Here is a 121,896-nt window from a genome sequence, read left to right as displayed (position 1 = left end):
CTGTAACGTGGCTCACATTCAGGTTAGCCAGGGGAGCTGAGATGCCCACCGGACTGCACTGTGATTGTGGTGATTGTCTTGAGCTGAAAGGGAAACATTTTACTGCTTGTAAAGTATCCTTACTTGCTTCATTGAACTTCATCTTCTTCAATTCCATCCACTTTACCCCAAAGGACACAATATCATCCCTTTTTATTGCTACATAATATTCTGTTGAGTGGGGCCAGGCTGTGGTGCATCTGGTTAAGCGTACACATTACAGTGCACAAGGATCCAGGTTCAAGCCCCTGGCTCCCACCTGCAGGGGGAAAGTTTCATGAGTGGTGAAGCAGGGCTGCAGGTGTCTCTCTGTCTCTCTGTCTCTCTCCCTCTCTACCTTCCCCTCCCCTCTCAATTTCTCTCTGTCCCTACCCAATAATAAATAAATAAAAATTTAAAAAGAAAAACATATATATATTCTGTTGAGTATATGCCCCATAACTTTTGTATCTAGATATCTGTCGAAGGCCATTTTGGTTGTTTCCAGGTTTTTGCTATTGTGAATAAACCTGCTGTGAGCATGGGGTGCATATATCTCTTAGAATCGGTGTGATTATATCTTTTGGGCAAATGCCTAGCCGTAGAATTGCTGGGTCCTATGGCGTCTCATTTGTATTTGTGTAAGGAGCCTCCACACTCTTCTCCAGAGTGGTGGCCCCAGTTGGTATTCCTATCAGCAGTGCAGTTGAGCTCCTCTCTCTCCACGTCCTCTCCAACACTGATCTTCTCTCATTTTATTCATGGAGCCCCTTCTCACAGGTGTGAGATGGAATCTTAGTGTGGTTTTAATTTTCCTTTCTCTGGTGATGAGTGAATTGGAGCATTTCTGCATATGTCTATGGGCCACGTGTATCTCTTCTTTAGAGAACTGTCCATTCATATCTTCTGCCCACTTTTTAAATTGGGTTCTTCTTTTCTTTTTGTTGAGCTGTATGCGTTCTTTATAGATGTTTGATATCAACCACTTGTCTGAAGTGTAGTGTGTAAATATCTTTTCGCATTTTCTAGGTTTCCCATTTATACTTATGGAATTTTCTTGTGATGTGTGGGAGCTTTTTAATTTGATAAAGTTCCATTTGTTTATCCTTGTTTTTGTTTCCCTTGCCCATGAGTGGAGTCTCTAAATATGTCCTGAAATGTTTTACCAATGTATTTTCTATGTATTTCATACTTTCTGGCCTAATATCTATATCTTAATTCTGGTGCATGGTTTTAGGTAGTGGTGTAGTTTCATTTTTTTCTGCATGTAGTTGTCCAATTCTCCCAATACCATTTGTTAAAGAGACTTCCTTTTCCTCATTGGGCTATTTTAGCCCCTTTATTGTATATAACATGCCTATAAACGTCTGGGCTCTCTATCCTGTTCCGCTGGCCCATATGGCCATCTTTGTTCCAATACCACACTTTTTTTTTTTTTTAACTACTATTGCTTTTGTAATATAAACTGAAGTCAGGAATTATGATGCCTCTGTTTTTCTTGTTTTTCCTCAGGAGAGCTTTTGCTATTCATGGTTCTTTATACTTCCACATGAATTTTTGGGTGATTTGTTCAATTTCCTTGAAATGTCATTGAGATTTTAATAGGGATTGCATTGAATCTGTAGATTACATTTAACAGGATTGCCATTTTAATTATGATTATTCTTCCAATCCACAAATGGGATGTTCTTCCATTTCTTTGCGTCATCCTTCATTTCTTATTTTAAAGAGAGGAAGAGAGAAAAGAGAGACCAGAGCACTACTTCATCATCCATGGGGCTCCCTATGTGCTATGCATGGTGCTGAGAGAGTGGGGACCCCTTATGGATCAACCCATCAGTGCCCAAATGTCATATGCTTTACATTGGTTTGTTCTAGCCCTCCCCCGCCAAGAGAATTGGATCAGTCCAATTAATTTCGCGGGCCTGCTTGGCCCCGCCCCAAGGAACCCCGAGAGAGGGTTCCTGAGTTCGAGAGTGCCAGAGTTTCAGAGGGTTCCCCAGTACGACAGTTCCAGAGTTCCAGAGTTGGAGAGTTCCCGAGTTACAGAGTAAGAGGGAGTGCTTGTGCCGCCACAAAGAGACAGCCGAGTTCTGTTTGGTGATTAGTTTGTCTTAGTTCGTGAATCGTTGTTCCTGAATAAAGAAATACAGCTGCCCTGCCCAGCCGTTGTCTCCGCGTCTCTGTTACCTGCCCGTGAAGCTAAACCGGCGGCTAGAGCCTACAAATTTTAACAACAAATGGCGCCCACGTGGACCTGACCTGCGCATCTCTCAGATAAGTAAAGACAATTTGGCTACCTATATACTATGGCCTTCTCTTCTGTTTGTGAAGAGATCTCCAAAGGCCTCTGCTCTTTCTTCACGAGACTGTTTTGCTGTTTCTGGAACATTTATCTCTGGACCACTCTGTGGTTTCCACTCGCTCGGGTAAACTCAGAACAGCCAGCGGGAAGAGCCAGCGGGCGGGAGGCGAGGCGCGGAGCTGCTGTTTCCACCTGGTTAAACAGCCAGCCAGCCGGCTGCGCCCAGACAACCCCGCGCACCGCACCCGCAGCCCCGCAGCCCCGCAGCCTGCAGGAGGCCTACGTCAGCACACAAGAGCCCCTGGAGCCCAATGCCAACATGCTGGAGCCCTATGCCAACACGCAAGAGCCCGAGGCCAGCACACAAGAGCCCCTGGAGCCCAGGGCCAACACGCAAGAGCCCGAGGCCAGCCCACAGGAGCTGGCTCTCCACCGCGTGGCGCAGGGCACTGGACGCGTGATCCCTCCACGCTGCTCGGCCACTGCGAGCAGGGCAGCAGACATGGCAGGGCCATGGGGCAGGGCCACAGCGGCCTATCATGGCCGCCACCCCTGGGCACCTAGGCTCATGCCTTCTACAAAGATGGCCTGCCTGCCCTCTTTCTATGAATTCTGGAACCATCCTGGGCCTCCCGGACCCCCGGGCTCCCTGCCGAAACTGGGCACACGAGATCTCCAGCCGCCGGTCCGGTCTGAAGGCAGACAAGCTGGAGTACGCAGAGATTTGTGCAGAGATCGCAACCTGCAATTCCTAGAAGTGGAGCTGCGCGGGAAGCCACCTCCGAATGGTGACCCCCCCCCCAACCACTAAGACAGTACAGATTTAAATTCGTGTTTAAAATGACATGTCTTCGTAACAAAGGTTTCTCTCCTTGTGTATTAATGACCATGTTTATGTGTATGTTTAAAGTTTGGTAAACAGTAGCTTTAAGGCTAAATTCTTACTAGTCAAAGTTAAATGAAAAAGGTTTTCAATGTAATTCTCATAAAGATAAAATTAACTTACATTTAAAGTCTAAGGTAAAAATTAGTTAACAATCAATATATTTTAACTAAGTTAGTCTAAACAAAAGGTTAAATTGACTTGTTGATATGTAAAACACTACCTTCTCTATTAGAAATGGCAGATCGCACAATGGCTATGCTAATTATTCTCATGCCTGAGGTTTCCTCTCCGGCCCACACCTAGAGTGTGTCTCCATCTTGAATGGGTGTAACAAAAGGTTAAAAGACGTTGTTGATATGTAAAAGTCTCAAATTCCTTCTCTATTAGAAACGTTAGATGGTGCAGTAGATATGCTAATAACAAGTTTTGTTTCATAGTAAGTAAGTTACAGCCAGCTGCCTTTGGGACCCTAGGCCATTCCCCGCCCCCATGCAATTGCCCGTCGAGGCAAGTAGCCCCCCAGAGGCAAGAAATGTTTTTTTTTTCAGATATGGCCCCCTCAGGCCTTCCCTTGGCAACATGCTGGTTTTTGTTATATATGTTTCTGTTCACCCCACACCCTTGATACTATAGTCATTTAGTTAAAAAGAAAAGGGGGAATTGTCGTATGCTTTACATTGGTTTGTTCTAGCCCTCCCCCGCCAAGAGAATTGGATCAGTCCAATTAATTTCGCGGGCCTGCTTGGCCCCGCCCCATGGAACCCCGAGAGAGGGTTCCTGAGTTCGAGAGTGCCAGAGTTTCAGAGGGTTCCCCAGTACGACAGTTCCAGAGTTCCAGAGTTGGAGAGTTCCCGAGTTACAGAGTAAGAGGGAGTGCTTGTGCCACCACAAAGAGACAGCCGAGTTCTGTTTGGTGATTAGTTTGTCTTAGTTCGTGAATCGTTGTTCCTGAATAAAGAAATACAGCTGCCCTGCCCAGCCGTTGTCTCCGCGTCCCTGTTACCTGCCCGTGAAGCTAAACCGGCCGGCTAGAGCCTACAAATTTTAACAACACCCAAACTCAACAGAGAAACAATTACAGAAACCAGAACTCCTACCTTCTGCACCCCCAAAACAACTTTGATCCATACTCCTAGCTGGGGAGAAGTGAGGAGGAAGAGGACAAGAGGGCTCTGAACTCCAGCTCCGTCAGGTCCCAGAGAGAGAGTAAGAAAAGGAGAGCGCTATCTGGACATAGTAATAGGGTTATGTATCGCATGGAGGGGAAGAGAGGAATGGACATGGAAGAAAAAAAAGGGGCAATTATGTACAAATATAGACAGATAGTTGTAGAGATGACAGTTAACCCGTGTCTTCAACCTTGGGAGAACTGTGGTGGTTTGCAATGAAGGGAACTGGGATTCAGAACTCTGGTAGTAGGAATGATGTGGAATTATACCTCTGTTGACATGTAATTTTGTAAATCAATATTGAATCACTAATTAAAAAGAGAGAGAGATGAGAGACATTACAGCCCTGCCCCACCCTCCATGGGGCTCCCTGGGTGCTGTCCATGGTGCTGAGAGAGGAGAGACCCCCCCCACAGCCCTGCCCACCCTCCATGGGGCTCCCTGGGTGCTGTGCATGGTGCTGAGAGAGGAGAGACCCCACAGCCCTGCCCACCCTCCATGGGGCTCCCTGGGTGCTGTCCATGGTGCTGAGAGAGGAGAGACCACACAGCCCTGCCCACCCTCCATGGGGCTCCCTGGGTGCTGTGCATGGTGCTGAGAGAGGAGAGACCCCACAGCCCTGCCCTACCCTCTATGGGGATTCCCCCAGGTTCTGCCCATGGTGCTGTGCCTGGTGTCCCTTGATGTGGGGCTTGAATCCACGGCCTCATGCATGGTGAGGAGAGCATCCTGATGAGTGAAGCAGCCTCCTCACATCCCTCAGACCCTTCCCAAGATGTTCCTAACTCTGGAGCCAGGTGGAGATCACAGCTGGACCACAGCCCTGCAGGGGGAGCCACATGGGTGGGGGCCAGTGTTGGAGAGGAAAGCCTGGCTCACCTCTGGGCCCAGAGCACATCTGAGCCACACCCCAGGCTCTGGTGTCAGCAGCTGGGAGGAAGAGATGTCTTTGGCGGGGAGGGGAGGCAGGAGCCTCAAGGCTGTCTGAGGGGGCATCTGGGAGGCGGCTCAGTTTCATTTCCTGACAAGGGCTGTGGTCATGCTCTCAAGTCCCATTCTGAGCATTTGTTGCCACTGTGCTGTGTGGTGGCTCTTGAGTTCGCAGCTGTTCTTCTAGGCTGAGTGAGTTCTGGGAGGGTACCTGGGGTCGGTGTGCAGATCCTTGCAGGTGTGAGCACATGTGGACACCCAGTGCCTTTGGTCTCTATTTCCTGTGTGTGTGTGTGTGTGTGTGTGTGTGTGTGTGTGTGAGAGAGAGAGAGAGAGAGAGACAGACAGACTTGAGCAGCCTCTGCTCACTCTTTCTGCCAACTCAGAATATAAACTGCTGATACACCAGAGCCTCTGGGTGTGGTTTTGGGGGTGGCTTTGCTTCCCAGGATCCTGAGTGATGGGGGTGGTGGCCACATAGAAACGGGGTGTGTGTACTGCCTCAGCCAGACACCGGCAGGAAGGAGGGAAGGAAGGAAGGAAGGAAGGAAGGAGAGAGATCAATTGTCTGCCACAAAGGCAGGTCAACTACTTTCTCTTCGGAACCAGCTGCTCCAAACTCTTCCCTGGAAGCAGGTGGAAAAGTAGGTGGGGAGGCTGGGAAGATTGCTGGGGTGGAGGGGCAAGGGCAGAGATGCTAGTTCTCCTAATTTTTCTTAACCGGAGGACATTTTCACTTGTGGTTGTGGGAGATGGAACAAGTTAGATAAAGGGTGACCTGGAGTTTTATGAACTGGAATAGACTGAAAATGGAAGGTGGTGATGATTTAAATGGTTTGGAAGAAAGGCCAAAAGAAGAAATATTATCCAAAAGCTATATAGGGGTTGGGTGGTGGCACACCCAGTTAAGTGCACATAGTACTAAGTGCAAATACATACATATATATATGGATCTGGGTTTGAGCCCCCAGCTCCCCACCTGCAGGGGGGTCGCTTCACAAGCGGTGAAGCAGGTCTGCAGGTGTCTCTCTTTCTCCCTCCCTTTCTGTCTCCCCTTCCCTCCCAATTTCTCTCTTTCCTATCTAATAAAATGGCAAAAATGGCCTCCAGGAACAGTAGATTCATAGTGCTGGCACCACACCCCGTTGATAACCCTGGAGGAAAAAAAAAAGTATGAAGGTTTTTTTGAAAGTGGTTTAGGGTTGTTTTTTTGAAAGTGGTGTAGGGTTGGACAGCAGCATGGCTCTGCAAAAGATTCTCCTGGCTGGGGCTTCAAGGGCCCAGGTCTCATCTTTCTCCTTTAAAGATCCATTTATTTATGAAAGGGAGAAAGAGAACTAGAGCTTCACTGTGGCACGTACTCTGCCAGGGATTGAAGTCAGGACCTCATGCTTGAGAGTCCTGGGCCCTAGCCACTGCACCATGTCCCGGGCTGCAATTCCCATCTCTTTATTCTTCTACAAAGAGTTCAGTTTGACAGTGGGGAGAACCATGGGCTTCTGGGTCAAAGTTTTGCTGATTCTCAAGTAGCTGTTTTTGCTGTCTGATTGAGAAGAACTCACATCGAGTCAGGTGGATTGTGGTGAACGTTCAGGAAGAAGCGGCCTGTCCACATTCTCCTGTTGGCTTGCAATTTTTCATTCATTAATCTATTCATTCTTTCTTTCTTCCTTTCTTTTTTTAAACATTTATTTATTCCCTTTTGTTGCCCTTGTTTTATTATTGTAGTTATTATTGTTGTCGTCGTCGTTGGATAGGACAGAGAGAAATGGAGAGAGGAGGGGAAGACAGAGGGGGGAGAGAAAGATAGACACTTGCAGACCTGCTTCACTGCCTGTGAAGCGACTCCCCTGCAGGTGGGGAGCCGGGGTCTCGAACTGGGATCCTTATGCCGGTCCTTGTGCTTTGAGCCTCCTGCTCTGAGCCCGCTGCGCTAACTCCCCCGCTTTCTTTTCTTCTCTTCTCTTTTCTCTTCTCCTTTCTCTTTTCTTTTCTTTTCACCAGAGCACTGCTCAGCTCTGGTTTATGGTGTGTGGGGGACTGAACCTGGGACTATGGAGCCTCGGGCCAGAGAGTCTCTTTGCATCACTGTTATGCTATCTACCCCCGCCCTCTCCTTGGCTTGCAGTTTTCTAGATAGAAGCCGACACAGATAACAGATTTGGGCGGAATGTTGAGGCCCTGAAGTTTGCATAGTTATAGATCTCTTTATAGACCTTTCCCTGGGAAGGGTGCAGTGGCTAGTGTTGAACTTCAAAGCATGAGGTCCTAAGTCTCATCCTGGTATCACATGTACCAGAGTGATGTCTGTCCTCTCTTCCTTCTCTCTCTCTCTCCTGGGTTATTTGGTGGAGCTGTGAGTGTGGGTTTGGCCTGGGAAGACACAAGGACAGGACTGCTATCTGCTTCTCCTCTCCCCTTTCATCTTCTCTCCTTTCCCCTCCCACCCTCCCTTCCCCTTCTTTGCTCCTCTCCTCTCCCCCTCCCCTTTATACCCTCCTCCTTCCTCTCCTCTCCTCTCCTCTCCTCTCCTCTCCTCTCCTCTCCTCTCCTCTCCTCTCCTCTCCTCTCCTCTCCGTGTTCTTTGCAGTCTTCAAATTTCCGGAAAGACACCTTTGGCTGTCAAACTTCCAGGACCCCATCCCTGGTATACACCCCCCACACACAGTGGGGGCAGGAGGCCTGCCGGGAACTCTGAGCCACTCCAGGAAATGGCTGTGGTCACTCAGCCCAGCTCAGAGGGGCGGCTCTGAGCCCCAGTGGTGGCTGGTGGGGCGCTGGGCTTCCGGGAGGGCAGGCGGCTGCTGAGAAGTGGAGTTTCCCTTGAAAGCTGGGAGTTGTGACTCAGCCTCATCTCCCCAACGTCCTTGTCCTGCCATCAGTGATGAGGGGGCACCATTTCCTTGAATCTGCTCACAGGCTGCTCAGAGATAACAGGCCCGTGGACGGCAAGCAGTTGGGGGTGGGTGGCACAGCAGCTGGAGTAACAGACTGGCAAGCGTGAGGTCCTGAGTTCCATCTGAGGCATCGTATAAGCCACAGTGATGCTCTGGTTCTCTCTGTTGTCTCTCACTGGTAGATAAATACGTATTTATAAACGGAGGAGATCAAGGAGCTGGGTGTGACACACCCTGGTAGGACCAGGGTTCGAGTCCCCAGTCCCCACCTGCAGGGAGGAAGCTTCATGGAAGGTGCTGTCTTAGAGAGACCGTTCTCCAAGTCAGCAGTTGGTACAAGACCTACAAGGTTGTGGAAGGCCAGCCTGGTGGGGCTGACACGCAGAGAGCACTGGTTTCGCTCGAGAGAATTGAAACAAGGCGGTGGGAATGGTTTGGGTCATTGCTGTTTAAGGAGGACTTGCTAAGTTCTCAGCTCTAACCTGGAAATCAGACCTGCATTTGCGTCAGCCAACAGCTCACAACCAGAGTGGGGGGACCCTCACCAAAAGCCCCGGGATCACAAACAACAACCGGCGAGCTGCCTACCCGCCCAGTCCATCCTCCTACAGCCTAATGATATCTATGCTGAGGAACAAACAAGATCCACACAGTTTAATCTGAGAATTCAGTGGTTCTTTAGCTCCCAAGGTCCCAGGCTTTATTTATTTATTTATTTATTTATTTATTTATTTATTTATTTATTTTTGTCTCCAGGGTTATCGCTGGGGCTCGGTGCCAGCACTATGAATCCACTGCTCTTGGTGGCCATTTTCCCATTTTACTGGATAGGACAGAGAGAAGTTGAGAGAGAAGGGGGAGAAAGAGAGGAAGAGAGAAAGACATCTGCAGACCAGCTTCACCGCTTGTGAAGTGACCCCCCTGCAGGTGGGGAGCCGGGGCTCATACTGGGGTCCTTGTGTAGCCCAGACTCAGTCTCGGCAGGCAGTGTTTTGTAGTACACCTTTCAGTATCTGCAAATAGAATCAACATGTAATATAGCCTGTCTACACTGATTGATGGTGATGGTGCAGGATAAAAGGAAAAACAAACTGAGTTAGAATAACACACTAGTGGGAGAGACAGAGAAGTTGACCGATATTTGCAGAAAGGGAGCCACCTCCAGCTGGATGTCTTACAGAGGCAGAGTTGCCACCCTGTGGCATGAGCCATCCAAATGCCACAAGCATTTGGCCCTAGGTGATGCCATTTTCTGAAGCCAGACGCTCAAGTGCTCTGTGAACCCAAGTCCTGGGTTCCTCCAGCTTCCAGAATACTTTCACTCCGGGAAAACCCAGGCTATTAAGACAACTCCTGGATGGCTTCACTCATATGTGGACTCCAGAGATCTGATACAGGTGAACTTGCCAAACAAAACCAAAATGAAACAAATTGTTTCTAAGACTTGTGAGAACTCTGGTGGCTATGGCTGAGAGGTGAGAGGGTGGGGGCTATAGAGCTTTGGTGGTGCTTGTAATGTGGAACTAGACTCTGTCGCCTTAGACTCTCACAAATAAAAACTAAAATAAAATTCTGCCAAATTCAAGTGGTAGAGCACACATATTACAAGATGCAGGGACCTGGGTTCAAGCCCCCTCTCCTCACCTGCAGGGGTGAAACTTCATAAGTGGTGAAACAGGGGTTGCAGATGTCTCTCTGTCTCTCTCCCTCTCTAGCTCTCTTCCCCTCTCAATTTCTCACTGTTAGCAAATAGATATATAAAAATATTTACAAGTAATTTAAGAAAACATTTAAAAATAAATAAAACATTGAAGAATAAAATAAAGTCAAACAAAACCCTGTCAAGGAGATTTTGTGTTGATCTAAGAGTTAAAATCTCTGATAAGATTCCTCCCACCCTCTCCCCCACTGAGTTGGCTGATAGGACATGGAGCAGCGGTGTGGGAATGCAAGAAAATTCTTTTTTTAAAAAAATTTATTTATTTTCTCTTTTGTTGCCCTTGTTTTTTCATTGTTGTAGTAGTTATTATTGTTGTTGATGATGTCGTCATTGTTAGATAGAACAGAGAGAAATGGAGAGAGGAGGGGAAGACAGAGAGGGGGAGAGAAAGATAGACACCTGCAGACCTGCTTCACCACCTGTGAAGCGACTCCCCTGCAGGTGGGGAGCCGGGGGCTCGAACCGGGATCCTTATGCCGGTCCTTGCGCTTTGCGCCACGTGTGCTTAACCCGCTGCGCTACCGCCCGACTCCCTACAAGACAATTCTTTGACACTGTGCTATGACAGCCAAATTCTCTCCCCAGACCCCCCAAAACTTCACCTTTTTTTAATTTAATTTAATTTAATTTTATTTTATTTTATTTTATTTATTTATTCCCTTTTGTTGCCCTTGTTGTGAAACTTCACCTTCTAATATCAGAGTGTTCTCATTCATCTGCACGGTGAAAATTCTGAAGAGGCCCAGTGACCAAGTAGCCATGAGTCACGTGTGCTAACTGGGGTGACTGAGCCTCCAAGCCAAGTGACCCCAGGAGCACGCTGCACGTGAAAGAGGAAACAGAGTCTGAGCATCCTGATAGGTGAGGATGTGGATGAACCTGGGGTACAGCCCTGGACGCAACCCCCTGCATCTCCTCGAGAGAACTGAAAGTGTTTGAAGTGCTCCTGTGGGGTGCCATATTTTCTTTGTTTTTGTTTTTGCCTCCAGGGTTATCGCTGGGGCTCGGTGCCTGCCCTACGACGAATCCATTGCTCCTGGAGGCCATCGTTTCCATTTTATTGGACAGGACAGAGAGCAATTGAGAGAGGAAGAGGAGATAGAGGGAAAGAGAGACACCTGCAGACCTGCTTCATGCTTTCAAAGTGTTCCCCCCAACCCCATAGGTGGGAAGCTGGGGGCTCGAACTGGGATCCTTGTGCAGGTTCTTGTGCTTTGTACTATGTGTGCTTAACTGTGTGTTCCACTTAACTGTGGGTAGGTTACACTCAACCCAGCCCCCTTTTTTCCCAATCAATTAATTAATTTGACAGAGAGAGAAATAAAGCTATGGGAAAGTAGAGAGGGAAGGAGAAAAACAACTGAGGGTGAGGGGGCTGGGTTGAGTGTACATGTTACAGTGCACAAGGACCCAGGTTCAAGCCCCTCCGTCCCCACTGGTAGGAAGGAAGCTTCACTAGTGGTGAAGCAGGTCTGCAGGTGTCTCTCTCTCTCTTTCTCTCCACTTCCCCCTTCCCATCTCAATTTCTTTCTGTTGTAGCAAATAAATAAATAAATAAAGTTTGAAAAGAAAGAAAGATACGTGTAGCCCTGCTTCACCACTTGTGAAGCACCTGCCCCCCACAGGTGGGGTGTGGGGCTTGAACCCGGGTCATTCATTGCACATAGTAATGTTGTGTGCTCAACCAGGTGTGCCACCACCCAGCTCACCCAACAGCATCATTTTGAAAAGTCATCTTTTCAAAGTGCCAGGCTAGCGTCACAGGCAGGAGAGATGATCCAGGAACCAAGCTTGTGGCGGTAGCAATACAAATCTTTATTCATGTGGGAGCCCCAGAGTCAGGCGTGAGTGCAGCAGGTTAAGCCACATGGAGCCTAAAACCGGAGTTCGCCTCCCCCTGCACTCCTGCCCTCCTCTAGGCCAGGACGCAGAAGAGAGAGAAACCAGAAACAGAAGTGGCTTTTATAGGATAGAACCGGAAGTGGCAAGTTGGAAACAGAAATGGCTAGGAAAGGGGGTGGAGAAAGGCAAAAGGCATGCTGGGAAGGTGGAAGGTTCCTTAGCAACTGTTGTGAAGGTTTTAGCTGGTGGGATTAATGTTACCGTGCAGGCAGGGCAAGTCTCGAGGTAGAAAGAAGATAGATCAATGGGTGGGGATCTTTCAGGCAAAACAATGATTATGTAAATAGGCCATAGTATCAGCAATGCAGGATGGAGCAGAGGGGCTGGCTTGCCCCACAGAGATCTGGAGCAGGACCATCAGAGTTAAGAGTGGAAAGTGCATTTCGGTCTTGCAGCACAAGCTTTGCTGCTCTAGATTCCAGCCGTGTGCTTGAGTGGCCAGAGCTTCAGAGACGCCTGACTCCACATGTTTGATCTGAGTGTCAGCGGAAAATGCACAGTAGGGTGGACACTGAATGGTCCCACCTTCTTCTGGTTCCCCATATTTCATTTAGCAATCCCACTCTTAAGCATTTACCCAGTGGACACTCAAACATGAATTCGATGGAATGTATACACCCTTGTGTTCATAGCTGTGTTATTCGCAATAGCCAACGAGTGGAAGCAGCCTAGATGCCCATCCACAGGTGACTGGATAAAGAAGTTATGGGATATACATACTCCATGGAATACTACTCTGCCATTAAAAAGATGGTAGTGTGTCCTTTGGGACAGACTGGGTAGAACTAGAGGTGATGATGCTTAGTGAAGTAAGTAAAGAGATAAAAACAACTCATGTGTAAAATCTGGAGTTCTGATTCACATGAACTTGAAAAACAAGCAAACACACCCAGAAGCAAGCAAATTGTTTTTTTTTTTAATTTTTATATTTATTTATTATTTCATAGAGACAGTGAAATTGAGAAGGGAGAGGGAGATAGAGAGGGAGAGAGACAGAGAGACACCTGCAGCCCTGCTTCGCCACTCATGAAGCTTTCCTCCTGCAGGTGGGGACCAGGGGCTTGAACCTGGGTACTTGCACACTGTAATGTGTGCACTTAACCGGATGTGCCACCACCTGACCCCCAAGCAAACTGTTTTTAAGCCTTGTGAGAACTCTGGTGGTGATCTTTGGGAGGTGGGAGGGTGAGGACACAGAACTGGGTAATAGTGTGGGACTAGATGCTATCTCACAAGTCATAACCCATTATCAGTAAGACAAAAAAAGTAAAAATAAATTAATAAATAAATAAAATTTCTCATTAAGGACAGGAGGTCATTCTCAACTGCTTTCTTCTCTCTCTTTTTAAAAAAATTTTGTTTATTTATTTATTCCCTTTGTTGCCTTGTTTCATTGTTGTAGTTATTATTGTTGTTGTCGTTGTTGGATAGGACAGAGAGAAATGGAGAGAGGAGGGAAAGACAGAGAGGAGGAGAGAAAGACAGACACTTGCAGACCTGCTTCACTGCTTGTGAAGCGACTGCCCCTGAAGGTAGGGAGTCGAACCGGGATCCTTACGCTGGTCCTTGTGCTTTGCACCATGTGCGTTTAACCTGCTACCGCCCGACTCCCTCGACTGCTTTCTTCTTATTTATTGACTGGTAGCAATAGCAGGTCACCAGCTTGCAGGACTACAGAGCAGAGGTCCACACGGCACCCACGCGGAGCAGCCTCCTGCTCCCCAGAACCATATATATTTGGGGGGTGGGTCACAAAACTGTGGTGGGCAGTGCAGTGTGGAACTCTATCTGCCCTGTCAGCTTACAGTCTTGTAGCCCACTATTGATAAAAAATAATAATAATAAGTAAAGGAGTGGGGGCAGATAGCATAACGGTTAGGCAAAGAGACTCTCAAGCCTGAGACTCTGAAGTCCCAGGTTCATTCCCCCCCACCCCCTCACCCCCACCCCCACCCCCACCCCAGCCCCTACCACTATAAAGCAGAGCTGAGTAGTGCTCTGGTAAAACTAATAATACTAACAAGTGAAAAATACTCTCTTGGTCTTACGTGTTTGTTTCCTTCCCTTGGGCAGCCGGGTGGCTCATAGAGCATTGAATTCGGGAACACCAGGACTTCTGCACAGCAGCTCCCAGGCTGCCATCTCTCTGACTTGCACCGTCCTTCTGACCCTGGGAGGTGGCACAGTGGAGACAGGGTTGGGCCCTGAAGTAGGAGGCCCCCAGTTTGATCCCCAGCATTGTGTGTGGTGGAGCAGTACTGTGGCGCTCTCTCTGGTAAACGAGTGGCTTAAGTCTTACTCCGCCTTTCTGTGCTGTTGTTGTTGTTTGTTTTTAAATTTTTTCTTATATTTATTTATTTTCCTTTTTGTTGCCCTTCTTGTTTTTTTATTGTTGTTGCAGTTATTATTGTTGTTATTGATGTCGTCGTTGTTGGGTAGGACAGAGAGAAATAGAGAGAGGCGGGGAAGACAGAGAGGGGGAGAGAAAGACAGACACCTGCAGACCTGCTTCACCGCCTGGGAAGCGACTCCCCTGCAGGTGGGGAGCCGGGGGCTCGAACCGGGATCCTTATGCCGGTCCTTGTGCTTTGCACCACTCTCTCTGTGCTTTTGCTGTGAGTTTTGTCCTTCCCCATCAGACTGATCTCATTCGGGCCCTGTGTTCTAAGTGTCTGTGGAGGGGCAGGGACTTCGCAGCTGTCCGGTGCATATGCTTCCAAAGGCGATTTATATTCACCATTGTTATTGTTGTAAAATTGTTGCAAGACTTTATTTTACTTGACAGAGAAACATTGAGAGAAGGGAGAGGAGAGGCAGAAAGACACCTGCGGATCTGCTTCACCCATTGTGAAGCTTGCTTCCTGCTGGCGAGGACTGGCGGCTCGAACCTGGGTCCTTGTGCTTGGTAATACCTGCACTTAACCAAGTGTGACACCATCCAGCCCCTTTATTTATTTATTCATTTATTATTATTTTGCCACCAGGTTATTGTTCCTGGGGGCCATTTTCTCCAATTCTTTTTCTTTTTATTTTATTTGACAGTTCAGAAGGAAATCGAGAGGCAAAGAGGAGATAGGGAGGGAGCGAGAAAGAGAGACACCTGCAGACCTGCAGTCACTCACTGCTTGTGGGGAGCTGGGGTTTGAACCCAAGTCTATTTGTGGGGGGAGGGGCAAAGGAGAAGCAGAGCATCGCTCTGGCACCGGGGTTCAAACCTGGCACTTCATGCCTGTGAGTCTAAAGCTTTACCCACTGTGCCATCTCCCCGCCGCGAGGGAGAGATGGTGGGTGGGTGGACACATGGGTGGTCAGTTGACTGCAGAAAAGAAGCTCTATTTCCTCACTGAGCATGAATGGCCACTAGGGGGCGAGAGCTCTTACTCACCGCGCGTAGGGTCATCCCACAGCAGAGCCAAGAGCCTGACCCACCAAACAGCTCAGCCCTGCCTGTGAGTGCGGACTGAATGCTATGCGTCTGAAATCCTAATCGCCTGGGCTTCACTCTCTGTCACTGCATTATATAGTAAAAACTAATAATAATAAAAGAGTAAACTAAAGCGACGTGGGGGTCAGGCATTGCCACACATAAGGCCCCTGGTTCAAGTCCCCGGTCCCCACCTGCAGCGGGGGTGGGAGGAAGCTTCATGAACAGTAGAGCAGGTCTCTCTCTCTCTTTCTCTCTCTCTCTCTCTCTTCCTCTCCCTATCTCCCCTTTGCAGCTCAATTTCTTTTCTTTTTTCTTTAATATTTATTTATTTCCTTTCTGTTGCCCTTGTTTTATTATTGTTGTAGTTATTATTATTGTTGTTGTTATTGATGTCGTCATTGTTGGATAGGACAGAGAGAAATGGAGAGAGGAGGGGAAGACAGAGAGGGGGAGAGAAAGACAGACACCTGCAGACCTGCTTCACTGCCTGTAAAGCGACTCCCCTGCAGGTGGGGAGCTGGGGCTTGAACCGGGATCCTTATACTGGTCCTTGTGCTTTGCGCCACCTGAGCTTAATCCGCTGTGCTATCACCCGACTCCCTCAGCTTAATTTCTCTTTATCCTTTTTTAAAACCAGTACACTGCTCAGCTCTGGCTTATGGTGCTATGGGGGATTGAACCAGAGCCTTTGATCCTCAGGCATGAGAATCTCTTTGCATAACCGTTATGCTATCTCCTCCACCAGTTTCTCTTTATCCTAACAAATAAAAAGGAATAAAAATTGAAGTAAGCTGATATGTCTTAATGTTATGTCACCACAGAGAAACTGACATATATAGACTCTCAAAAATCAGGGGCCTTAACCTCCACATGCATGACTGTGAAAGGAAAAAATAAAAGAGGGGCCAGGCGGTGGCACACCTGGTTAAGCACACACAACTACAGTGCTTAAGGACCCTGGTTCAAGCCCCTAGTCCCCACCTGCGGGGGGTGGGGGGAAGCTTCACAAGTGGTGAAGCAGGGCTGCAGGTGTCTCTCTGTCTCTATCTCCTCCCTCCTCTCAATTCATCTCTGTCTCTATCCAATAACAAATAAATAAATAATTGTTTAAAAATCCCATCTCTATTTTCATTAACCTGTCATTGAAAGTCAACCTCGCCTCCCCTCGCGAATATGGGGCTGAACCCGAGGACAGTGAGCAGGCCTATGACTTGTATAGAGACAGAAGTTGAGAGGGAAGGAGGAGACGGGTAGATAGAGAGGGAGAGAGAGAGAGAGACCTGTAGCCTTGCTTCGCCACTCGTGAAACTTCTCTGCAGGTGGGGAGCAGGGCTTGAACCAGGGTCCTTGGGCACTGTACTGTGTGCGTTTAACCAGGCGCGCTACTGCTCAGGGCCTTGTACTTTGCATTCACAGTGGATGTTAGATCCCTCATATCCATGAACACACACAATATAGATGTTAAACTCAAACCCACTTCCTCTGTAATCCAATGCATTTTATTTTCTGTCCTCAAATACAGACTTTATCATTCTTCCAGAGATTGAGAGAAAAAAAGGGGGGGTTGGATAAACTCCTCTGCTTTGAAAATTAGTCCCTCTGGACCCTGCTAACCTCTGACTGAGTGATCAGTGAGGGTCGTGAGTGACCGTGCTGCAGGCTTCTGCTGAAGCCCAGCCAGGAGCATTTTTGCCTCTGAAACATATTCTAGGGAGACTCATTACCGAGGGATTCATGAAGATTTGATGATGACAATAATGACATTAGAGGACGCTGACTGCATTTCCTGGAGCGTCTGTGTTGGTTTTCCTCCATATACAACTTTCGTGTCTTGCTGCGTCTTTACCTCATGTTCCATGAAGTCAATATTATCTTCTTGCCTGGAGGAGAAACAGACAGAAGGTGGGGTGTGTCTCACGTCGCTGGTGAAGGGAGAGAGAGTGAGAGAAGGAGAGAGAGAGAGAGAAGAAGGTAGTCAGATTGTATGTAGAAGCTTCCAGTCAGCATTAAACAGAAGCAAGAGGCAGGTCTCTCTCTCTATCTCTATTTCTATTTCTATCTCTCTTTATCTCCCCTCCCCTCTCAACTTCAGTCTCTATACAAAGTGAATATCAGAGACTATAAATTATTGATGAAGTGAGATAGGAGAGCTTCCTCCTAACTTATGACTAATTGTTATGGTCAATTGTATTGACCGGCATAAGGATCCTGGTTCAAGCCCTGGCTCCCCACCTGCAGGGGTGTCACTTCACAAGCGGTGAAACAGGTCTGCAGGTGTCTATCTTTCTCTCCCCCTCTCTGTTTTCCCCCTCCCCTCTCCATTTCTCTCTGTCCTTTTTCTCTCTGACTTTTGAAGTTAATTGTTAAAAAAAAAATCATTGAAAGCATCCTGCCTCGAATGTTTTCTTAATTAGACCTCTCAGCACCAGAGATGCAAAACTCATTAGAGAAATTCCAGTTTGGGAGGCTGAGGCTTTTAGACACATGGCAAGAGTATATTCCAGAGAGTCTTCCCATCTTGCAGAGAAAGGCTCCGGGAGAAGGCTGGCAGGACTGCGGGGCAGGAAGGTGATTCTGTCGTGTTGTCTCTGCAGGGACCAGAGGGCTGGGCTCTTCCTGCAGACCAGCCTTCGGAGGGGAAGATTAGCTGCCCAGAGGACTTCCCTGGCCTCTCCTCACGGCTCTCTGTAACTTCCCTCAGCTCGGGGATGACTTCTGCTTTGCAGACACCATCAGCTCGGTACCAGGCATGACTTGTCGCACTCTCTAGCCAAGTCTCAGGAAAGAAGATAGGCTTTTGCTTTGACAAGGAAGCAGAGAGGCAGCTAGATTCTGGTCTGCGACTCGGACGACAGAGAAGGACAAAGGGAAAGAAAAAAAGCCACAGGACATAAGATTGCAGACATCACGTCACGAGGGGAGCGCTCCCCCCCCACGGGAGCAGGTGCTCACTCACTGAAACTTGAACTTGAGTCCAAGAGAAGAGTGGAAATGGCCCAAGAAGTCCACCTGAACTCCCTCCAGGAGCTAGAACGCGAGGCCGTGTTGCAGGTGCTGTACCGGGACCAGGCCGTTCAGAATGTGGAGGAGGAGAGGGTCCGGTGAGCTGCCCCCACATGGGTGGAGTTCCTGGGGGGTTTGGGGCTTTTTTTGTTGTTTGTTTCTATCCTGCTTGCTGCCTGCTCTCAGCTTCTTGCTTGAGATTGGTGTAAGCTCCAAAAATCAGCAGTAGCAGAGGGGCTTCTCTGGTTCTTCCTTTGAAACCTTGCATGCTCTCTCCACTGGCTGACTGCAGGGAACATTCTAAGGAAAGAGCTCCACTCGGGGCGGGGGACGGTTCTGAGTTGGTTGGTTATTTATTTATTTCAGTGGTAACTGAAGGAGTAGAGAAAGCCACTTAGCAAATGGCAATTCCTACCGGCTCAGTACTTGTCCTTTCTTTCTTTTCTTTTTGCTTTTCCATCTTATTGGATAGGTCAGAGAGAAATTGAGAGGAGAGGGGGGATAGAGAGGGAGAGAGACAGAGTGACACCTGCAGCCCCACTTCACTGCTCATGAAGCTTTCCCGTTGCAGGTGGGGTGGGGGGGTGAGTATCCTTTTTTCTTTTTTTCTTTTTGGCATCGTGGGGAAAGGGGGAGCAGAAACTCTGGACCTGTCTTGTTCCCTGAGATTTGTCCACACCTGGCTGTGTGACATGAGGTGACAATGGACAGAGCTGGCTGTGTGACAGCAGTGACCCCCAGAGGCTGTCTAGCCCCACCCTCCCTCCCCCCACCACACACACGTTCCTGCTGGAGCTGAGGGGTGAGGAAGAAGCACACGGATCAGGCCACCTGGTCTTGCTTCATCTGGAGTGGTGGAGCCCTTTCAGCGTCTGCCAAGGCCAACACTCAGATGAAATCAAAGTCAGGACAAGCAAACAGTGGAAGGAAGCAGTGAGGTAAAATTTCCGGTCGACTAGAAAAGAACAATGCTCTGTTTCTAGTCCCCTGCTTGCCCACGTTCTCCAAATGCCCTTCTTCACTTCCTTCCACTTGAAACCAGTATATATGATGCAGGACTCAACTATTTTTGATGATTCATGACTCAAGCATGAATTAAAACAAAGCTTCACTGCAGGGAGCCTGTGGGAAGGGCATTTTGTCCCCGGTAAACACAGTCCGGAGGGGTCTGTTTGGAATCCGCATCCGTCTTCTAAAAGGAGACACCTGGAAGGTAGGGGAGACAGCACAATGGTTCTGCAAAGAGACTCTCCTGCCTGAGGTACCACGGGCTTAAGCCAAAGCCGAGCAGAGTTCTGGCAAACAAACAAAACAGACATTATATACAGACAGTTTTTGGAGGCTACTGTATAATGTCCTTTTGTACTGGAGACCAGCAGGGCTAAACTACGCTTACCAGACACAAAGAACAGCCATTGCTGGAGAGATATCATGATGGCTATGCTAAAAATGACCTTAATGCTCGAGGCTCCAAGGTCACAGGTTCAGTCCCCAGCATAGTCATAGGCCAGAGCTGAGCAGGGTCTGGTGAACAAACAAGCAAAGCTGTAACAATTTTATTGGCAAAAGCTGGCATGTGTGCTATGCATTTCTAGATATATATTTTAAAATCCCTTCCTTTTCTTTCTTTTTTTAAAGAATTTTTAAAAGTTTATTTATTTATTTTCACTTTTGTTGCCCTTGTTTTTTTTTTTTTTATTGTTGTTGTAGTTATTGTTGTTGTTGTTGGCTAGGACAGAGAGAAATGGAGAGAGGAGGGGAAGACAGAGAGGGGGAGAGAAAGACAGACACCTGCAGACCTGCTTCACCGCCTGGGAAGCGACTCCCCTGCAGGTGGGAGATGGCCATCTTCACCCTTTTCTTTTATTTGATAAAACAGAGAGAAATTGAGAGGGGGAGAAGAAATTGAGACAGAGAGAGAGGATCCTGCAGCCCCCCCCTCCACTCCTGCAGTTGAGAACTAGCCGCTTGACCCTGGGCCCTTGCTCAAGGTCACGTGTGTGCTTTCAATCAGGTGCACCATCTCCAGACGCCATGTTTCTAGAGTTTTCTGTGCCTCGCATGTCATGTCGGTGTTAATGCCGTCCTCTGTGTCTCGCTTGCTCTCTTACGGTTTCTGCTTACCGTTCATTATAAAGCCTCTCTTCTCTGGGCTTTATAAGGGCTTCCTGGGCTAGCTCTCAAGGCTGAGAAGCCTCTGTCCTGACAGGTGGAGTCAGCGCCCCAGGCCCCACAGCCCAGCTGACACCCAAGTGTGCTGAGCCCAGGCCCTGCTCTCCTGCAGGGGGAGGGTGGGGGCTATGCCACGGGGTCCTGGCCCGGGTGGGAGGTGGGGTGATGCCTGGTGTCTGTCCTTCCCATGAGGCCCGTCTCACCCTGGACTCTGGGCCCCAGGAAGCTGAAGGCGCGTCTGCAGCAGCTGCGTTGGAAGGGGGCGAAGAGTGCAGGCCAGGGGTGCCCGGAGCAGCGCTGTGCCCGCTGCCAGCGGGGCCTCGGCCGCCTGCTCAACCGGGGCGCCGTCTGTCGGGGCTGCAGCCACCGTGTCTGCTCCGACTGCCGCGTGTTCCTGCGTCGGACCGGGGCCTGGAAGTGCACTGTGTGTTTTGAGGACAGGTGAGAGGCTCCTCCCCTGGGGGCTGTCTCCCCAGGCGGGGTTGGGTCCTTTTTTTTTTTTTTTTTAAATATTTCTTTATTTATTCCCTTTTATTGCCCTTGTTGTTTTATTGTTGTAGTTATTATTGATGTCATTGTTGTTGGATAGGACAGAGAGAAATGGAGAGAGGAGGGGAAGACAGAGAAGGGGAGAGAGAGATAGACACCTGCAGACCTGCTTCACCACTTGTGAAGCGACTCCCCTGCAGGTGGGGAGCCTGGGATTCGAACCGGGATCCTTATGCCGGTCCTTGTGCTTTGCGCCACCTACGCTTAACCCACTGCACTACTGCCCGACTCCCCCGTTTTGTTTTTTATTGAATAATTTTCAGGATTGGCAGATAATTTTACTATTATTATTAGTGATATGATAATGATTGACAAGATTGTGGGACAAGAGGGGTACAATTCCACACAGTTCCCACCACCAGAGTTCTGTGTCCCAGCCCCTCCATTGGAAGCTTCCCTATTTTTTATCCCTCTGGGAGCATAGACCAAAATTATTGTGCGGAGCATAAGGCGGGAGTTCTGGCTGCTGTCATTGCTTCTCCGCTGGACATGGGTGCTGGATGGATTCACACCCCCAGCCTGTCTCTGTCTCTCCCTAGTGGGGCAGGGCTCTGGGGAGGGGAGGTTCTATTGGCCACTTGTGAGTCTTTGGAGGGGAGTCTCTTCAGCTCCTCTGCCCATTTTTGATTGGCATTTGTTGTTGTTCTTGTTATTGTAGAGTTGTGTGTGTTCTTTGCAATTCCTGGATACTAAGCACTTGTCTGATGTACTTAATATTTGAATAAAGCAGTGTTTATGTGGGGGCTGAGCGGTAGCGCAGCAGGTTGAGCATCCGTGGCGCAAAGCGCAAGGACCTGCGGAAGGATGCCAATTCGAGCCCCCGGCTCCCCACCTGCAGGGGAGTCGCTTCACAGCTGGTGAAGCAGGTCTGCAGGTGTCTATCTTTCTCTCTCCTCTCTGTCTTCCCCTCCTTTCCCCATTTCTCTCTGTCCTATCCAACAACAACAGCAATGACAATAATAGCAACAACAAGGGCAACAAAAATGGGAAAAAATGGCCTCCAGGAGCAGTGGATTCATAGTGCAGGCACTGAGCCCCAGCAATAACCCTGGAGGCAATAAATAAATAAAATAAAAAATAAATATTTCTTTACTATATATATAAAGAAGTGTTTATGCTTTCTATCAGTGGAAGACAAAAATCTACGTTGACTTCTGGGTATTGTAATGTCAAACATGCATTTTAAATAGGTATTTTTTTAAAAAAGATTTATTTAGCTGGCGGGGGTGGGGGGGAGGCGGGTAGCATAGTGGTTATGCAAAAAGGTTGTTATGCCTGAGGCTCCAAAGTCTCAGGTTCAGTCCGCAGCACTATCATATGCCAGAGCTGAGCAGGGCTCTGGTCTATCTATCTCTTTCTTGTTAAAATAAAACAAATAGGGGAGTTGGGCGGTAGCGCAGTGAGTCAAGTGCACGTGGCGCGAAGTGCAAGGATGGGTGTAAAGACCCCGGTTCGAGCCCTCGGCTCCCCACCTGCAGGGGGGTCGCTTCACAGGTGGTAAAGCAGGTCTGCAGGTGTCTATCTTTCTCTCCCCCTCTCTGTCTTCCCCTCCTCTCTCCACTTCTCTCTGTCCTATCCAACAACAATGACATCAATAACAACAATAATAAAACAACAAAGGCAACAAAAGGAAATAAATATTTTTTAAAATTTTAAAAAAGAAAGTCTTAAAATAAATAAAACAAATAAGCTATATTTTTAAAAAATATTTATTTCTATTACAGTTTTGTAAATCATTATTAAATCACTAATAAAAAATTTTAAAATGTGGAACTGATAAAAATAAAAAGCTTACACATTTGAGAGAGAGAGAGAGAATTGGCACAACCATATGAATAAACATTTTCTCTGTGTGTGTGTGTGTGTGTGTGTAGCTGAGCCCTTCCCTATACATATATGCTTTTCTTTTTTTTTATTTACTTTTTTTTCCCTTTTTTTTGTTGCCTTTGTTCATCGTCATCGTTGTTGTTGTTATTAATGGTGTTATTGCTGTCGTTGTTGGATAGGACAGAGAGAAATGGAGAGAGGAGGGGAAGACAGAGATGGGGAGAGAAAGACAGACACCTGCAGACCTGCTTCACTGCCTGTGAAGCGACTCTCCTGCAGGTGGGGAGCCGGGGGCTCGAACCAGGATCCTTATGCCGGTCCCTGGGCTTTGTGCCACCTGCGCTTAACCTGCGATTTACCGCCTGGCTCCCCTATGCATGCTTTCCCTTCCAAGGAAGACAGAGGCAGAGTGGTAGAGAGCCCACAGCCCCGGAGCTTCCTCTGGTACCATAGCATCTCCCACATGGTGCCTGAGTTTGAGCCGAGCCCATATGCATGGCCAGGCATGTGCCCCGCCTGGTGAGCTCTCTCCTGCCAGTGAGTCTGCACATAGGCCCTGAGGGTCAGAGCTGTTCAGTCCTCGCCTGACAGTTCATGCCTGGCTGAAAATCAAACCCGGGGGGCAGGTGCTGTGGCCACCTCCCCGGAAGCTGTCTGTGTGGCAATCCCCCTCCCTGGGTACTCACCCCCCTACCTCACCCAAGCACACAGTGTGATTTCTGAAACCTCAGCTTCCTTCTGTTGAAATAAGGGCGTCTTTCATAACACACCGGGATCCAGGCACAGGGTGGGTGTGTGGCTGCCGCAGGAGGGCATGTGGGGAGAGAGCTGGGCTCCCACTGATCACAGCCAGAGTGGCCTGCGGGGGAGGGACTGGCTTGAGCTCAATTCAGACCACCGGAGCACCCAGTTAAGCGCGCAAAAACCCACACGAGGATCTGGGTTCCAGCCCCTGGGCCTCCATCTGCGGGGGGATGCTTCACGAGCAGTGAAGCAGGTCTGCAGGTGCCTCTCTCTCTCTTTCTCTCTCTCTCTCTCTGTGTCATTAATAAAGAAATCTCTAAGGGAGTCAGGCGGTAGCGCAGTGGGTTAGGCGCACGTGGCGCAAAGCACAAGGACCTGCGTAAGGATCCTGGTTCGAGCCCCCCGTTCAAGCCCCGGCTCCCCACCTGCAGGGGAGTCCCTTCACAGGCGGTGAAGCAGGTCTGCAGGTGTCTGTCTTTCTCTCCCCCTCTCTGTCTTCCCCTCCTCTCTCATTTCTCTCTGTCCTATCCAACAACAACAATAAGGACAACAATAATAACTACAACAACAAAAAACAATAAAGGCAACAAAAGGGAAAATAAATATTAAAAAAATAAAAAATAAGTAAATGTCTCTTTTCTTTTTAGTGGGGTCCTAACAGCACCCTCTCCCCCTGCTGGGTGCTCTGAGGGTCTTGACCAGCACCAGCTTCAGCTGGGTTCTCCCACCACCCCGCCACTGCCCCCAGGGAAGGAAAACCATCCCCAGCACCTCCCCACCCCCAGGCCCCAGCAGTCAGCGCCTTGCTCACTGGGGCTGTGACTTCTCCGGGTCACGGGGAAGCCACCTTGTCACAGAAGTCACAAGGAGCCCTGGCTGTTTTGCAAGAAACGGCCTGCTATGCCTGATATGATCATTTCTTATCTTCCTCTGGAGCTTCCTCAGGTCACCAAGGATTTAATCTCAATAATCAGTCTCTTCCTGGAGGCTGTTGAAATTGAATCAACTGAGCTGGAGGATAAAACAAAACAAAATGAAAAAAAAAAAAACTTGCTCTTGTTTTGTCATTCAAACCCCAGTTAGAGCCGGCATGATCACAAGTCGACAATGTTCCTTTTCTAAATATTTATTTATTTATTTAAATATTTATTTTATTTATTCCCTTTAGTTGCCCTGGTTGTTTTATTGTTGTAGTTATTATTGTTGTAGTTATTATTGATATCGTCATTGTTGGCTAGGACAGAGAGAAATGGAGAGAGGAGGGGAAGACAGAGAGGAGGAGAGAAAGACAGACACCTGCAGACCTGCTTCACCGCCTGTGAAGCGACTCCCCTGCAGGTGGGGAGCCGGGGTTCGAACCGGGATCCTTATGCCGGTCCTTGTGCTTTGCGCCACCTGCGCTTAACCCGCTGTGCTACAGCCTGACTCCCATCCTTTTCTTTATACTTCTTTCCTCCTCCCTGTCTTCCTTCCTTCCTTCCTTCCTTCCTCCCTTCCTTTTGGATAGAGACATTGAGAAGAAAGGGAAAAACAGAGAGGGAGATAGACAGAGAAGCACCTGCATCCCTACTTTACTGCCCGGAGGCTTCCTCCTGCAGGTGGGGAGTGGGGGTTTGAACCTGGGTCCTTGAGCGTCACCATGTAACATGTGTTCAACCAGGCATGTCACCACTCGGCCCCTCATAATGTTCTTTTTCACAAGATTTGTCTTGTATGTGTGTGTGTGAGAGAGAGAGAGAGACAGAGAGAATGAGAGAGGAGGAATAGAGAGAGAAATTAAATATGCGTATTTAATTGCCACCAGGGTTATCGCTGGGGCTCAGTGCCAGCACCAGTGATCCTCTGCTCTGGCAGCCTTTTTTTCTTTTCTAATAAATTTGATAGCACAGAGAGAAGTGGAGAGGGGAAGAGGTGAGAGAGAGAGAGAGAGAGAGAGGGGCCAGGTGGTGGTGCACCTGGTTGAGCGTACATGTTATAGTGTGCAAGGAACCCGGGTTCGAGCCCTCGGTCCCCACATGCAGAGGAGAAATTTTGTGACTGGTGAAGCAGGGCTGCAGGTGTCTCTGTCTCTCTCCCTCTCTGTCTTCCCCCCTTTTTCAATTTCTAGCTGTCTCTACTCAATAAATAAAGATAATGAGAGAGAGAGACTTACCTGCAGACCTGCTTCACCGCTCAAGCAGGGGCTTGAACCCGGGGCCTTATGCATAGTAGTACGAGCATTCCACTGGGTGTGCTGCCAGAAATAAATGCTAGAAAAATGCTGGGCAGGGGCTTGGCTGTGGCACACCTGATAGAGCGCACAAAGACCCGGGTTCAAGCCCCTGGTCCCCACCTGCAGGGGGGAAGTTTCACGAGCGGTGAAGCAGGTCTGCAGGTGTCTGTCTTTCTCTCCTCCTCTCTGTCTTCCCCTCCTCTCTCCATTTCTCTCTGTCCTATCCAACAACAATGACATCAATAGTAATTACAACAATAACAAGGGCAACAAAAGGGAAAATAAATATTAAAAATATATGAAAAAGGGAGTCGGGCGGTAGCGCAGCAGGTTAAGCGCTGGTGGCACAAAGCCCAAGGACCAGTGTAAGGATCCTGGTTCGAGCCCCCGGCTCCCCACCTGCAGGGGAGTCGCTTCACAGGCGGTGAAGCAGGTCTGCAGGTGTCTATCTTCCTCTCACCCTCTCTGTCTTCCCTTCCTCTCTCCATTTCTCTCTGTCCTAGTCAACATCAATAACACCAATAACTACAACAATAAAACAACAAGGGCAACAAAAGGGAATAAATAAATAAATATTTAAAAATGTATATATATGAAAAATTTAAAAAGGAAGATAATCAGCGATGTTGGTTTGCTCAGGAATCTCTCTCCTTATGTGTGTCTGTTCCCTGGGGCGCCTGCTGGCTTGCTCAGCCACTGTGGGTGCCTGGTGGGGTTCTCTGCTGACGTCCGTGCTCTGGTCTCTGCCCTGTTTTTGTGTGACGCCATCGGCATTCCTTCACACAGGCAGCAATGGAGAGAGGAGATTAGCTGAGATAGTCGCCACCAGCAAAAAAGAGAACAGCAGTCCAGAAGGTGGCCCAGTGGATAAAGCACTGGACTCTCAAGCGTGAGGTCCCGAACTCAGTCCTCGGCAGCACATGTACCAGAGTGATGTCTGGCTCTTTCTCCCTCTCCTCTTATCTTTCTCATTAATAAATAAATAAAATCTTAATTAAAAAAAGTCAGGAAGCCCAGCACCTTAGTCAGCTGGGGAAAGAAGAGGGGGGGCTTGCGTGGTGCCCCCAATCTCTCCTCTAAGGCCCTGGCCTAGCTTTGATGAGGACAGAAGGGGCAGGGGCTGGGGAGACAGTGGTTGTGCACCAGAATTTCATGACTGAGGTTCTTGGGTCCTCGGTTTAATTCCCGGCATCACCACCAGCCAGAGCTGACCGGGGCTCTGGTAAGAAAGGCAGACGAGGGCCAGGGAGGTGGCACACCCAGTTAAGTGTACATATTACCATGAGAAAGAACTTGGGTTCGAACCCCCTCTCCCCACCTGCAGGGGAAATGTTTTATGATGGATGAAGTAGGTCTGCAAGTGTCTATCTTTCTTTCTCTCTCTCTTCTCTTCCTCCACTGTAAGTTTCTCTCTGTCCTATCAAATAAAAATAGAAAGGATAAAGAAAAAAGGGAAAATGGCTGCCAGGAGCAGTGGCTTCATGGTGCCAGCACCAAGCCCTCGTGATATTCCTAGTGGGAATAACAAAACCAGCGCTCCTGTCCCACGTGCAGGGGACAGCTTTGCCAGTGTGACGCTGCAGCCGTGCTTCAGCACCTATGAAGCTTTCCCCTGCAGATGGGAACCAGGGGCTTGAACCCGGGACCTCGCACACTGTAATATGAGCACTTAACCAGGTGTGCCACCGGGCCCTCACATCTGCATTTTATGGCCCTGGGAGTCAGGCAGGAAGGGAGTGCTCGGAGCAGGTGGTGCCTCTGGCAGCTGCGGGCCACTTCTCCCCGCTAGGATGCAGGTGGAGGGGTGCTTTCCCTACCTGGCCCCTAACACAATCTCTCAGCAGGTAGAGTACAGGGTTACCTTGTGGTGAGGCCCAAGGTTCAAGCCCCAGCACTGCATGTGTAGCATAGCAGTGTTCTGGGGTCTCTCTCTCAATAAATACAGTGCAATTTTGAAGACACAGAATTCACCTTTCTGAGGTTCTTTGAGCCTGAGGGCATTCTCGATACCTTTCTGGAAGAATTCGCTCTAGCACCTCTGTCTGAAGCATCTTGTGAAGATTTTCTTTCTTTCTTTCTTTTTTCAGGAATGTGAAAATAAAGACTGGAGAATGGTTCTTCGAGGAGCGAGCCAAGAAATTCCCAGCTGAAGGTATGCTCTCTTAATGCTTTTCACTAAAGAAGTGAAATGGGGGTGGAGGGAGACAGCATAATGGTGATGCAAAGAGATTCTCCTGCCTGCGGCTCCCAAGTCCCAGGTTCAGTCCCCCACACCGTCATAAGCCAGAGCCAAACAGTGTTCTGGTAAAAAAACTTGAAATGGCATGAAATGGGTGATTATATATAGATGTATATTTTTCCTTTTATTCAAGTTTATGAGTTTTAATTCTCTATATTCCACTTATAAATGAAACCATCTCATCTTTTCTATCTTCCCTCTCAGATAAGAGAAACAGCATCTGACTTCCTCAACTGTTCTCCAGAATTTCTTCCCTCTCAGTGGTGGTACAAAAACAAAGGCTCCTGGTCACAAACATCCCTGGTCCCAATGGAACTAGGCTTTAGAGGCCTCTGGTCATCTTCCCCTAATGTTTCCACCCCTGGGAGGATGGACCAGAATTCCTTATGGGGAGCAGAAGGTGGGAGTTCTGGCTTCTGTAATTGCTTCTCCACTGGACATGGGTGTTGGCAGGTGGATCCCCACACCCCCAGCCTGTCTCTGTCTTTCCCTAGTGGGGCAGGGCTCTGGGGAGGGGAGATTCTGGGACACTTTGGTGAGGTCGTCTGCCGGGAGGAGTCAGGATGGAATCGCAGTAGCATCTGCAAGTTGGTGGCTGAAAGGTGGTAAGATATGAAGCAAGACAAATTGTTTAATAAACAGGAGCCAGAAAGTAGGAACAGAGCAGATGAGAATAGGGATCTTACAGTGGAAAGAAGCTAGCATGACTGTTATTTAGGTATGTTTCTGGGGGCCCGTGACTTTCATAATCTTTGCTAGAGTGTGACAGCTAATGTAGAGGTAGACTAGAATTATTCTGCAGACATCAGCTTTTAAAACCTATCCCATGAGCCTCGACTTTGCTTTTCTACAGTTCGACTTAGCACAAACTCGCCCCTGCCATTAAGACCACATGTATTGGACCCAGCACAAAGCACACACTGGATTGTCTGGGAGTCAAAGTGACGTGACATGTGGCGACAGGGTCTGTCATCAATCAGTGCTTGGTAGGCACCTAGGGGGGTGAGGCCAGAGTTCTCGCAGCCCTGAAGGTGGGTGAGTGAAGCATAGGACTTGTGTGTGTATGGTCTGGAGTCTGACTCTCCACACCACATATACCAGAGAGATGCTCTGGGTTTCACTCATTAATAAAAATAAATCTATAAAAGGAAGGGAGGGAGAGAGAGAGACAGGCAGAGAAAAGGGTGCTTTTCCTTTTTGGCATCCAGAAACCCAATTTAATGTCCAGTTGGAATAATTCCAGGAATCATGATGCCTTCTGCCACCTAATTTTCTTTCCACATGCTTTTACTTCTTCCTCTCTGTCCTAATGGTCCTGGTAGAGACAGGCTAGTTCAGATAAATGCTCTCAAGTTTCCTGGAAAGTAAATGGTCCAATTTAGAAGAATAGATAATGGGCTGGGGAGACAGCATGATGGTTCTGCAAATAACTCTCATGTCTGAGGCTCTGAGGTTCCAGGTTTGATCTTCAGCACCACCGTCAGCCCAAGATGAGCAGGGCTGTGCTTAAAAAGTTAGTGGGGGGGGGTTCTATATTAATTTTAGTAGCTTGCTGTGCTCATTTCTTTTTTTAATTTTTAATTTTTAAAAGTTTTTTATCTTTATTTATTGGGTAGAAATAGTCAGAAGTCAAGAGGGAAGGGGGTTATATGAGAAGGAGAGAGACAGAGACATCTGCAGCACTGACTCATTACTCGCAAAGCTGTCCCCCGGCAGGTGGGGACCAGGGGCTCGAACCCGGGTCCTCACACATTGTAATAAGTGCACTCAATCAGGTGCGTCACCACCCTGCCCTGCTGTGCTCATTTCTTAAACACTGAAAATATTTGGAAGCCAGTCTACATTCATGATTTTGCAGGGGATGGCACTGAGAAGTGTTTCAGACACTGCATCCTTTAAAACTAATGTTTTTTTTTTCTTTGTGACTCGGGGGGCTTCGTGGATAGAACGCAGGACGTGACCCCTGAGGTCACAAAGTCACCTGTGCAAGAGTGGTGCTCTGGTCCCTCTCCCATTTCCTCCCATACTATTTACAATAATAAAATAAACACCTCTGGGGAATCTGGTAGCGCAGCGGGTTAAGTGCACATGACGTGAAGCACAAGGACCAGCATGAGGATCCCGGTTCGAGCCCCCGGCTTCCCACCTACAGGGGAGTCACTTCACAGGTGGTGAAGCAGGTCTGCAGGTGTCTGTCTTTCTCTCCCCCTCTCTGTCTTCCTCTCCTCTTTCCATTTCTCTCTGTCCTATCCAGCAACGACGACAATACTAATAACTATAACAATAAACAACAAAGGGAATAAATAAATATTAAAAAATCCCCACCTGCAGGGAGGTTGCTTCACAGGTGGTGAAGCAGGTCTGCAGGTGTCTGTCTTTCTCTCTCTCTCTCTCTCTCTCATTAGATAGATAAGACAGAGAAAAGTTGGGAGCCAGGTGGTGGTGGTGCAGCAGGTTAAGCCCACATGGCGCAAAGCACAAGGACAGGTGTAAGGATCCTGGTTCGAGCCTCTGGCTCCCCACCTGCAGGGGGGTCGCTTCACAGGTGGTAAAGCAGGTCTGCAGGTGTCTGTCTTTCTCTTCCCCTCTCTGTCTTCCCCTCCTCTCTCCATTTCTCTCTGTCCTACCCAACAATAACAACAACAATAATAACCACAACAATAAAAAACAACAAGGGCAACAGAAGAGAATAAATAAATAAATATATTTTTAAAAATACCAAAAATAAAAAAGTAAAAAGACAGAGAGAGGGAGAGAGGGAGAGAGGGAGAGAAGGAGAGAGGGAGAGAGGGAGAGAGAGAGAGACTGAGCTGTTGATGTGACCTGAGAGCAGATACTGAGGCCCATCTGATCTTGGGAGGCCCTCAAGTCACCTGTGTGGGCCCGAGGCGCTCGGTTCGGGAGCAGAAAGACTTGTCTGGGTTGTTCGTGCAGCTGGTAGCGCCCAAGACTTGCTAACCCCAGAGCTCCCTGGTTCACCCCCTGCCCTGGAGTGGGAGTGGTGCTCTGGATTTCCTTGCTGTCTCATGTGAGACTGTGTCCTGTGAAACAAGGAAAGTCAGTCAGTTCAGGGGCTGGGCACTAGCTCACTCAGCAGGACACATGCCATAGCATGCTTGAGGACCAGGGTTCAGACCAGGCACCACATGGGAGCATCTGCATAGCCCAGGGGAAGCTCCACGGGTGATGGAATAGCTCTGTGTCTCGTCTTGTTTAATTGCCACCAGAGTTATCATGGACACTATGGCGGCCGCTGATCCTGGCTGTCATTTTTTCCCCTTTTTTTCCCCTTTCTTTCTATTTTTTGGGGGAGATCAGGAAAGAGAGAAATTGAGAAGTGAGGGAGCTCGAGAGAGGAAAAGAAAGACAGATGCATGTAGATCTACCTGCTTCAACACTCATAAAACTTCCCCCTTGCAGATGGGGAGTGGGGGTTTGAACCTGGGTCCCTGTGCATTGTAATATGTAAACTCAACCAGGTGCACCACTGCCTGGCCCTGGCTCCTTGGTATCTTAATTCTCTCTTTTTAAAAAAAATATCATTTTTATTTATTTAATTTATTATCATTTATCTTTTTTATTTCTTGGATAGAGACAAAGAAAATTGAGAGGGGAGGGGAGAGAGAGACAGACATCTGCAGCACAGCTTCACCATTTGTGAAGATTTCTGTGCAGGTGGGGACCAGGGGCTTGAACCGGGGTCCTTGTGCACTGTAATATGTGTGCTCAACCAGGTGTGCCACCCCCTGGGCCCTTGAATTCATTCTTTTTAAAGAATATTTTATTTATTTACTTATTTTCCCTTTTGTTGCCCTTGTTTTATTATAGTTATTGTTATTCTTGTCATTGTTGGATAGGACAGAGAGAAATGGGGAGAGGAGGGGAAGACAGAGGGGGAGAGAAAGACAGACACCTGCAGACCTGCTTCACCGCCTGTGAAGCGACTCCCCTGCAGGTGGGAAGCCGGGGACTCCAACTGGGATCCTTATGCCGGTCCTTGCGCTTCGCACCACATGCGCTTAACCCGCTGCGCTACCGCCCGACTCCCCTGGTTTCATTCTTGCTGGTACAGGGTTCTACCCACTGTGAAGCCTCTTAAGCCACTTTGTGAATATCTTTTTGAAAGACATTTATATATTTCAGTAAGCTAAAAAATCATTCTGTGTTTAAGAATTCTAAATTTAGGGGCCCAGTGGTAGCGCATCGGGTTAAGCACACATGGCGCAAAGTGCTAGGACTGGCGTAAGGATCCCAGTTTGAGTCTGCAGCTCCCCACCTGCAGGGGAGTCGCTTTAATGGCAGTGAAGCAGGTCTGCAGGTGTCTGTCTTTCTCTCCCCGTCTTCCCCTCCTCTCTCCATTTCTCTCAGTCCTATCCAACAACAATGACATCAATAATAACTCAACAATAAAACAACAAGGGCAACAAAAGGGAATCATAAATAAATAAGTATAAAATTTAGAGAAGAAAACTGAATAAGTCAAAAAGACATCAGTGAGGCACCCTAAGTACACCATTGTGGGTTTGCAGTCCGGTAGCATTTATTACACTCACTTGGTCAGGCAGCTTTCCCCACCTCAAGAACTTTCTATTTTTTAAAAGATATTTAATTAATTTTTACTGAGAGGATTAGTGCTTTATAGTGCAGTCATTATACACGGATATAATTTCATTACATAGCAGGCCTCCAAAGTTCTCTTCCTCTCCCTCCTCCTTAAACCCCAAAGTTCCTTGCTTTCATGCTATTGTTTTATTATTTAAAAAAATATGTTTATTTATTATTGGAAAGAGACAGAAATCAAGAGAAGAGGGGGATAGGGAAGGAGAGAGACAGACACCTGCAGCCCTGCTTCACCAGTTGTGAAGCTTTCCCCCTGCAGGTGGGGACCAGGGGCTTGAACTCGGGTCCTTTCACACTATAACACGTACGCGCTCAACCAGGTGTGCCACAGCTTGGCCTCTGCTATTAATTTATTTCATGAGTAAGAGATTCAGGGAGACCAGAGCCATGCTTAACTCTGGCTGATGGTAGTCCTGGGACTTGAACCTGAGACCTCAGAGACTGAGGCATGAGAGTTTTTTGCAGAGCCATGTTGCTGTCTCCACAGGCCTTAAGAACGTTTTGAAGGTCTCTGCCCGCAGGTTCAAGCCCATGGTCCCCACCTGCAGGGAGAAAGCCCCTTGGTTCAAGCCTGTGCTCACCACCTTGTGTTGACTCACATGCCCAGCAGAGGGCGCCCCCTGGTTCAAGCCTGTGCTCACCGCCTTGTGTTGACCCACATGCCCAGCAGAGGGCGCCCCCTGGTTCAAGCCTGTGCTCATCGCCTTGTGTTGACCCACATGCCCACCAGAGGGCGCCCCCTGGCTCAAGCCTGTGCTCACCGCCTTGTGTTGATTCACCTGCCCACCAGAGGGCGGTGTGGCAGCCTCTGTGTCTTGGTTATTGTGGCGGTTCTGGGAATTCACTCTCTGGACAGGCAGTTGTTTTGGTTCTGTCTACAAATTATTAGGGGCCGGGTGGTGGTGCATCTGGTGGAGCGCACATGTTACAATGTGCAAGGACCCAGGTTCGAGCCCCAGCTCCCCACCTGCAGGGGAAGAGCTTTGTGTTGTAGGTGTCTCTCTGATTTTCTCCCTCTCTGCCATCCCTTTGCTCTCAATAGCTGTCTGTCTCTATCAAATAAATAAAGGTCATTAAAAAGTTTTAAACTAGTAACTATTGACCAGGTGGTGGTGCACCTGGTTAAACACACATTACAGTGCACAAGGACCCAGATTCAAGCCCCTAGTCCCACTTGTAAGGGGAAAGCTTTACGAGCAGTGAAGCAGGGCTGCAGGTGTCTCTGTCTCTCTCCCCATCCCCTCTCAATCTCTCTGTCTGTCGAATAATGAGTAAAAGATATATATATTTTTTAAAAATAATTGTTTTGGAGACTTGGGTGGTAGCGCAGCGACTTAAGCACACATGGCACAAAGCACAAGGATCCTGGTTCGAGCCCCTGGCTCCCCACCTGCAGGGGAGTCGCTTCACAGGCGGTGAAGCAGGTCTGCAGGTGTCTGTCTTTCTCTCCTCCTCTCTGTCTTCCCCTCCTCTCTCCATTCCTCTCTGTCCTATCCAACAACAACAACATCAATAACAACAATAATAACTACAACAAGGGCACCAAAAGGGAATAAATAAATAAATATTTTTTAAAAAATTAATTACTTTGGGGACAGAGAAATAGCATAATGGTTCTGCAAAAGACTTTTGTAGGGTGGGGCAGACTTCCACTCAGAAGTAGAGAGAGAGAGGGAGGGAGAGACCCTAGAGCACTGGGCTCTCCTCGGGTGCCAGCACACCCCTACCTGCCCCGTGGTGCAGGGCTGTGTGCACAGCATGGCAGGCCCCCTGCCTGGTGAGTAGCCCCGGCCTCTGGGCTCTATGTAGTGTGTGGGCACACGCCTGATGGGGGTGTCTTTTATGTCACCCCAGGAGCTGATGGATGGTGGGGTGGGGTGTCTTTTTTTAATATTTAAAAATTTATTTATTTTCCCTTTTGTTGCTCTTGTTTATTGTTGTTGTAGTTATTGATGTTACTGCTGTCATCGTTGTTGGATAGGACCGAGAGAAATGGAGAGAGGAGGGGAAGACAGAGAAGGGGAGAGAAAGATAGACACCTGCAGACCTGCTTCACCGCCTGTGAAGTGACTCCCCTGCAGGTGGGGAGCCGGGGGCTCGAACAGGGATCCTTACGCCGGTCCTTGTGCTTTGTGCCACCTGCGCTTAACCCACTGTGCTGCCACCTGACTCCCATCTTCTTCTTTTAAAAAAATATTTTATTTATTTATTAATGATTTAATATTGATTTACAAAATTATAAGATATCGGGTAGAATTCCTCTCCACTCCCCCCACCAGAGTTCTGTGTCCCCAGTCCCTCCACTGGAAACTGCAGTGGTTCTCCCGAGGTCACAGATACGGGTTGACTATTATTAATATAACTGTATTTACTTTATTTTTCCTAGGGTCCTGCCTTCTCTTCCTAAGTCACACCTACACCTGTTACTACTTCCAAAAGTCCTTCTTCTTTTCCTCTTCTCTCCCTGGGTCCTGATGGAGTTGGGGTTCAGAGCCCTCTGGTCATCTTCCCCTGACATTTCTCCCCTCTGGGAGCATGGACCCAAATTCTTTATGGGCTGCAGAGGGTGGGAGTTCTGGACATGGGTGTTGGCAGATGGATCCATACCCCCAGCCTGTTTCTATCTTTCCCTGGTGGGGCAGGGTTCTGCGGAGGTGGGGTCAGGGGATGTGTGCCCCCCTTCTCTCTTTCTGAACCTATAGAATGCAGAGGTGGGGGCCTGCGGTGGTGTACCTGGTTCAACGCTCACAATACAGCGCAAAAGGACCCCAGTTGAAGCCCCTGGTCCCCACCTGCAGGGGGAAAGCTTCACAGTGAAGGCTGCAGCTCTCTCTTTCTCTCTCTCCATCTCTCCCTCCCTCTCTCCTCTTCCCTCTCTATCTAAAATAAACATATTCATTAATTAAAAGCAAAAATCAATCTAGAGATGGGGGGGCAGGATGGTGAGGCCACTGGACAAGGTCCCCAAGCCCAGGGAGCAGCCGCTGTCCACAATCCGGGCCGGGGAAGGGCTTCTGGAATGCGAGGAGGGGGACAGCCAGGCCCTCAGGCCACAGGGAGTGGGGGGCAGGGCGAGGCCTGCGGGGGCGTGGGAATGAGGCTGCACCCCCACCCCCACCCAGGGGCGCCTGGCCAGCCTCTCCACGTGGGGCTGAGGGCGCAGGGAGGGGTCAGGGGGCAGCTGTCCTTAAGGTCACGGCCCCCCAGCTCCAGCTCTGCAGGAACAAGGCCTCATTGTCCTCTCTGCCGGTGGCTCCCTGGCTGGGGGTGGGGGTGGGGGTGGGGGTGGGGGTGGGTTCCAGGCCCCGCAGCTGTGGGCTAGAAGAGCTGGGTTTGGCTGGGTTTGTGGGTTCTCCCTCCATCTAGAAAGGCCCCATTGTGCAGGCTCTTCCTGCTGGAGGGGCGCCTGCAGGCTCGAACCAGGATCCTTACTCTGGTTCTTGCGCTTTGCGCCACATGTGCTTAACCCGCTGCACTACTGCCCGACTCCCCTTACATGCATTCTTTTTATTAAAACAAATAATTTTCGTTGAGAGGACAGAGAGGAATTGAGAGGCGGGAGAAACAGAGACACCTGCAGCCCTGCTTCACCACTCAGGAAGCTTCCCATCCCCGCAGGTGGAAAGCAGGGGCTTGAACTCGGGTCCTTGCACACATAACGTGTGCTCTCCATCAGTTGAGCTACCCTTCCCCTCTGTGGAAATAGATGCATTTGAATTAAATGCTAAGGACAGGGAGATGGAGCAGAGGTGGTGAGTGTATTAGGCTTGTACACCATATACCTCAGTTCAATCGCTGGCACAAACATATGTTGCCTCCCTGGTGACACACACACACACACACACACACACACACACACACACGTAGAGCTGGGCTGGCACCCAGCATTGTGGGGCTTGGCTCTGGCTTGTATGTCCCCCGTGTAGGGGGCTGTCCCCAGCCCCATTCCCTAGCAGAAGGCATCTGGGCTGGACAGGCCTCTCTCTGTGCATAAAGCCAGGATGTTCTGTGGGGCCTTTTTATTTTCAAATATTTATTCTTCTGGGGCCGGGTGGTGTCGCACCTGGTTGAGTGCACATGTTACAATGCTAAAGGACCTAGGTTTGAGTCCCCGGTCCCCACCTGCAGGGGGAAAACTTTACAAGTGGTGAAACAGTGCTGCGGGTGTCTCTCTATCTCTCTCTCTATCACCCCCTTCCCTCTTGATTTCTGGCTGTCTCTATCCAATAAATAAAAATAATAAAAAAATGTAAATATTCTTTCTTAAGCAGATAGACGAGAGACATTGGAAGGGAAGGGGAGATAGGAAGAAAAAAAACAGAGACACCTGTGGTCCTGTTTCATCCCTTGTGATACTCAACCCTGCCCCCTGCAAGTGGGGACTGGGGTCTTGAACCCAGGACCTTGTACATGGTATGTTGTGTGCTCAATGGAGAGCACCACAGCCTGCCTACGGTTTATTTATTTTTAGTTTCAATCATCACTCTAAGGTGACTTTGTTTCAGCTACAGAGAGGCAGAGAGACAGAGACCACAGCACTGAGCTTCCTCTAGGGTGGTGGGGGCTAGGCTTGAACCTGAATCGTGCACACGATAAAGCAGTGACTATCCAAGTGGGGTATTTCTCCAGCCCTGGAGGTCTCTTAAAAATGATTCACTGGGGGAGGGGGGGCTGAGTGGTCGTGCAGCGGGATAAAGTGCACATGGCACAAAGCACAAGGACCGGCATAAGGATCCCGGTTCAAGCCCCTGGCTCCCCACCTGCAGGGGAGTCGCTTCACAGGAGGTGAAGCAGGTCTGCAGGTGTCTGTCTTTCTCTTCCCCTGTCTTCCCCTTCTCTCTCCATTTCTCTGTCCTATCCAACAACGAGGACAGCAATAATGGCAACAAGAATAATAATAACAACAGCAACGATAAGCAACAAGGGCAACAAAAGGGAAAAATGGCCTCCAGGAGCAGTGGATTTGTAGTGCAGGCAATAAGCCCCAGTGATAACCCTGGAGGCAAAAAAAAAATTTTTTTTTTAAGTAGAGAAGAGAGAGCACACACTCTCTCCCCAGCAAAGGACCAGCCATCCCCAGGTGTTGGGCAGGGTTAGGCTTTAGTCCTATGACTTTTATTGGGGGGGCTGCATTCTTCTGGGGGAGTTCATGACGAGAGCTGTCCTCTGGATCCACCTGTCAACACCCATGTTCAGTGGGGAAGCAGTTACAGAAGCCAGACCTTCCACCTTCTGCATCCCACAATGACCTTGGGTCCATACTCCCAGAGGGTTAAAGAATAGGAAAGCTATCGGGAGGGGACGGGATACGGAACTCTGGTGATGGGAATTGTGTGGAGTTGTACCCCTCTTATCCTATGGTTTTGTCAGTGTTTCCTTTTTATAAATAAATATGAGAGAGGGGGGGTGGTGGGGGGCTGTCCTCTTTCTGCTTTATCTCACATGGAGATAAAGAAAGCCCTCCCATGGTCTGGGAGGTGGCGCAGTGATAAAGCTTTGGACTCTCAAGCATGAGGTCCCGAGTTCGATCCCTGGCAGCACATGTGCCAGAGTGATGTCTGGCTCTTTCTCTCTCCTCCTATCTTTCTCATAAATAAAATAAAATTTTAAAAAGCCCTCCCTTGGGGGTGGGCCACGGCCTGGGTGGGTGACCAAGGGCTCCCAGTAACCAGGAGACTGCACTTTTGCTCTTTGGGCTGTGAGCTAAGCAAACGCCCCACTCAGGAAGACATTCTGCAGCAGGCTCAGTCCTGGGCAGCAGTTTAAGGTAGAACTGAGCACCCAGCAAAGACCAGAGAAATCAAATCAAACCCGGGACCTCATGCCAGGCGTGCACTCTCCCTGCTGAACCGTCTCTCCAACCCTTTTGGGGAGTGTGGATACTGTAGAAAGCCCCCTTCCGCTGGAAACAGAAAGAGCTCTGAGTCAGCTGCAAAGGCTCACTTGGGATGCTGTGAGCTGCCCTAGGCAGAAAGGAGTAGCTGGCAGTTTTCAGAGGAGTAACAAAGGTGGGCGCGAGGAATAACATCATTGCAAGACTGGCCAGCTCCTCATGGGGCGCGAGCGCTTCCACACTACGATCATCATCTCTGGCATTATGCTATTCCACTGCAGAATACTGTGCCCCAGTATGGTTCCGTAGCCCCCATGTCCACTTGGTTGACTCCAAATTATATTCCTCCATGAGGATAATTTCTGGAACCATCCATTCCATACCGGTTCCATGGCTGCCAGTTCTTAGCAACATCGCCCCGCCAGATATTCGTCGGGATGCGGCATCATCTAAGTTCATTTCCCACGTCTACGCTCGACCGGACCTGCCAATATACGCGGATATCTTCGCCCACCCTGTCCAACGCTTGACGTCTCGTCACCCAATCTGGTCCCCTACGCCTACACTGAACTTCTCTGTTCCAGTCTCTTGGAAACAGAGTTGGCAGTCAGCTGAGGTCAAGAACAAACACCTCATCACAGACCCCTGCAAGCGTCAACCCGGCTTTGACCTAGCACGTTATGATCGGGCCCTCCTCCATCGCTATCGAACAGGCCATGGCCGGTACGCTGCTATGTTCCATCGCTGGGGAGCCAGAGACGACCCGAACTGCCCCTGCGGCTCCAGACAGACTATGACCCACATAGTCAACGACTGCCACCTCTCCAGATTCAAAGGAGGTCTCGAAACTTGACATCAGGCTCAACCTGACGCTGTTGACTGGCTACGGAAGAAGGGCAAATGCTAGAAGAAGAAGAGGAGTAAAGTCATCTTCTCATCTCAGGGACCGGGCTGTGTTTCAAGGAACACAGTTCCTTCTGTTGTGAAATGTCTCCCAAGGAAACTTGGACGTGGGAAGTGTTGTTGGTTTTTATTCTCCCAAGTGTTCAGATTTAGGACTGCTAAAGCCGTGCTGAATTGTAATAGAAGTATCCACTCCCTAGTCAGTGTGTGTGTGTGTGTCACAGCTGCTTGGGTGGGATCGAACTTAGAAGACGTGAAACCCGCCAGTTTCTGACTTTGGAGACAACTTTTCAGCATTGGCCCCGGTGAAACTTTAGGACTCTGAAGTCTGTCCTTCTGTCTCTCAGTTTTTCTTCTGATTTTTTTAAAAAATTATTTAGGATAGAGATAGTGAGAAATTGAGGAGAGGAAGAGAAGTCGACAGAGAGAGAGACCAGGACACCTACAGCCCTGCTTCACTGCTCATGAAGCTTCCCCCTCTAGGTGGAGACCGAGGGCTTGAACCTGGGTCCGTGTGCATGGTGACATGTGCACTCTACTGGGTAAACCACTGCCAGCCCCAGTCTCTGACTTCCTGTCTGAAATACTCAGCCTGGACCAGTGAAACCCCAGCAACAACCAACACAGTAATAATAATTAAGTTAAATCAAGAAACACCTAGAGACAGTTGACTGATTTGGCGTCTGTTCCTGTGCCAGCCATGGCTGCAGTCTGTCCTCTGTCCCCTCCAAATGGCCTCTTTGTTTTCTCCTCTGAGGAGGCTGGCCAGGGACAGAACCACCCTGAGTCACCACTCCCTGAACACAGGTCTGTCTCTGTCACACAGCCCTTTATTGCTTCACTCTCTCTCTCTCTTACAGGCAAGCACGAGACGGCCGGGGCCAGGCTCCTGCAGTCTTATCAGAGGCTGAGGTGAGTGGGTGTCCAGGACTGGGTCCTCAGCAGCCAGGCCACTGCCCCGGAATGCGGGGCTTTCCCCTTTCTTTTAAAAACTTTAAAATTATTTATTTATTTATTTTCCCTTTTGTTGCCCTTGTTGTTTTATTGTTGTAGTTATTGTTGTTGTTGTTATTGATGTCATCATTGCTGGATAGGACAGAGAGAAATGGAGAGAGGAGGGGAAGACAGAGAGGGGGAGAGAAAGACAGACACACCTGCAGACCTGCTTCACCGCCTGTGAAGCGACTCCCCTGCAGGTGGGGAGCCGGGGGCTCGAACCGGGATCCTCCCGCCGGTCCTTGTGCTTTGCGCCACATGCTCTTAATTCACTTCACTACTGCCCAACTCCTGGTTTTTCCTGTATCTGAAAGGGGTTGGACCATGTGGTGCTGGAGCACACCTGTTACCTTGTGGAAGGAGCAGGGTTCAAGCCCCTAGCCCCCACCTGCAGGGGGAGAAGCTTCATGAATGGTGAATCAATGCTATAGGTGCTCTTGTCTCCCTGCCTCCTCTTAATCCTTTTCTGTTGTATCCAATAAACTGAGTAAGTAAGGGGGCCAGGCCCTTGGCAACTCTGGTGGCACTGGTACCCACCTGTGTGGTCTAGAACATTCTGGCAGGTGCAGTGCCCAGGGGGGGGGGCAGCAGGTGTGCTGGACCCTCCTTCAGGGACCAGGTGGCATCTGAGTGGAGGAGGGGGAGGAGGAGGAGGAACACAGCCTGGCTGGCTGAAGCTCTCTGGAAAGAGGGGAAGCGACAGTAAGAAGAGAAGAGTCACATTATTGGGGGTGGGGGAGGACCAGCTCACAAACACCTTACCCCCCTTCTTAGCAGCAACATCTCTGTGGTGCCTCCCACCCCGCCGCCCGTCCTCGAGAGCCAGTGCAGTGGCATCTCAGGCCGGGTAAGTGTCAATTCGCTGTGTTCCCAGGAAGGGGGGAGTGCCTGGGGAGAGCAGGGGCTGCAGGCTGGGCCACCCAGCCAGACAGAGTGAGGGCCCCTCGGGGGTCAGGAATAGCTAAGACCCCTCCTCTCTGTGCTTCCACCAAGTGTTGGGGACTGGGGACTGATTCCAGCCCGTGTGTGTATGTGTGTTCAAGTATGTGTGTGCATGGGATCTGGGGAGGTAGAGCTCTAGATGTGTAGAGACTCCCCTGGTGCTGTGGTGCCCTCATGTGGTGTGCAGGGGGCTTGGGGCTGGGTCACCAGCAGTCGGATCACTCATTAATACAACCTTCAGAGCCCAGCCCCTCACCTTGAGATCTGGAATTCTCCAGTTGTTCTAGTGGTCATGTACTCAAATCATGTCTACTAATGGGTGGGTGGGTGGATGGATGGATGGGTATGCGTTTGGACAAATGGATGGGTGACTTAATAGTTCAATGGGTGAATGGATGGATGGACAGTTGGATGTATGAGTGTGTGTTTGGACAGATGGGTAGACGATTGGATGGATGGATGGATGAATGGATGGATGGATGGATGGATGGATGGATGGATGGACAAATAGATAATGAACAGGTGGATGGGTGATGGATGGATAGATGAGTGAATGGGTGGGTGGTTGAATAGATGGATGTACGGATTGAACAAGTGGACAGATGATTGAATAATTGGAAGCATAGATGGTTAGATGGATGAGTGGATGGGTGGATCAATGATCGATGGTAGAAGGATTATAGATGGGTGGGTGGGTGGATGGATGAATAATGGATGATTGGATGAGTGGGTCAATGGATAGATGGATGGATAGATGAATGGATGGATGGATGATGGGTAGGTGGATGGATGGTCAGATTTGCTGAGGGCAGTTGTCTCTTTTCTGCTATTACCTTTTTCTTCCCTTTTCTGCTCTGGGAGGTGAACTAGCCCTTGGCTCCCAGCTGTCCCCCCTCTGTGTCCTGGCTCTGCTTGGGTGGCTTCCCGGCTGCTGGAGGAGGGTGTGGTCCTGTGAGAAAGGAGACTACAGAAGTAGCCCACTTGGGGGCAGCGCCAGTTAATGCAATGCCTGTGATGATTTTCTTTTTTCTTTCCTTCTTTCTTTCTCTCTTTCTCTCTCTCTCTTTCTTTCTTTCTTTCTTTTTTTTTTTTTTTTTTTACCAGAGCATTTATCAGCTCTGGCTTATGGTGGTACGGGGAGATTGAATCTGGAAGTCTCTTTGCATAACCATTATGCTATCTACCCCTGCCTGTCTGTGATGATTTTCTTCTCTCTCTCTCTCTCTCTCTCTCTCTCTCTCTCTCTTTCTTTCTTTTTACCAGAGCATTTATCAGCTCTGGCTTATGGTGGTACGGGGAGATTGAATCTGGGAGTCTCTTTGCATAACCATTATGCTATCTACCCCTGCCTGTCTGTGATGATTTTATTTTGCCTCAAGGGTTATCACTGGGGCTCAGTGCCTGTACTATGAAACCACTGCTCCTGAAGTCCATTTCCCCCCATTTTGTTGTTGCTGTTATTGCTGTTATTGTTGTTGGAAAGGAGAGAGAGATATCGAGAGAGGAAGGGAAGACGGGAAGAGAAAAATAGACACCTGCAGACCTGCTTCACTGCTTGTGAAGTGACTCCCCCTCAGGTGGGGAGCCAGGGGCTTGAACTGGATCTTTACACTGGTCCCTGCACTTTGCGCCACGTGCGCTTACCCAGCTGTGCTACCACCCAGCCCTCTGCCCTCCATAATGATTTTCTATGTGGTACTTGTAGCCATCCATTAGGGCTGCCCCCTTGCCAGTCAAGACCCAGAGGGAAAAGGCTGAGTAAAGGGGACCCCTACCTTTTGGGAAGGTGGTTCCCCTCCACCCCCCACCCCTGCATACCAAACACATACACCCTTACCCACTGACTGGTGATCGGGCGTGCTGGCTTGGAACTGCTTAGGCAAACACGCTTTGCAAACAAGACCCTCACCCTTGCTCCTTCTGTCTCTGTTTTAGTTACAGGAACTTGGTCAGTTTAAAGGATTTAATAAGTCCGTGGAAAATTTGTTTCTGTCTGTTACCACCCACATGAAAAGTAAGTGCTGGCTTCTCCCAGGTCTGCCCCTCCATGAGCACTGGGGCGGGTCAAACAAGCTCCCCCCCACCACTGGGGCCAGGCCGGGAAGGGCCCACTGTCTCCCAACCTGCTCCAGCTCGAGTCTCTGGAAGGAAGTGGGCACGTTGGGGCAGGGGAGAGGTTATCTGGGGCCGTCCCCAGCTCCCTTCCACTTGGGCTGGTCATGTGAACCCCTTGAGAGAAATGCAAGAAAATACCTGTGATTGGCATGCGGGTTCAGCCTTCTTTTATTGAGTTAGGAACTAGACATAGTACAGGCGTGGCGTTAGATTGATCAGAAGGCTCAGAGGAGAGGGTCCCTGAGGGCCTGGGAAGATTCCAGAAGGTCTCTCTGTAAATGTCCCCTCCTCTTAAACTCTGTATGTGGGCCGGGAGCTGGCACACCTGGTTAGTTACAGTGCACAAGGACCCGGTCCAGCTCCTGGCCCCCACCTGCAGGGGAGAAGCTTCACGAGTGGTGAAGCAGAGCTGCAGGTGTCTCTCTCTTTCTCTCTTCCTCCACTCCTCTCCTTCTTCCCTCTCAATTTCTTTGTCTCTATATTAAAAAAAGAATAATAAAAAAAATCTTAGGGAGCGGGGTGGTGGCGCACCTGGTTGAGCACACATGTTACCATGGCCAAGGACCCAGGTTCGAGCCCCCAGTCCCCACCCGCAGAGGGAAAGCTTCACAAGTGGTGAAGCAAGGATGCAGGTGTCTCTCTGTCTCTCTCCTCAGTCTCTCTAGTCCTCTCAATTTCTGCCTGTCTCTATCCTATAAATCAATAAAGATTTAAAAACTCTGTCTACCCATCCATACATCCATGCAATCATCTGTTTATCCAACTGTCTAGCCATCAGCCATCTATCCAATTATCCATCCTTTTATCTACCTACCCATCTATTACACCATCCATCCAACTAGCTATCCACCCATCCATCCACACATCCATCCTACATCCACCCCATCATCCATCCATCCATCATCCAGCCAGCATCCATCCATCCATTATTCACTCAGCATCCATCCATTCACCCACCCAACTACCCACCCATCTATCCATCCATTCATCTATCTATCTTATCTATCTACCCATCCATCATCTACCCATCTATCTGTCTATCCATCTACCCACCTACCCATCTATCCCACCATCCACCCAACTAACCACCCACCCATCAACCATCCATGCATCCACCCACCCACCCATCCATCCATCTGCATCACACCTGGGCCAGCTTTCCCACTGGCCAGCTGTAATCGCCAGGTGTGGTGACCTTCCCACACCTCCTCCCATTTTTTTATTAAATATATTTATTTATTTATTCCCTTTTGTTGCCCTTGTTGTAGTTATTGCTGTTGTTATTGATGTCGTTGTTGGGTAGGACAGAGAGAAATGGAGAGAGGAGGGGAAGACAGAGAGGGGGAGAGAAAGACAGACACACCTGCAGACCTGCTTCACCGCCTGTGAAGGGACTCCCCTGCAGGTGGGGAGCCGGGGCTCGAACCGGGATCCTTAGGCTGGTCCTTGTGCTTTGCCATGTGTGCTTAACCCGATGCGCTACTGCCCAACTCCCACCTCCTCCCATTTTTGTGCTCAAGTTCCCGCTTCCCATATGAGCAGCATCCTTGTGCACCAGCCCCGTGTCCTGTGAGTGCAGACACGGGTGGCCCTGCGCCAGTGCTCCTGCTTCTCCCTGCTGTTCCCCAGCACCAGCGGGCAGGTCTCACACCACTGATTGGTCCAGTGACTCAACCCCTTTGGCTGTGTGGCTGACACTGGCCTGGAGTTTACTGTCTGCCTCTTTCTTAGTCAGGCCACTTGCAGACACCTTGGGCACCTGCCCCCCTGCAATACCCCTTCCTGTTTATCCCACAACAATTGGGCTGTTTCCTGTCTATCATTAAACAGGCTGGAACAGCCCCATCTCCTGCCTCCATTGATGGTTGGGGCTGGGACCTGGGGCCAGGGCCCTTTCTCTCTCTCTCTCTGAGTCTCCCTTGGCCTTTGGATCTGTCTGCGTGTTACAGAGACCTTGTTCTCACTCAGGTCCACTGCTCTAAGACAGTCTGGTAATTTGAATGTGCTGAGCCCTTGGATCCCCCCACCCCACCCCAAATCTTATCCGTTGTCGACAGAGCTCACACAGCTTAGAAATGACCACCCCATGGGACAGCATCCCCTCTGCTTTGAAGGAAATCAGGTGGCCTGATTTCCTGCTACCTGTGAGCTACTAGCTTTGAAAATTTAGACAGGTAGTCGGCTAGTGGCGCACCTGTTATGGCGCATGAAGACCTCAGTTTGAGCCCCAGCTCCCTGACTACAGGGGGAAAACTTCACAAGTGGTGAAGCAGGGCTGCAGGTATCTCTCTCTCTCTGTCTGTCTCTGTCTCTCCCTCTCCCCTTTGAATTTCTCTCTGTTCTATCTAATAAAAAAGAAAGGAGGCGAGTAAAATGGCTGCCAGGAGTGTCGGATTGTCATTTACACACCAAGCCCCAGTGATAACCCTGGTGGAAAAAAAAAAAAGTAGTAATAAAATTAAAGTCACAGATTATACAGATAAAATAAGATAGGTAACAAAGAACTATAATAGCCTCAGATCAAATAATATAACGAATAGCCCAGCAGATGGGATGGCAGGGGGCTAGGGGGATGAAATGGGAGAGAGAGAGAGAGAGGCAGAGAGAGAGAGAGAGAGAGAGAGGCAGAGAGAGAGAGGAAGGAGGAGAGTTTGTTCAGAGGATAGCACCAGCTTTGAGGGAGTCCTCCTGCTTTTCTGGCAAGATCCCTTCCTCCCTCATTCAGTCCTCTCAGTCCAGGTCACTGTCCCTTGCAAGGACAGCAAGAGAAAATTCTAAGCACCTTTTTCAGGACTTGAGAAAGTGGGTAAGGACCAGGGAGACAGCACACGGGTTATGCAAACGAGTTTCCATGCCTGAGGTTCCAAGGTCCCAGGTTCAGTTCCTAGCACCACCATCATCCAGAGCTGATCAGGGCTCTGGTTAAAATAAGAGAAGAAAGAGAAAGGAAGTGAGAGAGAAAGAAAGAAAGAAAGAAAGGGAGAAAGAAAGAAAGGAACTCTACAGGCAAAATATATCATCGCAGTCCCAGTTCTTAACTACTATTGGGAGAAACTTATTCTTGAAGGTCAAAACTAACCTTACTGTTTACAACTTGGGGCTGAGTGGCGGCTCACCTGGTTAAGTGCACACATGACCCAGGTTCGAGCCCCCGGCTCCCCACCTGCAGGGGGGACGCTTCACCGGTGGTGAAGCAGGTCTGCAGGTGTCTATCATTCTCTCTCCCTCCCTGTCTCCCCCTCCTCTCTCCATTTCTCTCTGTCCTATTCAATTAAAAAAATTAAAATGCAACTTAAAAAAAAAAAGAAGGGAAGAAAGGAAGAAAAAAAAAAAGAGGAGGAGAAAAGAGGTTATAAGGAACCCCCAAGCCCTTCTTTCTCTGTTCTCAGAGAAAAGGATGGTGGGGGGTGAAAAGACCCCTGTCCCCCAGGTCAGGAAGATATCTCAGCGTGTTAGAGCACAGGACTTGCACAAGTAAGGACCCAGAGTTCCAGTGTCTGCAAAGGGGGTGACTTGTCACCTGCCTGCCCTGTGTTTGCACAGGGTCACACTTGGGGCCTGGGACACAGAGCAGACTGATGGCGGGGGTGGGGTGGGGGGTGAGGAGCCAGTGGCTCCGTCATCCTCAGTGGTGGCCCCAGTCTCCTCTGGGAAAGTTAGCACCATCACTCAGGGTCACCCCTCTCCCACCGTGGGCCCTGGAGCTCTGCACTACATGTGCTGTCCCAGCCCCTCTGCCTACCTGCCCTTCTGGGGCCCGGGGGTGGGGTGTTCTGTGGGGTGGCAGGGAACCCCATGATGCTCTCCCCCAAGTGGGGTGCTTCCCCGCCTGTCACCTCTTGTTTTTGTTTCCTAGAACTCTCCAAGTCCCAGAATGACATGACCTCGGACAAGCAGCTCCGAACCTCTGGGCCCAGGCGGCGCGCGGCCCGGTCAGAAAGACGAAGCCTGTCTGACACCGCCATCAACGTCACCACCGCCAGGGTACCCCAGGCTGCCAGCCTCGCCTCTCCCATGGCCCCCACTCCTTTCAGCTCACAGCAAAGCCAGTGTCACAAGCTGGGAGTCTGGGGAGGGTTGGAGTGTGGGGTCCGAGTTCTCATTCCAGCCCCTGGGGATCCCAAGTGCCCTACCTTCAAGCTCCTCGCTGGCCTCAAGGTCCAGCAAAGAGCTGACCTGCAGAACCCGCTTACCCCTGAGTGGGCAACATCCCACTTCCCAACAGCCCTGGGAACAGCTGCTTCTGGTCTCAGTGTTATAGTCAGAGAGAGAGAAAAAAAAAACACGAACCAGAGAATCACTAGCACACGGGATGCTAAAAATTGGATTCAGACTCTCATGTTTGAGAGTCCAGTGTCTTACCCACTGCACCATCTCCAGAAATTAATTAAATTAAGATCCTCTCTTGAGAGTTGGGGAGATCACATCATAGTTATGCAAAAACAAAAAGAAAAAAAACCCACACATATGCACAATTTCCTGCCTGATGCACCAAGGTCCCAGGCTCAGTCCCCAGCACCACCACCAGCCAGAGCTGAGCAGAGCTCTGGGAATAAAACAAATCTTCTCCCTGCCCTCTTCATCCCACATTCAGCAAAAGTTCTCCTCTTTCCCCCAGGCTTGACCAGTCAGTGGCCCCATTTCAGTGGTATCTGTCTCCCACTAGTTTTTTTTTGTGTGTGGGGGGGTGTACAAAAGGTGGGAGGTCTGGCTTCTGTAAGTGCTTCTCCACTGGACGTAGGCGTTGGCAGGTGGATCCATCCTCCCAGCCTAGTGGACCAGGGCTCTGGGGAGAGGAGGTTCCAGGACACATTGGTGAGGACATTTCTCTCCTTTCTTTCTTTCTTTCTTTCTTTCTTTTTTTTTTTTTTTTACTAGAATGAAGATGGTTCAGCTAGAAATATTTTCTTTTTCTTTTTTTTAAATTTCTTTATTGGGGAAATAGTGTTTTACATTCAAGAGTAAATACATTAGTTTGTACATGCATAATATTTCTCAGTTTTCCATATAACAATACAACCCACAATAGGTCATCTGTCATCCTTTTTGGACCTGTATTCTCCCACACACACACCCCAGAGTCTTTTACTTTGGTGCAATACACCAATTCCAGTTCAGGTTCTACTTGTGTTTTCTCTTCTGATCTTGTTTTTCAACTTCTGCCTGAGAGTGAGGTCATCCCATATTCATCCTTCTGTTTCTGTCTTATTTCACTCAACATGAATTTTTCTTTCTTTTTTTAAAAATATTTATTTTATTTATTTATTCCCTTTTGTTGCCCTTGTTTATTGTTGTAGTTATTATTGTTGTTGTCGTTGTTGGATAAGACAGAGAGAAATGGAGAGAGGAGGGGAAGACAGAGGGGGAGAGAAAGATAGACACCTGCAGACCTGCTTCACCGCCTGTGAAGCGACTCCCCTACAGGTGGGGAGCCGGGGTTCGAACCGGGATCCTTATGCCGGTCCTTGTGCTTTGCGCCACCTGCGCTTAACCCGCTGCGCTACAGCCTGACTCCCTACATGAATTTTTCAAGGTCCATCCAAGATCGGCTGAAAACAGTGAAGTCACCATTTTTTACAGCTGAGTAGTATTCCATTGTGTATATAGACCACAACTTGCTCAGCCACTCATCTGTTGTTGGACACCTGGGTTGCTTGCAGGTTTTGGCTATTACAAATTGTGCTGCTAAGAACATATGTGCACACAGATCTTTTTGGATGGGTGTGTTGGGTTCCTTAGGATATATCCCCAGGAGAGGAATTGCAGGATCATGGGGTAGGTCCATTTCTAGCCTTCTGAGAGTTCTCCAGACTGCTCTCCACAGAGGTTGGACCCATTGACATTCCCACCAGCAGTGCAGGAGGGTTCCTTTGACCCCACACCCTCTCCAGCATTTGCTGCTGTTCCCTTTTCTGATGTGTGACATTCTCACAGGAGTGAAGTGATATCTCATTGTTGTCTTTATTTGCATTTCTCTGACAATCAGAGACTTGGAGCATTTTTTCCAGGGAATTTTTTTAAAAAAAAAATTTATTATCTTTATTTATTGGATAGAGACAACCAGAAATTGAGAGGGAAGGGGCAGATAGAGTGAGTGAGAGAGAGCCACACCTGCAGCCCTGCTTTACCACTTGCAAAGCTTTCCCCCTGCAGGTGGGGACCAGGGACATTTCTTAATCTGCTCTCTGCTTCCCGTCTGCAAAAGCCTCTGGCTTATCAGACAGACAGACAGACAGATGGACACACACACACACCACTCATTTCTTAGCAACAGCATGTTCTGAAGTGAAGGTCACACAGGTTTTTATTTATTTAAAAAAATGTGAGGTTTTTTTTTTTTTTTTGCCTCCAAAGTTATTACTGGGTCTTGTCTTGGTGCTGACTATGAACCCACTGCTTCTGACAGACATATTTTCCATTGTATTAGTTAGGACAGAGAGAAATTGAGAGAAGAGTAGGAGAAAGAGCTCATGAAGCACCCCCCCAGGTGGGGAGCCGGGGACTAAAACTGGGATCCTTGCAAGGCTCTTGAACTTCATATTTTGTGTGGATTATCCGGTGTGCCACCGCCCGGCCCCCATACGTAAATGTTTTTTTAAAAAAATTTTTTTGTATTTATTTATTCATTTAAGGGGCCAGGTGGTGGCACTTTTGGTTAAATGCTCACATTATAGTGCACAAAGACCCAGGTTCAAGCCCCCGGCCCCCACCTGCAGGGGGAGAACTTCATGAGTGGTGAGGCAGGGCTGCAGGTGTCTCTGTCTCTTTTTCTGTCTCTGCTCCCTTCAAAAATTTCTGCTCTATCCTGTTATAAATTTCAAAAAGTTATTCATTTATTGACTAGAGACAGAAACTGAGCTGGAATGGGAGAGATAGGGACAGAGAGATAGAGATAGATAGATAGATAGATAGATAGATAGATAGATAGAGAAAGGCACCTGCATCCCTGCTTCACCACTCACCAAAGCTTCCCCCACTGAAGGTGTGGATCCTGGGGCTTGAACCTAGCTCTTTGAGCATGGCATCCTATGTGCTCAGTCAACTATACTGCCCACCCACCAGGACCTCTATAGTTTCATTTCTTCACGTGCACATTCTAGCTAGAACTCTCCCCATCTGATTAACTGTACTCAAGTGCCAGGATCCTAGAAAGATAGAAATGCAGACATCTCGGGGCTGGGCGGTAGCGCAGCGGGTTAAGTGCCCATGGCACAAAGCGCAAGGACCAGTGTAAGGATCCCCGTTTGAGCCCCGGCTCCCCACCTGCAGGGGGGCCGCTTGGCAAGCAGTGAAGTAGGTCTGCAGGTGTCTATCTTTCTCTCTCCCTCTCTGTCTTCCCCATCTCTCTCCACTTCTCTCTGTCCAACAACAACAACAACAAGGGCAACAAAATGGGGAAAATGGTCTCCAGGAACAGTGGATTTGTGGTGCAGGCACTGAGCCCCAGTGATAACCCTGGAGGCAAAAAAGAAAAAAAAGAAATGCAGACATCAGTTTCTTTCTTTTTTTTTTAAATATTTATTTATTTATTTTCCTTTTTGTTGCACTTGTTTTTTTTTTTTTTATTGTTGTTGTTGTTGGATAGGACAGAGAGAAGTGGAGAGAGGAGGGGAAGACAGGGGGAGAGAGAAAGATAGACACCTGTAGACCTGCTTCACCGCCTGCGAAGCGACTCCCCTGCAGGTGGGGAGCCGGGATCCTTATGCCGGTTCTTGTGCTTTGTGCCACGTGCGCTTAACCCGCTGCGCTACCGCCCAACTCCCAAGACATCAGTTTCTTTAGGACACTGACTGATTCGTAAGGAAGCCATTGTCACGGGTGTCCCCAGGTCTGGTGGTACAGTTGTGTGTGTGTGTGTGTGTGTGTGTGTGTGTGTGTGTGTGTGTGTGTGTGTGTGTGTGAAAATACTCTCTTACTTAGCCCTGTGAGAGGGATCTGAAGGGCCGCCAGGTCACAGACACAGGAACCGACCCCAGCAGTGGCCCCACAGGCCTCCCAGGTAGAGGAAGGCTGAGCATCTCTGACCATCGCATCCTCTGGTTTTTAGAAGACCAGTGCTCCCGACATCCTAAAACCCCACGTGCAGGAGAGCCCCCAGCGCCCTGCAAGCCCCGTTTCGAAGCAAGAGGATGTCCCGTCCAGTCTGTCCAGCTCTCTGCTCTCCACAGCCTTGAGACATGTGAGTCTCTCCAGTGCTTTGGACCCCAGTGGGTGGCACCTGAGGGTGGGCTGGGTCCATCTGTGGGTGACCTGCTGCACGTCTGCAGGGCTGGGAGTCTGAGTCAAAGGTGGCTCTTAGGTGGTGGTAGTTCTTGCCTTTACTTCTTTTCATTCTCTTTAATTATTGGATAGAGACAGCCAGAAATCAAGAGGGTAGGGGGCATCAGAGGGAGAGAGAGAGGGAGAGAGAGAGACAGAGAGAGAGAGAGACCTGCAGCCCTGCTTCACTACTTGCAAAGCTTTCCCCCTGCAGGTGGGGATCCTGGGGCTCAAACCTGGGTCCTTGTGCATTGTAACATGTGCGCTCAACCAGGTGCGCCACTGCCTGGCCCCTGTTTTGTTTCTTTCTGTTTGAATACTTGTTTACTTGTTATGAGAGAGGGTATTATGGGGGCCAGAGGCTAGGGAGAGAGATAGGGAGGGATGAAGGGAGAGAGGGAGGGGGAGAGAAAGAGAGAGAGAGAGATGGAGAGAGAGAGACCTGCAGAGCCTAGGACCCTAAGCTCTGTTGCATCTCAGGGTTGAGAGATCAACTTCAGATACCCTTACTGGGAAATAAACGGGTCTCAGGATGGACATACACATGCTGGCCACCAAGCCCAGCAATAACCTTGGTGGCAAAAAAAAAAAATGAGTAATTTTAAAAATTGTCAACAAGGGGCTGGGCAGTCCTCCTGGTTAAGCACAGATAGTATGAAGCACAAGGACTTACGCAGGGATCCGGGTTTGAGGCTCCAATCCTCACCTCCAGGGGGGGTTGCTTCACAAGCGGTGAAGCAGGCCTGCAGGTGTCTCTCTTTCTCTCTCCCTTTCTGTCTCCTCGTTCTCTCTCAATTTCTCTCTGTCCTATCCAATAAAATGGAAAAAATGTCTGGCAGGAGCAGTGGATTTGTAGTGTTGGCATGGAGCCCCAGCGATAACTCAACAGAAACAAAATAGCCAAGGAGAAATGTAAATGGACCATGAATAGGAAGAAACAGTTAAGCTCCCAAGTACTTTAATGAGGAATTAAAGACCACTATATATAGAAAATTCATTTTATGAGAGAGAGAAAAAGAGAGAGAGAGATAGAGATAGATAGATAGAGAGAGAGAGAGAAGGGAAACTGGAGTGTCACTCTGGCCCACATTGCCGGGCTAGCTTCATGGGCGGGAGAGAGATGACCAGGAACTCATGGCTGAGTGGGAACGCAATCCAGTGCTGGCTTTATTCATCTGCATTTATATCTTCCGAGGCGGATGTGGTAGGTTCTTCTTCTTCTAGCGTTTGCCCTTCTTCCGTAGCCAGTCAACAGCGTCAGGTTGAGCCTGATGTAAAGTTTCGAGACCTCCTTTGAATCTGGAGAGGTGGCAGTCATTGACTATGTGGTAGGTGGGAAAAGGATATACATAGGAGAGTGGGTGGAGAGAAGGAAAGCTTCCATCTAACCAGTGGGGATTAAACCAATGCCCTGCAGGCAGGGCGGGTCTCAGACAAAACAATGATTATGTAAATAGACCACAGCCTTAAGCAATGCAGAGGGCCTGGCGTAGTAATCATGTACACACATAATGCTGGGGATTGAACTCAGGACCTTATGCCTGAGAATCCAGCATAGTAACCACTGTGCCACCTCCTGGGCCACAGGTTTATTTGTTTTCCTGGGAGAGAGCCCAGAGCCTCACTCAGCTCTGGCACAGACGTCGCCAGATATTGAACTTGGGGCCTCAAGCTGCAAGTCCTGTGCTCTGCCACTCAGCCACTGTCCCAGGTGCTCTCAGAGAGCAGGGAAGGTTTGCAGAAACAATCTGTGCTAGTTTGTTCCCAGGGCTACTTGAAAATTTTTTTCCATTCTTTTTTTCTTGTCCCCCCCTTTTAAAAACATTTTCCCCTTTATTGGGGGATAAATGTTTTACAGTTGCCAGTAAATAAAATAGTTTGTACATACATAACATTTCCCAGTTTTCCACATAACAGTACAACCCCCACTAGGTCCTCTGCCATCCTTTTCCAGGACCTGGACCCTCCCCCCCACCCCTGCTCCCCAGCCTTTGACTTTGGTGCAGTGCACCAACTCTAGTTCAGGTTCTGCTGAGTGTTTTCTCTTCTGGTCTTGTTGTTCAGCTTCTGCCTGTGAGTGACATCATCCCATATTCATCCTTCTGTTTCTGACTGATATTAAAAATTTTTATTGCTATCACAGTTATTGCTGGGGGTCAGTGCTGCCACTATGAATCCACCCCTCCCAGAGGCCAGTCTTTCCTTTTTTCTTCTCCTTCTCCTTTTTCTCCTTCTTTTTAATTGCACAGGACAGCGAGAAATTGAGAGAGGAGGGGGAAACAGAGAAGAGAGAAAGGTCCGGGAAGTAGTGCAGTAGATAAAGCACTGGACTCTCAGGCATGAGGTCCTGAGTTCGATCCTCGACAGCATATGTACCAGAGTGATTTCTGGTTTTATCTCTCTCTCCTTTTACCTTTCAAATAAGTAAATAGAAAGAGAGACACCTGCAGACCTGCTTCACCACTCATGAAGCTTTCCCCCAGCAGGTGGGGAGCTGGGGCTTGAACCTGGGTTCTCACACTTGGTAACAGGTGTGATTAACCAGGTGTGCCACCCACCACCCTCTCCCCAGGGTTATTGTGTATCTCTGTGTGTCCATTATTCATTAATGAGAGAGGAGGAGGAGAGAGAACCAGAGCATCATTGCCAGATGTGATGCTGGGGACTGAACTCAGGACCTCACACTTGAGAGTCCTGTACTTTGCCCACTGCCCCATCTCCTGGGCTATAGCTCCGAGGAGGTCTACAAGATGGCTGCAGCAGGTGGCCTGCACTCCCCATGTGCCTTCCTCAAACTGTCTCTTTGCTTTTGCTATGGCTGACTTAGTGTTGCAGCCCAGACTGTGCTGAGCTGATGGGCTGATGACAGCCAGCCTGAGCCCCTGGAGGCTCCTCACCCTGGCGACCCCCAACTCCTTCTGTCCCCCCTCTGGCAGGGCAGCCTGGTCAGCATCAGCAGCACCTGCACCGAGGCGGGAGGCTTCGACAAGGCCAGCGTCGCCGGGGACATCGAGCTGGCCCTCCGCTACCAGCAGGACAGCGGGACCCTAGAGGTCTGCATCGGGGCCTGCCGGGGCCTGGCCTTCGGGGAGGAGCGCAAGAGGAGGTGCAATCCGTGAGTCCCCTCTGGAGGTGACACTGGCGGGCGGGCGTGGCTGTGCCGAGATCATCACCAGAAACTTGAGGATAAGCAAGACCATGGTTAAAAGATATAAAAACGATGATGGTGATGATGATGATGATGATGATAATGATGATGATGATGATAAAAATGAAAGGCATACAACTGAAGAATTATAGGGGCTGGGGCAGGGGTAGACAGCATAATGGTTATGCAGAGACTCTCATGCCTGAGGCTCCCAGGTCACAGGTTCAATCCCCTGCACCACAGTAAACCAGAGCTGTTCAGTGCTCTGATATTTCTCTCTCTGCATCTCTCTCAAAAATAAAATAAATAAAATACTTTTAAAAAGAATTATAGGGGTTGGGTGGTGGTGCACCTAGCAGGACAGTCTACTGCAATTTGCAAGGACCTGGGTTCGAGCCCCTAGTCCCCACCTGTAGGGGGAAGCTTTATGAGTGGTGAAGCAGGGCTGCAGGTGTCTCTCTGTCTCTCTATCACCCCTTCCCCTGTCGTTTTTGAAAATATTATTTATGTATTTATTTGGATAGAGACAGACATTGAGAAGAGAGAGAGAGAGACAGAGGCAAAGAGACACTTCAAGCCCTGCTTCACCTCCTGTGAAGTTTTCCTCCTGCAGGTGGGGACCAGAGGCTGGAACCCAGACCCTAGCACATGGCATCCTGTACACTCCACTGGGTGTGCCAACACTCAGCGATGCCTCCCAGCCCCTTAACTCTTTCAAAAATATTTTATTTATTTAATAACACTACACACACACACACACACACACACACACACACACGGGTGGGGCCATGGGGAGTAAGAAGCCTGAGTGTCACTGCTACACACAGCATTGGAGATTGAACCAGGACCCTCTGGGACTCAAGTCTTGCACTCCATCAGCTGAGCTACTTCCCAGGTCCACAGATCACTCACTTTAAATTCCTTCCTTTCTTTCTCTTTCTCCCTTTCTCTCATTTGTTCTTTCCTTTTTCTTTTTTCCCCCCAGAGTTGTATTTATTTATTTATTTTGCCTCCAGGGTTATTGCTGGGGCTCGGTGCCTGTACTACGAATCAACTGTTCCTGGAGGCTATTTTTCCCCTTTTTGTTGCCCTTGTTGTTTATCACTGTTGTTGTTATTATTATTATTATTGTTGTTGTTGCTGGATAAGACAGAGAAAAAATCGAGAGAGGACGGGAAGACAGAGGGGGGAGAGAAAGACAGACACCTGCAGACCTGCTTTACCACTTGTGAAGTGACTCCCCCCTGCAGGTGGGGAGCCGGGGGATCGAACCCGGATCCTTATGCCGGTCTTTGTGCTTCGAGCCATGTGTGCTTAACCCATTGCGCTACCGCCTGACCGCCTCCAGAGATCTATTTATTTATTTAATTTTTAAATGTCTTTTTATTTACTTGTTCTTGGATACAGACAGAGAGAAATTGAGAGGGAAGGGGAGATAGAGAGGGAGAGAGACCTGCAGCCCTGCTTCACCACTTGTGAAGCTTTCCCCCTGCAGGTGGGGACCAGGGGCTTGAACCTGGGTCCTTGTGCACTGTGATGTTTGCGCTTAATCAGGTGCACCACAGCCTGGCCCTCTATGTATTTATTTTTTAATTGTCACCAGGGTAATCACTAAGGCTTGATGCCGGCATTACGAATCTACCACTCCTAGCAGCCTCTTCTTCTTCTTCTTCTTCTTCTTCTTCTTCTTCTTCTTCTTCTTCTTCTTCTTCTTCTTCTCCTTCTCCTTCTCCTTCTCCTTCTCCTTCTCCTTCTTCTCCTCCTCCTCCTTTTTCTCCTTCTCCTCCTCCTCCTCCTTCTTTTTCTTCTTCTTCTTTCTTACTATTTTATTTGGCAGGACAGAGAGAAATTGAAGGGGGGTTAAGAGTGGGAGAGAAGGACAGATGCTCTTTCTTGTGAAGATTCCCCCCTGCAGGTGGGGAGCGGGGCCTCAAACTTGGGTCCTTGTGTATAAGTTCAACTACATGGGCCACTCCTTGCCCACGTCTTTCTCTTTATCCTTTCTTTCTTTCTTTCTTTCTTTCTTTCTTTCTTTCTTTTCTTTCTATCTTCCTCTCCTTCTCTCTCCCATTCTTTCTTTTCTTTCTCTCTCCCCATCTCTGGGGCTTTATCTTTTCAGTTTGACGTTTTCAGAGGGAGGGAAGGAGGGAGGAAAGGAAAGAGAGAGAGAGGGAGAGAGAGAGAGACCAGAGCACCAGCACATCCTTCAGAGCAGTGGGGCCGGGTTGGGGATTAGGTTTCCCATGTGGCAGAGCAGCTCACGGTCCCAAGCTGGAGTTGGAAGTGGTAGGGTTCCTGGGTGGGCGTACATGGAGGTCCCTGTAGGCCAGGAGGACTTCCTGGAGGCAGAGGAGAGAGAATGAAGTCCCCATCTCTCCTGTAAGCCACGAGAGAGCCTCCTCTTTCTTACAGGTGGGTGTATCTCCACAGACATGTCCCACATGGGCCTCGGGAAGTTTCTGTGCTCTGCAAGGTGTTCCACTCTTAAAATAAAACAGATTTTATGTATCTATTTCAGAAAGAGGGAAAGAGATGGAGAAAGAGGAAGACTGACTCTAGAGCCCTGCTAAACTCTGACAGATGGTGGTGCTGAGGGCTGAATGTGGGGCCTCAGAGCCTCAGGCAGGAGAGTCTGGTTTCCCCAACCCCAGCCCCTCCTGGTGGTCAGCACCGACTCTGCTCACCAGTACTGGCTCAGCTTAACAGGAAGCAGGAGCCCCAGGGGGAGCCCCAGCCAGAGGCTGGCACTCGCTGCCCCCATCTGTGGAGGGGTTGGGAGCGGGTAGGTGGAGGTGAGGACAAGTTTCCACCTTCAGGGAACTTCTGCCCTCTGCCCCATGGGACCTCAGAGTCCGTGTCTCCATGATTGTCACCCAAAGGAGATGACAAAGCCATAGAGACTCCAAGAGGAGGCAAAGGAAGCTGGGGGGTTGGCCCTCCTTGCACCTTCTAGAAGATGGGGGGGGGGGTCAAAGTCCTCGCCAGCCAAAGCTCCCCCTTCACCACAGCTGGGCCACTGTTCTCTGCCAACGGGAGGCCACTGCGCCCTCCCTACCCACATGCTGGCCGTCAGGTCCCCTCTGAGCTGCTCCTCATCTCTCTGCCCACCAGATATGTAAAGACCTATCTGCTGCCTGACCGGTCCTGCCAGGGCAAACGCAAGACGGCTGTGCACAAGAACACGGTGGACCCCGCCTTCCACGAGACACTGAAGGTATCAGAGTCCAGTGCTCAGTCACCCCAAGCTGCCAGTCACAGTACCTCCCCCCCCCAACCCTTGGGTGCTGTCTTGCCCTGCCCGCTGGGTGGGACATGCAGCCTTTGGACCCGAGAGTGCAGCGTGGCCGGGTGAGTGAGGCTGGGGTTAATGATTCCTAGGGGTACACAGGCTGTCCCTCGGGGCCTGGCTGTGCTCCCAGACCCCCACCCACGGGGCAGCTCTCACCCCCAGCTTTGATGGGAGGGATTGCGTGGCTTCTATGGGGTTCTCAGGCAGAGAGACAGGACCCCCCCCCCCCAGGCTTGGATGCAGGAAGCTGTGTCTGTGCTGCCAGCAGACCCAGCTGGACCCATGCCCATAGGAGATGGGGCCCCGGGTACCATGGCACTGCCCTTATACAGTGACCACCTTCCCATGGTCACTCACAGCCGCCAGCTGCAAAGGGGACTATTTCTTCTTCTTCTTCTTCTTCTTCTTCTTCTTCTTCTTCTTCTTCTTCTTCTTCTTCTTCTTCTTCTTCTCCTCCTCCTCCTCCTCCTCCTCCTCCTCCTCCTTCTTCTTCTTCTCCTTCTTCTCCTTCTTTTTTTTTTTTTTTTTTTTTTTTTTTTACCAGAGCTTATGGCGATGTGGGGGATTGAACCTGGGACTTGAGACCCTCAGTCATGAAAGTCTCTTTGCATAACCATGATGCTATACCCCCACCGGGGCTGTTTCTTTTGTGTGTGCAGAGAGTACACCTTGTCTGGGTGGTCAGCAGACTCCTGGGCCACTGGGTGACAGCAGGAGGAAGCCCTGTGTGTGCTGGGAGGAAGGGATGGTGGCCGCCAGCTGAGTTTTGCCTCTTCAACTAAGAAGTCGATCCCTCCTTTTGTCTTCAGAAGTGAAGCCTTGCTTGCCTCCAGGCTTCACATTCTTTTTTTTATTTTTTATTGTATTAATTTACTTGAATGAGACAAAGGCAAAGACTAGAGTCTCATTCAGCTGTGGCTGATGGTGGTGCTGGGGAGTGAACCTGGGACTTCAGAGCCTCAGGCAGGAAAGGCCTTTGCAGAACTACTATGCTGTGTTCCCAGCCCTTCACTTTCCTTCTAAAAGAAGTCGATTGATTGATTGGCTAGAGACAGAGAGAAGTCAAGAGGGGAGGGTGAGGGAGAGAAGGAGAGAGACAGAGACACCTGGAGCTCTGCTCCACTAGTTGTGAGGCTTCCCCTGCAGGGGAGGTGGGGACTGGGAGCTTGAACCAGGGTCCTTGTGCATGGTGACATGTGTGCTTAACTGGGTGTGCCACCACTCTGCTCTGATAGAGATTGATTTATGGGACAGACAGGGAGAGGAAGAGGGAGATCACTCTGGTATATGTGGGGAACTGAACTCAGGACCTTATGCCTGCAAGTCCTGTGCCCTTCCACTGAGCCACCCACCCCTGATACAGAGATGTGACTTACTTCATGTGACATCTAAGAGTAGTGACTTGGGAGTCGGGCGGTAGCGCAGCGGGTTAAGTGCATGTGGCACAAAGCTCAAGGACTGGCGTAAGGATCCCAGTTCGAGCCCCTGGCTCCCCACCTGCAGAGGAGTTGCTTCACAGGAGGTGAAGCAGGTCTGCAGGTGTCTGTCTTTCTCTCCCCTTCTCTGTCTTCCCTTCCTCTCTCCATTTCTCTCTGTCCTGTCTAACAATAACAACATCAATAACAACAACAATAATAACTATAACAACAATAAAAAAACAAGGGCAACAAAAAGAAAAATACATAAATACATTTAAAAGAGTAGTGATTTGAGGCTGACGGGGGAGGTGGGGGGGCTGTTGCTCTGGGCTGGGGCCTGAGGGGGGCTGGAAGGGAGCCAGGGGGCTGGCCATGCATGTCACTGACTGTGGGGCCCCTCTCCTCTTCTTAGAGGACAGTCTGGCTTCTTGGAACTGTCCCCAGGCAAGGCTGGGCAGTCCAGAGTCCTAAGTCCCAGGTCCGGCTTGACTTTGGGGTGCAGATGTAGCCTCCCAGTCTGGGCCCCACTTGTTAAGTAACCGAGCTCTGGCCCACTGTCCACTGCAATCCTCAAGATGTGTGTGTGTGTCCAGAGACCCCCCAAGGGCATCACAGAAGCAGAGAAATGGCTCACTGGGTAGGACGCCTGCCCAGCTAGGTGTGAACCAGGACTGAGCCCCAGCACCACAGAGGAGTACCCACACCCAAGCACCAGGGGAAGCTCTGGATGTGGGTGTCTCTTGCTCTGTCTCTGTCTTTACCTGAATGGGGGGGAAAAAAAGAAAAAAAGAAAAAAGAAAAAGGCCCAGAGAGGTGAAATTGTACTTGCCTGAGGTCTGAGCTCGGAAGAAAAAAGAAGTAGCAGTCTCTTTAGGAGTTGGGCGGCAGCACAGCTGGTTAAGCGCACGTGGTGCAAAGCACAAGGACCTGCGAAGAATCCCGGTTCAAGCCCCCGGCTCCCCACCTGCAGGGGAGTCGCTTCACAGGTGGTGAAGCAGGTCTGCAGGTGTCTATCTTTCTCTCCCCCTCTCTGTCTTCCCTTCCTCTCTCCATTTCTCTCTGTCCTATCCAACAATAACGACATCAATAACAACAATAATAACTACAACAACGATGAAAAACAACAAGGGCAACAAAAGGGAAAATAAATATAAATTTTTTTTTAAAAAAAAGTAGCAGCTCCTAACTCAGCAAGTGGGTGTGGGTCTAATTTCTCAGACCCTTTACTGGGGGTGGGGAGAGGTCACTGAAGACTGGCTTTCAGGTTGTCTTAGCCCAGCTCTGCTAAAGGGTTCCTGAAAATCCAAGTAACCCTACTTGATGACACACGGTGACATAACCTTCATCGATTGGCTTCTTTCTTTCTTTATTCATTTATTGGCTAGGACAGAGAGAAACGGAGAGGAGAGGGAGAGACCGAGAGAGAGAGACAGAGAGACACCTGCAGCCCTGCTTTAGTGCTCATGAAGCTTCCTCCCTGCAGGTGGGGAGTAGGGGTAATGTCTGAGTTTAACCAGGTGGGCCGCCACCCAGCCCCTATTCTTTTCTTTTAATATTTATTTTATTTATTTATTCCCTTTTGTTGCCCTTGTTGTTTTATTGTTGTAGTTATTATTGCTGTTGTCGTTGTTGGGTAGGACAGAGAGAAATGGAGAGAGGAGGGGAAGACAGAGAGGGGGAGAGAAAGACAGACACCTGCAGACCTGCTTCACCGCCTGTGAAGCGACTCCCCTGCAGGTGGGGAGCCGGGTTCGAACCGGGATCCTTATGCCGGTCCTTGTGCTTTGCGCCACCTGCGCTTAACCCGCTGCGCTACAGCCCAACTCCCCCCCAGCCCCTATTCTACTTATTTATTTTGGATAGAGGCAGAGAGGTTGAGTGGGAAGATGTGGGGCAGGCGCAGTGCCCACTGGGCTATCCCGCCAGGCCCTGGTGAGGTCTGGGCCCCTGGATCTGGCTGACACCCGCCCCTCTCCCCTCCCCCAGTACCAGGTGGAGCCGGACCAGCTGGGTACGCGGAGGCTGCAGGTGTCCGTGTGGCATGTGGGGGCGCTGGCCCGCAGGGTCTTCCTGGGGGAGGTGCTCCTGCCCCTGGCTGCCTGGGACTTCCGGGACCATGACTCGCACTCGTTCCGCTGGTACCCGCTGCGGGCCAAGGTGACAAGTCATGTCTCTCTCCTCTCTCTGACCTCTCCCTTCTCTCTCTGTGTCCTCTCTGTGTGTCTGTCTCCCTTCTCTCTCCTCTTTCTTCTGTCTCCCCTCTCATCTCTCTCTCCTCTGTCCCCTCCTTCCTTTCTCTCTCTCCCTTCCTCCCTCTCTCTCCTCTCCCTTTCTCATCTCTGTCTCCTCTTTCTCTTCCCCTCTCCCTTTTCCGTCTCTCTTCTCTCCCCCCCCTCTGTCTCCTCTCACCTGCTGGGACATTCCAACTGTCGTCCCCCAGATGGGAGGCTCAGAGTCAGGGGGCTCTCCAGAGGGGCTTCTGTCAGCCCAGGGTCCGAGTGTCTCAGTCTACAGGGTAACCCTGAGCCCTGCAGGAATGGGGTTGAGTCCCCCTGGGGTGGCCCTGGAGAGGGGGGCATCCCTGCCTGAGTCTGTCCTCTCGGACCCCAGGCCGAGAAGTCTGAAGACAGCAACCCTACTCCTCCCAACAACGGAGAGCTTGCAGTTCGGGCCAAGCTGGTCCTCCCTGGAGCTTCCAGAAAGTTCCAGGATGCCCCAGAAGGTAGGTGCCCTCCCCTCCCCAAGCTCCAGGGATGTCTGTCCTTCCCAGTGTGGTGAACCCCAAGGCCTGGAGCAGCCGGCTGGCTGAGCTGAGGGGCAAGCTGCTCTTTCTAGCATTTTCCACCGCCCTCAGGAATCTCCCTGAGCTGGGAGAGGGGTACTGGAGCCAAAGGCCAACTAGCCAGTCCAGGGCCGGGGTGGGGGCTTTTAGGACCCTAGCCACTCTCCTCACCTAGAGACTGGCTATGAGAGTCTTCCTGGAGCGGTGACCACCACTTCCAAAAAGGCCTACACCTGTGACACCCCCTCCTCGTGTCCCCTTTCCCAGCCCAACCAGAGGCTGCAAGAGAGGTGAGGACCTAGAAGGGGGTTGAGGGGTCAAGCGGTGGTGCACATGCTGCCATATAGCGCCCACCTGCTACAAGCTCCCGTCCCGCCCACAGGGGGAAGCTTCACAGGTGGTAAAGCCGGGCAGCAGGTGTCTCTCTCTCAAACTCCTCCTTCCCTCTCGATCTCTCTTTGTTCAAATAAATAAATATTAAAAAAAATACTTCCTGTAAAAAAAAAAAGAGGGAATGAATTATCATCCACCACTTGGGGCTGTGGAAGCTAGAGATCTCCCACCCACACCCCTATTATGTATTTTCTTAGCTTCCTCCTTGACTGTAAGAGTTTCTGCCGTCCGAGCTCCTGGGGTGACCCTGGCTCCTCGCTGAGCTCCAGGACACACAGATCTTGGGGGCCCTTTCCCCAAGCCCACTGGCTCCCCCTAATGTGAGCACCACTCAGCCCTGGCTGTTGGTGGTGCTGGGGATTGAACCCAGTGCCCCCAACTCTCTGCCCTCCTGTCTTCCCAGCCCTGGGCCTTGGCGCCTGTACCTCCCAGGCTCTGGGGACACTCCTGCCGGGCCTCTGGCCCTTTTCTTTTCACAGAGACGGGCCAGTTGTCACCGTCCTGTGATGGTCAGCTCTGCCTGGTGGTTCTGGGAGCCAGGAACCTGCCCGTCCGCTCAGACGGCACCTTGAACTCCTTCGTGAAGGGGTAGGCGTGTGCTCTCACCCTGAGGTCACGTGTGCGTGTCCTCCCGGGCAGTAGGCGGGTGCCAGGGACTGAGAATGGGGCACCGTGCTTCCTTAAGCCCCTTCTGCTGCTGAGTGACTTTCTGGCCCTAAAGGCCAGAGTCATGGGGTGGTGGGGTTTTGGGGGCATGCTGAGCTGGGTGGGGCACTAGATGTTGATCCTATAAGGTCCTTATTCCCCCCTTTATTATTTATGAGAGATAGAAACAGAGATACTCCAGAGAGATGACAGGTGTGCCAGGGTTTGGACCTGGGGTCTCTGATATACCTTCTCTACCCCCCAGCCCTTTTTATTTATTAATTCAAATACATCTATTTCTTTTTAACTTTTTATTATTTTTATTTATTTCTTGGATAAAGACAGCCAGACACACTGAGAGGAAGGGGGAAGAGAGGGAGAGACAGAGAGACACCTGCAGCACTGCTTCACCGCTTATGAGGCTTTCTCCCTGCAGGTGGGGACCAGGGGCTTGAACCTGGGTCCTTGTGCACTGTAATGTGTGTGCTTGACCAGGTGTGCCACCACCCAGCCCCCCATTTTATTTAAATTTAATTTTTAGTTGATAGGACAGAGAGAAATTGAAAAGGAATGAGAGACAGAAAGGGTGAAAGAGTCTATTTCCATGAGAGAAAGGGGTGGTGGTGGCTTACCTGATTGAGAGCACATGTTATAATGTGCACAGACCCAGGTTCAAGACCCTGTTCCCCACCTGCAAGGGTGAAGCTTTCCCCCTGCAGGTGGGGACCAGGGTCTTAAACCTGGGTCCTTGCACACTGTAATGTGTGCGCTTAACCAGGTGCACCACTGCCTGGCCCCCAAATAAAATATTTTTAAATCAAAAGAATGAATAAAAAAAGACAGAGACGTAAGCATGGCTCCACTTGGTGGTGATATGGATGGGAGACAGAGACACGCACCACAGCACTGAAACTTTTTCCAGTTCACTGGGGACCAAGCTCGAACCTGGTACCACACAGAGCATGGCAGGTACACTGCCCACTGAGCTACTCTGCCGGTTCAGGTGAAGCCCTAGCTTTGGGCATTGTACTCGGGGCACGGTCCCCGTAAGTGAACAGTGAAAACAAGCTGAGAGCCCTTTGCATGCCTGCCATCCTGGCCAGCTCGCACTGTCTCTGAGGAGGGAGACAGAGACACACACACACACACACACACACACACACACACACAGCCTGTGCTGTCCGTGGTGCTCATACCCAGAGCTTCACTCTTGGGGGGCAGGCGGGCTGGTTGCTTGTCCTCTGCTGCCCCTCCCCGAGCTACTCTTTGGATAAGAGGCAGAGACAGACCACAGAGCCAGTTTCCTTCAGTGTGGGGGAGGTGGGTTTGAAACCAAGCCACACACACGTGGCAAAGCAGTGTACTGCCAGCTACCCTCCCTCCCCTTCTCTCATTCTCTCCCTTCCTTCTTTCCTTCCTTCCCTCCCTCCCTTCTTCTCTCCCTTTACTTATTGTTACCATAGGGCTATCATTGGATCTTGGTATCAGCGCCATGAATCCACGTTCCTGGAGTCCATTTCTCTCTCTCTCTCTCTTTTCTTTCTGTTATTGGCTAGGACAGAGAGAAATCAAGAGAGGCAGGGGAGATAGGAAGGAAGAGTGGGCCAGGAGGTAGTGCACCTGGTTAAGCGTACAGAGTGCAAAGTACAAGGATCCCGGTTCGAGCCCCCGGCTCCCCACCTGCAGGGGAGTCGTTTCATAGGCAGTGAAGCAGGTCTGCAGCTGTCTGTCTTTCTCTCCCCCTCTCTGTCCTATCCAACAAAAGTAGCAGCTACGATAATGGAAAAAAGATGGCTGCCAGGAGCAGTGGATTTGTAGTGCAGGAACCAAGCCCCAGTGATAACTCTGGAGGCAAAAAAAAAAAAAAAGTAATTAGAAGTGGTCCGGGAGGTGGCTCAGTGGATAAAGCATCAGACTCTCAAGCATGAGGTCCTGAGTTCAATCCCCGGCAGCACATGTACCAGAGTCTGGCTCTTTCTCATTAATAAATAAAGTTTTTGAAAAAAAAAAAAAAAAAAGGAAGAGGAGAGACACCTGCAGACCTGCTTCACTGGCTGTGATGCTCCCCTGCCCAGGTGGGGCCAAAGGGCTAGGAACTTGGGGCCTTGAGCATGGCGACACGTGTGCCGTGGGTATGCCACAGCCCGGCCCTCCACTGTCAGCTGCTCCTAATACCAGGTGGCACAGAACTTAGCCCATCGCAACTCCCCTTCTCAGTCAGGGCTTAAAGTTCCAACTTTACCATGCGTCTAGTCTCCTTTTTCATATTGCATTTTCCAAAATTCTATGGGGGGAAAAAACAAAATACTATTATGAATCTTACTTCCTTCAACTCAGCGTGGTTGGTGGAGGCAGGGCTCGAACCCGGCCAACAGTGCACTGCCAGGTACTCTTTTCTGGTTTATTTTTCCTTCCTGTTTTTCTCTTTTGTTGTTCCTGGGGCTCAGTGCCAGCACTTCAGATGCACCACTCCTGGTGGCCTTTTTTGTTTGTTTCCCTTCACTTTCTATTTGGTAGAATAAAGGGAAGCTGAGAGGGAAGGAGGCACCTGCAGCACTGCTTCATTGCTCTTGACGCTTCCCCCTCCCCTGCAGGTGGGGGCTGAGGCCTTGAACCTGGGTCCTTGTGCACGGTAACACGTGCTCAGCTGGGTGCACCACTACCTGGTTGCAGTGCTGCTTTACAAATGAGGAAAGAGGAAGAAAGGGAAGGAGGAAGAAAGAAAGAGGGAGAGAGCAAAGAGAGGAAGGATAGTAGGAAGGAAATGAAAGGAAGGAGAAAAGAGAAAGGAAGACCAAATCAGGAAAGAGACCTCCAAGAAGCCCAGTGAAGGTAGTTACTGGTGGGGCCTAAAACCTGGACTCAGATTAGACAGTCTCAGCTTGGAAACTATACAGTGAACGGGAAGGTGGTGGCTCCGTCTCTGTGGGCTTCCTGCCAGCGTCTATCTCCTGCTCGCTCCTCCCCGCACAGCTGCCTCACCCTCCCGGACCAGCAGAAGCTGCGTCTGCGCTCGCCCGTGCTCAGGAAGCAGGCCTGCCCCGAGTGGAAGCACTCCTTCGTGTTCAATGGCGTGAGCTCGGCGCAGCTGCGGCTGGCCAGCCTGGAGCTGACCGTGTGGGACCAGGCCCTGTTCGGGGTGGGCGAACGCCTGCTGGGAGGGGCCAGGCTGGGACCCAGTAAGTAAGCTGGACCCCTGGGCCGGGTGTGTAGGGAAGGGAGCCAGGCCACGCTCTGGGAGCTGGGCTCCTCCAGGTGCTTGGATCTTAGACTTCAGGGATCAGGGGCCTCTGAGGAAACCTTCCTTTTAACTCAGACACAGGGACTCAGGGCAGTGTTTCCTTGTGTGGTTGGCAGGGCAGCTACCAGCACTGGGGACAGGGGGGCTGTGCTCCCCAACCTGACCCGTAACCCCCAACACTGTGACAATACAAGTGTCTGCTCCCAGCCCCCCTGCCCCAGGGCCCCTGTAGAGACAGCATTCATACAGAGAAACCAGATCTGTCTGGTGGTAGTGCTGGGAATTGAACCTGGGATCTCAGAGCCTCAGGCAGGAGAGGCTTTCGCAGAACCACTGTGCTGTCTCCTCAGTCCTATTTTTATTTTTAATATTTATTCCCTTTTGTTGTCCTTGTTTTATCTTGTTGTTGTGGTTATTGATGTCATTGTTGGATAGGACAAAGAGAAATGGAGAGAGGAGGGGAAGACAGGGATGGGGAAAGACAGACACCTGCAGGACCACTCCACTGCCTGTGAAGCAACCCCCCTGCAGGTGGGGAGCTGGGGAGAGGGGTTCTTGAACCTGGATCCTTACGCTGGTCCTTGTGCTTTGCGCCACCTGCGCTTAACCCGCTGCACTACCGCTGGACTCCCACCTACAAGCCTGCTCAGCTCTGGCTGATGGTGGTGCTGGGGACTGAACCTGGGACCTCAGAGCCTCAGGCAGAGGCTTCTGCAGATCCACCGTGCTGTCTCCCCAGCTTGATATGATCGTTGTCAAAGTTTTATTTACTTCCACAATTGAGAGTTGGTCATCCTCGTGTGCAAGTCCTGTGTGACCACTGTACCCCACCTTCCCCCATTTTTTAACCCAGAGCCCTGCTCAGCTCTGGTTTATGGTGGTGCCAGGGACTGAACCTGGGGCTTTAGAGCCTCAGGTGTAACTCTCTTTGCATAACCATTATGCTGCCTACCCCCACCCACTTCCCGGCCTTTCCATGTGCATTAAAACTTCCCCAAAGCGCAGATCCCCGTCTCCTCTCCCATAAGCAAACCACCCCCCCAAGTCTTGAGACACCCCCACCCCACCCCGGCCGCCTGCAGTGTGGACTGCGGTGCACTTCTAGAAGAACCCACCCACCAAATCTGTCCTCTCCTTGCCTTCAAAGAACAGGAAAGAGAACAGGTTTGGGCGGCGGGGCCTCCTGAGGTTGGGCTGGCTGCGTTGAGGGGTCTCGTCACTCACCTGGGGCTGAGGTGAGAAGGTGCTCGGTGGTCTCTTGAGGGGGGTCTCCGGAAGGAGTTGGGGGAGGCTGGCTGGGCGGCCCCGAGCCCCCATCACTAACACCCCCCCTCTCTCACCACAGAGGATGCAGTGGGCAGTCTTGAGCCCGGGTCCCCATCCAAGGTCCAGTGGCAGAAAGTCCTGTCCAGCCCTAACCTGTGGACCGACATGACTCTGGCCCTGCACTGAGGGGGCCCAGGGACAGGCCCCCTCACTTCCCACCTGTCACCTGGGAGCCCTGAAACCAATGCCCATGTGAATGGCACTTGCTAAGGCCACGGCTGCCGTGCGGTCTCTCAGTTTAGGGGGGCGCTCAGATTCATGTCACTTCACACCCCCCCAGAGCCTTGGCCCCCGCCTCACAAGGGCTGATCCATCGACCACCTGTAGACACCAGCTCCGGCCTGTGACCTGTGCTTGGACATGAGCCACCGCATGGCAAATAAAGGCCACACTCCTGGGGTGTCGCTCGGAGCATGTCATCTGGTGTGCGTTCACGGGGGACTCCTACTGTGTCACGGGAGGTGCCGGGGAGCCCCACTTTCTCTCCAGGCTAGCTCTGGGGTTCTCCCCTTCCCCTCAGGAATGCCTGGGTCCCTGCAGACAGTATGGAGGGGGAGGGCAGCAGATGACAGACCCTGCAGAGTCTCAAAACACGCAAGTGGGGGGGGGGGCGGTGGTGGTTAAAAAGACGCCAGGCGACAGACAGCTCTGGTGCAAGTGGTTCATCTGTTTCATTTCTGTGCTTTGCTGCTCAGACCAAGTGCCCTGGGTTACATGGCTTTTCGTACATAATCCATTTATTATTCTGTAAAAGGTAACAAAATATACAGAACAAAAGTTTTTTTTCCCTTTTGTAAACTAACGTTACAAACCCCTATTATATCTTTATATATATATATAATATATAAATACTATTCTCTATAGCTGATCATTAATCCGGTGCGAGTCCAGCAAGGTAGCCCTCTACAGCTGCTGAAGCGGAACAGAAACAAGAGGCAGAGGCAGAGGCAGGAGTGCTCTCAGTCCCTCCTGAATAATCACAGCGGGGCTGCCATGGGAGGGGGGGGTCAGTGTGCAGGTGCTCTGGGCTTTCAAATAAAATTCTCACTCCTCAAAAAAAAAAAAAAACACATAAATATACAAAGATGAGACGACCCTTCACGAAATCAAGAAGCGATCCAGGTCCACGAGCTCATCACGCACGCAGGAGCCCCACGGGCCTGGCCTGCCGGGGGGCCCTGCTCTGAGCACGGGTGGAATGACTGGGTCAGGACGGGGGGCCGGGGCCGCTATGGTACAGGGAGGCAGGCGGGGCGCTCTTGGAGCAGGTGTGGGGGTGCGGGGCCCCGGCCTCACATGGCCTCGAACTCGTCAATGCGCTGCTTGGTGTTGCCCTGGCGGATCTGCCGCAGCGTCTTGTACTTGTCGCGGCCCTGCCGCATGTTCTCGTTGTGGATGATGTCGTTGTGGGTCCTCTTGTTCTCATCCCGGGCCTGGGACAGCTCGCTGGACAGCGTCTGCGGGGGCAGCGGCGACGACGGGCAGCTGGGTCAGAGCGGCATCTGGCCAGAACCCCCGAGGGCCCTCCGTGTCACCCCACTCCCGCCCCAGGCTCAGCATCATGCCGCTGCTGTGTGGGGCACCCCCACCCGCGCTCACCCTGAGCTGCCGCTGCAGAAGCTCGTTCTTCTCGGCCTCGGTGACGCGCTTCTCCTCGTTGCGGTCGCCCTGGATGCCCTCGCTCGACAGCTCGGCGCTGAAGTCCGTGAACTCGGGGCCCTCCTCCTGGGGCGCCTCCTGCACGTGGTAGTTGACGGGCTCATAGGTGGGGGGTGGTGGAGGCGGGGGGGCCGTCATCACCAGGTGCAGCTCCTCCTTCGTCTTGACCAGGTCATCCTGCGCTTCTTTGGCCTGGGGGGGTTGGGGGGTGCAAGGGGAGGTGAGAGGGCGCCCGGGCTCTCCTGCCCACAGTGCCAAAGGAAGCTCGGCACTTCCCCAGAGACTCTCGTCCCCTCTCCCGCACTGGGTCTGCACTTGCTGCAGGCGTCTCCGAGACAAGAGGTTCTCCCCTACGGGTGGGCTCTGGAGGCTTGAACCCGGGTCCTTGTGCATAGTAACACGTGCGCACCGACCCCCGGCCTCACCCGGTGCTGCCACTCCTCCACTTCGTCCTCCTTGCGTCTCCGCGCCTCCTCCAGCAGGGCGATCTTGGCCGTGTACTCGGCCAGCTCTGCAGCCTGGGGGAGAGGGGTGTTTGGGGGGGGGTCACCCCAGGGTCCTCGGGGAGTGGATGCCACCATTTCCCCGGGACTCTGCGTCTGCCGTGCCCCCAACCCACAGGTCAGCGCAGCCTGGGCGGGGGGGGGGGCCCCCATCCTACCAGCTGTTCCTGGCTCTTGATCTGGTCCACGGCCTGGCGCTCCAGCTCCTCCTTGGCGCGCAGGGCGGCTACCCGGTCCGCCTCCAGCCGCTCGGCCTCCTCCTGGGCGCGTCTGCGCTCCTCCTCCAGCTGCAGGGCGCGCTGGATCTGGTCTGATAGCTCTGGGGGACGGGGGCAGGGCTGCTCAGCTGGGGGGTCAGGGCCCGGGGCTGCCCACCTGGCAGTGGGGCTGGAGACATGGGGAGTGGTGTGTGTGTGTGGGGGGGGGGGGGGCTGAGGAGCAGAGCAGGGGGGACATACAGTCCCCCACCCACACGGGGGTGCTGGGACACGAGCACCGTGCACTTGAGTGTCTGCAGAAACTGTCCCCAGGGGACCTTTTACTTAAAGGTATCTTGCTGTTTTTATTTTGGATAGAAACAGAAACTGAGACAGAAGGGAGAGACAAAGGAGAGAAAGAGAGAGAGAGAAAGAGAGATGGAGAGAGACCTGCAGGCGTGTTTCGCCACCTGAGAACTGTCTCCTGGCTGGTGGGGACGGGGGGCTTATACACGAGTCCCCGCAATGGCAGTGTGCACTCTACCAGGTGCGGCTCCACCGAGCCACCGGTCATCTCGGGTCTCTGACACTTTTCTGGGCCGTGATCCAGGAGCTGCCACCTTGCTCAATGGGGCCGACCCCCTTTGCGTCGCGTCTACACCCGCGGCTAACAGAAGCTACTCTGAGTGAGGCCATGGGTGCAGGAGACGCAGCCCCCCAACTAGAGAGCTGCTCAGTTTAAGGGAGGCTTCCCCCTGGCCCCCCCTCAATCCCACCTGGGTGCCTGGGAGCAGCTGGTCTGGGCCTGGGTCTCTGTCTCCACCCGCTGATCCCCGGCGCCAACACCAATGCCCCACAGCAGCGGGGACACGTCGAGGAAGTCGCCCCCCTCCCATGAGTGGGGTGCAGGACCCACCTTTCTCGGCCTTCTTGGTCTTCTGCTCGTAGTCCTGCAGCCGCTGCATCAGCTCCTCCTTCTCTCTCAGCATTTGCTCCTTCTCGCGCTCCACCGTCTCCCGCCGCTTCTTCTCCGTCTCCAGCTGCTGCCTGTGTGTGTTGGGGAAATGGGGGTGAGCAGGGGCCCTCTCCCTGCGCCCCTTCCAACCAGAATCCCCTGTTCTCTGGCGGCAGCAGACCTGGGTTACAGCAACTGGTGGGAACCCTCCTTCCTCAACCCCGCTCGCCTGTCCTATTCCCAAGACGGGGTCCCGGAGCCCCTTGGTGCCCCTCAAGCCTGATGCAAACAGGACCCAGGTCCAAGCTTATCACGGGGGCTCGGTGCTGGCAATATGGACCCAACACCGCTCCCAGAAGCCACATGGACCCCCATCTTATTTGACAGGATAGAGAGAAATTAAGAAGGGGATACAGCCGGCTTAAGGATCCGGGTTCGAGCCCCCGGCTCCCCACCTGCAGGGGAGTCGCTTCCCAGGCGGTGAAGCAGGTCTGCAGGTGTCTGTCTTTCTCTCCCCCACCTCTCTGCATTTCTCTTTCTCCTATCTAACAGCGACGACATCAATAACAACAAGAAACAAGGGCAACAAAAGGGAAAAATAAATTAATTAAAAAAGACGGACACAGACAGCGGCACCTGCAGACCTGCTCCACCACTCGTGAAGCTTCCCCCTGCAGGTGGGGAGCCGGGGCTCGAACCGGGGCCTGTGTGCTTGGTGCCAGGTGTGCTCTCCCGGGTGCGCCAGCGCCCTGCCCCGCTCCAGGCCTTCTTCCTAACAGTGGCTGGAGCTTTCGGTATTCCATCACACGCCGCTGCCACAGGCTCACGTGACGACACGGCGACCCAGGAGAGTAGGGCACGAGGCCAGGCCAGGTAGAAAGGGCGCCGCCATGGCCCTGGCAACCAGTTCCGGTCCTTGCCGGAAGTCTGCTCCCTGATCTGGCTCCCGGGAGCCCCGCCCCTGGAAGCCCCGCCCCGCCCCCGGAAGCCCCGCCCCCGAGCTCACCGCTCCAGCTGCTTCTGGTGGCGCTCCTCGCGCGCCTGCGCCTTCATCTGCTGCACCTCGATGGTGTCGGGCTTGCGGCGCCGCATGTACAGCTCGTGGTTGCCCATGCACAGCTGCAGCACGCGCTTGTTGACGCGCAGGCGCGGTGCGTAGAACACGAAGTCCTGGGGGCGGGGCGGGGGCGGAGCTAAGCAGGGAGCCCCGCCCCCCGGGCCTGACCCACCCCACCCCCAAACTTGGTTCAAATGCTGCTGGGCCGGGGTTCGAGACCCTGGTCCCCCCCACCTGTGCGGGGAGGCTTCAAATGCGGTGGAGCAGGGGTGTAGGTGTTTCTCTCTGACCCTCTCTGTCTCCTCCTACCCTCTCAGTTTCTCTCTATGGACACTGGCAGCAGTGGATTTGCCCAGCCTCAGCAATAACCCTGGTGGCATTAAAAAGGGGGGGGGGGAGGGACAGTGGCATACCCACTACCATGTGTAAGGACTCAGGTTCAAGCCTCTGGCCCCCCACCGGTAGGGAAGAAGCTTCACAAGTAGTGAAGCAGGGCTGCAAGTGTCTCTTGTCTCTCTCTGGCTCTATCTCCCCCAAAGCTCTCAACTTCTGTCTCTATCCAGTGAAATAAAAATGGAAAGTTTAAAATAAAGTTATTTAAAAAAGAACAGAGACCAGAGCAGCAACCAAACCCAGAACTCTACCCACTGAACCAACCCTGCTGGCCCTGTTTACTACAGGGACACAAGAAGGGGAGGGGGTGCGGCAGACAGGATCCAGTGACAATATGACTTAAGTACAAGTTCTGGGAGACACCTCTGGGGTGGTGTCTAAGCCCCTAAGGCAGGCAGATCTCAAAGCTTCAGGGGAGCCTCCTCTCTCTTCCCTTGAAATGGGGGGCTCCTTCTTCGTTCCTTGTGGGGAATAAGACTAGCAAGTCCGATGCAGAGATGGGATCTGGGCTGCATCATGGAGGCACGGGCCTGGGATGGTCCCTAGCCAAGAGCCATACCCGGGGACCTGCCGACTGGAGCCCAGGGCCTGTCCCCAAAGTACCCATTTTCTAACGGTCAAGCCCAGAATTCCAGCCTGTCCTGTCAAAGTTTAGAAGCCAAACGTTCTGAGCAATGAGAATGTCTTTCCAGGGATCCAGGGATCAGAGGGACTCCCTGCCCCGGAGATGTGGGTGCACTCGGACCCTCCGTGTTAATAGGGCGAGGCAGCAGACAGAGCTATGTTTCCAGTCAAATAAATAAATAAAGGTGGAGACTGCACATTTGGGGACCGAGCTGGTGTGGGAGACGTTACTTGGGTGTGTTCCCAGTACTCTGTGGGTGCCAGCCGCCCCAATGTCTGGACCCCAGATGCCACCCGCCCCCCTTATCCCAGCATTGTCACCAGGAAACCATCAAAACAGACTCTCCCTTCAACCTATGATTTTGGTTTTTAAAAAAATGTCTGGACAGGTTCTCAGGAGGAAAACAATCTTTTTTAAGAACCAGATTTCTGGGCAGAGAGCAGAGCCCCTCCTCTATCCTGCCACAGTGCCAAATGGCTTACGCCCCGAATAGGGGCTGGGCAGTGGCGCACACGTTTTCCTGCTTAAGGACCTGGGTTCAAGCCCCCGCCTCCCCACCTGCGGGGAGCTTCATGAGTGGTGAAGCAAGTCTTCAGGTGAATCTCCCTCTCTCTTATTTTTTAAAACCTGGATCATAAGCTTATTTACTTATTTATTTCACCAGAGCACTGCTCAGCTCTGGTTTATGGGGTGGTGAGGGGCACTGAACCTGGGACTTTGGAGTCTCAGGCATGAGAGTCTCTTTGCATAACCATTATGCTATCTACGCCCCTCCCCCTCCACTCTTAAAATTCTCTCTGTCCTATCTAATAAAATAGAAAAAAGTGGTCTGGGAGGTGGAGCAGTGATAAAGCTTTGGACTCTCAAGCACAAGGCCACAAGTTCGATCCCTGGCAGCACATGTGTCAGAGTGCTGTCTGGTTCTTTCTCTCTCCTCCTTTCTCATAAATAAGTAACTAAAATTAAAAAAATAAATAAATAAAAATAAAAGGGTGGGGGATGGGCAAGAAAAAAGAAACGGTGAGCTGGTGCTCCAGGCATCAGCAATAATTCTGGTGGCAATGATAATAAATAATAATAATAAAAGAAAATTATTGTTAGTTTATTTCCAAAATTTGCCACCAGCTCACAACTCTGCCACCTCCAGACTGTAAAGCCCCTCTCTGGGGAAACCCCTCCTCTCAGGAGGTGGGGACACAGCTGCCTGGAGGGTGAACCTGGGGGCAGCCATGCTGGGGTACAGGGCTGGCCTTCCTTAGCTCAGCCAAGTGCCAGGCCAGCGCCCTGTGCCTCAGAAACACCACACTCATCACCGAGCAGAAGCCCAGAAACTCACAACTGTCCCTTTCTTCTCACGGGGGCGAGGGACCCTGTCGTCTCCCACTATGGGACACATAGAAAGAGAAGCCCATGGGAGCTGGGCTGTAGCGCAGCGGGTTAAACGCAGGTGGCGCAAAGCGCAAGGACCGTAAGGATCTTGTTTCGAGCCCCCGGCTCCCCACCTGCAGGGGAGTCGCTTCACAAGTGGTGAAGCAGGTCTGCAGGTGTCTATCTCTCTCTCCCCCTCTGTCTTCCCCTCCTCTCTCCATTTCTCTCTGTCCTATCCAACAACGACGACAACAATAACTACAACAATAAAACAACAAGGGCAACAAAAGTAAATAAATAAATAAATGAAATTTTTTTAAAAAAAAAGAAAAGAAAGAAAAGCCTGTGACGGGGGTGGGGGTGGGGGTGGGGACAGGAGCAACTCACTGGGGCTTTCTTGTCGATGGGCTTGATGACGAACTTCTTGTCGCTGAAAGAGATGTTCCGGATCTCACTCCAGGGGAAGCCGATCTTCGGGGTGAGCCTGGGGTTGAAGCAGAGTGAGGAGGGGGCATGTGGGCGTGTGGCCCCCCCAAACCACGGCTCTGCATCTAGTTGGACGGCAGCACCTTTCTTGGACCGCCCCCCCACACACACACACCTTCTCACTCTCCCCATCTCTGCAGTCTTCTGCCAGGGCAAAATGGGGCTACGTTACTAATCTGGGGAGCACAGGGCCCCCCAAGATGAAGAAACCCTGCTTTTTCGCCTCTTTATCAAGGGATGTACCTCGCTTCCTCATTCTCCAAGAGGAAGTGGGGCTTCATCGCTGAAGCCTGCAGCTTTATAACCATCTGAGTGGTCCCTTCCCCCCCGACCCCCCGAAAGGCCCAGGACCCCAACATTAGACGGGTTCCTTTGGGATCTTGCCAGAAGACCAGCTGCTAGAGGGGACTCAAGAGAGGCCCCGTCCAGGCCTTTGAGAGAAAGCACGCGGGACTGTCTGTCCTACCCCGCGTCCTGTCAGAGCCAGGCAGAGACAGGGAGCCGGGTGGTGGCGCAGTGGGCTAAGCGCGCGTGGCGGCGCAAAGCACAAGGACCGGCATAAGGATCCCGGTTCGAGCCCCCCAGCTCCCCACCTGCAGGGGAGTCGCTTCACAGTTGGTGAAGCAGGTCTGCAGGTGTCTATCTTTCTTTCCTCCTCTCTGTTTTCCCCTCCTCTCTCCATTTCTCTCTGTCCTATCCAACAATGACATCAATAATGGCAACAATAAAACAAGGGCAAGAAAAGGGAAAATAAATAAATAAATAAAATCTTAAAAAAAAAAAAAAAAAAAGAACCAGGCAGAGAGGGAGATCCAAGAACAGAACTCCCTGAACCCCTCAGGTCTCCCTGCCCAATGGGAGGGGACAGAGGCAGCAGGCGTGACAGAGAACACAGCAGCAGTTTGAACCAGCTCTGATGGCAGCTGTCACCCTCCCTCCTGCCACCACCAGTCTCCCTCCACTGTGGGTCCAGGCCCCTCTCAATGGCAGGTCTGTAGACAGGCCAGAACTCAGCATTCTGTCCCCTCACTGTATTTCTCTATACCCTGAATGTGAGGTTCTCAGCATCACCTGCCAGGAGTGGCCCTCCCCTCTCCTCCTGGAAAGGGCTCAGAGGTGCCCCAAATGGACCAGTTCTCCCGCCTGCAGTCTTATCTCAGAACCCGGGAACCATAGCTCCAGCGGGGGGTTAATTTCACCAGGCTGGGGACACCCACGCCCCTCCCCAGCAGCTAATGCAGTTAAGACCCGCTTCATAGCTGAGTAAAGAGCCAAAGGGAAAAGAGGGTCCTGGCTGGCTCCTCTGCAGAGTCCTTTCCCTGAATGGAGTTTGCCGGCTGGAACCATCTTGACTCCCACCTATCCAAACACCCTGATGTTTTGCCTCCTGTCCCCAGGCTGCAGTGCCAGGTGTTAACAGGGAAGCCCTCACACACCCCCCCCACCTGGCCTTGGGGCTTCTAGAAAGAAGACGTATGAATCCAGGGACCCGGGTGGTGCACCTGGTTAAGCGCATAAGTTACAGTGCACAAGGATCCAGGTTCAAGTCTTCAGTATGCACCCGCAGGGGGGAAGCTTCACAAGTGGTGAAGCAGGGATGCAGATGTCTCTCTGTCTCTCTCCTCTCAATCTCTCTGTCCTATCTAAAAAACAAATAAATAAAGTGGGGGGTGGGGTGGGGAATGGCTGCCTGGGAATGGCTGCCCCACCACAGCAGTAACCCCGGTGGCAAGGAAGGAAGTCAACAAACTTGTGACCAGAGCCACTGCCACAGGGAGCAGAGGCAGCAATTAGGAGCCACCAGAGGGTTCAAAGGACTGAGCTCAAGTCTGGACAGAAAGGCCATTGTCTGTAGGATCTTAAGCCTCGAAGAGTCTAAATCTCCCTGGTGAGATTAGCTCAAGGCTCCCTGAGGCCCCCCACCCCTGCCTGGGGTGGGGCAGCAGGGGGTGTCACTGCAGAGAGAATGGAGGTAGTAGAGGGCCTCCCTCAGCCCTCCTCCCCTGCTCTCAGACACTCCAATCTGGGCTGGAGAAACACTGGGGGCTGGGCGTTGGTGCACATAGTTAAGGGCACACATGTTACCGAGTTCAAGCCCCAGTCCCTCCCTCCCTGCAGGTGTGTGTGGGGGGAGCTTTATGAGTGGTGAAGCCAGGCTGCAGGTGTCGCTCTCTCTGTCTCCCTATTCCATCCCAACGTCTCTCTCCCCCTCCCCCCCAAAATAATCAAATTAAAGGAGAAGAGAAACACTTTCGGCTGCCCAGAGGTCACGGAGGCCAGCCTGGATGACCCTCAGGTCTGGCCGGATGCCAGGTCTGTCCCTCCCCTCCTAGCCGGGGGACTCACCTGTCATCCTTCTCGTAGATGTTCAGCCCGAGGGCGTCCACCCCCAGCCACAGGTCAGTGCCTTTCTTGTTCTTGATCTCGAAGTAGTTGATGCCATACATCTCCAGGTCCTGGGCGATCTTCAAGTACTCCAGCATGGCGCTGTCCCTGCGGGGAGGGGCGGGGCGGGGAGCATCACCACGGAGCCCACTCCCACACCGCCCAGCGCAGGGAGGGGGGATGGGGACCAGACGGCACATCCGAGCTTTCCTGGGTGCCTCCGACCCACCCGCCCTTGATGCCAGGACTTCAACCCCATCTGCATATGCAGTGAAGCAGGCCTCATGCCGGGTGAGTTCTCTCTCTCAGGCTGGTGTGTCAGGGAAGTCACCCCCCCCACCCCGGGGACTCTAGAAGCTTCACAGAGACTTGAGGACCAACCCCAGGCCCCCCCAAGGAGCTCCGGGGAGCAGCTGAGCCCAGAGAGGAGGGGCCAGGGCTGCAGGTTCTGGTGGTTTCTGACTCCGGGACGCCTCTGTCCCCTGTCCCACTCCCAGCCCCCAACCCGTCCCACATCGAGCGTTGTCACCCCTGGGTGCCCCCTGACCACTCCCAGCTCCCAACCACGGCCCCCAGAGGGGTGGTGTGCCCGGGGCTCCGGGTTCGAGCGTCAGCAGCTACTCACTTGAGCATACCGCGGTGTTCGGCGTGCCACACCTGAATGCGGTCCTCCCACTGGTCACGGGTGAGCTTGTGCTGGTCCATGACTCTGCGGGCGGGGGTAGGGACAGGCAGTCACCCCCACAGCCCCCACCCTGCAGAAAAAACCACCCCAAACCCAGACCCGGCACTGGGCTTTGTACTCCGGATACCTCTCAGCCCGGGCAGGTTTCGAACCCGAGGCTGGCACAGTCATGGAGGAAACAGGATCCCACTCTTGACAAAGTCTCTGACTGCTGCTGTTCTATTTTGTTTTGAAAAGATGGGGCCAGAATGGGGGGGGGGGGTGTCTGGCAGAAATAGCTCACCTGGGGGCCAGCCCTAATGAGGCTGGTGCTCTGGGGTTACCCACCCCTGACCCCTGCCTCCAGGGCTATCGCTGGGGCTCTGTGCTGGCACTACGAATCCACTGCTCCCTGAGGCCATTTTTCTCCATTTTATTGGATAGGACAGAGAGAGACTGAGAGAGGAGGGGGAGAGAGAGAGGGAGAGAGAACAGAGACACCTGCAGACCTGCTTCACTGTTTGTGAAGCTTCCTCTTTGCAGGTGGGGAGCAGGGGCACGAACCCTGGTCTTTGCACATTGTATTATGTGAGCTTAACTGGGTGCGCCACCTCCCGGCCCCCCTTTCTTTCTATCTGAAAAAGCTGGTCTGGTGTGGTGAAGTTCCTACTACTTAAAAACAAAACAAAACAAAAGAAAACACACACAAAAAGGAAGCGGGGAGCACAAACTGTAGTGGCGGGCACAGCAGGACGGCCCTCACCTCTGGGGGATGAGGCGCTCGGAGCTCAGGTAGCCCGCCTTGTGGGTCTCCTTGTTATAGTCCCCAAACTTGGCCTGCACGGCGTAGGAGCCCAGCAGCACGGCCGTCTCGGGCGGGCAGTAGATCTCGTCGCTCAGGATGCCCTCCTTGACTTGCAGGAAGAAGAGCTTCTGTGTGATGTCCTGAATCAGCTCCTCTGACACGTCCTCAGGGTAGAACTTGGCCCGGAACTTGAACTGCAGGGGGCTCTCCTTCCGCACCTCTTGGGCGGACACCTGTGGGGAGGGGGCCAGCCCGATGCCGTCAGCACCCAGGATGCTCCCATGGGCCCCAGCGCCGGCCCCCTGCACCTGCCCTGAGCCCCCTGAGCCGAGGGTAATCAATAGGCTTGAGGCTCCAGACACAACTCGGATGATTCCAGAAAACCTGAATCTGGAACCATCCTGCGTGACCTGGGGTCTGGATCCAGTCCAGGTGGGGGTCCCGGCCGGGACTGACTGCAGACTGACTCCCAAATCCACCCTCTCCTGACCTGGCTTCTGGTGGCTCAGGGGATTGAACCTGGGGTTTTATCCCCAGCCCATTTTATTTTATTTTAGCCTCCAGGGTTATCAATCGGGCTCAGTGTCAGCACTATGAATCCACTGCTCCTGGAGGCCATTTTTTCCATTTTATTGGGTAGGACAGAGAGAAACTGAGAGAGGAGGGTGAGACTGAGAGGGAGAGAAAGATAACACACCTGCAGACCTGCTTCACTGCTTGCAAAGTGACCCCCCCTGCAGGTGGGGAGCTAGGGGCTCGAACCAGGACCCTTGTGCAGGTCCTTGAGCTTTGCACTAAGTGTGCTTAACCCGGTGCGCCACTGCCCGGCCCCCAATTCTTTTTATTTTATCTTTTCACAGTTGCCCATGGGTGTTTAGCTGAGAATCATTCAGCGCAGGCTCAGACAGAGCTCGCCGGGTCCTCACAGAAACAGGATGATTCATGGCGGACAGAACAAGACTCCTGATCTCCCCAGAGCGGGAGAATGAGGTGGAGCCAGAGCAGAGGCTGAGAGCCGCCCAGGTGCTCTAAGCGGGTCACTGTCCCACTTGCCCCCCACCCCATGACCAGCAACAGAAACCCCAGGGACAGAGGGACAGAGTCCTGGGCTGGCCCCACCTCCCTCACCTTCTTATCCAGCTTCAGCCAGGTAGGGAAGCCCTTGTTGTCCACGTACTGCAGGCCAAAGTACCACACCTCTCGCAGCCCGATGGTCCTCACCACCTGAGGGGGCATGACACACACAGGTGAGCAGCATCCCCTGGTCCCTGGAGCCCCTCCCTGCAGAGCTGTGAAATGACTCCTTCCTTTCCTCTCAAGACAGAGAGAAATCGAGAGAGGATGGGAGACAGAGACACCTGCAGACCTGTTCCATCGCTTGTGAAGCCTCCCCTCCCCGCCCCCCGAAGGTGGAGGCTGAGGGCTTGAACCCAGGGTCCTCGAGCATGGTAACTGGTGTACCACTGCCTGGCCCCAAAATGAGTGAGTCCAGGCGCCAAGTCAGGGCCCACCCCCGGGCCCCTCCATGCTGGCACAGGCTGTGCTCAGGGCTGGTGGGCACACCCAGGGCAGGCTGGAACATGTGTGGGTGGCAGGTGTGTGTGACTGCCCTCGATCTGTATATCTGCATCTGCATCTGGGGGGGGGGGGGAAGGGCTCGCTCCCTCTAAATTTCTGGCTGTCTCCAATAAATAAACACAAAAAGGAAAGAAGTCTAAAATATATAATAAGGGTGGTGGGACGTGGGCAGGAGGGATGGGTACGCCCTGGCGTCACACTTGCTTCCTACCCACACTCAGGGATGATCTGGGGGTCCCCCCCCAAAGATGATGACTCTGTAGGGAGACCCTGAGCGGCTCAGACCCCACCCACCCGCCAGGCTGAACCTGTTCTCTGCTTGCTCAGAGAACAAGTCCGGATAAAAGCGCGTGAGCGAGCTGAGCGGTGTTCAGCCCTTCGCTGGGACAGTGAGCACAGGAGACCGCGCCCGGCTGTCACTAAGGAAAAGCCACGCACACGCCGCACGCACACCAGGGCCCTCAGGTCTGAGCCGCACCTGGTCGAAGAGCTGCTTCCCGGTGGTGTTGGGCTGGATGGCAAACTCCAGCTCCGCGTCCATGGTGGTGACTCGCACGTTGATCTGCAAGGCGCGGGGACAGGGACACGTTAGTGTGGGCACCTGCCCTTGTTGTCTCAGCTGTCACTCCCTCCCCACACACGCCCCACAGCCATGGGACAAGGGTGCTGCACAGCACACAGACAGACAAAACAGACAGACAGACAGACAGACTCAGGATCCAGAAGGAAGCCCCCTCCGCAGTGGGATGACTTTTTCTGACAGACACACGGAAGGGCCTGGCGGTGGTGCACCCAGTTGAGTGCACACGTCACTCTGCACAAGGATCTGGGTTTGACCCCAGTCCCCACCTGGAGGAGGGGAGCTTCACGACAGGTGAAGCAGCGCTGCAGGTCTGTCTCCCCCTTCCAGCTCAACTTTTATTTTTAAAAGAAGGGGGGGGGGGCATTGGCGGACGCAGCAAGGGTCCAGGCCTGCCCTCAAGCTCAGCTCTGCGGAACCCTCTGGGCTCACTTCAGTAGCCATTCCCGCACCTTCCTCTTTATCATTGTTTTATGAGAGAGAGAGAGAGAGGACACACTTTTTCTCTCCTGACCAATTCGCCACCCACTGATCTGTTTCCCAAAGCCAAAGGAGCAGGGTGTCAGGGATACCTCAGACCCCCTCTCCCAGCTAAAGTGGAGGAGAGGGGATGAGGACACACGCCCAGGACAGGGACTCACGGGGAGGAGGGGCCCTCCGGGCTCTGAGCCCCACCCCCTGTGAATGCTGCCGCGAGGCTGGGTGTGCAACATGGGTCCTGTGGACAAGGACCCCCCCACCCCGCGATCATATCCACCACGGGGACCCAGCCTGAGCCCCAAGAAGCCACGGTGCCCAGGTGTGGGCTTCCCCAAGGACCTCCCCCTGAGCCCTCACCATGGCAACATCCAGGCGGGCAGGACTGCAGGTGCGTGCGGGGGGGGGGGGGGGGGGGGGGGGGAGGCAGCTCATGGGACGTGCACCTGTGAGGCTTTGGGTTCGATCCCCAGTACTTACAACGCTTGAGCCATGCTCTGGCCTCTTGTAGGAGGAGGAAGCGGGGAAGGGGAGAAGGAGGAGGGAAAGAAGCAGGAGAAGGGAGAACAACATGAAGGAGGAAAGACGGAGGGAAAATAAGAAGGAACAAAGAAGAGGAGGAAGAAGGGAGAAGAAACAGAGGGGCCGGGTAGGTGGTGGCGCACCTGGTTAAGCACTCATATTACAACGCACAAGGACCCAGGTTCAAGTCCCTGATCCCCACCTGCAGGCGGGAAGCTTCACGAGTGGTGAAGCAGGGCTGCAGCTGTCTCTGTCCTCCCCTCTCTCTCAATGTCTCTGTCCTTTAAAAATTAAATAAAATATAAAACAGAGAAGGAGGAGGAGGAGAATGAGGATATAGCAATCTAGAAGGGAGGGAGTTTCTGGTACTGAGGAGACCAGAGATACAACAGGAGGCAGTCAGGGCTTGCCCCAGCTCCCCGTCCAGCGACCTGACTCCGACCTGGGGACTTTGGCTTAGCAACTAAGGCCAGTTTGCAGACGCCCAATTCTCGGAGCAGTGGTGTCTCTGCACAGAGCCGCCTTGGGTGGTCCTGTCCCCCTCCCAGCCCACCACGTGTTTAATCCAATCCCTTCTTAACATTCTGCTCTGTCTGTGGGTGGTGATTAAAGTTTTAACTTTGCTTCTGTGTCCTCAGTTACTCACGCAGGCTGACCACATGTTGGGGGCGGGAGAACCATAGGGGTGGAGGGGGGGATGGACCTAGATGCTCACTGAACAGTGCATGTGCCCCCCACAGCTGGACACTCAGGAAGCAGAGCAGTAGGAAGGAGACTGTGACGTCACACCCCAATCTTGGTTTCTGCCCCCCCCCCCCCCCCCCCGCCCCAACGCATGAACCCAGGCAGGGTTCACTTGTTACAATCCCAGATAAATGGAGCCAAGACCCCCAAGCTGCTAAGCTGTCCCACAACACAGGGTGGAGAAGGACATTCTTGGCTGGCTGGCTCCGAAGCCTGGCGCTGTCCCAGCCAGCTCAATAAGCTAGAGAATTATTATTACATCCAGAAATTCAGAGGGAAGGGAGAGAGAGACATGGACACACCTGCAGACCTGCTTTACCACTCGCAAAGCTTTCCCCCTGCAGCTGGGAACCAGGGCCTCAAACCTGGGTCCTGGCACATTGTAACATGTGTGTTCAAACAGGTGTGCCACTACCTGGCTCCAAAGCTTTTCTTTCTTTTTCTTTTTTTTTAAACTAGAGCACTGGTTTATGATGGTGTGGGGGAGTGAACCTGGGACTTTGGAGTCTCAGGCATGAGAATCTTTGCATAACCATTATGCCACTCACGGGCCCCCCATTATTAACAAATTCACTTATTTACTAGACAAAGAGAAATCAAGAGGGAAGGGACAGATAGACAGGGAGAGAGAAAGAGAGACAGAAAGATACGCCACTGAGAGTTATTCTTTCTACGGGACCTTGCAGCTCGGAAGATGCTAGTCTCTGAGTGGCACTTTCCCCCAGTGGCTGAGTCACTATAAGAGGAGGAGCCGGTCAGCAGCCATCTTTGACAGAGTGGCCTTGGGGACTGGGGTGGAGCTCGGAGCCCTTTCCTGCTTCCTCCAGAGAAAGGGCTGAGTGTCTTTTGTTGGGTTTTCTTCAGGGAATAGCCCGAGGGAGGAGGCTTTTCCAGTGTGCAAGGGACAAGAAACCAAACCAAACAAACAGGATACTGAACTGAGTGAGAAATATAAGAAGACACTTTACTTGTTGTCCTCATCTCGTCCTCCCTCCCGGCTCTTCCCTCACTCATCTCCTCCCCCTTTGGGTAAGTGAATCCAGTTATACTAGTTAGCTGGCCTTTGGGGCCTGTTCACTCCCTCCTGAAAAGACCTGACAGGGTGTAAGGTTACCTCCCCAATCACAGCTTTTTACAGAATCTCATTCAAAAGGGAGCTATTCTTTGGGAAACTGGGAGTTTCATATTTTAAAGGCCAAAACAGGAAGGAGAGGGGAAAAACTTCCTCCAGACTTTTACCAACAGGCAGTCTCTTCTTAAAAGTCAGGCTGGGTTTCTCATTTTTCACATGGGGGACAACCGGGGAGATGGGGGCAGTGGTGGTGGTGTATAAATACCTACTGAATCCAGGGAGGGGGCGCGATTGACGTGTGGAATGTTTGGATTGCAGCCTCGGACTCCCAGCTCCCAGCTGCTGATAACGTCTTAATCCCCCACATTATCGAACCAGCCTAAATTTCAAGGCCTCACCTTAATTACACGGTGGTCTGACCTTTCTTAATCGTTGCAAATGTCAGCCCTGTTTTCCAACATTCCGGCTCCCTCCTGGAGGTGCCACCCAAGCCACATCTAGCAGCTCTCAAATATTTGGATTAGACTTTTCAAAGCCTCAGAAAAAAAAAAATCTGATAAGAGGAGGAAGCTGAGCCTGTCAACTTTCCTCCTACTGGCGAGGGGACGGGGATGCGGACGGGGACGGGTGACAGGACTGGTGGGCGGGTATGGCTGAAAGGCCTGGAAAAACCAGGCACAGCCAACCCAGGACACAACTGCAAAAAGCCTTTTCAGCTGCCGTTTCAGTTCCCCTAATTGAATAATGGGGGGAGGGGTTGCTGTGCCGGAAGCTTCACTTTCTTTAATAACAGCTTTGCTGAAATTTCAGCTACCCAACAGGAGACCCAGGCCCCTCAAATGGGTGTGGTCCCGTGTTTTTTTGTTTTTTTTTAAAGGAGATTCTCAGTTCTGCCACCAGCAGCCCTGCCTACTTTTAGAACATGACATCACCCCCCCCCCAGATACCCCAGACCCTGAGTCATTCGTTTTTCCTTTATTCCTGCCCCGAGGATCTATTTTCAGGTCTTCCAGAGATTTCCCTTTTCTGGACATTTCCTGTGAACGAAGGCTCATGTCACGAGGCTTCAGGGACCGGCTTCCGCGCTCTCAGGGTTGGCCCTGTCACCTCCTGCCGCTGGCACCTGACCAGTGACCCATCGGTCACCGGCTGGCATGGCTATTGGCTATTCTATGGAGACTTCAAAGGGGGCGGCTGGTGGTGTTAACCGTTTAAGTGCAAGGACCCGTGCAGGGATCCTGGTTCGAGCCCCTGGTCCCCCACTTGCTGGGCACAAGTCTCATACATGGTGAAGCCCTCCTCTCTTAATTTCTCTGTCCTATCCAATAAAAAAAGAAAAAATGGGGGCCGGGTGGTGGTGCACATGGTTGAGCGCACATGTTACAGTGCATGAGGACCCAGGTTCGAGTCCCCAGTGCCCACCTATAGGTGGAAAGCTTCACGAGTGGTGAAGCAGTGCTGCAGGTCTCTCTCTGTCACTCTGCCTCTCTATCCCCCCCATCCCTCTTGATTTCTGGCTGTCTATTCAATAAATAAATAAAGATAGTAAAAAAAAAATTTTTTTAAAACACAAAAATGGCCACCAGGAGCAGTGGATTTGTAGTGCCGGCACTGAACCCCAGTGATAATCCTGGAGATTAAGAAAGAGATAGGAGAGAAAATTCAAGAGAATCAGTGAAACTTTTACGGCCTATCTGGGGACTCAAACTACACTCCCTCATACTTAAACATTCTCTCTGGGAACAGCTTATAAAGTGAGGTGTCCTTCCCCATCTTGCCCTCTCCGGACACTGTAAGTAAGACTGAGTGAGTGGGTGGGTCCAAGTTCAAGTCCAACACGCCAGCACACTACAGCCAAGTGTATTCACAGTGTGGACCATCTGGGGTTCGAACACACTCTGCATGGAGCCCTGGTCACAGCTGTACCAGGAAGCAGGGCAGTCCCAGGCGGGGTTTAGGAGATTTGTCTACCAGATTCACAAAAAGATCCTCAGGGATCCTGGCAGGGGCTGGGTGGCTCTCAGACTTGAGGAGCCTACGGAGAGTTCCTGGGCCCTGGGCCCAGAGACTGACTCAGCCCGTTTGGGATGGGCGTTGGGATGGGCGCCCGTAAGTGGAGGCAGGACCCCGCCCAGCCCACAGGTGGGGCCACCCAGGTCCGGGAGAGGAGGCTTCCTGCTGAGCGTGCAAAATGTCCAGGTTGTGGCTATTTATAACCCGGGATGGGAAACTGACAGGGAATTGTCACCCTCTCGGACTGGGGAGACCCTGTCACAAAACTGGGTCTCCTTCTCCTTGTCTTGAGCCAGCAAAGCAGCAGGTCAGCCCCAGAAGGGTCGGGGGTATGGGGTGGGAGAGGGGAGGGAGAGAGGGAGAGGAAGGGCTCCTCTCAGGGCTGCAAGCTATTGAGTCATCTCCCTCTGTAAACCATCAGCCTCCACTCTCTGGGCTGAGTGTGAAGAGCCCACACAGGAATCCAGTCACAGAAAAACACTCCTCTCACTCCACCCCACCCCACCCCAAGGCCAGGGACTGAACTTGTGGGTGCCAGAGGTTTCTGACCACACATCACCAGCCTCTTCCAGGGTGTGTCCTACGGTGGCTATGATTATAAAGAGTTCTGTTCCTAACTGAAAGATAAATTGTCTGGGTTATGTCTGTATGCAATGGTCCCCTGTCACAATGCTTGTACATAACACACACACACACACACACACACACACACACACACACACACACACACATACACACGGCTTAGGGAAAAGTGGGCACCCCGGCTGAAAACCCAATTGCCACCCGTGTGCGACCTCATTCCACTTTCTAATAAGCAAATGGGGGGGGGGGGAGGACGCTTCATGAGCGGTGATGCAGGTCTGCAGGTGTCTCTCTTTCTCCCTCTCTATCTCCCCTTCCTCTCTCAGTTTCTCTCTGTCCTATCCAACAAAATGGGAAAAGATGGCCACGGGAGCAGTGGGTTTGTGGAGTTGGCATTGAGCCCCAGAGATAACCTTGGAGGGAGCCCAGAAAGCACGATGTTTGTTCCAAGGCTTTTTTTTTTTTTAAGCTAGAGAGAGGCCGGAATAAAACTGGTACGTGGTTACAGGAAGACATGGCTCTAAACACTCTGACCCAAGTGAGTAGAGCAGTCAAGTGAGAATGTTCTGGAATTTGGGTCTTCCTTTCTTTTTCTCTTTTTTTACCAGAGCACCGCTCAGCTCTGGCTTATGGTGATGCGGGGGTTTGAACCTGGCACTTTGGAGTCTCTCGTTGCAGAACCATTATGCTATCTACCCTCTGCCCGAATTTGGGTCTTTCATTGGTGGGTTCAATGACACTGCTCTGGCGATGCCTCCCTCTGGCCAAGCTGGGCTCCAAAACTAGCCCGGAAACACATCTAAGCCCTCACAATTTCCACAGGACTTTTTAAGGCACTGGAGAAAGTGGGACGTAGCTATATAAATACATTTTCTGAGTAAAGTAGCCAGCCCCAAGACTGGTCTGCAAAACAATGGAGAGTGGCCTTTGTAATGCCATTAAATCAGGGGAAAACGTGGCTATTCCTGCCTTCCAAGCCCCTTTGTCTCTTGTGCATCTTAATACCAAATTATTTTTATAATATCATTCTTCCTTTTGTAATTAAAAAAAAAAACTTTATTTATTGGATAGAGACAGCCAGAAATCGAGAGGGTAGGGAGAAATAGAGATGGAGAGAGACACCTGTAGCATTTGCTTTGCCACTAGCAATGTTTCGCCCTGCAGGTGGGGTGGGAGGGCTTGAACCCCAGTCCTTGGGCACTGTAACGTGCTCTCAACCAGGGGCGCCACCACCTGGACCTGGCATACCACATTCTTTCAAGATTCAACAAGAAGCAGAGAGAGGTGAAGAAGTTGGCAGGATGGCGCGACGTAGAAAAGTTTCCCCAGCACCAAAGAAAAGTGGGCATCCTGCTCCCCGGGTTTTCCAGGAAAAAAAAAAGTATTCCTGGAGAAATGGTCAGGCAGCTGAGAGCCACTCCCACGCACGGCATCCATGGAAAGCAAATGGCAGACCAGCGTTTTGACTAAGTTTTGGAACAGCAGGCCTGGCAGAGTCCGGCCGTGGCTGGCACCTGTGTCACCACTCTCCTGCCGCCCTGCACAGGCCAAAGGGCTGGTCGCTGAGCTGCCCGGACTCCCCAGGAGTCACGGGCTGGGCGGGCGGGCGGGGGGGAGACCACACCTGGGCACAACCAAGTCACCGGGGACAGGCAGCCTTCTGGTCACCTGGAGTCATCGCAGAGCCTGGTCTGGTGGTCATTTCCGACAGAGCAGGCACCCAGGATCGCTGGCGGCCTAACAGGTGGGGCTACGGGAGGGAGGGTGAATCTAACGAGTCCACCCAGAAACTAGATTAACCTGCTGAAATCTATGAGCCCAGCCATCCCCGACTCTGGTTGAGCAAGGCGTACAAATAAAATAAAATAAATCGGGGCCAGGTGTTGGCACACCTGATTGAGCACGCGTGTCACAACGGGCAAGGCCCCAGGTTTGAACCCCTGGTTCCCAGCCGCAGGGGGAAAGTTTTGTGAGTGGTGGTGAAGCAGTGCTGTAGGTGTCTCTCTCCTGTCTATCACCCCCATCCCTCTTGATTTCTGGCTGCCTATATCCAATAAATAAATAAAGATGATAATAATAAAATCAACAAATAAGCAGAGTCATTCACTGAACGAGTGTCGACCTGGTGCTAATTTCCATAACTCCAGATGGAGAGCCCGATCAGAATGCTTTACCCTCATTTTAAGGGTGCTGTAAGTTTTCTCTTTTGGTTTGGTCCGAGCACCTTGCTTCTTCGGAGATGAGAACAGGCGCCTGGAATGGGGACAGCAGGTGCCTGACAGCCTCAGGTCACTGGGGAGGTGGCACTGACTCATCTAGAGAGAATCCAGTGTCCCCCACTAAGGAATGCCAGGGCCACCTGGTTGGGCTGAAAAGGAGCAGTGGACTGAAGCTCTCAGTTCACCACACAGAGGGCACCGGTGGGCCGAGCGTGGGCTCCTGGCATAATGGGTTCAGGTCTCTCCAATTCTGTTATGATCTCTTGAATTTTATTTATCTTGGACAGAGACAGAGAGAAGTTGAGAGGGGCCAGGGGAGGGAGGTAGAGAGGTACCTGCAGGCCTGCTTCACCACTTCTAAAGCTTTCCTCCTGCAACATGGGGGCGGGGGCTTGAACCCAGATCCTTAAGCACAGTGCCTGCGCTCCACCAGGTGCAGCACCAGCTGGCCCGAGTAGGCTACTTATTCTTAAAGGGTCATTTATTTACGAGAGAGGAGGAGGGAGGGAGCCAGAGCATCACTCTGGCACGGGCCATGCTGGGGACTGAACTCAGGACCTCAAGCTGGAGAGTCGGGCGCTTTATCTGCTGCGCCACCCTGCCTCCCTCCCCCCGCAAGGCGGTGTTCATTCTGTCCTATTTTCAGTCTCCTTTTGGGTGCTATAAAACACCTTAAGTCAGGCAGTGAGAACGGTGGCCAGGAGGGGAGCCATTATTATTTCCCCAGGTCACTGTGCATGACTGTGGCTTTGCCTCCGTAACCTGGGTACCTGCTTGTCGCAGCAGCAGGAAAGCGACACCCCAGAACCGCAAGTTCTTCTTTCTGAGTGGCTGCTCTGGCCTCTGAGAGGGCCATTTCTGGACCCCTGACAGCTTCCTGCAAGCCCAAGGCAACTTGGGACACAGAGAGGAATGGCCCATAGCTGGGGTGGTGGTGATGGGGGGGGGGGGGGTGATCTCTGCCTGTCTGTGCTGGTTCCGCTTGAGTGTTCAAGGCCCAGTTGTTCTTTCTGGAGGAGGCAGCTGAGGTGGGGAGGCCTCTTTCCACATCTCGGCCAAACAAAGCAGCCAGAGCTGTGGCAGTGAGCAGCTTCTCTCTTAAATTTTACTTTACTTATTTATTATTGGATAGAGACAGAGAGAAATTGAGAGGGAAGGGGGAGACAGGGAGAGAGACAGAGAGACACCTGCAGCCCTGCTTCACCACATGCGAAACTTTCCCCCTGCGGGTGGGGACTGGAGGCTTGAACCTAGGTCCTTGCGCACTGTAGTCAGTGTGTGCCCTTAGCCAGGTGCACCACCGCCTGACCCCCCACTTCTCTGTCTTTTGTAAAAACGATCTCTGAGAGGGAGAACATACTAGAGAATCAGTCTGGCACATGCACAGCTGGGGATCGAACTCAGGATCCCAGCTGTGAGAATACAACATTTCTCATTCACTGTGCCACTTCCCAGTCTGCAAATTTCATCCCCTGCCCCTCTTTTAAACCAGAACCCTGATCAACTCTTGTTGACGGAGATGCTGGGAATTGAACCTGAGCCATCAGGCACAGGAGTCTGTTGCACAACCCCCTGTGCTGCCGCTCCCAACCCAGCGCAGTTCTTTTCTTACTAGCTAGCGGCAGGGGATAAATGGCTTTTCTGGTTCCCCCTGACTGTTTGCTTTTTAAGCCCCTTTCTCTGACTCTCCTGTACTGGAGTGACATCCACTGTGCATGCAAACTGACCCTGGATCTTTCTGAAAACAGCATCATGGTTCTGCAAAAAGACTCTCCTGCCTGAGGCTCTCTGAGGACCCAGGTTCCATCCCCAGCACCACCATCAGCCAGAGTTGAGCAGGGCTCAGGTTAAAAAATATATATATGGGAGTCGGGCGGTAGCGCAGCGGGTTAAGTGCAGATGGCGCTAAGCACAAGGTCCAGTGGAAGGATCCCGGTTCGAGCCCCCGGCTCCCCACCTGCAGCGGAGTCGCTTCCCAGGTGGTGAAGCAGGTCTGCAGGTGTCTGTCTTTCTCTCCCCCTCTGCCTTCCCCTCCTCTCTCCATTTCTCTCTATCCTATCCAACAACAATGACATCAGTAATAACTACAACAATAAAACAAGGGCAACAAAAGGAATAAATAAATTAATTAAATAATTAAAAATATATATACACACACACAAATAAAAATCAATTAATCAAAGAGAAGCTTAGTGCTTGTATCTCCCTTCTCCTTACCCTCCCCACCCCCCAATGAAATGACCAAGGTCGCTTTCTCCTTATCTCCTGAGCCGCTGGAGTTCTGAACTCTGACATGTGATTTCTGCTTTTCTAGCCGTGCCCCACACCTGCGCTCCGGCACCAGCAGCTTGCTGGAAATGGAGGTTCCCCGCAGACAGGAAGCCAAAAGGACTAACTGTGGGCTGGGCTCCACGCCCGCCCAGAATGTGCCAGACTGTAGCACACCGGCTTGGAGCACACCCACTCCTCCTCCCGGCTCGGTGGCCGTGCGTCTGTCTCCCACAGGACTCTGCCCACCTGCACTTTCTGACTCCGAGGAAAACGGCCGCTGAGACCATGACCTGTTTCCAGTACTCGGGTCACAGCACCCCTCCTCCACCCAAATAATATCATGGGAAGAGAGAGAGAGAGAGAGAGAGAGAGAGGGAGGAGCAGGCACTGCTGGGAACACACAGTTCTGTCTCTTCCCAGGGCACCAGAGATGAGGACTGAACCGTGATCACTGGACGAGATGGTTCTCAGGACTAAATCGCCCACTCGTCCCATTAGAACAGCACAGTGTCCTTCTCCACAGGTGCATGGAGACTGGTTCCCCGGGGCAGGGACTTCCTGCCCCCTCTCCCTTTGGTATCTTTCTTTTCTACCCTTGAATATACTTTTTAAAATTGTTATTATCTTTATTTATTTATTGGATAGAGACAGCCAGAAACTGAGAGGAAGGGGGAGATAGGGAGAGACAGAGAGACACTCATAGCCCTGCTTCACCCACTCACAAAGCTTCTGCCCTGCAGGTGGGGGATGGGGGCTCGAACCTGGGGCCTTGCGAACTCTAACATGAGCATTCAACCAAGTGTGTCACCACCTGGCCCCTACCCTTTAATATTTTAAAGCAAGATTTATTATCTTTTCATTCTTTTATTTTACCAGAGTGCACTGCTCAAGCTCTGGTTGATGCTGATGCCTGGGACTTGAACCTGGAACTTGAAAAAAAGCCTCAGGCGTGAGACCCTCTTTGCGGAACTACTGAGCTGTCTCTCCCGCCCCATTAAATATGACTTTCACCTAACCTTCAACGAACTGTCCTCAAGGCCGCTCCCTTCTCTACACATCCATTACCCTACCAACGTGGGTCAGAAAACAATTCCTTGATAGTTAAACTTTAGCCACGACTCAGCTTCTCGCCACGGCCACACAAGACACTTCTGACGGTTGTTTTGAACATTACAGTCCTGTCACAGCGGCCCCCCAAACAAACCTCGACTGTTCTCCCCACACAGATCCCACTTCAAGAGTCTCACCCAAATACTACAGTGGTGTGTCGCGTACACAGAGATCTGAACGCCGCAGAGGGAAGGGAGGGTGTCAGGAAAGGAATACTCTGCCTGTCCGCATAGATCACTGGCTGAACCCCACCTAACTGCACCAGGTGAGCCTCCTGGCTCATTGTACAAGTACCAGGGAGGCGGACAGTGGCACACCCTGTTAAGTGCACATAGCACCAAGTACAGGGGTCTGGGTTCAAGCCCCTGGCTCCCCACCCGGGACACACACACACAGGCTTCACAATAGATGAAGCAGGGCTGCAGGTGTCTATCTCTCTCCCTCTCTGTCTCCCCCTCCTCTCTCAATTTCTCTCTGTCCTATGCAACAAAATGGAAAAAAAAAGTGGCCACCAGGAGCAGTGGATTCATAGTGCTGGCACTGAGCCCTAAGCAATAACTCAGGAGGCAAGAAAGAGAAAAAGGAAGGGGAACTAGGAATATCTGTGGACACGCTTCTGACACCTTTTACGAGTAAACCCCCAGAAGCAGTGCTGGTACAGACAATGCCCCCACCCCCCTGCAGACTGGCAGTGGCATGGCAGACAGGGTCACCAAGCCTCAGGATTCCCGGAGAAAAGTGGCCGGGCCTCGGACTCAGCGCGGCTGCCACGCCAGAGTGACTGACACCCTATGTCTGGCTGACATCACGCTCTGCCCACCCGGGGGGTTTGGAAGCTTGGGAGGAACAGATCAAACACTCAGCACTGAAGGCACACTGGGGCTCGCTGGGGCTTCCCTCCACACTTGCTCAACTCCCATGTCAGACGTCGGGGTGACGGAGGTTTGCAGAAGCGAGGGGGGATTTCTGCCAAAGCGTGGGTTCCTAGGAAGCTAACAACGAAGCTGCCTGTGGAAGGGCTCTTCGCATCTTAATCCGGAGAACTTGTGTCTACTCACTGTCTAGTTCAGCATTTTATCTTAGTCAAAAGTCGCCCCCCCCAGCCTGGTCACTGGAGCACAATGGTTGTCTTTCTTACAGAAAAACCTCTCCCAGTGCCTGGACTTCCCCCCCTTTAAACATCACCAGACAGAGGCCTATGAGATGGAGAATGAGGCCAGTGTGAAGAGGTATGCCATGCTTAATTAGCAGACACCCGGCAGGCTCTCAGAAGGCTGACTGGAGCAGCTGGGGAATTCCAAACGCACTGGAAGTGAAGTGAGGTATGAGAGAGGGCTCCCGGCTTTCTCCCTGGCTCTGAAAGCTGACTGAGCTCCAGTGCTTCTGGTCGGGGCCAGACTGTCTGTACTGACAGCGCGACCACTGACTCATCCCAAGAATCTCCCAACAGCCCGCGAGACACAGCCTTAAATCCAAGTCAAGACAGGCATGAAAAATGAAAGAACTGTGGATAAGTAAAATAAGTAAAAAATAGTGCCATCATCTTTTTTCCCATCAAGTGTCAACCCAATTGGTCAGAATTCTGTCAGCAATCAGATACTACTTGGGACTTGGGACAGTTAGGAAAAGAGAAATGAGGTCTCTTCTTGCAGAGAAAGGAAAAAAAAAAAAAGTCCAGTTTCTTCTTTCCTCTTTTCCAAACAAAGGCAAACCCTTCAAGGAGCTGCCATCTAGAAGACATGGTTGCAATTCTTGGCTGGCTTTGCATTTCTGCAACCCGAGACCAGCCCTGCCACCACCCCCTCCCTCTACCCATGGGCTCACGCCCGGGTGTCTCTCTGCACCATTCCCAGCCTCTGAAGGAGGCTGGGGGATCCCACTGGGCTCCCAGCTCCACACAAGGAAACCCCCTCCCCTCCACTCAACTGATCCTTGCAAGGTTGAGGTCAGGGGGTGCTAGTTCCACACCCACAAACTCAGCCTCTGTGGTGTACGTGCCGCCACCCTGAACCCAACCCAGGGCCTTTGCACTGCCCCTAGCAGTGTTTCTCTTTCCTGAGGTTAACACCCTGCCTTCTTCACAATGCTCAGCTCAGTCCCAGCCTGGTGGTGGTGGTGGGGTGGGGGTGGGGGGTTCTTCCTGCCTACCACCCCCCACCTACTGCCATCACTGGTAAAAGAACACTGTAGTATCTCCAAGTGACCCGGAGACAGGACTCTTCTCACCTCCCCATGGGGAGGCCCCAGAATTCCCCATCTGCAGGTTCCCGGTAAAATTTCTCCCTGCTGAAATATTTAAGGCAAGAGGCTAAGGCTTCCCAGAGGAGAGGTGATCTCAGAAATCTCAGATCTTCAAGGCTTTGGCAGAGGCGGCCTCTGGGCAGTTTCCCGGGCACGACCAGCTGCCAAGTGGCCTTCACTTCTTGGTGGACCCGCCCAGGCCCCCATCTCCAGCGAGCCAAGCCTCTGGTCCTCTGGGGTCACCCTCTTGTACTCTCCCTCCTGTGTCAGCATCAGCAAGCCTCTGGGCTGGGGTTCACCCCCCCCAGGACGACGAAGTGTTTAGTGCTCCGAGTAGGAGTCTTTCACTTGTTTCCTGAGAAAGTCACCCCCTGGTACCGAGACCTAAGACAAACCTACCCTCCAACCCCAAACACGGTGGCTCGCTGAACCCAATCCAAGAGTTCCCAGTTAGAACAGTCCCCAAACTACTCGGACCCTCTGATGAGCTGCCCCACACCCACTCAAACCCCCCCCAAAAAAAAGCAAGTGTCCTTTTAGGGAGACCTATAAAATGGGGGGGTGGGCTTAAAAATGTTACCCTGATAACTGAGACTCCCTCAAAACAGTTCAACTATCGCCAGGAAAAAAAAAATTTTCCCTCTAAGTTTCTCCTTCAAGACAAAGTGACAAAAATAGCATCTTTAAAAAGGGGGGAGGGGGTCGGGTTAAGCACAGGTGACACAAAGCGCAAGGACAGGCCTAAGGCTCCCCACCTGTAGGGGGGTCGCTTCACAGATGGTGAAGCAGGTCTGCGGGTGTCTCTCTCTTTCCCCCTCCTCTCTCCATTTCTCTCTGTCCTATTCAAGAAGGATGACATCAATAACAACAACAATAAAAAAAAGGGGGGCAAAAAAGGGAATAAATAAGTAAAATATAAAAAAAAAAATGGAAGACTCCAAGGCAGGGTCACCCCACAGAAGAGCACCTCGAGAGCGCTGACCTAAGTACTATGGAGCCAGGGACAAAAGGACATTGTGTGGGTCCGATCACTCGGGGAACCTCTCCAGAACAGAAGAGAGGCCGCTGGGGGCTGGGCCAGAGCGCGGGAGGGGGCTCGGGTTTCAATCACGGAGAATGAAGAGGTTCAGAGAATGTCCCAGAGCTGGCCAAGTGTTCTAACAGTTATAAGCGCCAAACTGTAAATCACAGTATTTGTATTTCACAATTAAAAACGAACGGAAAAACTCAATTCATAAAATGACCTGGAGGTGGCGCCGTGGCTAGAATAATGGCCTGACTCCCGCGTGTTAATAAATCAATCAGTCCCCCCACCCAAGTTTGAGATCAGATCTCACCACACCGAATGAAGCTTTGCTGCTGAGGATTCTTTCTGCCCCTCTTAAAATAAATACAATTGCAGGAGTCGGGCGGTAGTGCAGCAGGTTAAGCGCACGTAGTGCAAAGAGCAAGGACGGGCAGAAGGATCCTGGTTCGATCCCCCGGCTCCCCACCTGTAGGGGAGTCGCTTCACAGGCGGTGAAGCAGGTCTGCAGGTGTCTGTCTTTCTCTCCTCCTCTCTGTCTTCCCCTCCTCCATTTCTCTGTCCTATCCAACAACGACGACATCAATAACAATAACTACAGCAACAATAAAAAACAAGGGCAACAAAAGGGAAAAAATAAATCTAAAAATAAAATAGATACAATTGCAAAGAAATGAATAAGACTGCACATCGCAAGGTCTGCGGAGACAGCATAAAAATTATACAAAAAGGCTGCCATGCCTGAGGTTCCCAGGTCTCAGCTCTAGCCTAGCACCACCAGAAAAGCTAGAACTAAGTAGTGCTCTGGCAAAAAAAAAAAAAAAAAAAAAAAAAATTAGAAAAAACTTAAATAGTAAAATCAGATTAAGCAAGCAAATGACGGTTCATCACAGCCATCAGGACCAAAGATCGCAACTGGAGACTAGCTCACTGATTTTTGTTTTCCCCCTCCAGCCTGAGAGAGCTCTTAAAAGCTCGACTGTTGCTTTTTTTCCTGGGGAGGAAACCACAGGCGGCCGGGCCTCGGCCCACAGCCTTGCCCAGGCAGCCAGAGGCCCAGAGTGGGTGTGTGTGTGGGGTGATGGCAGGACAGTGTCCCGAGAGCCGGCTCCCCCGCAAAGTCGCGGGGAAAAAAAGGATTGGGGGGGGGGGGCTGGGCGAGACAGCATAATGGTTCTGCAAAAAAAGGCTTTCATGCCTGAGGCACCAAAGGTCCCAGGTTCAATCCCCTGCACCACCATAAGCCAGAGCAGGGCTCTGGTTATTTAAAAAAAAAAAAAAAAAAGATTCAGGGCAGGGCAGAGAGATCTGAATCATGAATGAATCATGGAGTGACGTCATCCAGAAGAGGCCCCGCCCCCGATGCTCATTAGCATATTAGCCCAGTAACTAGGGCCACCAATGGCAGGGACCTCCGGGCGCCAGGGGACCTGACTGGTTTGCAAAGAAAAAAAGAGAGAGAGAGAGAGAGAGAGACGGAGAGAAAAAACGAAATAGGGTCGCTGTGTCCCTCCCCACTGCCACTCGAACTACGTGCCGATCTAATTTTGAAGCCCGAAGTTCAAAACCCAGGGGTGGCGGGGAATGGGGGGCCCTGAAGCTCGCCCCCTTCTGACTCCCCCTCCAAGGCTCACCTGTGGGAGGCAGGTAAGCCGTCTCCACCTTCCCGGGAACCCAGCCCTGCACCCCCACCCCCGCGCCGGGCCATCAGATTGGGGTCTCTCTCAACCCCACCTCCCTTGACTGCTGGGGGGGGGGTCCCTGCCGCCCCCTTCAAAAACAGTGCCCCAACTCCGGAAGCCCCCGGGGACCCCAGGGGCCCCGCGTACGTGCCGTCGGAAGTCACCTGACTCTTGAGATTTAGCAAAGTTTCTCAGACAACTCCCCAGGGGCCACCAAGTTTGCATTCACACGCAGCGGCGCAAAGTGGGGGTGCAAGCTCAACTTTTTTTTTTACAAAGGAGCCCAGCTAAGGGGGAGCGGAGGGGGTCCCCAACTTAAAAGCGTCCCACAGAAGTCTCCCGGGGCGTGCCACCAATAGTCGACCACCAACAAAGGGCGACACGACCCTTCCCCCGCCCTGCGATCGGTTTCCGGGGGGGGGCTGCCCTGCACCTGGTTCAGGTGCCCCCACACAACGAGAGAGACACGGGTGCTCACCGGCTTCGGCATCTTGAGTCCGTGCGGGGCGCGGGGCGCTCAGGGGGTCGTCCTGTCCTGTCCGGAGGGGGGCGCCTAGGGGACCTGCGGGTGGGGGCAGCGTGAGACCGGCCGCTGCAGCTGCGACCCGACCGACAGGACTGCCTCCCCGCGCGCCGCAGCTTAAGAGCCCGCTGCCGGCACCGCCCAGCCCGAGCCGCGGGGACAGGGCGGGGCGGGGCGGGGCGGGACAGGGGGCCCCGGGCGGGGCGGGACGGGGGGGGAGGGTCCGGGCGGCCAGGGGCGGGGCTGGAGTAGGATCTGGGCGGGCGAAGCTGGAAACTTGGGGGAGGGGGCGAGGCGAACTAGGCCGAGACTGGGGTACCCCCAGTGGGAAGGGAGTCGGGGGTCTGGGCTTGGGGGGCCCCAGAGTGCAAAAGTGCAGGGGCGGGCCCTGGGGTCTCGGTTAGGAGGGAGAGAGGGGCCGGAACGTGCGGGGCAGGGGCGCAGAGAACGAGCCCTGCAACTTGGGGGCCCCAGGTGGGGCAGGGGCGCAGGGGCGGGTCCTAGAGTCCCGGCTGGGACGACCTGAACTTGGGGGGCCTCGGGTAGGCGGAGGCTGAGGCTCAGGGGACAGGTCCTGGGTTCCCAGTAAGGAGAGTGAAGGGGCCGGGACTGGGGGGCCCCCGCCGGGGCTGAGGCGCAGGGGGCAGGCCCTAGGGTCCCGACTGGGAGGGCCTGTAACTTGGGGGGCCCCGGTTGGGTAGAGCAGCAGGGGACGGGCCCTGGGGTCCCTGCTGGTAGGACCTGGGACTTGAGGGGGGTTGGCCGGGCAGGGGCGCAGGGGAGAAACCTGGGCTCCGGATTGGTAACGGCTGGAGATCTGGGGGGCACACAGGACGGGACTTGGAGGCCTGCGAGCGGAGAGGACGAAGGAGACGGGGTGGGGAAGCGGGGAGGAGCCTTTGGGGGGAGGAGGGGTCCTCCAATGGAGGCGCGGGGCCCCGGGACAGGACAGGACAAGGCAGGCGAGGGGGTGGGTGGGTCCGAGGGGGTGCAGGGCCTCTGGTGGGGAGAGGAGGAGGGGCTTCTGCAAGGGGGGGGGTAGGAGGGTCTGTTGGGGGCGGGGAGACCTTGGCTTGAGGTCTCAAGAGCGGGGTTCGCGGGGCAGGGCTGGGGACTCACTGGGGAGGAAGTTGGAGGGCGCCTCTAAAACTTGGGTGGGGTGCTAAGGGGCGCAAAAGGGAGACCACCCCCTGGGAGGGGAGAAGGGCTGGAAGGGGTGTGCGAGGGCCCCGGCAGGAAGTGGGGAATCTGGACTGGAGTGGGTAGTGGGCAGAGGGGACACGGGGATCTCAGCCTGGAGTGGTCTCGGGGACCTCGGGAGGAAGAGACCTCGAGATGGGGGTGGGGAGGTGCGGATGGGGGGGGCTTTACTGGGGGAGGTGCGGTGGACCCAGACTGGGAGGCGGACTGGGGGCCCAGGGGTGGGGGCGTAGTCGGGTGCAGGGGCTCAGGCGAGGAAGAGGAGGGGGGCACCGGGGCTTCCGGGAAGCCGCAGGCTCCGGTTTCACTTTGTAGGGCGACGGTTTGCCCCGGGCCGAAACCGCAACCGTCACCCCTTTGAGAAACAGTTTTGAAAAACTCCGCCCTCCCGTCCGCCTGCGGGGCTCGGGAAGTGGGGTGGGGGTGTCCACGCGGCCCAGGCCGAGCTGGCCCGGCCATAGGGGGACCTCACCCTGCCCCCCTGGGGACAACGGGGCCCGAGGACGGTGGCCGCACCTGCAACCTCACCTCCACCTGCGTCTGCCTGGGACACCAGGCGCTGGGACCGGACCCCCCACACACACCCGGGCTGGGACTGAGTCCTCCGGCTCCCCCTGACCCCCAGCTCACCGAAGCTGCAGACCTGGCTGCCTCCGCCGTCTGTCACCTGCCACCCGCAGCGCTCCCGAGAGTCCCCGGCGGGGCGGACTCGGGGCCGCGCCCCTCCCCGCCCGCCCCGAGCTGCGCCCCCCGGTATTTGACTGCGTGCCACCCGCCCCCGCCGCCGGACCCCGCCAATGCGGGCACCCCCAGACCGCCATGGCCCCGGGGGTGCCCGCATCTGCAGCCCGTGCCTTCCGGGAAGAACTTGGCCACTTTGGCTGCACGGGGGGGGGGGGGGGGGGCTATGTCCGACTGGGGAGGGGGATGGGAAGGGACAACAGGGCCTGCGCCAGCGTGGAATGGGGAGGGAACTCGGAACTTGTAACTGGCAAGACCCGAGGGTGCCAAGGCCTGGGGGGGTCAGTTGGGGTGCCACTCGACCCCTCCCACCGACCCCCCCCAAACAAAATCAAGTCTTTTTTTTTTCCTGTGCCTAGGGACCCCCACCCCCATACAGAGGCTACAGCGGTGTGGCCTGGCCGCTGGGTCCCTGCGCACGTGGTCGCCCAGCCCCCTCCCCCGGCCTCTGGGACCCAGAGCACATGGTCACTCAGCCCCACCCTCCTCCCCAGGCCGCTGGGTCCCTGCGCACGTGGTCGCCCAGCCCCCCACCCCCAGCCGCTGGGTCCCTGCGCACGTGGTGCCCAGGACACCTTTGTAACCGTCTCCACCAGACTTAGCCCAAAGCTCATCCAACATCTTCAGTGGTGTGTGTGCGTGTGCGTGTGCGCGTGTGTGTGTGCGCGCGCATTCTAGAAGTTAGTTCACCCTTCACCTTTTTTTTTTGTTTGTTTTCGCAATTATTATATTTAAAGCACGAGCCCTTGAATGGCTGCTAACAAGCCTTGTGGCGCTGGGTTAGGGGCGCTGTTGCTAGTGCGATCCTCTCAACATGCACCCCAGAAGAGTAGCATCGGAGCACACCCCCCACGAAAAAAAAGAGAACTTGCTGAAGTGGAAATCCACAGGTACTGCACCAAACCTACAGAACCGGAAGTCTGGCGGGTGGGGTGTGCTAGGGACCAAGCAGTTTACAGAAGGTGGAAGGGGGGCACACCTTATTAGTGTGGGCTGGCCAAGGTTCCCCCACACTGGAGTGAGTGCCTGCAGTGGCATAATGCTGCAGATGTCTTTCTTCCTCTATCAAAAAAAGAAAGAAAATTGAACAGGAGGCAGGGGAGACAGCATAATGGTGATGCAAAGAGACTATGAAACCCGAGACTCTGAAGGCCCAGGTTCAATCCCCTGCACCTTAAGTTAGAGCTGAGCAGTGGTTAAAATATGATGATGATGATGATGATGATGGAGGCCGGCCGGTGTGACGTAGCTGGGTGCACATGTTACCATGCATGCACAGCAATCCAGGTTCAAGTCTCCAGTCCCCCACCTGCAGGGGGAGCTTCATAGGTGGTAAAGCAGTGCTACAAGTGTCTCTGTCTCCCCTCCCTATTTCTTACCTATCAAGTATGAGAAAAATAAAAAGTTAAGTAAAAAATGTAATAATAACAACAATATAGTAGGAGAGAGAGAAGTGTCTGTGATTGGGGCTGAGAACTGAGGCCAGAGAGGCCCTGAGCCCCCCTCCCCGCTTCTGGACCTCCTGAGTTCTCTGGCCAATACAATGAAGTCTTCCCTCAGCAACACTGAAGCTGGCTGCAGGAGCCTTGGGAGGTGGTGCAGCAGATAAAACCTTCGCTTAAGTGTGAATTCCCAGGTTCAGATCTTGGCATGGAACAGGCCAGAGCATGATACTCAGCTTGCTTGCTTTCCTTTCTCTCTCTCTCCCTCATAAATGAAGATCTTATAGGATGAGGAGAGAGAACAATGGTTCTGCAAAACACTTTCATGTCTCCAAGGTCCAAGGTTCAAACTCCAGCATCACCATCAGCCAGAACTGACCAAGGCTGTGGGTAAAAATGAACGATAGTGCTGGGGAGATAGCATAACTGTTCTGTAACAGTCTTCCTGTCTGAAGCTCTGAGGTCCCAGGTTCAGTCCCCATCACCACCATTAGCCAGAGATGAGTCGTGGTCTGTTCTCTCTCTGTGTGTCTCCCGGTATCTGTCTCTTTAAAATCAATAATACATGCAGACACAGGGTAAGACTTGTGCCTTGCCATGTGTGCAACCCAGGAGCAAACCCTGTCACCACCTGAGGGTACCACAGTAACAATGGGAAAACTCTTAGTACTGTGTTTATTTTTGTTTCTCTCTTTCTCTCTGAATGAAAAAGCAGCCCAGGAGTGATAAAACTTAGTGAGAGAGGCCCCGGATCCACTAGGGAGGAAACTATGAAAACTATTTAGGTTCTCTGCAGTGACATGACCCAATTTATCAGTTCCCAAGCACTATCATCACCTCATCTCTTATGAGGACACCACCCCCCTCCCCCAGCCTGCCATTTCTGGCCCCCAGCTGGCTGATAAAGTGACCTCTAATCTGGCCTCCCATCTCCCCAGCTTCCCGCCCAGCTTCCCGCAGCTGGTCTCCAGAGCTCTGTTTGGAATAGCAGGGGCCCAGGCTGCTAGCACATTCCTGAACTTTCCCCTCTCCGGGGGAGGAAGAGGGGAGTGGGAGCTAAGGCCCTGGGCAATGGGAGTAGAGAGCTCCCTGGTTTCAGGGAGCTGAGTCTGGATCCTGGCTCCAATGCTTCCATGCTGGAGGGGCGCTTCTCTGAACCCCACTGAACCTCTGGCCCCTTGTTCCATGAGCCCTACAGTGCCAGGGCATGAGTTTCACCCAGGGACTTGTCCAAACCTGGGGGGTTGACACCACACAGGCCAGAGCTGAGGACTGCCCTCTCATCTCTTTCTCTCATAAACAAATCTCTTGAGAAAAATTAATTATTAAGGGCTAGACGGCTGCGTACCCACTTGAGCACACGTGCTACAATGCACAAGGACGGGGTTCAAGCCCCCACTCTCCACCTGCAGGGTTGGGGGGAGCTTTACAAGCAGTGAAGCGACCTGTAGGTGATTCTCTGTCTCTTTCCCTTTTTTTATCTCCCCCACCTTGATTTCTCTCTCTGACCTGTCAATAACAGGAGTGAAAATAAAACAAAGATCTTAAAAAGAAAGAGAAATCATGGAGGACTGGTAAAATAGCTCACTTGTACCTGTGAACTGCTTTGCTCTGTGGTGCGTGAACCAAGTTCCGGCCAGGCCCCCAGTGCCTTGACGTGTCAATGCTGTGGTCTCTCTGCCTCTATAGCTCTATAAATAATAATAATGGCAAATAAGGCGGTGGAGATAGCATCATGGTTATGCTAAATACCTTGATGTCTGATGATCTGAGATCCCAGGTTCAGTCCTGAGCCAAAGCTGATCAGAGAACTCATCTCTCTCTATGTCTCTCTTTCTCTCTGTATCTCTCATTTATTAAACTAAGTAGATAAATATTTATGGGGCCTGGTGGTGGTACACTTGATTGAGTGCACATGTCACCATACACAAGGACCTGGGTTCAAGGCCATGGTCCCACCTGCATGGGGAAAGCTTCACAAGTAGTAAAGCAGTGTTGTAGGCTGTCTCTCTCTCTCTCTCTCTCAATAAATAAGTAAATCTTTTTAAAAGTAGTTTATTATTTTTAAATGAGAAATACAGAGAGACACCAGAGCAATACTCAGCTCTGGCTGACGATGGTGCTGGGGATTGAACCTTGGACCTCAGAACCACAGGCAGGAGGAACTTTTGCAGAACCACTGTGCTGTGTTCCTCACCCAGTAAATAAGTACATCTTTCAAGAATAAGCAAATGACTCCAATCCACCCTAAAGGCATGCACACTTTCTTTATAGATGTTAGAAAGAGAATAATCTTGGCCTCCCAGGAGGTGGCACAGCACTGAAGGCATTGGGCTGTCAGGCATGAGGGCCTGAATTCAAGTCCTCATGTCCCATGTGCCAGACTGAGGCCCTGGTTCCCTACTCCACATCTTCCTCCTCCTCCTCTGTCTCTGTCCTCTCTTTCTCTTCCTCCCCTCTCTCTCTCTCTTCCTCTCCCTCCCTCTCTCTTCCTCTCCCTCCCTCTCTCTTCCTCCCTCTCTCTTCCTCTCCCTCCCTCTCTCTCCCTCCCTCCATCCCCCTCCCTCCCTCTCTCTCTCCCTCCCCCTCCCTCTCTCTCTCTCTCCCTCCTCCTCTCACTGATAAGTATTTTTTTTATAAGTGACTTAGTGTACACCGGAGCCTCAGTAGCCCATCGTGTTCCGGCACCTTGCTTTGTATTTACACACTACTGCCCTGGGCTTTGCCCTACACTGAGTCTCATTGTGCCCTGAGGATTTGAAAAGCATTTTCTAAGAGTGGTTGATCCACACTTGGCCTTGGAACCCCACCCCCACCCCAAGCCCTCTCTGTTCCCAAACTGAACACCAGCCATGTGTGGAAGCTGCTAGAATATCTCGAGGCCCAAATTTAGCTGAGTTTAGCCTTGGGACCACTGGTGAAGACCCCTCTGAGTCCAGGGCTCTGAATGTCAGAGGCCCCCTGGAATTGACTCGGCCTTTAACAAGGACCCCCTGAAACACCCATGTCCAGCAGAGAAGCAATTATAGAAGCCAGAACTCCCACCTTCTGCACCCCATAAAGAATTTGGGTCCATACTCCCAGAAGGGGAGAAATGTTAGGGGAAGAAGACCAGAGGACTCTGAACTTGAATTCCATCAGGACACAGAGAGACAAGAGGAAAAAAGGGAAAGACATTCAGAAGTAGTTGTAAGTGTAGATTTAAAAAGGAAGGGGGAGGGGCGGGTGGTAGCGCAAAGGGTTAAGAGCACATGGCACTAAGAACAAGGATCCTGGTTCCCACCTGCAGGGGAGTCACTTCACAGGAGGTGAAGCAGGTCTGCAGGTGTCTATCTTTCTCTCCCCCTCTGTCTTCCCCTCCTCTCTCCACTTCTCGCTGTCCTGTCCAACAACGATGACATCAATAACAACAACAATAATAAAAAGAAGGAAGGAAGGCAGGACCATAGAAAAAAAGGGAATATATATATATGGTTATAGAAATAATAGTTGGAGCTGGGCAGTAGCGAACCAGGTTGAGCTCAGTTTACAGTGTGCAAGGACCTGGGTTTAAGCTCCCAGTCCCCATTTGTAGGGGAAAGCTTTGCACGTGGTGAAGCAGTGCTGCAGGTGTCTCTCAGACTCTCTCCCTTTCTATAACCCCCTTTCTTATCAATTACCGGGTGTCTCTATCCAATAAATAAAGATAATAAAAAATGTAAATAAAAAAAGAGAAACTAATCAACCCCTATCTGTGACCTTGGGAGAACCACTGCAGTTTCCAGTGGAAGGAATGGGGACACAGAACTCTGGTGTAGGGAATGGTGTGGAATTGTACCCTTGCTATCTTGTAATTTTGTAAACCACAAAAAGAAAACTAACAAAAAAATATGGGGGGCCAGGCAGTGGCACACCTAGTTAAATGCTCACATTCCAGTGCATAAGGACCCAGGTTCAAGCTCCTGGTCCCCACTTGTAGGGGGAAAGCTTCACGAGTTGTGAAGCAGAGCTGCAGGTGTCTCTCTGTCACTCTCCCCTTCTCTCTCCCCCTTTCCTCTCAATATCTGTCTCTATCCAATAATAAAAAAATAAGAACATTATCTTAAAAATCTTACAAAAAAATCAGTAGATAGTTTAATGTTTATGCAAAGAGACTCTCATGCACGAGGCTCTAACGTTTCAGGTTTAATCCCCAGCACCACCATAAGCTAGAGCTGAGCAGGGCTCTGTTTAAAAAAAAAAAAAAGGTACCCCCTCGGTGAGAGGACACCGAAATCTGAGAGCCCCCACCTTTGGGCAGACAGAAGTGTGACAAAGGTCACCTATCACCCCATCAGTCAAGGTGTTGTTCACAGGGGTCATCCCTGATGGCCTTGGGAGGGCGTGAGGGAACCCACTCCCAGCTCCCACATTCTCCATGTGCCCTCAACCCCCCCCCCCCCCCCCGCTGACTTCTCATTTGGGGGCTCCCTGTATTTTCATAGGGCAGAGAGCAGACACCTGTCTCCCTCACAAGCCCCTGGAAGCTGAGTGCTTGGAGTTCACCTGGGGAAGGTCACCCCAGCTCCCAGTTCCCTGGGGGACACAGCCCAAGGGCTAAAACTGTTGCCTGGAACATCAAGAGTCCCTGATATGACACCGTGTTATCAGGTCCTGTCTCCAGGGCTGGTGCCGGCTAATCGCCACCAGCCAGAAAAAGGCCCCCAGCGGCCTGGCTGGATCTTGGGGACACGTTGGGGACAGTCAGGATCAGCGAGTACCTGGGGCCAGTCAAGGGCATGTGAGAGTGGCAGAGGGCAGGATGGTGGTGTCCCCAGGCCTCAGCTTAAGTCCTAGCCAGACAGCCGGGTCGCGGTGTCCTCCGTGCCTTATGGGACAGCCCACGTGGCTTGAAGTGAAGCTGAGAGAGTCAGAGAGAACAAAGCCCTTCTGGGTAGTAACCTCACAAGGTGGTGGCAAGTCTGCACACAGAGAGCTGGACAATGCGTTCAGACCTCACAGGGCAACCTTGTGGGTGAAGGACTCGGGGAGGGAGGACTCAGCCATCTTGAATCAGCTTCAGCGTGGGCTGGGAGGTGGCTCAGTGGACAGAGTGCTGGGCTCTCAGGTGTGAGGCCCTAAGTTTGAACCCTAGCAGCACATGGACCAGAGTGATGTCTGGTTCTCTTTCTTTCCTCTCCCCTCCCCGCCTCTCCCCTCCCTCCCCTCCCCTCCCCTCCCCTCCCCACCCATCCCCTCCTCTCCCCTCTCTGTCTCTCTCTCTCATGATGAATGCATAAAATCTTCCAAAAATAGTGGGTTGGGCGGTGGCGCAGTGGGTTAAGCTCATGTGGCACAAAGCACAAGGACCGGCGTAAGGATCCCGGTTCGAGCTCCTGGCTCCCACCTGCAGGGGAGTCGCTTCACAGGTGGTGAAGCAGGTCTGCAGGTGTCTGTCTTTTTCTCCCCCTCTCTGTCTTCCCCTCCTCTCTCCATTTCTCTCTGTCCTATCCAACAATGAACAACATCAACAATGGCAATAATAATAACCACAACAAGGCTACAACAACAAGGGCAACAAAAAGGGGGAAAATGGCCACCAGGAGCGGTGGATTCATGGTGCAGGCACCGAGCCCAGCAATAATCCTGGAGGGAAAAAAAAATCTTCAAAAAATGAAATAGGGGCTGGGCGGTGGGCACAGGTTACCAGCCCTTCCTCCCCCACCTGCAGGGGGGAAGCTTCATGAGCAGTGAAGCAGGGCTGCAGGAGCCTCTCTGTCTCTCTCCCTCTTGATCTCCCTCTCCCCTCTCAATTTCTCTCTGTCCTATTAGATAAAATAGAAAGCAAAAATAAATAAAAGGAAGAAAGGGCCACAGGGAGTGGCGGATTCCTCATGGAGGCACTGAGCCCCAGCGATAATCCCAGTGGCAATAACAAATTTAGAAAAAGGAAAAATAAATCTGCAGATTGGATGGTGGCGCACCTAGCTGAGTGCACATGTCACAGTGTGCAAGGACCTGGGTTCAAGCCCCTGCCAGGTCCCCTCCTGCAGGGGAAAAAGCTTTGTGAGTGGTAAAGCAGGGCTGCAGGTGAATCTCTGTCTCTCTCTTTCCCTCTTCTTCTTGATTTCTGGCCATCTCTATCCAATAAATAAACTAAGATCCATTATGCATGTACAAACTATTGTATTTACTGTCAAATGTAAAACATTAATTCCCCAATAAAGAAACTAAAAAAGTAAATAAATAAACTAAGATCATCCAAAAACAGTAAAAGAGAGAAAAAAGTTTTTAAAAGATTGAAAGAGGGAGTCGGACTACGATAGAGCAGCGAGTTAAGCGCAGGTGGCGCAAAGCACAAGGACCAGCCTAAGGATCCCGGTTCGAGCCCCCGGCTCCCCACCTGCAGGGGGGTCGCTTCACAGGCGGTGAAGCAGGTCTGCAGGTGTCTTTCTCTCCCCTTCTCTGTCTTCCCCTCCTCCCTCCATTTCTCTCTGTCCTATCCAAAAACTAAGAAATCAATAACAGCAACAGTAATAACTACAACAACAAAACAATAAGGGCAGCAAAAGGGAATAAATAAATAAATAAAATAGAAAAAATATATATTTTTAAAAAGATTAAAAGAAATAAATTTGCTTAATCAACCTTGCATGGTCTCCAGGCCCCGGGCCTGTGCACAGACCACATGGTCCCTGTGCAGAGCGTGTGTTGCAAATTGCACACACCCTGGCTTCGAACTTTGGCACGGAATGGGAAACCCCATGGAAATGGGGAGGAGCCCCAATGCTGTGGTGTCTTTCCCTCTCTCGGAGGTAAAGACAATAAAGAAGTCAGCCAATACAACTGGGAGGTTGCACTGTACCAGCCCTTAGCACCTCCCACACACGTACACTTTTTATTTACATTTTATTTACTAATAGATTTAAAAATGCTACTAGTGATTTAATATTGATTGGCAGAATGATGATATAACAGGGGTATAATTCTGCACCATCCCCACCCCCAGAGCTCTGTGTCCCCGTTCCCTCCACTAGAAACTGCAGTGGTTCTCCCAAGGGCACAGGTGGGGTTGACTAGGATTTCTACAATTATTTGTCTGTCTGCCTATCTATCTATCTATCTATCTATCTATCTATCTATCTATCTGCCCTTTTTTCCCTATGGTCCTGACTTCTCTTTCTAAGTTGCATCTACACTATGGTCCTAACTTCTCTTTCTAAGTTGCATCTACACTATGGTCCTGACTTCTCTTTCTAAGTTGCATCTACACCTGTTACTGCTTCCAAATGTCCTCCCTTTTGTCCTCTCCTCTCTCTGGGTCCTGATGGAATTGGAGTTCAGACCCCTTTGGTTATCTTCCCCTAACGTTTCTCTCCCTCTGGGAGTATGGACCAAAGATATTTAATTTTTTTAAATATTTATTTTATTTATTTCCTTTTGCTGCCCTTGTTGTTTTATTGTTGTAGTTATTATTGTTGTCATTGTTGTTGGATAGGGCAGAGAGAAATGGAGAGAGGAGGGGAAGACAGAGAGGGGGAGAGAAAGACACCTGCAGACCTGCTTCACTGCCTGTGAAGTGACTTCCCTGCAGGTGGGGAGCCGGGGGCTCAAACCGGGATTCTTATGCCGGTCCTTGTGCTTTGCGCCACCTGTGCTTAACCTGCTGTGCTACAGCCTGACTCCCTGGACCAAAGATCTTTATGGGGAGCAGAAGGTGGGAGTTCGGGCTGCTGTAACTGCTTCTCCACTGGACATGGGTGTTGGCAGGTGGATCCACACCCCCAGCCTGTCTCTGTCTTTCCCTGGTGGGGCAGAGCTCTGGGGAGGGAAGGTTCCAGGACACATTGGTGAGGTCACTTGTTAATATTTTTTTGTAGAGACTAAGAAGGCAGAGAGAGAGAGAGAGAGAGAGAAAGAAAGAGAGACCACAGCACCAAAACCTTCCTTAATATTATGGGGGCTGGGCTCACGCACATGGCAACCAGCGCACTACCCAGGTGGGCTATTTCACCAGCACCCCCCCCCACACACACACATATATACACACACATGTGCTTACATGTATCGGCCTGGGAGGTGGTGTGGGGGTGAGGCGCTGGACTCCTGTAGCTGAGGTCCTGAGTTCTAGTCCTGAGTTACATATGCCAGAGGAACACGCTGGTTCATTCTCCTTCCCTTCCTTTCTTTCTCTCCTTAATAAATAATCTTTTACTCTTCAAGTTCATATGTAAAAAGGCACCCTTGAAGGCACAAGTTGGAGGCTGGATAAGCTCCCAGCCAGCACTGCTTCTCTTGTGACCACTTTGTTTCTGTCCCTGATCACGGGATGAGTTTTGCTTTGTTTTTACTTACTGAGGGGTCGATGCTTTCCAGTACAGTCACGGACAGATGAGATCAATTTCATCTTGCACCAGGACCCCACAGCTCTCTCCCACCCCCTCCCTGCCCTCCTTCCCCAGAGTCTTTGCTTTGATGCCACACACCAGGCCCAGTCCATGTTGCATTTTGTGCTCTCCATCCCTGCCCCTACTTATTACTAAGTCCTGCCCATAACCGAGACCACTCAGTAATGGCCCTTCTCTTTTTGGCTTATCTCACTTAACATGATGCCTTCTAGTCCCACTCCAAGATGACTCAAAGACGATGGTGCTCTCATTTTTGACAGCCGAGTAGTATTCCTATTGTGTGTATACAGCACTTTTTTTTTTTTTTAGCCACTCATCTGTTGTTGGACATCTGGCTTGACTCCAGGTTTTGGGCTATTACAAACTGGTCTGCTATGAACATAGATGTACACAGATCTCTTCTGATAGGTGCTTTTTGTTTTCTTTGGATAAATCCCCAGGAGAGAAATTACGGGGCTGGGTCACATTATTTTGTTTTTAGAATCTCTGGCTTCGAAGCCAGTGGGAAGAAGAGGCAGAGGCTGAGGCAGAGAGAGAGAGAGAGAGAGAGAGAGAGAGAGAGAGAGGGAGACCTGCAGTCCTGCTTCACCTCTCATAAAGCTTCCCACTGTAGGTGGGAAGCAAGTGCTTGAACCCAGTTCCTTGCACATGGCAACACAGGCTCTCCACCAGGTGGGGCACAAGCTGGTCCTTCAGTCACCCCTGAGCTTGATCCTGTTCAATCTGGAGGCTGCAGCTGATCTGCCTCATGGCCTCCCCTTGGCCTAGGCAGCCATCCACAGACTGGAATGTTCTGTTCTTGGGTTTCTGTCTTTTCTCAGTCTTCCTCCCCTTCTTTATCCTCCCCTCCAGCCTCACCTTTTTGCCTCGGGCTTAGCTGGGAGTTCACTCTGGAGCCATTATCTGTGGTCACATCCCAGGGACTCTACTCACATCCCCAACACCTGCCCTGAGCAGCAAGGCCCACAGGACTCTGTTGCTGCTAGGTTTCTCGGATTTTTTGCCTCCAGGGTTATTTCTGGGGCTCAGTGCCAGCACTACAAACCCACTGCTCCTAGCTGCCATGTTTTTCCATTTTAGTGGACAGGACAGAGAGAAATGGAGAGAGGAGGGGAAGATAGGGAGAGAGAAAGACAGACACCTGCAGGCCTGTTTCACCACCTGTGAAGCGACTCCCCTGCAGGTAAGGAGCTGAGGGTTCGAACCAGGATCCTTGCAGGAGGTTCTTGCATTTTGAGCCATGTGTGCTTAACTCCATGTGCCACTGGCCGGCCCCGGGTTCTAGATTTCTCCAAAAGCATTTCCCTGCCAGCCTGTGCTGTCAGCAGGCCCTACACCCCAGACCTGGAAGTCAGTCTCACCTCCTCCCCCACCAACATCTCTCCGTCCCCCACACTCCCCCCTGCACAGCTAACAGCCCCCTCTCCAGAACATCCCAGAGGGTGTCTCTTGCCGACCTGGGGAAGCTTTTGTATTTTATTTATTTATTATTTATTACTGGATAGAGACAGAAATTGAGAGGAGGGGGAGATAGAGGGAAAAGAGACAGAGAAAAACCCGCAGTCCTGATTCACCACTCCTGAAGTTCTCCCAGGAGCCATAATGCACAAGCAGCCCCGATGAATGAGAATTTACAGGCCGGAGCTTCAGTGGAATACTAATCTGCCACTAAAAAGGGTGAGAGTGTATCATCTGGGGAACAAAACGGGTAGAGCTGAGGCTATGCGATCGAGTAAGGTAAGTGAGACGAACAACGGCTGTTTTTGCTCACATGTAGTTTAGTGACTAGAATTTAGTGAACTTGGAGGCCCGGGGAATCAAGGACCAGGAAGACAGCCTCATGGTTCTGCAAATGACTTTGCTGCCTGAGGCTCTCATGCCCCAGGTTCAATCTCCAGCACCACCAGAAGCCAGAGTTGAGGGGAAACAAGGGAAAATAGCGAACCAGCAAAACCAGCCAACCGTGAGAGCACGAGGCCGTGGCGGCCGCGAGACACTCCTGAGATGGTTGCTAGTGTGAAGCCGTGTGAAGCAGTGCGAATGCAGAAAATCTAAACGGAAAAGATGCCGGGGCTGGGCAGTGCGCACCTGGTTGAGACCACGTGTTGCCGTGCCCAAGGACCCAGGTTCAAGCGCTGGGTCCCCATGTGTAGGGGGGAAGCTTCATGAGTGGCGAAGCAGTGTTGCAGGTGTGTGTCTCTCTTCCTCTTCCTTTCTTTTCTTCTTCTTTTTGCTTGATTTATTATTTATTAGCTATACAAGAGAGAAATTGAAAGGGAAGGGGTAAATAGAGAGGGAGAGAGACAGGAGGCCCGGTGCATATATTAATTACCAAGCGCAAGGACCCGGTTTCGAGTCCCCACTCCTGCAGAGGGTCAATTCAAGAGTGTTGAAGCAGGTCTGCAGGTGTCTACCTTTCTCTCCCTCTCTATCTCCCCATCTTCTCTCAATTTATCTCTGTCTTATCTAATAAAAAAAATTAGAGAAAGAAAACAAAAGAGGAAAAAATAGCCTTTGAGAACTGTGGATTCCGTAGTGCTGGCACTTAGCCCCAGCAATAACCCTGGTGGCAAGAAAAAAAGAAAAAAGAGGGAGACAGAGAGACACCTGCAGCACTGCTTCACTGCTTGTGGAATTTCTACCTTGCAGATGGGGACTGGAGGCTTGAACCTGGGTCCTTGGGCATGGGTCCTTAGTGCATTCTAACATGTGTGTTCAACTTGGTGCACCACCACCACCCAGACGTTGTCTCTCTCTCTCTCTCTCTCTCTCTCTCTCTCCCATGCCCTTCCTTTCCTCCTCTCCCTCTTTATTTCTCTCTGTCTCTACCCAATAAATAATAAGTAAAATTAAATTATAAAAATAAAAAAGGTCCTGGGGCCAGTGTGTGGCACACCTGGTTAAGTGCACACCTTTTAAAGCACAAGGACCTGGGATCAAACCCCTTGTCCCCACCTGTCGAGGAAACCTTCAGAAGCTGTCAAATAGTCTGCAGGTGTCTCTCTCTCTCTCTCCTTCTCTCTCTATCTCTCTTCCTCCGTATTTCCCTCTTCCCTCTTAAACGTCTCTCTGTCCAAACAAATAAAGTCTACAAAATTATTTAAAAGACTCTGAGAAGACTCTTCTGAGACTCTCTCTGGGTTTCCTCTCATTTCACTTGGTCAGGTTCTGCCTTAACCGATGGGGTGGGTGGTGGTGCACTGGGCTCACCCAGCTCCACATTCCAAGGGCCCAGAGGGCCAACCCACCCCTGCAGGGCAACTACTCAGCAAAGGGCTTATCTTGTCAGCTCTGGACTCTCTGGAGACAGAAAGATCCCAAATAGCCTCAGTCATCAGAAAAGAGCCCACCACGCACCTTTGTCCTCTTGATCCAATGCAGCAGATGCTGGCGTTTTATCACGTTTGCTTCGGACTTGAAACTTGTGGCCATCATTATTCTTGTTGTCGGCACCGGGGCTTCACCACTCCGGGAAGATTGTTTTGGATCAAAAGGGAGAGACAGAGAAACAGAGGGAAAGACCACAGCACTGAAACTCCCATCAGCCCCAGGAGGGCTCAAACCTCGGCTGCGAGGTGCCCAGTCTGGTGAGCTATGTTGCTGGCTCAATGTTTTAGCCTTAAAAATGGGAAGAGGGCCTGCATTGCTGGTGGGAATGTCAGTGGGTCCAGCCCCTGTAGAGAGCAGTCTGGAGAACTCTCAGAAGGCTAGAAGTGGACCTACTTTATGACCCCGTGGTTCCTCTCCTGGGGATATATCCTAAGCAACCAAACACACCCATCCAAAGAAATCTGTGTACACCTGTGTTCATAGCAGCACAATTTGTAACAGCCAAAACCTGGAAGCCGCCCAGGTGTCCAACAACAGATGAGTGGCTGAGCAAGTTGTGGTCTAGATATACAATGGAGTACTACTCAGCTGTTAAAAATGATGAAGTCACCTTCTTTTCATCTTGGATGGAGCTTGAAGGAAACATGTGAAGTGAGATCAGCCAGAAAGAGAAGGATGAATATGGGCTGATCTCACTCATGGGCAGAAGTTGAGAAATGAGAACAGGAAGAGGAAGCACAAAGCAGAACTTGGGCTGGGTTTGGTGTATTGCACCAATGTTAAAGACTTGGGGGGGAGGGGGTGGGGCCTGAAGGTGGAGGAGGACCTAGGCTGGGGGCTGAGGGTATTTTGCAGAAAACTGAGAAATTTTATGCATGGACGAATAACAGTGTTTACTGTTGACTGTAAACCATTAATTGCCCCCCCCCAATAAATTTTTTTAAAAAGTGGGAAGAGGGATGGGGATTCAAATCCATGCAACTCCTGTGGAAAATAGTTTGGAGATTCCTAAAAGCATTAAAAATCGACCTACCATATGACCCAGCAATTCCTTGCCTAGGCATCTATCAAAACACAAAACAAAACACTAGGGAGTCAGGCTGTAGCGCAGCGGGTTAAGCGCATGTGCTGCAAAGCACTAGGACCGGCCTAAGGATCCCAGTTTGAGCCCCGGGCTCCCCACTGCAGGGGAGTCGCTTCACAGGCGGTGAAGCAGGTCTGCAGGTGTCTGTCTTTCTCTCCCCCTTTGTCTTCCCCTCCTCTCTCCATTTCTCTGTCCTATCCAACAATGACATCAATAACAACAACAGTAAAAAAAAAAAAAAGGCAACAAAAGGGAAAATAAATAAATACATATTTTTTAAAAAACAAACAAACAAGCAAAAAACAAAACACTAAAACACCTACTTGGAAAGACCTGTGCACCAGCATTGGAAACAATAAAAGTGTCCAAGGACAGATAAGTCGGTAAAGAAGTTATGGCACATACACACCGTGGAATACTATACAGCTGTAAGAAGTCATGGGATATTCTTTTTTAAAAACACTTATTATCTTTATTTTTTAAATATTTATTTATTATTTATTCCCTTTTGTTGCCCTTATTGTTTTATTGTTGTAGTTATGATTGATGTCGTTGTTGGATAGGACAGAGAAATGGAGAGAGGAGGGGAAGATAGACCCCTGCAGACCTGCTTCATCGCTTGTGAAGCGACTCCCCTGCAGTTGGGGAGCCGGGGGCTCGATCCTTATGTTGGTCCTTGCGCTTTGCACCACCTGCGTTAACCCACTGCGCTGACACCCGACTCCCCATTATATTTTTATTGGATACAGACGGCCAGAAGTTGAGAGGAAGGGGGAGATAGAGAGGGAGAGAGACAGAGAGACACCTGCAGCCCTGCTTTACCACTTGTGAAGCTTTCCCTCTGCAGGTGGGGACCGGAAGCTCAAACCTGGATCCTTGTGCTTTGTAGTGTGTGCTCAACCAGGTGCACTACTGCCCAGCCCCGATGTTTTAAAATTACTTTTCAATGTTGATTTACAAAATTACAAGATAACAGCAAAATCTGGAAGCAACCCAGGTGCCCAACCACAGGTGAGTGGCTGAGCAAGTTGTGGTCTAGATACACAATGGAGTACTACTCAGCTGTTAAAAATGATGAAGTCACCTTCTTCTCTTCATCTTGGATGGAGCTTGAAGGAAACATGTGAAGTGAGATCAGCCAGAAAGAGAAGGATGAATATGGGCTGATCTCACTCATAGACAGAAGTTGAGAAATAAGGACAGGAAGAGGAAACACAAAGCAGAACTTGGGCTGGGTTTGGTGTGTTGCACCAAAGTAAAGGCCTCTGTCTGGGTGGGGGCAGGGCTTTCAGAACCTGGTGCTGATGATGGAGGAGGAGGACCTGGGCTGGGGCTGAGAGTGTTTTGCAGAAAACTGAGAAATTTTACACATGCACCAACAACTGTGTTGACTGGAGACCATTAACCGCCATAAAAATATTAAAAGATTGGGAGTCGGGCGGTAGCGCAGCAGGTTAAGTGCACGTGGCGCAAAGCGCAAGGACTGGCTCAAGGATCCCGGTTCGAGCCCCCGGCTCCCCACCTGCAGGGGAGTCGCTTCACAGGCGGTGAAGCAGGTCTGCAGGTGTCTATCTTTCTCTCCCCCTCTCTGTCTTCCCCTCCTCTCTCCATTTCTCTCTGTCCTATCCAACAACGACGACATCAACAACAATAATAGCTACAACAACAATGGAAACAAGGGCAACAAAAAGGAAATAAATAAATAAATAAATATTTTAAAAAATAATAAAAATAAATTAAAAATATAAAAAGAGAGAGAGAGACGTAGACAGAGAGGGGGTGCGGAAGGAGGGAGGGGAAAGAGTATTGGTGGGAAAGAAGAAAGCACTAAGGCTGGACTGGGCGTAGCTCAGCAGTAGAGCACAGGACTTGTGGGGGAGGCCCAAGGCTCCAGCCCTGCACCCCCGGCAGCCAGAGCTGAGCAGGGTCAACAAGACAGAAGCATCAAAGCCACCGCCTCCCCTCTGTGTTGTCCTAAAGTGCCTGTGCCTTACAGGACAGAGTGACTTGCGGGGGTCGGGCAGTGGCGCAGCTGGTTAAGCGCAGGTGGCTGCAGGTGGCGCAAATCACAAAGACAAGCGTGAGGATCCCGGTTCGAGCCCCCGGCTCCCCACCTGCAGGGGAGTCGCTTCCCAGGTGGTGAAGCAGGTCTGCAGGTGTCTGTCTTTCTCTCCCCCTCTCTGTCTTCCCCTCCTCTCTCCATTTCTCTCTGTCCCATCCAACAACGATGACATTAGTAATCACAACAATTAAACAACAAGGGCAACCAAGGGGAAAATAAATATTTAAAGAAAAGAGTGAGTTGCTTGCTATACACCTGGCTTGAATTTGAGCCCTGGCTAGGGGAAGGTTGAGTGCTATGGTTTCTCACTCTCTCTTACTGCATGTAAAAGTGGCCAAGGGCTAGCAAAAGACTTTTTCCTACCTGAGGTCCCCTCTCCCTCTCCCTCTCCCTCTCCCTCTCCCTCTCCCTCTCCCTCTCCCTCTCCCTCTCCCTCTCCCTCTCCCTCTCCCTCTCCTCTCCCTCTCCCTCTCCCTCTCCTCTCCCCTTTCCTCTCCCTCTCCCTCTCCTCTCCCTCTCCCTCTCCTCTCCCTCTCCTCTCCCCTCTCCCTCTCCTCTCCCCTCTCCCCTCTCCCTCTCCTCTCCCCTCTCCCTCTCCCTCTCCCTCTCCCCTCTCCCTCTCCTCTCCTCTCCCCTCTCTCTCCCTCTCCCTCTCCCCTCTCCCTCTCCTCTCCCTCTCCCCTCTCCCTCTCCTCTCCCCTCTCCTCTCCCTCTCCCCTCTCCCTCTCCTCTCCCTCTCCCCTCTCCCTCTCCCTCTCCTCTCCCTCTCCCTCTCCTCTCCCTCTCCCTCTCCCCTCTCCCTCTCCCCTCTCCCTCTCCCCTCTCCCTCTCCCCTCTCCCTCTCCTCTCCCTCTCCTCTCTCCCTCTCCTCTCCCTCTCCCTCTCCCCTCCCCTCCCCCTCTCTCCCTCTGCCCTCCCCCCTCTCCCTCTGCCCTCCCTCTCCCCCTCTCTCCCTCTCCCTCTCTCTCTATATATAGATACATTTATTTTCCCTTTTGTTGCCCTTCTTGTTTTTTTATTGTTGTTGTAGCTATTTTTGTTGTTATCGATGTCGTCCTTTTAGATAGGACAGAGAGAAATCGAGAGAGGAGGGCAAGACAGAGAGGGGGAGAGAAAGACAGACACCTGCAGACCTGCTTCACCGCTTGTGAAGTGACTCCCCTGCAGGTGGGGAGCCGGGGGCTCAAACCAGGATCCTTACACCAGTTGTTGCACTTTGTGCCACGTGAGTTTAACCCGCTGCACTACTGCCCAACTCCCCCCTACCTGAGGTTCTAATGTCCAAGGTTTAATCCCCAGCACCACCATCAGTCAGAACTGAGCAGGGCTCTCAGAACATGAATGAATGAATCTCAGAAAATGAATGAAATTAAAAAGCAGCCTGGAAGGTTTATGCAAAGAGTTTTTTTTTGTGTGCCTAAGGCTATGAGGTCTCAGGTTCACTCACCAGAACTACCATCAACTAGCAGGGCTCTGGTTTAAAAAAAAAAAAAGGTATAGGACTGGGGAGATAGTGTAATGGTTCTTCAAAAGGCTTTCATGCCTGAGGCTCCAGATTCCCAGGTTCAATCCCCATCACCACCATCAACCACAGCTGAGCAGGGCTCTGGTCTCTCTCTCTCTCACTCTCTCCTTATGTAATACACACACACACACACACACACACACACACACACACACACACACACACACACACACACGAGTTCTAAGAAAATGTATATATAACAAGTGACCTAGAAAGGTGAATTGTACAGGCCTGAGGCCTTGACTTTGCAAAATAAAATGAAATTCAATTTGTGAGTGAAGCTCCCTGCTCCAAGTGGTTGACTTGCTAACAATAACCCTGTGAGAGAGATCACTGTCCGTCTGGCTGGCGGCTGCCTGTGATGCTATGAGCCAGTAGAGGCAAGGCCAGCCACTCTGTGCGCATGACGTGGGCACCTGGGTTTGAACCCACCATGTGGTAGCAGCCCCATTAATAATCTACTGGGATGGACAGAAGACAGAGTCCTGGGTATTCCCCGTGGGTGGGCATTCAACATCTGTCTGAGCGCTGAGATCTCTGGGCTCTAGATATTTGACAGGTGCCCTGGGGCACTGGCACTGAGGCTTCTAAACTTTTATTATTTTTTTGAAGTTCTTCTTTTTTAATATATTTATTCCCTTTTATTGCCCTTGTTGTTTTTATTGTTATAGTTGTTATTGTTGTTGCTGTTATTGTTGTTGTCATGGTTGGATAGGACAGAGAGAAATGGAGAGAGGAGGGGAAGACAAAGAGGGGGATAGAAAGATAGACACCTGCAGACCTGCTTCACCACCTGTGAAGCGACTCCCCTGCAGGTGGGGAGCCGGGGGCTTGAACCAGGATCCTTCCGCCAGTCCTTGCTCTTTGCGCCACATGAGCTTAACCCGCTGCGCTACCGCCCGACTCCCAATTTTTATTATTTATTCACATGTGGCTCTTGTTCTCCCTCCCCCCTTTCTGTCTCTCTCTCTCTCTCTCTCTCACACACACACACACACACACACACACACACAGGATCAGGAAAACTCATATTAGTGTGTGGAATTTCAGGGCTGAGCAAGTGGCTCAGTGGTAGAGCTTAGGACTTGCATGCCCAAAAGCATAGGTCTAATGTTCTGGGCAGAGCCCTGCACTACCCAGGTGAGCCTGGAACTCGGGGGTAGAAAGCAGGTCAGCGAGCTCCCACGGCAGGAGGACTGAGGGCTGCCTCCCTCTGAGGAGGACTCAGCAGTGGGCCCATCACTGGGAGCTCCCTGACAAGGCCGCATGCCCCACTGCATGACTGTTTACCAAGATGCTATCTCTGGGATCACAGGCCAGTAGAGCAGACAGGGCTCCTGACATGACACATCATTAAAACTTGGCCGGGGGATGCTGGGGACCTGCCAGCCTTCCATCTGTGCCCATGGCTGGTCCACAGTGCCAAGCCCACCCCCTAGTTGGTCCTCAAGTGACCTTGGGGCTTGGCGTCAGGGATATGTAATGGCTGGGTGCTGGGGTCTCTGCCTGGATCGGAGGAGGGGTCACTCATATCAGTAGGGTGGGCTGCTCTTTTATAGGAGACACATGGCCAGGTGGGGGCTGGCCATTGCAGGGCAGGACGAGCTAGACGGTCCGCTGTCTCCTCCAGATCTGGGGACTAGGGATGGACCAGCTTTCACAGCAGAATGCAGCCCTGGCCTGCCACACACCAATCATCTTTTCTTTTTTGATAGAGACGGGGGGGGGGGGGGGGGGAGACACGACAGCACAGAAGCTTCCTTCAATGCAGTGGGGGCTGGGCTCAGCCTGGGTCACATAAAATGGCCGAGCAGCGCACTAGCAAAGGCAACTATTTCACACCCAGCTTTCAGGAGAGGCTTGGGATTCGAATTAAAAATTAAAACACACACACACATAGACACACACAGACAGACACATGGATACACACACATACACACAGACATACACACACACACACACACATAGACACACACAGACAGACATAGACACAGACACACACAGACATAGACACAGACACACACACAGACACATGGACACACACACACATACACAGACACATAGACACACACAGACATAGACACACACAGACATAGACACACACATACACACAGACACACACAGACATAGACACACACACACACAGACATAGACAGACACACACACAGACAGACAGACACACACATACACACAGACAGACACATAGACACACAGACACACAGACAGACATAGACACAGACACACACACACAGACAGACACACACATACACACAGACACATAGACACACACAGACATAGACACACACACAGACAGACATAGACACAGACACACACATGGACAGACACACACACACATACACAGACACATAGACACACACAGACATAGACACAGACACACACACACAGACACATAGACACACACAGACAGACATAGACATAGACACAGACACACACACAAACACACACACACATACACACAGACACATAGACACACACAGACATAGACACAGACACACACACATACACACAGACACACAGACACAGACACACACAGACAGACATAGACATAGACACACACACACACATACACACAGACACACACAGACATAGACACACACAGACAGACATAGACACACACACAGACAGACACACATATACACAGACAGACACATAGACACACAGACACATAGACACACAGACATAGACACACACACACAGACAGACATAGACACAGACACACACACAGACACACACACACAGACACATAGACACACACAGACAGACATAGACACACACACACACACAGACATAGACACAGACACACACATACACACAGACACATAGACACACACACACACACACACACACACAGACTGTATTGACATACTGGTGGCCACTTTTTTCTTTGTTTTCTGATAGAGACAGAAAGATGAAGAAAAAGGGATATATTGAGAGAGAGAGGGAGAGAGAGAGATCTGCAGCCCTGCTCCACTGCTCCTGAAGCTTCTCCTCACCTGCAGGTGGGGACCAGGGGTTTGAACCTGGGTCCTTGTGTATGGTGGTGTGTGTGCTCTGTCGAATGTGCCACGTCCAGCCCCTTGATATATCTTTAAGAGCTTGATTCGTTACGAAAGTGGAAGGAGGGACAGAGCGAGGAGAAAACCCAGAGCACCATTCAGCTCTGGCAGAAGGTAGGACTGGGGATTGAACCTGCAGCCTCTGAGACCTCAGGCATGCAAGTTCTGGGCTCTCACAGGCTGTGCCGGTCCCCTGGTTCAGTTTTATTAATATTTAAAGATTCACTGAATTTCATTTTAGAGAGGGACTGTGTAGGAGGGGTGCAGACCAGAGTCCTGCCAGGTTCTGGCATGGGGTAGTGTGGGACACTGAACCTGAGGTCTCAGACACGCCCGAGCTCCACCACTGAGCCACCTGCCCAGCCCTGAAATCCTGACATTAACATGACTTTCCCCAATTCCCGTGAGAGAGAGGGCCGCAGGTGTGTGTATGACTTCACTGCTCCCAGACTGACTTTCCCATTCTTTTTGTTTCACAGAAAGAGAGAGAGAATGAGGAAGGGAGAGACCTCCCCATAGCCCTATAGCCCCCCACCTCACCCCCACCCCTGCTGGCCTTACTCTTGGCAATAAGCTAAGAGAGAACTGTTTTCCCAACACTTTGTCAGAGAGAACATGCCCTCAGCCTACTTAGTCACCCCAGGACCTTCTTTTTTTTATTTAAAATTTTAAATTAACTTTCATTGATGGTTTTTATTTATTTCTGGGGCTTGGTGCCTACAGGACAAATCCACTGCTTCCAGTGGCCATATTCTCTCTCTCTCTCTCTCTTCCTCCCTTCCTTCTTTTCTTTCTTTCTTTTGATAGAGACAAAGAGAAATTGAGAGGGAAGGGGGAGATAGAGAGAGAGAGAGAGGAGAGACACACCTGCAGACCTGCTTCACCACTCCTGAAGCCTCTCTTCTGCTGCTGGTGGCCTGAGCTTGAACCTTGGTCCTTGCACGTAGTAATGTGTGTTCCTCACTCTGGAACCTTCTTGGTTCTCTGTTGGGGGACCAGGCCGGGCCAGCCAGTCTAGTGGCCCCGCTTTCTGTTTGGGGATTTGTCACTGCTGGTCACCCAGGGGAGGATACAGGAAAGGGGTATCTTCCCAGCTCCCCTCGGCCTGGTCAGTGCCGCTCTCCCCCCCACCCCCAAAGTGGCTTCTGGTTTTGTGCTTGTCTCCAGAGTGTTATTGTCACTCAACCTGCCTGGTGCCTGCTCCCGGGTTCACAGAGGGATTTGGAGCCCCCCACTCCCACCTCCTCCAGGGGAGTCTGAGGTCCCTTCCCCCTTTTAGCTCCTCCCCCCAACCCCCCAGACTTGCTCTAAGTCTGAGATTTCTGAGTTGATTTGAATGAAAGGAGAAGCAGCCCCCTCCCCTCCCCCACCCCAGGCAGCCAGGATGTGGTTTGGGGGGTGGGTGCGGTCAGGCTTCACACTTA

General features: G+C 51.6%; 2 protein-coding genes across 16 annotated transcripts; one reads left to right on the top strand and one right to left on the bottom strand.

The window, feature by feature from the left end:
- The first annotated feature begins 5,811 nt into the window (after positions 1-5,811).
- On the top strand, positions 5,812-68,309 carry SYTL3 (synaptotagmin like 3). Of its 14 annotated transcripts, XM_060205238.1 has the most exons (17): positions 5,830-5,952; positions 13,901-14,102; positions 17,849-18,355; positions 20,652-20,870; positions 27,849-27,913; positions 40,217-40,268; positions 41,127-41,199; positions 43,230-43,308; positions 47,266-47,393; positions 51,457-51,588; positions 54,605-54,783; positions 57,928-58,030; positions 61,510-61,680; positions 62,134-62,245; positions 63,178-63,286; positions 66,317-66,522; positions 67,930-68,309. In XM_060205238.1, exons 3-17 carry the CDS (start codon positions 18,246-18,248, stop codon positions 68,034-68,036), a joined length of 1,845 nt encoding a protein of 614 aa, XP_060061221.1. In that variant the 5' UTR covers positions 5,830-5,952; positions 13,901-14,102; positions 17,849-18,245; the 3' UTR covers positions 68,037-68,309. The 14 variants fall into 14 exon arrangements, with proteins under 14 accessions (XP_060061227.1, XP_060061225.1, XP_060061224.1 ...); XM_060205242.1 differs by lacking the exon at positions 13,901-14,102 and having other exon boundaries at positions 5,813-5,952; positions 41,130-41,199; positions 51,460-51,588; XM_060205241.1 differs by lacking the exon at positions 13,901-14,102 and having other exon boundaries at positions 5,813-5,952; positions 41,130-41,199.
- A 261-nt stretch (positions 68,310-68,570) lies between these two features.
- On the bottom strand, positions 68,571-99,604 carry EZR (ezrin). Of its 2 annotated transcripts, XM_007516254.3 has the most exons (14): positions 99,476-99,604; positions 97,601-97,684; positions 81,064-81,147; positions 80,136-80,231; positions 78,966-79,240; positions 78,164-78,247; positions 77,500-77,646; positions 75,055-75,151; positions 72,231-72,394; positions 71,186-71,316; positions 70,231-70,391; positions 69,995-70,087; positions 69,510-69,761; positions 68,571-69,367 (listed from the first exon to the last, which is right to left on the bottom strand). In XM_007516254.3, the coding sequence occupies exons 2-14, from the start codon at positions 97,610-97,612 to the stop codon at positions 69,203-69,205; spliced, it is 1,761 nt and encodes a 586-aa protein (XP_007516316.2). In that variant the 5' UTR covers positions 97,613-97,684; positions 99,476-99,604; the 3' UTR covers positions 68,571-69,202. The 2 variants fall into 2 exon arrangements, with proteins under 2 accessions (XP_007516316.2, XP_060061234.1); XM_060205251.1 differs by lacking the exon at positions 99,476-99,604 and having other exon boundaries at positions 97,601-97,760.
- Positions 99,605-121,896: the final 22,292 nt, after the last annotated feature.

Source organism: Erinaceus europaeus, chromosome 13 (genome assembly GCF_950295315.1).
Source record: "Erinaceus europaeus chromosome 13, mEriEur2.1, whole genome shotgun sequence".
In the NCBI taxonomy this organism is placed as follows: domain Eukaryota; kingdom Metazoa; phylum Chordata; class Mammalia; order Eulipotyphla; family Erinaceidae; genus Erinaceus; species Erinaceus europaeus.
The sequence above is the reverse complement of the archived record's forward strand: the minus strand, read 5'-3'. Positions and strand labels throughout refer to the sequence as shown.

Excerpts from the sequence above, each read along its gene's own strand:
- SYTL3 (XM_060205237.1), top strand. The coding sequence starts at position 18,246 with ATGGCCCAAGAAGTCCACCTGAACTCCCTCCAGGAGCTAGAACGCGAG. Across the intron at positions 40,269-41,126 it reads CAGTCTTATCAGAGGCTGAG|CAGCAACATCTCTGTGGTGC; the intron begins GTGAGTGGGTGT and ends CCCCCTTCTTAG. Across the intron at positions 43,309-47,265 it reads TGTTACCACCCACATGAAAA|AACTCTCCAAGTCCCAGAAT; the intron begins GTAAGTGCTGGC and ends TTTGTTTCCTAG.
- EZR (XM_007516254.3), bottom strand. Across the intron at positions 80,232-81,063 it reads GGAAGCAGCTCTTCGACCAG|GTGGTGAGGACCATCGGGCT; the intron begins GTGCGGCTCAGA and ends ATGCCCCCTCAG. Across the intron at positions 72,395-75,054 it reads CCATCGACAAGAAAGCCCCA|GACTTCGTGTTCTACGCACC; the intron begins GTGAGTTGCTCC and ends CCCCGCCCCCAG.